The 144,179-nt window shown below is 36.9% G+C and overlaps 9 protein-coding genes and 1 pseudogene across 12 annotated transcripts; 8 read left to right on the forward strand and 2 right to left on the reverse strand.

Moving 5' to 3' along the window:
* Nucleotides 1-27,400: 27,400 nt before the first annotated feature.
* LOC116105081 (LRR receptor-like serine/threonine-protein kinase IOS1) lies at nt 27,401-40,986 on the forward strand. The gene is made up of 22 exons (XM_031391508.1): nt 27,401-27,488; nt 27,578-28,130; nt 28,206-28,681; nt 28,776-28,914; nt 29,008-29,079; nt 29,161-29,232; nt 29,330-29,410; nt 29,564-29,718; nt 29,808-30,013; nt 30,091-30,217; nt 30,336-30,398; nt 30,525-30,714; nt 30,847-31,249; nt 33,470-33,575; nt 33,783-33,898; nt 34,076-34,202; nt 35,005-35,074; nt 35,164-35,225; nt 35,998-36,134; nt 40,021-40,089; nt 40,187-40,246; nt 40,906-40,986. Exons 1-22 carry the CDS (start codon nt 27,401-27,403, stop codon nt 40,984-40,986), a joined length of 3,453 nt encoding a protein of 1,150 aa, XP_031247368.1.
* An 11-nt stretch (nt 40,987-40,997) lies between these two features.
* LOC116105082 (probable LRR receptor-like serine/threonine-protein kinase At1g51820) lies at nt 40,998-54,088 on the forward strand. Its single transcript, XM_031391509.1, is given in 19 exon segments — nt 40,998-41,028; nt 48,748-48,831; nt 48,927-49,450; nt 49,575-50,037; nt 50,120-50,258; nt 50,348-50,419; nt 50,507-50,578; nt 50,670-50,750; nt 50,891-51,045; nt 51,145-51,344; nt 51,432-51,558; nt 51,682-51,744; nt 51,862-52,051; nt 52,161-52,527; nt 52,801-52,860; nt 52,948-53,074; nt 53,198-53,260; nt 53,378-53,567; nt 53,677-54,088. Coding segments are annotated over 19 exon segments (3,420 nt in total).
* A 20,354-nt stretch (nt 54,089-74,442) lies between these two features.
* LOC116105083 (G-type lectin S-receptor-like serine/threonine-protein kinase CES101) lies at nt 74,443-77,423 on the forward strand. The gene is made up of 9 exons (XM_031391510.1): nt 74,443-74,794; nt 74,877-75,015; nt 75,391-75,471; nt 75,907-76,001; nt 76,091-76,302; nt 76,373-76,583; nt 76,669-76,906; nt 76,992-77,148; nt 77,220-77,423. Exons 1-9 carry the CDS (start codon nt 74,443-74,445, stop codon nt 77,421-77,423), a joined length of 1,689 nt encoding a protein of 562 aa, XP_031247370.1.
* Nucleotides 77,424-104,955: 27,532 nt separating this feature from the next.
* Nucleotides 104,956-107,903, forward strand: LOC116105113 (N-acylphosphatidylethanolamine synthase-like). 3 transcript variants are annotated; one of them, XM_031391537.1, is made up of 7 exons: nt 104,956-104,968; nt 105,058-105,600; nt 105,706-105,833; nt 105,934-106,019; nt 106,839-106,976; nt 107,321-107,608; nt 107,719-107,903. In XM_031391537.1, exons 2-6 carry the CDS (start codon nt 105,392-105,394, stop codon nt 107,603-107,605), a joined length of 846 nt encoding a protein of 281 aa, XP_031247397.1. In that variant the 5' UTR covers nt 104,956-104,968; nt 105,058-105,391; the 3' UTR covers nt 107,606-107,608; nt 107,719-107,903. The 3 variants fall into 3 exon arrangements, with proteins under 3 accessions (XP_031247397.1, XP_031247396.1, XP_031247398.1); XM_031391536.1 differs by lacking the exon at nt 104,956-104,968 and having other exon boundaries at nt 105,009-105,600; XM_031391538.1 differs by lacking the exon at nt 104,956-104,968 and having other exon boundaries at nt 105,009-105,600; nt 107,435-107,608.
* Nucleotides 107,904-109,232: 1,329 nt separating this feature from the next.
* On the forward strand, nt 109,233-112,584 carry LOC116105116 (mediator of RNA polymerase II transcription subunit 22b-like). Its single transcript, XM_031391543.1, has 4 exons — nt 109,233-109,307; nt 111,253-111,453; nt 111,919-111,984; nt 112,130-112,584. The coding sequence occupies exons 2-4, from the start codon at nt 111,313-111,315 to the stop codon at nt 112,355-112,357; spliced, it is 435 nt and encodes a 144-aa protein (XP_031247403.1). The 5' UTR covers nt 109,233-109,307; nt 111,253-111,312; the 3' UTR covers nt 112,358-112,584.
* A 409-nt stretch (nt 112,585-112,993) lies between these two features.
* On the forward strand, nt 112,994-119,337 carry LOC116105107 (chloride channel protein CLC-e-like). Its single transcript, XM_031391529.1, has 7 exons — nt 112,994-113,746; nt 113,984-114,193; nt 115,161-115,627; nt 116,424-116,987; nt 117,671-117,876; nt 118,140-118,528; nt 118,695-119,337. Exons 1-6 carry the CDS (start codon nt 113,026-113,028, stop codon nt 118,168-118,170), a joined length of 2,199 nt encoding a protein of 732 aa, XP_031247389.1. The 5' UTR covers nt 112,994-113,025; the 3' UTR covers nt 118,171-118,528; nt 118,695-119,337.
* On the reverse strand, nt 119,334-126,609 carry LOC116105084 (annotated as a pseudogene).
* Nucleotides 126,610-129,032: 2,423 nt separating this feature from the next.
* LOC116105112 (pentatricopeptide repeat-containing protein At4g38150-like) lies at nt 129,033-130,068 on the forward strand. Its single transcript, XM_031391535.1, has one exon. The coding sequence runs from the start codon at nt 129,084-129,086 to the stop codon at nt 129,939-129,941; it is 858 nt and encodes a 285-aa protein (XP_031247395.1). The 5' UTR covers nt 129,033-129,083; the 3' UTR covers nt 129,942-130,068.
* A 2,035-nt stretch (nt 130,069-132,103) lies between these two features.
* LOC116105104 (pentatricopeptide repeat-containing protein At1g12775, mitochondrial-like) lies at nt 132,104-134,501 on the forward strand. Its single transcript, XM_031391525.1, has 2 exons — nt 132,104-133,647; nt 134,085-134,501. The coding sequence occupies exon 1, from the start codon at nt 132,125-132,127 to the stop codon at nt 133,025-133,027; it is 903 nt and encodes a 300-aa protein (XP_031247385.1). The 5' UTR covers nt 132,104-132,124; the 3' UTR covers nt 133,028-133,647; nt 134,085-134,501.
* A 1,692-nt stretch (nt 134,502-136,193) lies between these two features.
* On the reverse strand, nt 136,194-140,195 carry LOC116105102 (DEAD-box ATP-dependent RNA helicase 3, chloroplastic). 2 transcript variants are annotated; one of them, XM_031391522.1, is made up of 7 exons: nt 139,661-140,195; nt 139,086-139,222; nt 138,599-139,010; nt 138,335-138,433; nt 137,824-138,048; nt 137,176-137,544; nt 136,194-136,662 (listed from the first exon to the last, which is right to left on the reverse strand). In XM_031391522.1, exons 1-7 carry the CDS (start codon nt 140,048-140,050, stop codon nt 136,402-136,404), a joined length of 1,893 nt encoding a protein of 630 aa, XP_031247382.1. In that variant the 5' UTR covers nt 140,051-140,195; the 3' UTR covers nt 136,194-136,401. The 2 variants fall into 2 exon arrangements, with proteins under 2 accessions (XP_031247382.1, XP_031247384.1); XM_031391524.1 differs by having other exon boundaries at nt 136,469-136,603.
* Nucleotides 140,196-144,179: the final 3,984 nt, after the last annotated feature.

The following is a 144,179-nucleotide window of genomic DNA, read 5'->3' on the forward strand; positions in this document are numbered from 1 at the left end:
GAGAGAGAGAGAGAGCTATTTCAGCGTAAAATTAACTAATCCCCCCAAATGAAAGGGATGTCCTTTATTTATAATGGGAAAGTTTAAGGTAATGATTATGAAAGCTGCAAGTGGGTAGATGTCGTGCAAAGCCTTTCTTTGCGTCTCATTGATCACTTGCCCTAGGGATTTCCTCGATTTAAAGTATGGCTTTGACACGTGGGCGATCTCCAACCGCTTGCTAGCCTGGCACTCACCTGCTGCACTGACAGGAGCCATGCCACTTGAGCTAGGCGCGACGTGGCCGCACCTGGATGGCACAAAATCCTTCTGAACTCTGACCATCCTTTACTGACGAGGCTCCACGTCGGCCCTACTTTTTTCGGTATAACAGAAGTCCCCAAGTTTTTAAGGTTTAAGGGTCGAACCTTGAGAACTTCATAATTATGCCCTGAGTTGACATATCCAAATTACGTCTGGTCGAGCCGACCTGGCTACAAGGAGGTCGCAAAACATTTTTTTTTTACGAGCAACATGAGATGTTCTTCTTCCGCGAAGTCAACGACTTGGATTAGACCCTACTCAGTGCCGTTTCGATGCACCTCTTATCTTAATCAAGGTCTACGACCTGATTACACTTGGCATATTTCTGCTGGAGGCAAGGAATCACATCGCTTTGCAACCGACATGCGAGGAAGAGTATTCTTTTCCAACGACCTCTTCAGATGGCATCCGTTGCGTTTGACAGCTAATCCATTAATGAAGTACCCTTTATTCTAACAAACGTGTCATGTGCGCAATAAGTGCCAGCCATGTGCATTAAATGCAAGTCATGCTGAAACGTCGTTCCTTATCAAGGCATTAAATGCGGATGAGATTGCATTTAATGTGGAGGAGAGAATCGAGCCGTCGCTTGATTATTTCAATGAAGAGACGCGACGATTGAATTTCTCGAAGCGTGGCAGTTACTCTTTCTTGCTGATTGATGACACGTGGTCGCGATCAACAGCGAGAGACGCATTTCGCCCAAACGTCACTTGGCTTCGGGAAGATCAATGGTCGTTTTCCTCCACTATAAAACCCCAGGCTTGCCTTAAGCAATGTCACAACACTTATACTTTCAGAAAAAGCAAAAAGCTCTCACAAGGCCAGATTTTCAATCTTTCAAGTTGGTGCACGCTTTCTGCTAATAGTAAGAAGTTCGACCCCCAAAGCCAAAAAGGTAAGGAAGATCCTTCCATTGCTTTCCTTTTTCCGTTTAGTGGATAACTTAACCAGACGATAATGGTGGGTGTTTATGGCTTAACTTCTGTAAGGAATAGGTTTTCAGGGTACGAACCATTGGGGTTGGTCCCCAAGGGTTTTTTTAGGATTTTTTGGAAGATACATTAGGGTTTTGTTCTTCCACGTCGTTGTACAAAATTCTATACGGAGACTGAGTAATCTGTACATGTCCCCCTTTTTCAAACCGTAGAAGAGATGGACCCTACAGCGACCAGAATAAATGAGAGGACGAGCTCGCAGGCGCAAGATGCCCCAATGGGTCCTGCGCAAGATATTCTGCCAGTGGTTACCCGAGATGAAGTACAGAAGGCAATAGACCAATACACACTTAGCGTAGATGTCTACCGGTACAGGTCGCGTACAACTTAGAATCTGCTAGAGGGAATGGCTGTGACCTTTGAAGCTATATTCAAATGTCGAGCACTAATTCCTTTCCATCCCTTTATTAGGTTAATCCTTGATCACTTCGGGGTCACACCTTTACAGCTAACACCTAACGCATATATGATAGTTGTGGCAATGTGTATCGCGTGCGTCGAGTATGGCCTCGGCCAGCTGACTGCGTTGGAGCTCGCTTGCTCGTACTATTTAAAAAAGAGCAAGGACAAAGATTCTTACTACCTCTCGAAGCAATCCAAGATCGAGAGAGGCATTTTTAATTACCCCATTAATGTCGAGGCATACGAGACCAAGTTTTTCTTTTTCCATTACAATGACATATGTCATTTCAGAGAGTCGAGTAGGTCTTCCGTTTTTGTACTTAGCAAAATTTTTCTTTTCTTTTTGGGATTTACTTTTTAACGATCTTTCTTGTCTCTTCGTAGGAAATAAGTCGACCGGGTTGATAGATCTCTCTGACTTCAACCGAATAGTTACATTCAGTAACCTGCCAGATCACTATCGCGACGTGAAACTGTTCGTGACAACCGCTAATTTGAGGAAGTACGACTTCTTCAATTCTAAGCGACTTTGGAACCCTTACTTCGTAAGTGTCCGCAATCTTTTCAAATTTTTGGCTTTTGCATGTAGCGAACTCTTTTACTAACAGTACCTGCATGCAGCGACTATGCCGCCCAAAGTACCAAGGTTGTTAAGAGATAAGGGGTTCGTTTTCCCCCGGGTCGGTACCACGGAACTAGCCAAGGTGGCCCCTAGCGACACCCTGTCAAAGGAGCGCAAGTGGGGGCGCAGCCACCCCCTGAACAACCGGCGAAACCTTTTTAGCCCATGGCTGCATGCCCAAAGCATAAAACCATGGGCCAAAAGTCCAAGAAAAGAAAAGTGCTGCAGCCTGAGGAATCAGAGTCCAACACGGAGGGCCTGGGGGTGCAACCTGGGAGGTCGCAAAATGTCATATTTACCCCCCCTTAATGTCTAGTATTTTATACTTATTTGTTGCCTAAAATGTACTGATTATTATTCTATTTTGATTTAGGAAGCAAATGGAGGCGTTAATTGCAAAACGGAACTAATTAAGTGAATTCGGACAATTTCAATATTGTTTTGTAATCTTGGCATAACTCTCTCATCCGAGCTCCAATTGAGATGATTCGAAATGCGGTGGAATGCTAAGAAAGAGATCTACAACGTTCATGTTTTGAGTTTGGAGAGATACTCGCTGCATCAAGGCGGTAATTGGGCTTGAAGTTGACGCATCTGCACTGCCGACGTTCTGGAACATTTTGTCTTGTCATGCAAATCAATTGGGCAGTTTATTATTGGAAGATTTGAAGACATGTGGCACGCAAGTTACAGCTCAGAATCACCACTTTCCTATTTTATTTTAGGACTTTATCTTATTTTCAATTAATTAGAATCAAATTAGGATTAATGTTATTTTAGGATATTAGAATATTTCTTTTAGGAGATTTAGGGGAATTCAAAGACTTAAACTGGATATTTTTTTAAGGGGATCAGATTAGGTTTGAGGGATACACACACACGCCTCTCTCTGGTCTTCTCTGCAACTTTTCCTCTGTAATTTTGTGATGTCCACGAGGGGCTAATTTTTATAACTTGGTCGAAGGAAACGGAAGCCTCGGAATCAATAATTGTGAGATCTAATCCGTTTTAATTCAATGTTCAATTTTACGCTTTGAGTATTGGATGTTCTTCTATGCTTAATTTCATGATTGCTTCATTTAATTGCTCTAGTGTATTATTTGTTGCAATCTACAGCTAAGTTTGATATCAAATCCGTAATTGTTTGATCCCTCTAACTTGTGAAGCAATTAGGGTTAATAATTTGCTGCGTCAGGAATTAGTAATCTTAAGAAGAACATTCAACTAAATTAAATATAACCGCTTGTGTTTGTGTTGTTTAGCTTTATCGATTTCTCTAATTCTTAAGGCTGCCATTAGATTAAATCTTTAGCGCTTATCTAGGGTTGTTTAATGGTAAGATTAATTAAGATCGCTTGTTTCCTAATTAATTACAATTAAGGAGAGATAGGAAAATAGTTCCAACGGTGAATATTCAAAGTAAGAATTGATTTACTTTTGCATCAATGATCAGTTGTAAGATTCCGATGGTGGATGTTGATAGAGACCAAGTTTCGTTATATTAATTGATTTCAAATTGAATTGTTTTTGTTTTTTTTTTTTTTTTTTTTGGCTAAGATTGTTTTTTTGTTTTACTCAAAACCCCCCAGCCTTATTCACATCACCAAAAATTTGGCTAGACACTCTTCGTGGGATCGACCCTTGCTTACTCTATTTACAGTTCAGTAGTTAGGTTAGGAAGGTTTTTAATCTTGGTTGCCTACGACAGCACACCACAACCTTATCAAGCTTTTTGCTCGGGAGGGAGCTCGAGGCGCACAACCGGGGTTACAATGGTTCATCCGCGCAGGGGACAAAAGGAGGTCGCAACTTCCGGGAGAAGAGAAGGCAAAGGGCCGGCTGGCGAGGTGCCCTCTGCTTCAGGAGTTAACACACCAGTGTTAGACTCTATGGGTCAGCTTCCAGAGCACTTGCAGCTGGTGGTATTCACCCTTTTGGAGTGCCAAATTGACAAAGTCTTTAAAGAGCTCGTGGCCTCCAACCCTATGGACCTGATGATTAGGGTGGTTCAAATGCAAAGCCAAGTAAGACAGTTTGTCCTCGTCGAGGACTTTCCAATACTTTACTCTTTTCAAAGAGACAGTCTAACGCTTACTTATTTTACTATGTAGTCTTTGCTCGCTATGCACCTGGCCCAACAAAAGGTCCAACTAGAAGCTTCCGGCGGACTCTTCTAGCTGAAGGAAGAGAACACGTAGCTGAGGCGCGACTTAGCAGCTACGAAAGAAGAGCTAGCCCTGCACGTCATTTAGACGAACTAGTACATGTCAGAAAGGAACTCTACTCTCCACACGGTGGACTTCCAGAAGACCAAGTTGGAGAAGAAGGGAGAGGAGCTTAAAAAACTCCAAATGACAGTGACCAGGCTTCCCAAAGAGGCTGGCGAGAAAGAGTTAGAGCTGCGAGCGAGCTTTGAACGGGCCTTGCGGGTGGAGGAAGAGAGAGCTCGGTTGCAGGAAACTTCCGAGAAGCAGAAGAAGGCACTCTAGGCAGACCTCAAATTATCCCAAGGCCGGGTCGCTTCATTAACCGAAGAGATGAAGCGACAAGAATTGGAGATTGAGAGGAAAGTTGTTGACTGGTCGATTCAGTCCATTTATGCCCTTCGCCAAAGAATCCGACCATGGACCTCATCGACCTTCCGGATGATTATCAGAGGATCCTTGCCTCTATGGCGAGAGCCGATGATGAGGAGGAAGGTCTAGGGCCTTACTTGGAAGAGGATCAACCGGAGGAGTACGTCCCGGAGGACCTGGCAGCTGACCAGGTGGTCGGCGACGAACTTGGAGATACCGAGGTCGCACCTTCAGAGCCTAGGGACGAAGACCAGTGATCACTGTTGCCTTTATTTTTCCCACAACCTTGCTTTTGATGACCCTTGCATGCTCTCTTGTACTTAGAAATTTATGAATAAAATGATCATTTTTTTAAATTATTTGTGAGCACTTATAATCTTTCGTACTTTACAAACATTACATATGCGAACAGGGAGATGTCCTCTAGCTATTTGCGATATTAAATTATTTGTGAGCACTTATAATTTTTCGTACTTCACAATCATTACATATGCGAACAGAATGATAAAAACAATACGAGGAACAAAATCATACAAAAGTGGTCTTATTTACAAAGCTCAAAAGAGGTCTTGAGAAAGAAATTAAAAAGCGAGTTTGGAATTACTGATAATAGGGACAAAGATGTTCAGCATTCCAAGCTCGTGGTACTTCGGATTCGTTGAGCCTTTTAAGGTGATAAGTCCCCGGTCATATTACCTTAGCGATGCGGTATGGGCCTTCCCAGTTGGGCCCCAATACTCCCGCACTAGGTTCCCTTGTACTGAGAAAGATCTTTCAGAACCAGGTCGCCGACCTGGAAATCTCTTCTCTTGACTTTAGAGTCGAAGAATCTTTTCGCACGCTACTAGTAGGCTGCTATCCTTAGCTGAGCCTTGCCGCGATGTTCTTCAACTAAATCTAGACTTGCACACAGAAGTGTTTCATTGTCTGTTTCATTGAACATGTCCCTCCAAAGTGAACCAGTCCCTACTTCCACTGGGATCATTGCCTCGCAGCCATATGCTAGCGAGAAATGTGTTTCTAAAGTAGAGGTTCTTGGAGTTGTCTTGTATGCCTATAGGACTTCTAGGAAGTCGTCGACCCAATTACCCTTGGCAGCGCCAAGCTTAGCTTTTAGAGTATGCTTAATGGTTTTGTTGACAGCTTCAACCTAACCATTGGCTTGCGGTCTTGCGACTGAGGCGAATTTTTTATGGATCCCCAACTCATTGCAAAACTGCTTGAATTTATCATTGTCAAACTGTTTCCCATTATCAGAGATGAGAGTAGGAGGAATTCCATAGCGGCACACTATATTTTTTAAGACGAAGTCCTTGAGCTTCTTGGTAGTGATCGCAGCCAATGGTTCAGCTTCAGCCCACTTGGTGAAATAATCCACTGCGACCACTGCATACTTGACTCCTCCCTTTCCGGCTAGCATGGGTCCAATAAGATCAATTCCCTACATGGAGAATGGCCAGGGGTTGGTCATTGTTATTAGCTGGTGGGAAGGAGCTCGCGGTATGTTCGCGAACCGTTGGCACTTGTCACACTTTTTTACAAAGTTGAAGGTATCCTCTTGAAGCAGGGGCCAGTAGTACCCTTGATGAACAACTTTGTTAGCGAGGGATCGCGCGGCAGTGTGATTACCGCAAATCCCTTCATGTATCTCCCTCGTGATATAGTCTGCTTCCTCGTCGGTTACACATCGGAGAAAATGGGCGCTAAATCCTAGCTTGTACAACTTATCTCCTACAAGTATGTAACGAGCAGCTCTGGTTTGTAGGGTTTTTGCCTCAACCTTGTCATTGGGCAAGGTCCCATCTCGAAGATACTAAATAACTGGGGTCATCCAGGAAACTGATTCGGTTGTGACCACGGTCTGTTCGGGCAAGCTGATACTAGGGATTTCTATGTACCAAACAAGAATACTTTCCGGGGCATCTGAGTCCAGCGATGAGGCTATTTTTGCCAAGGCATCCGCGACAAAATTATTGTCTCTAAGAATATGTGTGATCGTGAAGTGCTTGAAAGACTCAAGCGCACGTGAGAGTCGTTGGTATCAAAACCACGCATCAACAGATTTAATTCCTCATTGGAACACCCGATGAAACAATATCTATCAATACATATCATATATAAAATATATTTTTTTCTTTTAAACCTTGTCACCAAAATAATTTTGACCAGTTTTTCTTCAAAACTTCTTACAACTCACACAAATTTTTTTTTTTTTTAATCTATGCGATATACAGCAGTCGGGCATGGAATTACATATATATATCTTTGTCATAATGATTATGAAATTTTTTTAGTAGACGTGAAGAAGCTTATATTTCTGGACTTGTGTTAGTCAGATATTTTTGTTCCTCCCAAAACATACAATTTTCAAACGCGATTTTAGACCTATCTGATAGAGAAAAGCTTTTAGATGCGTTTTGTGGGGCAGGCTGGATAAAAAAATTAGCACATACCTATGATCACCCGACTCAACAATTATATATTAAGGATTTTAATGTGTTCCAATTAGCACACACTTATGATCACTTAACTATTTCAGTATATATTTTTTGGGGTTTTTGGCTTAAAATCAGCATTTTAATTAACAGTTTCGTGATTTATTGGATTAACTTGGCTCTCACATCAAAATCTTTTTTTAAAGTCGTCCTTAATTTCCTTTGATTGTTATTAGTCATGCAAGTGCAACGAGATACTTCCTTGAACCAACCTCTAGAGGAAGACCGCGGCTTGACTGTCCAGACTAATCAGAATCCATGGTGAGGAATTCAATAGATAAGACATCAACGGATTTACTATTTTTGAAACAAGCGCTTCCGACGATGAATCTAACAGGAAGATGAAATTTTGTTTAAATTCAAGTCCTATGTAATTTAATTAGTTTGTTGTATTTTATTTATTATTTTTGTAATCCAAAACACCCCTAACGTCTAAATACCCAACTATAGACTATTCCGCCCATAGCCGAATGCAATTATGTCTTTTCCTTCTTCCTCCAACTTATTCACCATATAAACATACGAATTTCGACTCTGAGTACCCTCACAGCAATTAACTCATTATGGGAAGAACATGCATTTCTTCACNTGCATTTGATTGATGATATGTTGCCATATTGAATCTGCTGAAAATCTGTCTTAAAAACCATGTTTTTAAGAAATTGATTAATTGATTAATTTTTAATTTGTTGATGATTTGTTGGTTTGGTATAAAGGTTAATGGATTTTGTTGAGATCAATGTGTTTGATTGATTGCAAAATCCGTTTAGAGTCTTTCTAGTTGCTGTATGAACAGATCCGGAGCTACAGATCTGTGTACGCTCGTCGCAGCGATATAACCCATCGCCGTAGCGAGCGTTGTTCACACTGGCACTGGTGACGAAACCAGCGCTCGCTGCGTTGATATAACACATCACCGCGGTGATCGTCCTCTGGACGAGCGCTATACGAGAGCAACGCTCGCCGCGGCGATCATCCTTAGGATTGGCGCTGTACCAAATCGCTGCGGTACGTTGAGCGTGAACGTCAAGTAACCAACGCACGCCACGGCAATCTAACTCATCGCCGCAGCGAGGGCACTTTCGAGAGCAAAGGGGGCCAGAATGTAAAGTTTTAAAACTTTTAGATCAAACAGCAGTTTTGCAAATTATCAGGGGGTAAATTGTCATTAATCGAGAAATTTCAAAAATTGATTGTTTTTTAAATGTATGCTTTGTACTTGTTTGTATATTGCATGGTGTCTGGTACATGAGCCTTAGACCTAAGGGTGAATGTTTTAAAATATTTTATGTTGCACATATTTAAATATATTATCATTATTGTTAAATGATAATATATATTTAAATATATATTAATTTATTTTAATTGAGATAATGATGGAAAATAAAATAAATCAAATTGGGAGTGTTTGGCAACATGGGGCATTTGGGTTGGAGCCCAAGCCTATTCCGTATGGGATTAGGGTAAATTGTTTTTACTATAAAGAGAAAAGTGTGTGATTTTTCATAGAGATTTTTTTTTTTTTTTTAGAAAAACAAAAACACACAGCCCCAAATATTGACACTCCCACGGCAGATTCATTTTGGCCTTGAAATCAATTTCATTGATTCTTCTTTTCTTCTTAATCTTGAAGCCAAAGAGGATCTAGCAAATAGCTCTTTGGTTCTTTTGAGACTGTCTTCGTGTGGACTACGTGGGTTCGATCCTACACTTGGATCGACAGCAAAAACATTCAAAGACAATCGTGGTGGAGCCTCCAAACGTGCGTTTGTTTCTCTAAACACAGATTCTTAATTTCTGCAGATTCTTATTATGATAAAATTGTAAAATTATACCCTTGATCTTGGCTCATGTAAACGATCCCTGAGTTATATTTGTTTTTGTTTCCACTCCGTATGTGGGACCGTTTACTAACAGGAAGTAGGTTGCAACTTTCTGGAGGCATTCAGCAGGGCATAAGCTAATCGCTGCATTTCTGGATACCGCATTTTAGCGTCTAGCAAACGCCTGCTCGCGTAATATACTAGCCATTGGACTTTGTTTTCTTCCTAAATCAGAGCTACACTGACTGCATGCTAAGAGACGGATAGATACAGGAGAAGAATTTCTTGAGGAAGCGGCTTAGAAAGGAGATGTGGCTTTCCGAGGTGCTCTTTTATGCTCTAGAAAGCCTGTTCGCAGTCCGGAGTCCACTCGAACTTCTTGTTGGCCCTGAGTGCATTGAAAAATGGCAAGCAGCGATTTTTTGCTCTTGATATAAAGCGACTAAGAGCTGCTATTCGCCCATTAAGACCTTGAACCTGTTTTCAGTTGGTCGAGCTCCTCATATTAAGGAGAGCTTGAGTCTTTGCGAGGTTAATTTCTATTCCCCTCTAGTTAACCATATACCCCAAGAATTTTCCCAAGGATACTCTGAATGAACACTTCAGGGGATTGAGCTTTATTCGATACCTTCAGAGTATACCGAACATCTCGATGAGATGTGCTATGTGATCTGAAGTGACATGCAATTTGACTAGCATGTCATCAATATAGACTTCCACTGATTTTCTGATCTACTTTGAAAAAATTTAGTCAACTAGCCGCTGGTAAGTCGCTCCAGCATTTTTTAGGCCGAAAGGCATAACCTTATAGCAATACAACCCCCGATTTGTAATAAATTAGGTATGCTCTTCGTTCGGTGTGTATATCAGAATCTGATTGTATCCTGAGTAGGCGTCTATAATGAAAGAATCAGCATGCATGAAAGCATGAAAGCATGGATTCTAAAAACCGGTTTTCAAACAAAGCTTGGAAAAGAGATTATACCTACTCCTTTGCTATGGACTTCATATCGACCTACTTCAGGCGTGATGATGAGAGCATCCTTATGGGGATGATGCCATTATATCGCGCCTTTCTTGGAGAAAGTGATTTTCTTCTCTCTACAAACCTTGGCGGGTCGTGATGTCATGTTTGTTAGAGTATATGCCCTAGAGCCAATCAATTATTGTAGAATTGACTCTTTGTAATAATGTTCATTAATCAATAAAAGGCATTTTATTCTATATCGCGTAAATCATTATTATTGCAATATGTATTGATATATGTCCTTAGAATGGTAGAGCCGTGACGAGGGTATCAAGTGTTTCAAATCTTGATAGTGAGAACCCTATGAGCACATATGGTGGCCATTCTAGAAACGTCCGTAGCCCCAGTATTATTCTGAACTAAGGGCACAGATAATACGGTAAGGCTATCATAGTGTTGAACGACCCTGTCGAAAGGCAGTGACTGATCTCACTTGTCAAGGTTGTTTGGTGACAACCTGGTGCAACACATGGGTGTTTGTTGTAGGCGATTACACCACAGCAAGTTCACTGGACTGACCCACCAGAGGATTCCATATGGATGGTAACCCCAGTGTCTATGGAACAAATCCTCTAACGAATGGTGGTGCATGTGATCCTTAGACTTGAGATCACCGGAGCGCCTTGTGCACCGATTGGTGTAGTTTGACACTAGCCTAACGCAGTTCTTTTCAGAGCTGTCAATACGGTGGTGATTGGCTGCATCAAGGAGTGTATCAAGACTATGGTGGATTGACAGAGGATTTATCACTCCCGGGTACGGGAGAAAGTTATCTCACGGCGCAATTCAGTATATGGCAATGACACTAAAACTGTGGCCACAGTGGGATTGAGTTGTTGCTCTATCCAGTTTATAATACGGGTCATTGGTCCAGAAACTGAATAAATAATATCGAGAGTAACCGAAGGTTGACACTATTTCTATGCCTTCGTCTCGTCGAGATAACGTATGATGAAAGGATCGAATTGCACGGTAACCATATCGTTGACAGGTAGCTACTTTGCTGAATCCGAATCTATCGGGTGGCCATGATGCCTTGCTAGGGGCCAATCTTGGTCTGTGTATTAGTGAGACGATTAATTGGTGTTAATCGCAATACTATACACTGCCGATATGATGAGGAGCCTAAGGGTCACACACATAGAAGACAATTTAAGATGCAAGAAGAAAGAAGGGCGTTTTCGTCTTTTAAGGCGAAAGGGTATTTTGGTAATTTCACAGTGCAATTAAATTTGCTGAGGTCGTAGCCTTTATTTAATTTGTTAGAAAAATTAAATAAGTGAAATTACGTTTAAATGTGTGTTCGCACATATTTAAATATATTATCATTATTGTTAAATGTTAATATATATTTAAATATATATATTAATTGATTTTAATTGAGATAATGATGGAAATTAAAATAAATCAAATTGGGAGTGTTTGGCAACATGGGGCGTTTGGGTTGGAGCCCAAGCCTATTCCGTATGGGATTAGGGCAAATTGTTTTTAAATATAAAAGGAAAAATGTGTGTGATTTTTAATGAGTGAGTTTTTCTTTGTAAAACCAATATACACACAGCAGCCCCAATCTTTGCCTCTCCCACGGCAGTAACACCATTGCCTAAAATCAATTCAATTGATTTTGTTTTCTTCTTAATCTTGAAGCCAAAGAGGATCTAGCAAATCCCTCTTTGGTTCTTTTAAGATTGTCTTCGTGTGGACTACGCAGGTTCGATCCTACACTTGGATCGGTAGCAAAACGTTCGTCGACAAATTTGGAGGAGCCTTCAACGTGCGTTTGTTTCTCTTAACTCATGTTGAATATTTATGCAGATTTTATTTAATATAAATTGTAAAATCATACCCTTGATCTTGGCTCATGTAAACGATCCTGTTATATTATTTTTTTTGTTTCCGCTGCGTATACGGGACCGTTTACTAACAGTGGTATCAGAGCCTAGGGTACTGAATTTTACAATTTTTATGTGTATGGTTGATAACATGTATTTGATGATAATATGTTGCCATATTGAATCTGTGTAAATCTGTCTTGAAATATGTTTTTAAGAAACTGATTAATCGATTAATTTAATTTGTTGATGATCTGCTGGTTTGGTTTAATGCATGATGGATTTTTGTTGAGATCAATGTGTTTGATTGATTGCAAAATCCGGTTAGAGTGTTTTTGGTTGCTGTATGAACAGATCCGGAGCTACAGATCTGTGTACGCTCGCCGCGGCGATATAATCCATCGCCGCAGCGATCGTCGTCGCCGCGGCGATATAAACCCTCGCCGCGGCGATCGTCCTTTGGACGAGCGTTGTATGAAAACAGCGCTCGCCGCGGCGATATAACCCATCGCCGCGGCGATCGTCCTTCGGACGTGCGCTGTACCAAAACCAATGCACGCCGCGGCGATCTAACTCATCGCTGCAGCGAGCGCACTTCCAAGTGTGCAGGGGGTAAAATGCAAAGTTTCAAAACTTTTGGACCAAACTGTAAATCTGCAAATTGTCAGGGGGTAAATGTAATTAACCCACAAATTTCAGAAATTGATTGTTTTTGAAATGTATGCTTTGTACTTGTTTGTATATTGCATGGTGCCCGGTACATGAGCCTTAGACCTAAGGGTGAATGTTTTAATTATTTTTGGGTATGTATGGTTGTATTTTATTAAATAGGGCCTGCGTGTCCTGCCTTTCTCCTCTTCTCGATGTACATTCTCTTCTCATCTAATTCCCCTCGAATGTAAATCGAGGTTTCTAAATTTATTGATGTAAAGAAATTGTATAATTATTTATTGTAAATTTAGAAAGATATTTTTTGTAATGTACTTGAAGACGAAGCAAAGGACGAAACAACCATATTTGAAGACTCAAGATGTTTATTACAGGACCCCTAGGTGACCCACCGATTCCTCTAGGCTCGAGGAAATCGGTTTTAGTTGGGCCATGTACTGGCACATGTTAAATTTTGTTTAGAATGCATGCTAAGGTTGAATGTTTGATAACATGCCAAACAATGTCATTCTAACAAAGATAATAATTTGGTGAGACATTAAATAACAAAACCCTCAGTTAAAGTATATTAAGTCACGAAAGCCTTCCATCACCATGGTTTTAATCAAACCACTGTTCATCGAAACCTTGTTCGCCAAAGCGAATGGTACACTTCTACCTGTGGGAGGTTAAAATGCATTGGAGTTTTCCTTAATGGTGATGGGTCGACTTAAAATGACAGTTTTGCTTGTTTGCCAAAGCGAATGGTACACTTCTACCTGTGGGAGGTTAAAATGCATTGGAGTTTTCCTTAATGGTGATGGGTCGACTTAAAATGATGGTTTTACTTGTTCGCCAAAGCGAAGGTTGATAAACACACGTCATAAGGCATAGTAGAGCAGTACACATATTGTGTATACGTGGTGACATGTAGTGTCCACTCTACTGATACTGAGAATCACACTTGAGGACGATGGCATGTACTGTCCATTGGATTGTGTGATTGGCTTGTTGTCTTTCTCACATTTGAGTTTGTTAGTGTGAGCTATCAACTGGTGTGGATTGAGTTTGTTGGCCTACCTAATCAACTCATTTTGGCTTTTTCGCCAAAGCGAAGGTTTGAAATGGGCAGGATGGGATCTCGGTCCACTAGGAAAGTCAACGGGGCTTTTCCCGAGTTAATGGGAGGGCTATTCTTGAGTAAAATAGTGGGAGCTTCGTTTAATAAAAGACCATATTAACAATATAATGAACATGGTAATAACAGTTACTTTTTCTCCACTTGTAGATTCACTTACTTTGAGCAAAATGATCCCAACATCACTGCAAAAAATCATACGAACTGGGAGGGAGAGAAAGGAATGGTGAAAATTTCGTTGACTGGATAGAAGTATAAATAATATACTTCAGTCAAGCGAGAATTATACACCATTGAGCAAGCTCTATCACCGAGCTTGACTGATAGTTCTATCCATGAGACTGGGATGTATATGTGAAGCATACACATGATGCAAAAGCGAAATAGAAAGGACTAGATAATTGTGCTTTCATCAATGGCACCATTACTACGACAGCAGTGCCAGAAAATGGATTTCGCTTCTATTCTTCCTTTTCTTCGAAGAAAATGAGAAGCATATGGTGTCCTGTCGTTATCAGATGTAGGATGGAAGAGGGTACCAAAATGTGGCGATCATATACTCAAGTGGACCGAGTATATGAAAGCTTGAGATTTTGGGATGGGACTTAATGAAGGTTTAATGATAAACCTAATATTACAGTCTTTGCCAGATTCTTATTTCTCAATTGTCTATGACTTTATTGAGGAAGATAAGAAGAATACCCTTTCCGAGCTTCTGGATTTGTTGAAGACTATGAGTCAGGCATGAAAATGTCAGAAAACATTGACGTTGGTTGAAGCCGACCAAGTGAAAAAGGGAAGGGCTCAGAAGTCGATGGAAAGAACTGTTGCGGAAAGGAAAGGCGTTGTCCCAACTGTGGGAATCCTAGTCATGGAGGAACATTGCAAGGCCTTCCAGCAAAAGGGAAGAAGAATGTGTACTTCTTCGTCAGGTACGTTATTGAGTTAACTTCTCCCGTAAACATCTAGTTGACACAAGATGTGGTACTCACATATTGATTGATGTGTAGGAACTACGGTAGAGTGAGACTGCTGCGAGGGAGAGGTGGACCTACCAGTTGAAAATGAAGCACGTGCTGCTACATTTGCTGTAGGATCTTATCGTCTGATCTAGCCATGGACTTGTTTCTTGGAACTTGTGGATTATTATGGTTTTTCTTAGTTTCTAGAAATTATATATTTCTGTGTCTACATAGGAAAATGAGAATATTGTTTACTAATGGATTATTGTCCTTGAGTATAAATAATATTCTTATGGAATGTTTCATAATAATAGTTCTTAAGAAAGACAACAGGATAATCTCAAAAAGACTACTATGCCAACTTTGGCAAGTTGAGCTAAAAATACCTGAAGGAAGTGGGGATGTATCACACTCACTCCTCTTATACCCCCCACACAAAGGAGTGTGCAGAAGGAGGAACAAGACATTACTTGATATGGTTAGGTTCATGATGAGTTTTAGTGATTTATCTACATCGTTCTAGGGGTATGCCTAGAGACTGCGACTCACGTTTTGAACCGTGTGCCGTCAAAGTCTGTAGATAAGATTCATATTAGCTATGGAGGGGGCGAAAGCCCAACTTGTCTTATCTAGGATTGGGGTGTGCGAAGCTTATGTTAAGAAATTGACTTCGAACAAGCTGGGCCCAAAATCCTGTAATGGATAATTTGTAGGGTATCCAAAGGAGACCCGAGGGATACTATTTCTACCACCAAGAAGAGCGCAAAATTTTATTGCTCGATCTGTGTGTCTTCCTAGAAAATGATATTTTCTAAGAAGTACTAGGGGAGAAAAGTAGACTTGATGAAGTTCTAGGACCACATGATATACTAGATGAAGGACGGGATGATGTGCCACAAGAAGTGGTTGAGCATCATGAGGAGGTTAACCACAACTTGCGGATCAAAAGTGAACTACCTCAAGTAGCACAGGAGCTACGTAGATCTGGGAGAGTACGCCATGAGCCCGAGAGATACGGTTATCTCGTGACTCAACATAGTGAGCGTGGTCTACCAAGACGAGGAACCCAGAACCTACAAAGATGCTATATCGGATCCAGATTCCATTAAATGGCTTGAAGCCATGAAATCGAGATGGACTCCATGTACTAGAACAAGTGTGGTCTCTGGTGGAACCACCTGAAGGGGTTAAAACTATAGGGTGTAAATGGGGTCTTCAGAAGAAGACTGACATGGATGGCACGTGCATACTTAAAAGCACAGCTGGTTGCCAAAGGTTCAAACAAATTCATGGCATTGACTATGAAGAAACCTTTTTGCGGTTGCCATGATTAAATCCATCCGGATTATGCTTGCAATTGCTGCATATAGACTATGAGATTTGGCAATGGATGTCAAAACTGCTTTCCTGAACGGAAACACTTGAGGAGGATGTGTACATGACACAACCTGATGGTTTCGTTCTTGATAGTCAAAACAATAAGGTATGCAAGTTACAGAGATCCATTTATGGACTCAAGCAAGCTCAAGGAGCTGGAATATTCGTTTCGATGAAGCCATAAAAGAATTCGGTTTTATCACAGAACGAAGATGAACCCTGTGTTTACAAGAAAGTGAGTGGAGAGGAGTAGCATTCCTAGTATTGTATGCGAGGACATACAATAGATCGGGAATGATATATTGAACTTGCAGTCGGTAAAGACTTGGTTATCCAAGTGCTTCTCATGAAGGACTTAGGGGAAACAGCCTACATCCTTGGAATAAAGATCTATCGTGATAGATCGTGAGGTTGCTCAAACTAAGGCAAAGTACATAGACAAGGTACTGAACACATTCAGTATAGAAAAATCCAAGAAGGGATTTCTTCGATGGCATATGGGGTATCTCTGTAAGGATATGTGTCTTTAACCACACAATGAGAGAGACAGAATGAAGAGGATCCCACATGCTTTAGCAAGTGGATCCATCTTATATGTTCAGATTGATATCTAATGTGCATTCAGCATTTGTAGTGGATATCAATCAGGCTCAAGTGAGCAATATGTTATGTACTTAGATTGATGTCTTATGTGGCATCAGCACTAGTAGAAGATATCACAACTAAATCCAAGTGAATGACACTGGGTGAGTGTCAATGGACATTCTTAAGTGCTTGAAAAGGGCTTAAGATATATATTCTTGGATTATGGAAGAAAGATGAGCTCACTGTAAGAGAATACAGTGACGATTTCCAAACAGGAAAAGGATGATATAGTTCGCAATTTGGATTACACATTTTGTCTCAATAAACTGCAGTGAGCTGCAAGAGCTCAAATTGGTGTACTGCAGTAGATTCTACAATTGATGCTAAGTGGTACCGCATTTTTAATGCAGCCGTGTAGGCGGTTTGGATCAAGAAGTCATTACTGAACTTGATGTGATTTCAAGCATTGCTAATCCAGTATAGTTGTACTGCGATAACAATGGAGCCATGTTGTGGCTGAGGAATCACGGTCTCACCAGTAATCCAAAAATTACTTAGTTGATTCAATCTGATCTGAAGGATCGATATGAAAGGGAATATACAGATTGCAGGATAACTACCAAACCACTATTAAAGTTTCGTTGCAGCAGAAGCATGATGGGCATTGGGTCATTCAATGTTGAGTGCATGAATGAGGCTATAGTGCAGGCACTTGGGTCATTCAGTGTTGAGGGCATGAATGATTGGCTATAGTGCAAGTGGGAGATTGTTAGAGTAGATGCTCTAGAGCCAATCAATTATGTAGAATTGACTCTTTGTAATAATGTTCATTAATCAATAAAAGGCATTTTATTCTATATCGCGTAAATCATTATTATTGCAATATGTATTGATATATGTCCTAGAATGGTAGAGTCGTGACGAGGGTATCAAGAGTTTCAAATCTTGATAGTGAGAACCCTATGAGCACATATGGTGGCATTCTAGAAACGTCCGTAGCCCCAGTATATTCTGAACTAAGGGCAAAGATAATACGGTAAGGTATCTAGTGTTGAACGACCCTGTCGAAAGGCAGTGACTGATCTCACTGTCAAGTTGTTTGGTGACAACCTGGTGCAACACATGGGTGTTTGTTGTAGGCGTATACACCACAGCAAGTTCACTGGACTGACCCCCAGAGGATTCCATAGGTGAGGTAACCCCAGTGTCTATGGAACAAATCCTCTAAGAATGGTGGTGCATGTGATCCTTAGAATGAGATCACCGGAGCGCCTGTGCACCGATTGGTGTAGTTTGACACTAGCTAACGCAATTCTTTTCAGAGCTTCAATACGGTGGTGATGGCTGCATCAAGGAGTGTATCAAGACATGGTGGATTGACAGAGGATTTACCACTCCGGGTACGGGAGAAAGTTATCTCACGACGCAATTCAGATATAGCAAGACACTAAAACTGTGGCCACAGTGGGATTGGGTTGTTACTCTATCAGTTTATAATACGAGTCATTGGTCCAGAAACTGAATAAATATATCGAGAGTAACCGAAGGTTGACACTATTTCTATGCCTTGTCTCGTCGGATACGTATGATGAAAGGATCGAATTGCACGGTAACCATATCGTTAACAGGTTGACTTTGCTGAATCGAATCTATCGGTGGCCATAATGCCTTGCTAGGGGTCAATTTGTCTGTGTAATAGTGAGACGATAATTGGTGTTAATCGCAATCTAATCACTGCCGATATGATGAGGAGCCTAAGGGTACACAATAGAAGACAATTAAGGTGCAAGAAGAAAGAAGGGCGTTTGTCCTTTTAAGGCGAAAGGGTATTTTGGTAATTTCACAGTGCAATTAAATTTGCTGAGGTCGTAGCCTTATTTAATTGTTAGAAAATTAAATAAGTGAAATACGTTTAAATATGTGTTCACATATTTAAATTTATCATTATTGTTAAATGTAATATATGATATATATATTTAAATAATATATATATATTAATTGATTTTAATTGAGATAATGATGGAAATTAAAATAAATCAAATTGGGAGTGTTTGGCAACATGGGGCGTTTGGGTTGGAGCCCAAGCCTATTCCGTATGGGATTAGGGCAAATTGTTTTAAATATAAAAGGAAAAGGTGTGTGATTTTAATTAAGGGTTTTTTTTCTTTGAAAACCAAAAACACACAGCAGCCCTTTGTTCCCCAGGTAGTAATGCTTTTGAGCCTAAAAATCAATTCAATTGATTTTTGGTTTTCTTCTTAATCTTGAAGCCAAAGAGGATCTAGCAAATCCCTCTTTGGTTCTTTTGAGATTGTCTTCATGTGGACTACGCAGGTTCGATCCTACACTTGGATCGGTAGCAAAACGTTCGACGACAAATTTGGAGGAGCCTTCAACGTGCGTTTGTTTCTCTTAACTCATGTTGAATATTTATGCAGATTTTATTTAATATAAATTGTTAAAATCATACCCTTGATCTTGGCTCATGTAAACGATCCTGTTATATTATATTTTTCATTTCCGCCGCGTATACGGGACCGTTTACTAACAGTGTTCATGACACTTTTGGGGTCATGACGGGCTTCCCGAGCATACCTTTCCTAGGCACTTTGAGAGTTCCTCGCGGGGTGTAGTCCTCCAAAGATGATCCCTACACTATAAAGACTTTTGCGATCACGATGCCTCTTTCCTAGTTCCTCTTAATTTTTCTCCCGAACGGGAGCTGAGTTGTCAACATACCCTTTGAAATGCCCTTGTTTAATGAGGTCCACAATTGCTGGCTTGAGGGCCTGACACTCATCGGTGTGGTGCCCATTATCCGATGATAAAGGCAATACTTTTTATTGTTTCTAGCCGATACGGGATTCTTCATGGGCTCGGGCTCTCTTAGCAAACTAGCCTCCTTTGATTTATCCAAAATAGCCAATATCAAGGCATTCAGGGGAGCGTATTGACTCTTGTCGCGATCACGACGGGGAACTAAGGCATAAGATTTTTTGGGCTCATACCATTACTTCTTTTCTTTTCGCTGATCATCATTAGCCTATCTGCAATCAACCGTCCTGTTCTCCCCCCGGTTGGGAGCACTACCCAACGAATCGGGGCCATGGCGACTAAGAGCTACCACGAAACTTTTGATCCGGAGTTACTTTTCAGTAAGGTTGTAGAAGCAAGTGAGGGAAACATCATCCTCAGATTGCAGTTCCTTCCATAAATCTGTCTGCAGGCAAACTCTCGCAACAATGAGAGTTTGAATAGACTCTTCTGGAGTATAAGCCACTTTGTGGAGCTCCTTGCGGAACCTGTCTATCTAAGATTGGAAGGGTTTATCTCTCTCTCGTCGTATATTGCTCAGGTAGCTTAGTGGCATTGAGAAATTCCTATTCGCTTGGAAGTGGCTTAGAAATGTCGAGCTCATTTGAGGCCATGAGCTAACTAATCCTGTTGGAAACGACCTAAATCATCGCTTGGCATGGATAGTAGGGATTACTGCCAAGCAACAACATTTTGCCAAGTCAGAGACTTGGTGGAGTTCCATGAGGTCGTTGAACTCGTATAAATGATCCTATGGATTGAAATTCCCATCGAATGCTCGCATGTCGGGCATTCTAAATCTTGATGGGAGAGGGGCAACTAATACTTCTAGAGAAAAAGGGGACATATTTACGACCTGTCCTTGCTCATGCTATTGAGCCTTAAACTGATCCAGAGTTCGCTGTAGTTCCTCAATCTAAGGCAGTGGAGCTACCTAGGGATCACTTTCCGAAACGTGGGTTCGACCCTCACGGTTGCAGTTAAGGAAAGACTGCAAATCGGACACTTTCTCCCCTCAATCGGAGGCTTTGGCCAATCTCGGCACATGTTGGCCAGAGCCGTGTGATTGCATCGAGTGATTCAAAAAGTCTTCCCAAACCCCACAATGGTACGAACTGGCCCGCAAGTGATGGGAATCCCCTACACGATGACGATCAAAGTCTTCATTTTGGCGATATTGGGAATCTCCCCGCCTTGCACTTTTGTGGGACTATCCATGCGATGTGGCACGGGATAGCTCATGCTACGACATGTCGTTGAGTCGTAATGCCATGGATATTCTACTTGGGGCGCGATTGGTGTTCGCTAGTCCCTCAGAGTCTTTGGGTCTGTTGTGCGCCACTTGCTTTCCCTTTTTCTAATGCATTGCAATGCGCGCGAGATGGGCTTTTGCCCTTTTTCGTGCTTTCACACGACCTGCAGGCGTTTCTGATGATGGCACCACCCAATTGGATTCGAGTGGGATGACCCGATCCAATCGATCTAGCCTTTGGTGGACCGTTTGAAGAGTATTATTGAACCTCTCTAGGTAACTCATGACTGCTGGGTCGAGCTACGAGCTTGAAGGAATATCCCTTGAGATATTATGTTGGCCATGAGGCATTTCAGGAGAAGTGTCCTCCTAGATCTGGGGGATTTCTTCATTGCCATGGTTGGTTCGCTCAGATTCGAAACCGCAAGCCATTTGCTGTTGTGAGACCGATTAGTCAGAGATTTCTCTAATGAAGAGTGGGTACTAAATCAAGTCTTCCTTCTAGCGTCAAACTGTTGATGCTCGATTTTGACACCAACCAATTACACATGTAAAATGTTAAGATGATTTAAAGGTCACACGTGATCTGGGAATATTCAGTAGAATAAGGGGTGAGAGTGGTAGCGTGCCGAATACTCCAAATTAATAACCTTCCTAACCTAACTACTAAATTGTATATAGGGTAAGTAAGGGTCGATCCCACAGGGAATGGTTCGATTAATTCCTATGTTCTATCCAATAACCACAACAAAAATAACAAAACAAATAAAATCCTAAACAGTAAACATGACAACGGTAATGAAAGGGGGTTGCAGACAACGCAAACTAAAGTAAAACAAAGAAATCTCAAATGGTAGAAAATATCAAATTAAACACAATTAGTTCTCAGTTCAAGATCCACCTAAACATGCATTGGACATAAAGTAACTGTAACACTGTTCTATCTCGTTATTGTGGAACTACTGACCCTAGGAAACAACAAGCTCTATTACCCGAATTCTCCCTTAGTTTGTCACTACTGAAATAAGCTTTTCGAGTAGATACTAACCCTTGAACAACCTAGAACAAGCTCTCTAAATTTAATTCAATGGCAACCTTAAGAATTAGGAGAATAGATCAATCTAAGCAACAATCACACAAGCTCGGATTATTTAACTTAGGTTATGTTATTCAAGACAATAGACCAAAAACTTGTCCATAATTAGCTATCATCATGTGTCACTTGTTGAATAGAAAAAGGACAATTACGGATCACAATTCCTAACTCTAACAGATAAAATTCCGATGAAATAATTCAGCAGGCCATTACTAAATCACCCAAACAGAAAATTATAAACAATTAAAATAGAATAACATAAACAGTTCCAATAAAAACAAGATTAACAACAATGTTACTGAAGTTAGGCTACACCAATGACATGAATTTAGGCTTCAAAATCCCCTTGAACTGAAGAAGAAAGATCAGCCTCACATCTTGACGTAGAAAGTAAAAGAAAACCGAAAAAAAAAAACTAAAAACTATTGTTGTCTCTCTTCTCCTCTGGTTATCCTAACACTCCTGAATAAATAACATGTTTTTCTCCTAATTCTACTCCAGGAATCACGGAAAATCTTTCCTAGACGTTTCCTAAAAGATAGACTTCCAGATTTGACAAAATCTTATCAGATATGGATTCCAGAATTCGTCTCCAGCTTGCACCAGGATTCTTGCAATGTAAAAGTTCTTTTCTGGGCTCAGTCACTTCATAAAAATTGTATTCCCGGATGTGCAGATGAATCTGGGCTTTTGAATCACCCGCTTTCGATATCTGATGCTCCAGTTAGGTCCGTTCGAAGATTCAATGCTCAGCCAGGAAATCCTACCGCGACTAGGATTCCAGGTCCGGTTTTGTATCGATTACTGAGAACCCAAACGAACTCGGATTTTCGCCCATAATACCTTCCTGGAAAGCTTGATTTGTCAACTTTACTTATTCTTAAGGACACTTTTGCAATCGAGAAGTCTGACTCCATGAAAAACCTGAAAAACACAGCACTGGTCAGAATAACGAAAAATCTGGAAAATCTGGAATTTCCTAATCTTTTCTTAATTATTTCCTAAAGTCTATCCAAATATGCCAAACTTACAAAATAAACTCTAATCAACTCAATTAGGCATCAAACATAACAAAAACATAATATGATAGGAATAAAAAATATGTAAATTACACTCTTATCGGAGAGGCAATGTTTAAAGTGGTTCGGATGCTTGCAAATGAATCCTATGTCTACTACTATTGTATTAATAAGAGAGTGATCAGATCGCATTCAGCAAACTGAGTTACAGTTTAGAGAGTGAGAGCTATTTCAACATAAAAATTAGCTAATACCCTAAAATGAGAGGGAAGTCCTCTATTTATAATGGGAAAGTTCAAGGTGATGATTATAAAAGCTGCAAATGGGTAGATGTCATGAAAATCCTTTCTTTGCGTCCCATTGATCACCTGCCCGAGGGATTTCCTCGATTTAAAGTAGGGCTTTGACACGTGGGCGATCTCTAACTGCTTGCTAGCCTGGCACTCACCTGCTACACTGACAGGAGCCATGCCACTTATGCTAGGCACGACGTGGCTGCACCTGGACATCACAAAACCCTTCTGAACTCTGACTATCCTTTACTGACGAGGCTCCACATCAGCCCTACTTTTTCCAGCATAACAAAATTAAATTTTGAAAATTTTCCAATAAAAAAGACAAATGGTGGTTATCATTGATTATAGTAGGAGCAGCTCTACTAGTTCCCCTATTCTGCTACTTATGCTATTTGATATGGCGAATATGCAAGGCAAAAGGTAAGCTTGGATCAAATAAATATGATTGCAAATTATCAATCATGATTATTAGAATCTTATTTCTATGTATCTAATTTAGTGGAGAATATAATGAACAACCGAATAACACAAGAGAAAAATGACAATATCGAGCATGAACTGAATATATTTATGTTTCAAACCATCGCTACTGCTACAAACAATTTCCCAACTACAAATGTTCTTGGGAAGGGCGATTTTGGTGCAATTTACAAGTTACGACTTTGCAACTCAGTAATTGATAGTAGTTTTATAATGATCAATTGTCATAGGATTTAAGGGGATATTACTTGACGGGCAAGAAATAGCAATAAAGAGACTCTCAAAAAGTTCTAACCAAGGAATAGAAGAGTTCCAAAATGAAGCAAAGCTTATTGCAAAACTCCAGCATACTAATCTTGTTAGACTTTTAGGATGTTCTCTGTAGGCAGAAGAAAGGATTTTAATCTATGAGTACATGCCGAACAAAAGCTTGGATTTCTTCATTTTCGGTAGGCCACCATTTCAACATATGATGAATTTGCAACATGAGTTTCTCACTTATCAACTACTTAAATTTGATTTGTTGTTTTGTGGCAGATTCTCATAGAAAGAAACTATTAAACTGGAATATATTCAGTCCTTGAGCAATTCCTTCAACATAATTGAAGGAATTGCTCAAGGACTTATTTATCTACACAAATACTCAAGATTAAGAGTAATTCACAGAGACTTGAAAGCCAGCAACATTTTATTAGATGATCAAATGAATCCAAAAATATCTTATTTTAATATGGCTAGAATCTTTGGTGTGAATGAATCTATAGCAAATACAAGTAGAATTGTTGGGACATAATAAGTATATGCTAAATTTTCTACCAAAAGACATAGATTATATACCTTTTTCAATTATTAATAACGAGAGTTTGATTTTTACAATGACTATATGTCTCCGGAGTATGTCATCAATGGCATTGTGTCAATTAAAACTGATGTATATAGTTTTGGAGTTTAGTACTAGAAATTGTGAGTGGCAAGAAGAACAATGGCTGCTATCACAAAAAACATCCACTCAATCTTGTAGGATACATAAGTTCTCAATCAAATTGTGTACTTTTCATAAAGGTATATAATCTAGCCTCGAATGTCTCATGTTTCAAGCATGGCAGCTGTGGAATGAAGGTAAAGGCTTGGAGTTGTTGGATCCAAAAATAGACGAATCTTGCTCTCCTGATGAAGTTCTGAGATGCCTACATATTGGTCTCCTGTGCGTACAAGACCAGGCAATTGACAGACCCACAATGCCAGAAGTTGTTTCCATGCTCACAAATGAAGCAATTCTTCTATCTGCACCAAAACAAACACCGTTTTATATCAATAATTTACTGAAGAATCAGAAAATCCTGGAAAAAAGGTAAAAGACTGTTCCATAAACATTGTAACAATCACAGTAATGGAAGCTAGATAAAGATACTAGTAACCCACTTGGTTATTGAGACCACTACAGCAGGAAAGAGGTAACAGGAAAATTACTTCAAACAATTTAATGCTCCATTAAATTGTGAAATGCGTAATCTGAATGTATATAATCTATTGAGTGAACTATGTCAAATTCTGCTTTTACTGGCTGTAAATCTGAGATGTTAAAAAGTAAGTTCATGGTGATTATTAAATTTGTTTCGTTATCAGATACATAATGAGTCTATATTTTGGACAAGTTGTAAGGTCTTAGCTTAAGTTTAGGTGACTAACTTAAGTATTTGTCATGTGAAAGAATCTTAGCATTGAAATAGAATCAACTGTTGTGTTACGGGATAACGGAGTGGGACGAGGAGTGCTTTTTGAGGACTGGAATGGGGTCCCCACCCGGCCACCCCGCCCCATTGCCGTGCTTATCATAAGAAAAGAATTTCCTACTCCAAAATTGAAAGAAGAAATAAAGATATAGGGCCTGAAGAGCTACTTGGGCCGCCAGGAACCTGGGCTACTTCAGAAGCGATCCTCAGTTAATTAATAAAATATGCGAAGCTTAGTCAAACCAAAGTGGATAAATTGTCTTAGGAAGTGCTTTAATCGTGCATTAAATAATCAATTTTTTTTTTTCTTTCGACTCATGTAGTTTAAGAAAAAATTGTTTTATAGTCAACTTGTTTCTTTAAATTAAGAAACAAATATTTAAAATAAAAATTCAAACAAAATACTTAATATAGTCACAGTATTTAATTTATAATTATGAATACAACTATATATAGTTTAAGATGACTCATGGAGATAATAAAGTAAATATATCTACAATTATTTCTTTTTGAAAGAACAAAATAAGAATAATATCACATCGATTCATAAACATCAATTTTGTAAGACCCGAATCAGGCCTTGACTCAATCAAGGTGCTGGTTCCCAAGTCGGGAGGTAGGATCGCTGATGTTAGTGTAAAATAATAAAATTTAAAAATTCTAATAAATTTTCAAAATAATTTCATCCAAATCCAAAATCTAAATAACAATATAAGATAAATAAAATAAATCAAAAATTTATTAGAATTTTAAAATTTTATTATGTCATGTTGATTTCATGCTGACATCACCAATCCAACCGATTCAACCGACCGATTCAATCGATTGGATTGGCGATTTATATTATTTTACCGGTTCAATCCTAAGTCAATCCGGTCTAGCTGCTATAACCAGATTTATGATGTATTTGAACCAGATAAGGGTTTGATTCTTGGTCGGACCAGTCGAATTGGCTGATCTTGTCCGGGTTTTAAAACAATTGTACACATATAATTTGTGTGTTTAGTATTACTAAAATGAATTAAAACTAATGTTGATGACATTGAGAAGGAGTTGTTTTACATGAACTCTGTCGAGAAATTATAAAAATTAACATTTCATGGCTTGACTTCTCAACAAAGAATTAGTCTATGAAAAGATATTTTTGTATTCAGGTTAGATCAGTCTGCTGTATGATGATATACTGCGAACATGCAATCCTGTAAACTTAAGTACTTAACATATCAATAAAGAATTAAGGCTAACATCATTTCATTCGAATATATATTTTCCATTTCCGCTTTCTATGATAAGTTCATAGTAATTATAAAATATTGTGTAATTATTTATGAAACTATCACCTCCAATCCAGCTTCATTCCAGCCAACATTATTCCATGCCAAGAATTAATGCTTCTCAACATTTCAACCTGATGAATATTGACTCTTTAGAGAGAGTTGAAAATCGTTTTCAACTTCTGTCTTTAAAATAATACTTGTTCGAGTGCTAATTCAATAATGATTGACCCTGTAGAGATAATCCTAATTTGATGATGGGCCAGTGGTTTCAGAATATTAAAAATGCCTGTCATGAAAAGCTTTTTCTCCTGGAAGTCTTCTTCAATAGTTAATTTCCCGACACATCAGGTTGGTGATGAACTTTCTTCCTGGTACAGTTGTAGCTGAAATTTTAGAGGTTATGGTCCCTATCTAACATGCCCAAATTATTTTAAAATTACTATCAGAAGTTGAAGATTCCAAAATGACGCTTCAAAATAATTCCGAATGATAGCAACATTTAAGTAAAATAATATGCCTATCTCCTAACAGAAACAATAGCCTTAAATAAAATTGATTGACTTGCCATAAAATATATCCTTTGACAAATGTTATAAGTAGTATCATGATAACTAATTCGTTTTAATCCTGAGAAAGAAAGTAATAATGGTTATGGGGTTTCTGAAGCCTTTGATCTTTGCATTTCTTGGCATATTGGCCACGACAGTTCTGGTTCATGCCCAAAATCAAACAGGTTTCAATAACTCCATCTTTTATACCCATTCGTTAACTGTATATCATGACTTCCTTTATCAATTTCTGATTATTTTCTGCGTCGCTCAGGTTTTATTAGCATAGACTGTGGAATTCCGGAAAATTCTCCCTACACGGACAAGAAAACAGGCATTGATTATGTTTCGGATGCAACCACCATAGACACCGGTGTAACATACAGTATTTCTGATGAGTACAAAAATGACACCCTGGATCAACAATTCTACAACCTGAGAAGCTTTCCTGAAGGGACCAGAAATTGTTACACTATAAAAACTGAAGGTTCTGACCATAATAAGTTATTGATCCGAGCGAGATTTATGTATGGAAATTATGATGGCCAAGGTATCCTGCCAAGTTTTAATCTAGTGCTTGAGTCTGATGTATGGGATACAGTGGAATTCAAAGACGCGGCCACTCCCCGTAGCAGGGAGATCATCCACATCCCCCAGAACAATTATGTATATGTCTGTCTTGAAAACACAGGCTTTGGGACACCTTTCATATCAGCTTTAGAGGTGAGGCCATTGATGAATACCAGTTACGCATCATTTGTGTTAGATGGATCACTAGTGCTCTTCTTTAGGTATGATTTAGGTTCAACAACAAACGAAACAATCAGGTAATTAATTTTTGTATCACTTTGAATTTTTTATGTTGGTCTAAATTGCTTACTGAATAAAATTATATCCTGTAGGTATAAGGATGATGTTGTTGATCGAATATGGTTGCCATTTAACTTCAAGAACTGGAAAATAATCACCACCGCAGCAACTGATCGCCTGGAGAACATGTTTGACGAGTACCAAGTACCAGTTTCAATTATGAGTACTGCTGTCACACCAGCAATTGCGAGCGAACCTTTGCAATTTTTTTGGGGGGATAATGTTACCAGATCGTATCATATCTTCACGCACATTGCTGATATTCAAGATTTAAGTGCCAACCAGACTAGAGAATTTAACATCTCTGCTGACGGGGATGTTTGGTATCCGGATTTTGATCCATTTCCCTTCTTCACAACAACACGATACAACCTTTTTCCTTTTAGTGGATCGAGAATTACCATTTCAATGGACAGAACTGTGAATTCAACTCTGCCGCCAATCTTAAACGCCGTTGAGATATACTGGCTAAAACAGTTCACAGATCTGATGACAAATGAACAAGATGGTATTTTTTTTCTTTTCTTCTTTTTCTTTCGGGCTATAAGAAATCAATAAATTTATTCCTTACCAAAATTAATTCGTGTTTGTCAAAATATCAGTTGATGCTATCATGAATATCAAGGAAAAGTATGGAGTGAAAAGACCAAGTTGGCAAGGAGATCCATGTGTCCCTCTAAGTTATGCGTGGGAAGGTCTTAATTGCCGCTATAATTCTGGACTCCCAAAGATCACATCCCTGTAAGTTCACACCTTTAAACAAAAGGGTGTTTTATTTCTGAACCTTGATCTAACACTGTTAACAGAATTATTGATCGGCATATATCCACGTAGGAATTTGTCATCGAGTGGACTTTCGGGCGAGATAAGTCCTTTCATACTCGGTCTGTCATCCATAGAGTCTTTGTAAGCACTTCAGTTTCACTTAAAATTGTAATTTTTCCAACCTTTAAGTGATGAAATTAACATTTTCTATCACCATTTCAGGGACTTATCAAACAATAATCTGACTGGATCAGTGCCGGAGTTTTTATCACAGTTACAAAACATAAAAGTGCTGTAAGTCAATTAATTTTGGATTAGTTAGAAAGGCTAGATTAATTCTCATAGTCAGCTATAAGAGAAAAAGAATCAAATTTATACTGTTCTTTTGCAGAAACTTGAAAGGAAACAATCTCAAAGGCACAGTTCCAGCTGGGCTCCAAGAAAAAGCGGACAAGGGTTTGCTGACATTGAGGTCTACTCTAAACAAATGTTTATAAAACTTGGAAATTTCTGAACTTTCACCGTTTCCTGTATATAAATTTCTCTCGCACTGAAAGAAAGAAAAATGCCAAATATCTACACCAATACTAATCATACATTGTTATCATTTCAGTTTTGATTCTAGAGTGGATGGAAATTCAGATACTACTACTTGTTCCTCGGGTTCATGCAAGGAGAAAAAGAAGTTTAATATTGTTCCTGTGGTAGCATCAATTGTTGCAGTTGTTGTGATTTTGGCTGCAATATTTGCAATTTTATGGATCCGAAGAATTAGAAAGGGTATCAACATTAACACCCCACTTCTTGATTAAAAACGTTTTTTCTGTAATTTGGAGGATTAGTCCATGCTCACTAACAAATTTTTCCAGTTGGGAAGAATGGTTCGTTGGAGTTAAAAAATCGAAGGTTCTCATACTCTGATGTGGTGAAAATGACCAATAACTTTGAGAGAGTTCTTGGGAGAGGAGGATTTGGAACAGTTTATTATGGTTACTTAGACAACACTCAAACTCATGTAGCTGTTAAGATGCTATCTCCATCATCAGCTCAAGGATACAAGGAGTTTCAAGCCGAGGTACACATTCATATTCATGTATATTAAGTTATTGACTTGTGTTACTGGCTGAAAGGATATGAATTTTTTCTTCACAGGTTGAACTTCTTATGAGGGTTCATCATAAGAACTTGACAGCCCTTGTTGGTTACTGTGACGAGAACTCGAAGATGGGACTGATCTATGAATACATGGCTAATGGAAACTTGGAAGCAAATCTCTCAGGTTTGGGTATTAATCCTTTCAATTTTTACCCCATATATATATATATATATACACCAGAACTTGATTGATGAAGTTGCATTATTTAAACAAGAGACTTATACTTTTCATGGATATGTAGACAACCAAGAAGGTATCTTGACATGGGAAGGGAGAATTCGAATAGCAACAGAGGCAGCACAAGGTAAGGAAGAAGATAATTGCAAATTTCTTTCTAGATTGTACATCCTTTTTTTTCTTTTTTTTTTTTTCCTTCCTTCTATGGTTCTGAGTAATCAAGTTATATGCATTAATTGCATCCAAAATGCAGGGTTGGAGTACCTCCACCGTGGTTGTAAGCCACCAATTGTCCACAGAGACATCAAATCCACAAACATCTTACTGAATGAGACTTTCCAAGCAAAATTAGCTGATTTTGGCCTTTCCAAAAGTTTTCCTGTTGAAGGTGAAACTCACGTGTCAACAAAGATTGCTGGAACCCCTGGATACCTCGACCCTGAGTAAGTCAAACCGCATTATTGATGTTACTTTTGAGACTAAAAATCAAAGTTGAGAAAACATATATTAAGAAACTTAGTTGCTTGATCCACTTCAAATTTGATTAGCCTGAATCATGTGTTATGATCCTGCAGGTACTATACATCAAACAAGTTAACTGAAAAAAGTGACGTGTATAGTTTTGGAATGGTTTTGTTAGAGATAATCACTGGTAAACCTGTGATTGAAAAAAGCTTTGAGAGGACTCATATAAGTCGATGGGTAAGTTCGATGCTTGAAAAGGCAGATATTAGAAATATAGTTGATCCAAAATTACGGGGAGACTTCGGCATAAATTCTGTGTGGAAAGCTGTAGAAATAGCAATGGCTTGTATAGCTTCAACTTCCACCAATAGGCCAACCATGAGTAGGGTTGTGACGGAACTGAATGAGAGTTTGGCGACTGAGATAGCTTTCAGGAATGTGAGTAGTGGGACTGAATCAACAGTTTCTATGGGCCTGGTCAACTTGGATCTTCATACTCAAATGTCTCCCATGGCAAGATAACAAAATTTCTAAACACATTTATATATGTCTTACTTCAGTTTTTCTGTACTGTATTTTCATGTGTAAGGTTTTAGAACTTCAACTTCATCAAATAATTTGTATTTCAATTGGTAACTAAAAGAGAAAGGAATAATGCTTTCTACTTTAGTTACTCTACTTCTTTAATTTTCTGTAATAATGATATCGAATTGGTGTCTCAGAACTTGTTTGTTTTCTTTGATGTTTATGTATGACCTAAAACTGTAAATTACAAATTTACAATAATTGATTTGCACTAGAATGCTAAGATTTATCTTTTTCAGAATATATATAGTAATCATATAATATATGTGAAGTAATAAAAAATATACATATAGATATTGAATTCATTGTATAACATCTTAAGGATTAACTAATATTTTGTTTGGTTCACATCTTCGTTTAACACTTTGGACTCGCCAATTCTCAAGATTGTTAATAAAATTGATAACATTTTCTATCCTTCAGAAAGGAAGGGTCCAAATAATTTCATTAATGAAGCATGCATAACTAAAGTTGGAAAAGTAACCTGCCCGGCCCGGCCCGCAGCGGGCTACGAAATTAGGCGGGTCGGTCCTAACCCGCCCGCCAACAAAGGCAGGCCGGGTTAGGCTCGCCATTTTTAGGGAAATGGCTGGCCCAGCCCGGCCCACCAATCCTAACCTGCCGGGTTAGGCGGCAGGCCGGGCCGGGTTAGCCCTATTTTTTATTTTTTATTTTATTTTGTTTTATTTATTTAACTTTTCAAATAAATAATTAACAATTTATAAATGAATAAATTATAAATCCCGTAAACTTAAGACTTAACATATCAATAAAGAATTTAGGCTAACATCATTTCATTGGAATATACATTTTCCATTTCCGTTTTCTATGATGAGTTCATAGTAATTATAAAATATTGTGTAATTATTTATAAACTATCACCTCCAATCCAGCTTCATTCCAGCCAACATTATTCCATGCCAAGAATTAATGCTTCTCAACTTTCACCTGATGAATATGACTCTTTAGAGAGAGTTGAAATAGTTTTTGTTATGCCTCAAAAAGTCAAGCCTATGTCAGCACAATTAATGTCTCTCTGTACCAGCTGCCAAACCCATTCTCTAAGATATTCTCACCAACTTTATCTCATTTCAAAAGATGAATGGACGGAGCCTTCCATGTATCAAGGCAGCTTGCAAACACATCATTGCATTAAGTGTTTTGTGAATAAATGGGCATTCTCTTCCCGAAGAGGGGAGGCTGGTGGCTGGGCTGAGATTAGTTTCATTTTCTTCTCTCTGTAAAAACACTGTATTTTCTTCATCTTTGTATGCCTTACGGCAAATCATAGAAATAGTGAGAGATCAATAAATAAACAGTGGATGTAGGATCGCATGTTGAGCATCCGAACCACTATAAAAACCCCTCTTACCATCTTTTACTTATTTTTCTGCAAAATATATATTCTCAGCTCCATATTCAAATCTCATGTATCCATCACGTGTGTCTCCTAGTCAGCTCAGCGTTTCCCACTTGCGAGTCTTGGCGTCCAAAATCAAGCGTCAACAGTTTTCAACTTCTGTCTTTAAATAATACTTGTTCGAGTGCTAATTCAATAATGATTGACCCTGTAGAGATAATCCTAATTTGATGATGGGCCGTGGTTTCAGAATATTAAAAATGCCTGTCATGAAAAGCTTTTCTCCTGGAAGTCTTCTTCAATAGTTAATTTCCCGACACATCAGTTTGTGTGAACTTTCTTCCTGGTACAGTTGTAGCTGAAATTTTAGAGGTTCTGGTCCCCATCTAACATGCCCAAATTATTTTAAAATTACAATCAGAAGTTGAAGATTCCAAATGACGCTTCAAAATAATTCCGAATGATAGCAACACTTAAGTAAAATAATATGCCTATCTCCTAACAGAAACAATAGCCTTAAATAAAATTGATTGACTTGCCATAAAATATCCTTGACAAATGTTATAAGTAGTATCATGATAACTAATTCGTTTTAATCCTAGAAAGAAAGTAATAATGGTTTAGGGATTCTGAAGCCTTTGATCTTTGCATTTCTTGCATATTGGCCACGACAGTTCTGGTTCATGCCCAAAATCAAACAGGTTTCAATAACTCCATCTTTTATACCCATTCGTTAACTGTATCATGACTTCCTTTATCAATTTCTGATTATTTTCTGTGTCGCTCAGGTTTTATTAGCAGACTGTGAATTCCGGAAAATTCTCCCTACACGGATAAGAAAACAGGCATTGATTATGTTTCGGATGCAACCATCAGACACTGGTGTAACATACAGTATTTCTGATGAGTACAAAAATGGCACCCGGATCAACAATTCTACAACCTGAGGGCTTTCCTGAAGACCAAATTGTTACACTATAAAAACTGAAGGTTCGACCATAATAAGTTATTGATCCAGCGAGATTTATGTTGGAAATTATGATGGCCAAGGTATCCTGCCAAGTTTTAATCTAGTGCTTGAGTCTGATGTATGGGATACAGTGGAAATCAAAGACGCGGCTACTCCCACTAGCAGGGGATCATCCACATCCCCAGAACAATTATGTATTGTCTGTCTTGAAAACACAGGCTTTGGGACACCTTTCATACACTTTAAGGTGAGGCCATTGATGAATACCAGTTACGCATCATTTGTGTTAGATGGATCACTAGTGCTCTCCCATAGTATGATTTAGGTTCAACAACAAACGAAACAATCAGGTAATTAATTTTTGTATCACTTTGAATTTTTTATGTTGGTCTAAATTGCTTACTGAATAAATTATATCCTGTAGGTAAAGGATGATTGTTGCCGAATATGGTTGCCATTTAACTTCAAGAACTGGAAAATAATCACCACCGCAGCAACTGATCGCCTGGAGAACATGTTTGACGAGTACCAAGTACCAGTTTCAATTATGAGTACTGCTGTCACACCAGCAAATGCGAGCGAACCTTTGCAATTTTTTTGGGGATAATGTTACCAGATCGTATCATATCTTCACGCACATTGCTGATATTCAAGATTTATTGCCAACCAGACTAGAGAATTTAACATCCCGCTAACGGGATGTTTGGTATCCGATGTTGATCCATTCCCTTCTTCACACAACACGATACAACCTTTTCCCTTTTAGTGGATCGAGAATTACCATTTCAATGGACAGAACTGTGAATCAACTCTGCCGCCAATCTTAAACGCCGTTGAGATATACTGGCTAAAACAGTTCACAGATCTGATGACAAATGACAAGATGGTATTTTTCTTTTCTTCTTTTTCTTTCGGGCTATAGAAATCAATAATTTTTCCTTACCAAAATTAATTCGTGTTTGTCAAAATATCAGTTGATGCATCATGAATATCAAGGAAAAGTATGGAGTGAAAAGACCAAGTTGGCAAGGAGATCCATGTGTCCCTCTAAGTTATGCGTGGGAAGGTCTTAATTGCCGCTATAATTCTGGACTCCCAAAGATCACATCCCTGTAGTTCACACCTTTAAACAAAGGTGTTTTATTTCTAACCTTGATCTAACACTGTTAACAGAATTATTGATCGGCATATATCCACGCAGGAATTTGTCATCGAGTGGACTTTCGGGCGAGATAAGTCCTTTCATACTCGGTCTGTCATCCATAGAGTCTTTGTAAGCACTTCAGTTTCACTTAAAATGTCAATTTTTCCAACCTTTAGTGATGAAATTAACATTTTCTATCACCATTTCAGGGACTTATCAAACAATATCTGACTGGATCAGTGCCGGAGTTTTTATCACAGTTACAAAACATAAAGTGCTGTAAGTCATTAATTTTTGGTTATGAAGCTAGATTAATTCTCATAGTCAGCTAAAGAAAAAAGAATCAAATTTATACTGTTCTTTTGCAGAAACTTGAAAGGAAACAATCTCAAAGGCACAGTTCCAGCTGCTCCAAGAAAAGCGGACAAGGGTTTGCTGACATTGAGGTCTACTCTAAACAAATGTTTATAAAACTTGGAAATTTCTGAACTTTCACCGTTTCCTGTAATAATTTTCTCTCGCACTGAAAGAAAGAAAAAGCCAAATATCTACACCATACTAATCATACATTGTTATTTTTCAGTTTTGATTCTAGAGGGCCCTATATCTTTATTTCTTCTTTCAATTTTGGAGTAGGAAATTCTTTTCTTATGATAAGCACGGCAATGGGGCGGGGTGGCCGGGTGGGGACCCCATTCCAGTCCTCAAAAAGCACTCCTCGTCCCACCCCGTTATCCCGTAACACAACAGTTGATTCTATTTTAATGTTGAGATTCTTTCACATGATAAATACTTAAGTTAATTGCCTAAACTTAAGTTAAGACTTTACACTTGTCCAAAATACAGACTCATTATGTATTTGATAACGAAACAGAGTTAATAATCACCGTGAACTTACTTTTTAACATCTCAGATTTACAGCCAGTAAAAGCAGAATTTTACATAGTTCACTCAATAGATTATATACATTCAGATTACGCATTTCACAATTTAATGGAGCATTAAATTGTTTGAAGTAATTTTCCTTTTACCTCTTTCCTGCTGTAGTGGTCTCAATAACCAAGTGGGTTACTAGTATCTTTATCTAGCTTCCATTACTGAGATTGTTACAGTGTTTATGGAGCAGTCGTCTACCTTTTTTCCAGGATTTTCTGATTCTTCGATGAATTCATTGATATAAAACGGTGTTTGTTTTGGTGCAGATAGAAGAATTGCTTCATTTGTGAGCATGGAAACAACTTCTGGCATTGTGGGTTTGTCAATTGCCTGGTCTTGTACGCACAGGAGACCAATATGTAGGCATCTCAGAACTTCATCAGGAGAGCAAGATTCATCTATTGTTGGATCCAACAGCTCCAAGCCTTTACCTTCATTCCATAGCTGCCATGCCTGAAACATGAGATATTCAAGGTTAGATTCTATGCCTTTATGAAAAGTACACAATTTGATTGAGAACTTATGTATCCTACAAGATTGAGTGGAGGTTTTTTGTGATAGAAGCCATTGTTCTTCTTGCCACTCACAATTTCTAGTACTAAAACTCTAAAACTATATACATCAGTTTTAATTGACACAATGCCATTCATGGCATACTTGGGAGACATATGGCCTCTGTAAAAATCAATTAACTCCCGTTATTAATAATTGAAAAAGGTATATAATCTATGTCTTTTGATAGAAAATTTAGCATATACTTACTATGTCCCAACAATTCAATTTGTATTTGCTATAGATGCATTCACACCAAAGATTCTAGTAATATTAAAATAAGATATTTTTGGATTCATTTGATCATCTAATAAAATGTTGTTGGCTTTCAAGTCTCTGTGAATTACTCTTAATCTTGAGTATTTGTGGAGATAAATAAAATAAATAAAAAATTTATTAGAATTTTAAATTTTTATTATGTCATATTGATGTCATGCTGACGTCATTGATCCAATCGATTGGACTGACGATTTATATTATTTCGCCGATTCAATCCTGAGTCAATCCAGTCTAGTTGCTATAACCAGATTTATGATGTATTCGAACTGGATAAGGGTTTGATTCTTGGTCAGACCAGTCGAATTGGCTGATCTGGTCCGAGTTTTAAAACAATGGTGCACATATAATTTGTGTGTTTAGTATTACTAAAATGAATTAAAACTAATGTTGATGACATTGAGGAGGAGTTGTTTTACATGAACTCTGTCGAGAAATTATAAAAATTAACATTTCATTGCTTGACTTCTCAACAAATAATTAGTCTGTGAAAAGCTGTTTTTGTATTCAGGTTAGATCAGTCTGCTGTATGATGATATACTGCGTACGTGCAACCTGTAACTTAAGTACTTAAACATATCAATAAAGAATTTAGGCTAACATATTCATTGGATATACATTTTCCATTTCCGTTTTCTATGATGAGTTCATAGTAATTATAAAATATGTGTAATTATTTATGAAACTATCACCTCCAATCCAGCTTCATTCCAGCCATTATTCCATGCCAAGAATTAATGCTTCTCAACATTTCAACCGTGATATATGACTCTTTAGAGAGAGTTGAAATAGTTTTTGTTATGCCCAAAAGTCAAGCCTATGTCAGCACAATTAATGTCTCTCTGTACCAGCTGCCAAACCCATATCTCTAGATATTCTCACCAACTTTATCTCATTTCAAAAGATGAATGGACGAGAGCCTTCCATGTATCAAGGCAGCTTGCAAACACACTCATTGCATTAAGTGTTTTGTGAATAAATGGGCATTTCTCTTCCCGAAAGGGGAGGCTGGTGGCTGGCTGAGATTTAGTTTCATTTTCATTCTCTCTGTAAAAACACTGTATTTCTTCATCTTTGTATGCCTTACGGGCAAAACAGAAATAGTGAGAGATCAATAAAAAACAGTGATGAGGAGTCGCATGTTGGAGCATCCGAACCACTATAAAACCCCTCTTACCAATCTTTTACTTTATTTTCTGCAAATATATATTCTCAGCTCCATATTCAAATCTCATGTATCCATCACGGTGTGCTCCGAGTCAGCTCAGCGTTTCCCACGTGCGAGTCGTTGGCGTCCAAAATCAAGCGTCACAGTTTTCAACTTCTGTTTTTAAAATATACTTTTCGAGTGCTAATTCAATAATGATTGACCCTGTAGAGATAATCCTAATTTGATGATGGGCCAGTGGTTTCAGAATATTAAAAATGCTGTCATGAAAAAGCTTTTTCTCCTGAAGTCTTCTCACATAGTTATTTCCCGACACATCAGGTTGGTGATGAACTTTCTTCCTGGTACGTTTACTGAATTTTAGGTTCTGTCCCCATCTAACTGCCCAAATTATTTTAAAATTACAATCAGAATTGAAGATTCCAAGACGCTTCAAAATAATTCGAATGATACAACACTTAAGTAAAATAATGCTATCTCCTAACAGAAACAATAGCCTTAAATAAATTGATTGACTTGCCATAAAATATCCTTTGCAAATGTTATAAGTATATCATGATAACTAATTCGTTTTAATGAGAAAGAAAGTAATAATGGTTATGGGGATCTGAGCCTTTGATCTTTGCATTTCTTGGCATATTGGCCACGACAGTCTGGTTCATGCCAAAATCAAACAGGTTTCAATAACTCCATCTTTTATACCCATTCGTTAACTGTATATCATGACTTCCTTTATCATTCTGATTATTTTCTGTGTCGCTCAGGTTTTATTAGCATAGACTGTGAATTCCGGAAAATTCTCCCTACACGATAAGAAACAGGCATTGATTATGTTCGGATGCAACCATCATCACCTGGTGTAACTACAGTATTTCTGATGATACAAAAATGGCACCCTGGATCACACATTCTACAACCTGAGGAGCTTTCAGGGACCAGAAATTGTTACACTATAAAAACTGAAGGTTCTGACCATAATAGTTATTGATCCACGAGATTTATGTATGGAATTATGATGGCCAAGGTATCCTGCCAAGTTTTAATCTAGTGCTTGATTCTGATGTGGATACAGTGGAAATCAAAGACGCGGCTACTCCCACTGCAGGGAGATCATCCACATCCCCCAGAACAATTATGTATATGTCTGTCTTGAAAACACAGGCTTTGGGACACCTTTCATATCAGCTTTGAGGTGAGGCCATTGAGAATACCAGTTACGCATCATTTGTGTTAGATGGATCACTATGCTCTCCCTAGGTTGATTTAGGTTCAACAACAACGAAACAATCAGGTAATTAATTTTTGTATCACTTTGAATTTTTTAGGTTGGTCTAAATTGCTTACTGAATAAAATTATATCCGGTAGGTATAAGGATGATGTTTTGATCGAATATGGTCCATTTAACTTCAAGAACTGGAAAATAATCACCACCGCAGCAACTGATCGCCTGGAGAACATTTTGACGAGTACCAAGTACCAGTTTCAATTATGAGTACTGCTGTCACACCAGCAATGCGAGCGAACCTTTGCAATTTTTTTGGGGGGATATGTTACCAGTCGTATCATACTTCACGCACATTGCTGATATTCAAGATTTAAGTGCAACCAGACTAGAGAATTTAACATCTCCGCTAACGGGGATGTTTGGTATCCGGATGTTGATCCAATTCCCTTCTTCACAACAACACGATACAACCTTTTCCCTTTTAGTGTTCGAGAATTACCATTTCAATGACAGAACTGTGAATCAACTCTGCCGCCAATCTAAACGCCGTTGAGATATACTGGCTAAAACAGTTCAGATCTGATGACAAATGAACAAGATGGTATTTTTTCTTTTCTTCTTTTTCTTTCGGGGCATATAATCAATAAATTATTCCTTACCAAAATTAATTCGTGTTTGTCAAAATATCAGTTGATGCTATCATATATCAAGGAAAAGTATGGAGTGAAAGACCAAGTTGGCAAGGAGATCCATGTGTCCCTCTAAGTTAGGCGTGGAAGGTCTTAATTGCCGCTATAATTCTGGACTCCCAAAGATCACATCCCTGTAAGTCACACCTTTAAACAAAAGGGTGTTTTATTTCTGAACCTTGATCTAACACTGTTAACAGAATTATTGATCGGCATATATCCACGCAGGAATTTGTCATCGAGTGGACTTTCGGGCGAGATAAGTCCTTTCATACTCGGTCTGTCATCCATAGGTCTTTGTAAGCACTTCATTTCACTTAAAATTGCAATTTTTCCAACCTTAAGTGATGAAATTAACATTTTCTATCACCATTTCAGGGACTTATCAAACATAATCTGACTGGATCAGTGCCGGAGTTTTTATCACGTTCAAAACATAAAAGTGCTGTAAGTCAATTAATTTTGGATTAGTTAGAAAGGCTAGATTAATTCTCATAGTCAGCTATAAGAGAAAAAGAATCAAATTTATACTGTTCTTTTGCAGAAACTTGAAAGACAATCTCAAAGGCACGTTCCAGCTGGGCCCAAGAAAAAGCGGACAAGGGTTTGCTGACTTGAGGTCTACTCTAAACAAATGTTTATAAAACTTGGAATTTCTGACTTTCACCTCCGTTTCCTGTATATAAATTTCTCTCGCACTGAAAGAAAGAAAAAAGCCAAATATCTACACCAATACTAATCATACATTGTTATTATTTCAGTTTTGATTCTAGAGCTACTTGTTCCTCGGTTCATGCAAGGAGAAAAAAGAGTTTAATATTGTTCCTGTGGTAGCATCAATTGTTGCAGTTGTTGTGATTTGGCTGCAATATTGCAATTTTATGGATCCGAGAATTAAAACGTATCAACAATAACACCCCACTTCCTGATTAACGTTTTTTCTGTAATTTGGAGGATTAGTCCATGCTCACTAACAAATTTTTCCAGTTGGGAAGAATGGTTCGTTGGAGTTAAAAATCGAGGTTCTCATACTCTGATGTGGTGAAAATGACCAATAACTTTGAGAGAGTCTTGGGAGAGGAGATTTGGAACAGTTTATTATGGTTACTTAGACAACACTCAAACTCATGTAGCTGTTAAGATGCTATCTCCATCATCAGCTCAAGGATACAAGGAGTTTCAACCGAGGTACACATTCATATTCATGTATATAGTTATTGACTTGTGTTACTGGCTGAAAGGATATGAATTTTTTCTTCACAGGTTGAACTTCTTATGAGGGTTCATCATAAGAACTTGACAGCCCTTGTTGGTTACTGTGACGAAGAACTCGAAATGGACTGATCTATGAATACATGGCTAATGGAAACTTGGCAAATCTCTCAGGTTTGGGTATAATCCTTTCAATTTTTACCCCATATATATATATATTAACACCAGAACTTGATTGATGAAGTTGCATTATTTAAACAAGAGACTTATACTTTTCATGGATATGTAGACAACCAGAAGGTATCTTGACTGGGAAGGGAGAATTCGAATAGCAAACAGGCAGCACAAGGTAAGGAAGAAGTAATTGCAAATTTCTTTCTAGATTGTACATCCTTTTTTTCTTTTTTTTTTTTTTTTCCTTCCTTCTATGGTTCTGAGTAATCAAGTTATATGCATTAATTGCTCCAAAATGCAGGGTTGGGTACCTCCACCGTGGTTGTAAGCCACCAATTGTCCACAAGACATCAAATCCACAACATCTTACTGAATGAGACTTTCCAAGCAAAATTAGCTGATTTTGGCCTTTCCAAAAGTTTTCCTGTTGAAGGTGAACTCACGTGTCAACAAAGATTGCTGGAACCCCTGGATACCTCGACCCTGAGTAAGTCAAACCGCATTATTGATGTTACTTTTGAGACTAAAAATCAAAGTTGAGAAAAACATATATTAAGAACTTAGTTGCTTGATCCACTTCAAATTTGATTAGCCTGAATCATGTGTTATGATCCTGCAGGTACTATACATCAAACAAGTTAACTGAAAAAAGTGACGTGTATAGTTTTGGAATGGTTTTGTTAAGATATCACCGGTAAACCTGTGATTGAAAAAGCTTTGAGAGGACTCATATAAGTCGATGGGTAAGTTCGATGCTTGAAAAGGCAGATATTAGAAATATAGTTGATCCAAATTACGGGGAGACTTCGGCATAAATTCTGTGTGGAAAGCTGTAAAATGCAATGGCTTGTAGACTTCAACTTCCACCAATAGCCCACCATGAGTAGGTAGTGACGGAACTGTGAGAGTTTGGCGACTGAGATAGTTTTCAGGAATGTGAGTAGTGGGCTGAATCAACAGTTTCTATGGGCCTGGTCAACTTGGATCTTCATACTCAAATGTCTCCCATGGCAAGATAACAATTTCTAAACACATTTATGTCTTACTTCAGTTTTTCTGTACTGTATTTTCATGTGTAAGGTTTTAGAACTTCAACTTCATCAAATATTTTGTATTTCAATTGGTAACTAAAGAAGGAATAATGCTTTCTACTTTGTTACTCTACTTCTTTAATTTCTGTAATAATGATATCGAATTGGTGTCTCAGAACTTGTTTGTTTTCTTTGATGTTTATGTATGACCTAAAACTGTAAATTACAAATTTACAATAATTGATTTGCCCTAGAATGCTAAGTATCTTTTCAGAATATATATAGTAATCATATAATATAGTGAAGTAATAAAAAATATACAATAGATATGAATTCATTGTATAACATCTTAAGGATTAACTAATTTTTGTTTGGTTCACATCTTCTGTTAACACTTTGGACTCGCCAATTCTCAAGATTGTTAATAAATTGATAACATTTTCTATCCTTCAGAAAGGAAGGGTCCAAATAATTTCATTAATGAAGCATGCATAACTAAATTGGAAAAGTAACCTGCCCGGCCCGGCCCGCAGCGGGCTACGAAATTAGGCGGGTCGGTCCTAACCCGCCCGCCAACAAAGGCAGGCCGGGTTAGGCTCGCCATTTTTAGGGAATGGCTGGCCCAGCCCGGCCCACCAATCCTAACCTGCCGGGTTAGGCGGCAGGCCGGGCCGGGTTAGCCCTATTTTTATTTTTATTTTATTTTGTTTTATTATTTAACTTTTCAATAAATAATTACAATTTATAAATGAATAAATTATAATGTATTGGTTTTAGTTAACTTTTCAAATTCAAATTCATTAAATAATTTTTTTTTTTTTTTTTTTTTGTTAACATTTCAAATATTAATTCAATTTTAATACAATAAAATTGTAATATAAGAAAATTGACTTATTCATTTATCAAAAAAAAATAAGAAATTACAAAAATTATGGCCTCGTTAAAAACCTCACTAAGAAAAACCCAATGGGAGAAAAACGTGTAAAGAAAAAAGAGTGTAATAATTGACAATTAATTTACAAATTACATTTTACAAAATAACTAATTTGGGGTGGTTCACTAGGACCTCCCTCATCTGTATCATCTATTTACAAAATTGAAATGATTCATTAAAGTATTGTCGACACCCTTGTATGATCTTAATGGCACGATCGTTCCCAATCTTGAAGACATGTGAGGATTTCAATCATTTTTGGATAAAGTTTAGTCCTCCTTTCATTTAAAATTCTTCCACTTGCACTAAATGTTTGTTCGGATGAGACGGTTGAGACAGAACGCGAAAACATCCAAGGCAAGTCTTGATAATCCCAGAAAAATACATTTTCTGGCTCTCCAATACTCTAAGAGATCAAAGTGATCTGCTGGTAACAATTCGGGGGTTGCCAAATATTTTTGAAGTTTATTACTCTACAACTCCATGAAGACAGTAAATTAGTTGTTGTTGTTGTTGGGGTAGTGCTTCTGAAGAGGAGGCTGGTCTTCGGATTTGGGTCCTCTTCGGCCTATTCAGTGCACTCCAAGAGTAGAAGTCTTCATTTGTTTCTTCTGATGCAGCTTCTCTGATATTCGGCTCTTTGCAGGTTCCCATACCTTTTTATTATGGAAATATACTTCGAAAATACTATTTTTTACCTCTCCTATTTGATTGGCATATGCTTCGGTTTGTAAAACTTCACTTAAACTATCAAACCATTTTCTAAACATGCTAATTTAATTCTAGGATCAAATATAGCACCTAAACAATAAAGAAAAGAAATCGGTTTCCATATTTCAAAAAAAAATTTCATTGCCTTTATTGGTGCATTTAAAATTTTATTGTCTTTCTTTTTTGTAATAACGCGGAAATTTTATAATTGTATGTATTACCAATGGACTATTATGATAATACACACCAGAAGTTGTAAAGTGGATTGGTCAAAATTTTAAGAAAGAATGAAATATTTTAGCTATCTGCCAATCATTTTCTACCAAATAATGAGGACTTCTATATTTGCTACAAATAACTAATTATATTAGCATAAGGTAAATATGATCAGCATTAATAAGTACTATTCCATCTAACAGGCATGTCTAATGCAAAAATTCTAGGAGACATATTTGATTTTATACAAGCGTTTTGAAATTCAGCATTTCTTTATTACTACTAGTATCTAAGCTAAAGATTCCCTAATTCCATCAATATTGTTTAATTGTTTTCATACAACTTTTCACAATTAAATTAATAATATGACATGCACAATGATGGTGAAAACACTTCAAATTATTATAAAAAGGGTAATTAATTTTAAAAAAATCTATAGCTGAGTATTAACACTTGCATTCTAAAGTTAAACTTATCACTTTATCAAAACATCATAATCTTCTAAACTTCAACAATTTATTAAATTTGTTGACCACTATGATCCACATCCATTAATCTAAATCCTAAAAGATTATTTAATTTAAATTCATTATCAAAATAATGACTAGTCACCAAATTAATCTTGTTTGTTTACACCACTCCAATATCGGCAGTTAGAGCCACACAACATGACAACTATGTATTTTATTTTTTAATTCTATTTCATTTTTCTAAACAATTTTATTAAATCATTTCTAATTGCAGTTTTAGAATAACTTTTAAATCCTAGAAAAAAAAATTTTTAATAAATCTTTCAAAATATTTTCTTTTTCGGCCATATTAATAGGTTGATCAGTTGCAGCAATATATAAAGCTAAATGTTCCCTATATACATCAAAATTATAATGTCAAGTAGTACCTATATTAGTTATTTGAGTTTGATTGTTTTCTCTATTTCCATGTTGAGCAATATGTTTATTAGCATGCATTTTTAAAGTACTAGTATCATTACCTGAATCAGCTTTATAAACATTTCCACAATATTTGCATCTTGCTTTCTTGACTTGAACGTCATTTTCTATCTCATAAAACTTGTCGAAATATGCCCAAACGTCTGATGTGTGCATGTCTTCGGTTTCGACGGCAATTGATGAACCCGCCTCAGCTTGAGATGAAGTTGGACGAGGACGACGATTACGAGGACGACTTCTAGAACCACCAGGAGTTGTTGGAATCAAGGGCATATTTTGAGGTGTATCGGATTCTGAGACTGGGAAAGCGGAACTATTTGAATCTCCTGCATTTATGTTAGTAAAATCAGCGGGACTAGGACTAGGATAGTAATTTCCTTCATCATTGAAATTGATGGAAGAGAAATATCTATCCATTGTAGTTGAAAAAAAAATGATGTAGAAAAAAAATGGGGAAAAAATGACAAAAATGACCCCTCCAACGGCTATAAAACAGCTATATTTCAAGGGTAAAAGGTAATTTGAAAAAAGAAATAAATTTTGCAAAATTTTTTTATTTGTTTTTCGGCCAACCCGCGGGTCAACCTGACAGGTTGGCCGTTGGTGTAACAGCCAACCTGCTGGTCAACCCGACGGGTTGGCGGTCCTTCTTTAGAAAGGACAAAACAGCAACCCGTAGGTCGCCGAGTTTCCATTCTGCAACCCGGCCCAATCAGGGGTTGTTGGTGGGTTGAACCCTCTTCATTGCATGCTGGGTTAGGGTTGACCCGCCTAACCCAGCCCATTTGTTCCACCTCTATGCATAACTTTATTTTCTTGTTTACCATTCCTTTTAATCATTATATATACATCAACTAATTAATCAACAAGAAGATGAATTCCAAATATAAGATGTTCTAGGTATCCGATACACTTGTAAACCATAATTTTTTATTTTTTGATAATCGAGGCGCCCAAGTCAACTAGCGCACACCTTAACTAATCCCCAAGATCCTTTGAACACTCTATAAGTTTAAAAAACCAAGTAAGTCACAATCTAATAAGTAACTCCAAAGTTTGAACTCAAAAAGTCAATGAAGAAAGCAAACCTCCTTGACCGTCAAATCAACACCTGAGGATTGTAAACCATAATTTTAGATGACTCAAAATTAGTTCTAATCTTGGACAAATTATATATATATATATATACACAACGCAACTTCAATCAATATCGAAATATGGTGCTAGGTATAATGACTTTCTTTTAGTCTCTCTAGAGACAATTCAAAAAAAAAAAAAAAATCTCAATTTATGTAGGATGATTTTTTTTTTTTTTTTTCCTTCGGATTCCATTTCTAGCTTAGATCATTAAATTGACAAAACATTTATGTAGAATTTGAGTCTAAAAAATTGTTTTCTCATAATTCTGATGAAAATTGACATATTTTCCCAATTTAATTATATCAGAAATCTACAAAAGTTCTTTTATGAATGTGCCCAAGAGGTTTGTCTTTCTTTTAATAAGAAATTCAATCTAATTAATATATCAATACATACAATAGTTTAAATTTCGTGGAGACGACCAATTAATTGTTAATCTAAGAATGATTCCTTCAATAGATCCTTTGAATTTGCTTGGTAAACCGATGGTCCTTCAGGAATAATTTCAGAATATTTTCATATATAGTTATATTACATGTAACGTCTTCTAATTAACAATTATGCATATCAATCATTTCACCAAAGACTCTCATCTTTTTACTCTCAACAGCTCGAGTATTTATGAAAATAATTGTTGGTCATCAGCTTGCCAAAACAAAAATAAAAAAAATACTGTTTATGAAGTTACTAAGCTTGATCAAGCGAAGTGAATAATTTCTCTTCAGAGTGCTTCTGCTTCAACTGTCATCTCGGTGATTCAACCTCTCATTGCATAAAAAACATAAGAATACGAGAGTTAATTCTTGCATAATTAAGTCGACAGGGTTAAATAAAGAATTAATCTATACATTTCTTTATTCAGGCTAGATTGGGGGTATGATGTATGATCATTCGGTAATATGATGTTGGAGGTTGAATATCACCTTCACTAATTATTCCTCCTTTGAAATTTTAGCACAGCTACAGAAGTACTTGAAAGTTCTGTAAGTTAGGCTAGCCGAATTCGCATAAGTAAATATAAAAGCAAAGAATCAACTAATAATACATATAACATCGTGCTTAATTAAACAAGCTAAAAAAAAAAAAATTACGCGTAATTAAAGGTCGCCAAAGATTCTCATCAATATACAAATTTTAATCTTTTTTCAAACAGCTCAAATAATTCATTAAAATAATTGTCTGGTCCACGGTTTGCGAAAAGAACAACAAAAAAATAAAGATCTAGATAAATAAGCTTGGTCAAGCCAAGTGAATAAATTCTTTTCTAATTCTCAGTTGTGCAGTTAATGAAATTGTTAGTCAAGTCACCTGAATAATTTCTCTCCAGTAGTGCTTTAATAATTTATTTTGAACTCTAAAGACAAAGGAAGAGACAATTACATGTGAAAATTGTTGTAGTTGTCGATAACTTCAGCATTAATAGATCACGCAGACGTATTTGGGGGTCATGCAGGCTCGTAGGCAGTTTAGGTCTTTTCTTTGAATAGTGATTGAAGGATTTTTTTCAAGTTATTGATTCATTATTGGATTTAAGCTTAGGAATAAGAATTCATGTACTATTAGGTCTTAGTCTTTTAAACCTAGTATGTAAGCACACTTTTCAATTGTATGAGTGATAGTAAATCATAGGACAAATTACATTCATTTTAAACGAGAGAAGTAAGACAGTATTGTAACAATATTGACTATGTTAGATATAGCCTGTTAATTTATTAAACTAGGATAAAATCGTGTGTATTTGTTCTTTCTCTTTATTGTTTGTGATTTGTGTGTTTACTGTTATTTTGGTTTTGTATCTCTCTATTCTTTCAAAAATTGCATCCAACTTTATATAGTTTATGACAGACTGTTAGAGATAATATAAACTAATTAGTCAACCTGTAGTTTCAAAAACAACATAAGAATATGAGAGTTAATTAAGTCAACAGGGTTAAATAAAGAATTGATATATATATTTCTTATTCAGGCTGGATTTATGTGATGTATATATGATCATTTTGTATTATTATATAATGCTGGAGGTCAAATACCACCTTCACTAATTATTCCTCCTCTTAAATTTACCTGTAATCCTGTAAACCTGGCATATCAATAAATTTAAAGAGCTCATGCCAACAAAATTTTATTGAACATATATTGTCGATTTCATTTTTCTTTTCCAGGTTCATTGTAATTATAAAATCTGATTTACATGCCTGCAGCCATGTTTTTCAATGGAAAGAATATATGAATACACTGGTTTTTTTAATAATAGGGTTGTCTTTAAGTTCAGATTTTAAGTTCTCTCTAATGAATGATCATTAACTCTTCATAGAAAGAGTTGGGAATTTCCAAATTTTTGTCTACTTAAAGAATAGTTTTATAAAGACTTGAGTGCTAATACAGTAATGTGATGGATGATCGATAACGACCCTTTGGAAAACTGAAGGAACTTGAATGCAATTTATAAGATTATTTTAAGTGTTAGTCCAATGATAATGAAATTTTATAGATAAACGCCACTATCTAACATGATCAAATTTATTTTAAGATTACAGGCTGAAGATAGATAATGAATGATAGTAACTTATCAGTAGTTAAATACTATGCCCATCTCCGAACGGAAACAAGCTTAAATATTATAAGAAAATTGTTTGACTTGTTATAAAATAATAAAATATATCAATTATCGTACTTATATAAGTTGTACCATGATAATTGATTCGACTCAATACTGAGAAAAAAAAAAACCAAAAAGGCAGTGGGGATTTGAAGCTTTTTATTCTCTCATTTCTTGGCGTGGTAACTATGACAGTTCTTGTTCATGCACAAAATCAAACAGGTTAAAATAATTACATATTGCATATCTACTCATTGTTATTCACTAACTAAATTTATTATTTCCTCTGCTAATTTCTCTGTCTTCATTTCTCTCAGGTTTTATTAGCATAGACTGTGGAATTCCGGAAAATTCACAATATGCTGACCAGAAAATAGGCATAAATTGCGATTCGGATGCAACTATGATAGGCACTGGTGAAAGCTACAGCATATCGCCTGAATACAAAACTGACACCCTGGAACGACAATTATTGAATGTTAGAAGCTTCCCTGAAGGATCAAGAAATTGTTACACCCTAAAACCTGTAGGTCATGACCATGCTAACTTTTTTATCAAAGCGAGATTCATGTATGGAAATTATGATGGGAATAATACCCTGCCAAGTTTTAATCTGTTTCTGGAGTCGGATGTATGGGATTCAGTGAATTTCAAAGACACCGCCACTCCCGTCACCAAGGAGATCATCCATATGCCCCAGAACAATTATATACATGTCTGTCTTAAAAACACAGACACTGGAACGCCTTTCATATCAGCATCAGAGGTGAGGCCTTTGATAAATTCCAATTATGGATCATCACCTTACATAATAGAATCATTTCAAATATCAGGATCACTAGTACTCTTTGTTCAACAACCAACGAAACAATCAGGTAACTATTAGTAATTTTTATATTTTCTAAATTATATATGTTGATCTTTGGTTGCCAACTAAAACTATGTCCTAAATATATAGGTACCAGGATGATGTTTGCGATTGCATATGGTTCCCATACAACTTCAGTGACAGTGTCTCGATAAGCACCTCGAATACTGATCTCCTCAATGATGATAGTAGTGGTTACCAAATACCAATTTTGGTCATGAGTACTACTATCACACCGGTAAATGCAAGTAAATCATTGCAATTTTCTTGGGAGGCTAATGACACCAGATTGTATTATATCTTCGTGCACATTGCTGAAGTTCAAGAATTAAAAGAAAACCAGACTAGAGCATTTAATATCTCTACTAATGGAGATGTTTGGCTTCCGGGCTATTTTCCCTCTTCCACAGACTCAACTTACAACTTATCTCCCTACAGTTGAACAAGAATTAAGATTTCACTGGAAAAAACTGCGAAGTCAACTCTTCCACCAATCTTAAATGCCATGGAGATATGCTGGCTAAAAAATTTCTCAGAATTGATGACAAATGAACAAGATGGTAGGTTTCCTTTCCTTGTCTTCGGATTATGATCAATTAATTTAATCCTTACCAAAATTAATCGTGCCCGTAAAAATACTATTTGACGCCATCATAAATATCAAGGGAAAGTATGGAGTGAAAAGACCAAGTTGGCAAGGAGATCCATGTGTCCCTCAACTATATTTGTGGCAAGGTCTTAATTGCCGTTATGATTCTGGACTCCCAATGATCACATCCCTGTAAGTTTTCATGTTTGAATCAAATGGCATCTTATTTCTTAAGCTTGATTTAACACTATTAGCAAAATTATTGATTGGAATACTCGCAGGAATTTGTCATCGAGTGGATTGTCTAGCGAGATAAGTCCTTTTATACTCGATCTCACCTCCTTAGAGTCTTTGTAAGCATTTCAGTTTTACCATGAATTTGTAAGTTTGTCCACTTGACGAAAACCATGTCAATTTAACATTTGCTATCACCATTTCAGGGACTTGTCAAACAATAATCTGACAGGATTAGTGCCGGAGTTTTTAGCACAGCTACAAAACTTGAAATTGCTGTAAGTTAGTTTTGATTAGTAAGACAGGCTAGCTTATTTCTCATAATTAAATATAAAAGCAAAGGGTCAAATGTCTACTGTTTTCTTGCAGAAACTTGAAAGGAAACAATCTCGAAGGCCCTGTTCCAGCTGCACTCCAAGAAAAAGCAGAGAAGGGTTTACTGATATTAAGGTTTACTTTTGTTAAGATGAAATAATGTTAAAGACTCGCGTGTGTGTGTATATATATAAAGACTCGTGTGTGTGTATATATATTTCCATCTACCCAAGTACTAAATTAGTCACTGCTATTGTTTCAAGTTCTGATTCTAGAGTGAATGGAAATTCAAATTCTTGTTCCCCTGGTTCATGCAAAGAGAAAAACAAGTCTAATATTGTTCCCATGGTAGCACCAGTTGTTGCTATTGCTGTGATTTTATCTACAACATTGGTAATTTTATTGATCCAAAGAATGAAAAAAGGAACCGGTCGATGCTAACACCAGTACATCATTTATTTAATGTTTCAGTACATACATTCAAATTATTTTGAATTGAGGATAAACAGTCGCTAACAAATTTTTTAAGCAGGGAAGAAGGGGTCATTGGAATTGAAAAATCGAAGGTTCTCATACTCTAATGTGGTGAGAATGACTAATAACTTTGAGACGGTTCTAGGGAAAGGAGGATTCGGAACAGTTTACCACGGTTACTTAGACGACAATCAAGTAGCCGTTAAGATGCTTTCTCTATCATCAGCTCAAGGATACAAGGAATTTCAAGCCGAGGTACATTTGCAAATTAAATAATTAACTTGTGCGGAATTTATGAGTTGTCTATTCAATCATCTGAGGATATGGATGTTTTCTTCATAGGTTGAACTTCTAATGAGAGTTCATCATAAAAACTTGACAGCCCTTGTTGGCTATTGTGACGAGGGCACCAACATGGGACTGATCTATGAGCTCATGGCCAATGGAGAATTAGAAACCAATCTCACAGGTTTCTGTATTAATTCATTCTCTACTATATAAGACTCTGTCCACCCAAATTTTAGCCGATTAAATTTGAGGGAAGTTATTTAATTATCCAAAGATAGTAGACTAATACTCGGTGCATATGCAGAAAACCAAGCATACATGTTGACATGGGAAGGGAGACTTCGAATAGCAACAGAGGCAGCACAAGGTAAAGAAGTATATTTATGATTCGCAATTTACTATTCATATTATACAGAAAAAAGATTCATTTTTTGTCTACGGTTGTTAATGATCAAAATTTATATGGATTGCATCTGAAATGTAGGATTGGAGTATCTCCACAATGGTTGTAAGCCACCAATTGTCCACAGAGACATTAAATCCACGAACATCTTATTGAATGAAAATTTCCAAGCCAAATTAGCTGATTTTGGCCTTTCCAGAAGTTTTCCTGTTGAAGGTGGAACTCATGTGTCAACAAACGTTGCTGGAACCCCTGGATACCTTGATCCTGAGTAAGTAGACTCGCTTTATAATGTCAATATATTCTTCCATTATTTGGGAAAGTTGCATGATTCATAGCGAATTTGCTTAGCCTAAGTTGTGTTATGGTCGATCCTACAGATACTATGTATCACATAGGCTAACTGAAAAAAGTGATGTATATAGCTTTGGAATGCTTTTGTTAGAGATAATAACAGGTAAACCTATGATTGAGAAAAGCATCGAGAGGACTCATATAAGTCGATGGGTAGAATCCATAATTTCAAAGGCGGATATTAGGAACATTGTTGATCCAAGATTACCTAGAGACTTCGATATAAACTCTGCCTGGAAAGCTGTAGAATTAGCAATGGCTTGTGCTTCTTTAATTGCTAGCAAAAGGCCAACCATGACTAAGGTAGTGACAGAACTGAATGAGTGTTTGGCAATTGAGAGAGCTTCCGGACATGTCGGCGATGAAGCTGAATCAACACTTTCTATAAACATGGTCAACTTGGATAGTCACACTGAATTATCTACCCTCGCAAGATAACAAATTAAATTCTCAATCTATGTCCTAGTTCAGTTTCTATGTTTTGTATTTTCGTGTGTGAGGTTTTAAAACTTCTTTTGACTTCGTCAATTATTTTGTCTTTCATTTGGTAAAGGGAAAGCAACTATGCTTCTACTGTACTTCTTTAACTTTCTGGAAATAAAAAGTTGAATGTGTGTATTAAAATTTGTTTATTTTCTGTGATGTTGATGTATGGCTTTGAACTAGGANGCCGTTAAGATGCTTTCTCTATCATCAGCTCAAGGATACAAGGAATTTCAAGCCGAGGTACATTTGCAAATTAAATAATTAACTTGTGCGGAATTTATGAGTTGTCTATTCAATCATCTGAGGATATGGATGTTTTCTTCAAAGGTTGAACTTCTAATGAGAGTTCATCATAAAAACTTGACAGCCCTTGTTGGCTATTGTGACGAGGGCACCAACATGGGACTGATCTATGAGCTCATGGCCAATGGAGAATTAGAAACCAATCTCACAGGTTTCTGTATTAATTCATTCTCTACTATATAAGACTCTGTCCACCCAAATTTTAGCCGATTAAATTTGAGGGAAGTTATTTAATTATCCAAAGATAGTAGACTAATACTCGGTGCATATGCAGAAAACCAAGCATACATGTTGACATGGGAAGGGAGACTTCGAATAGCAACAGAGGCAGCACAAGGTAAAGAAGTATATTTATGATTCGCAATTTACTATTCATATTATACAGAAAAAAGATTCATTTTTTGTCTACGGTTGTTAATGATCAAAATTTATATGGATTGCATCTGAAATGTAGGATTGGAGTATCTCCACAATGGTTGTAAGCCACCAATTGTCCACAGAGACATTAAATCCACGAACATCTTATTGAATGAAAATTTCCAAGCCAAATTAGCTGATTTTGGCCTTTCCAGAAGTTTTCCTGTTGAAGGTGGAACTCATGTGTCAACAAACGTTGCTGGAACCCCTGGATACCTTGATCCTGAGTAAGTAGACTCGCTTTATAATGTCAATATATTCTTCCATTATTTGGGAAAGTTGCATGATTCATAGCGAATTTGCTTAGCCTAAGTTGTGTTATGGTCGATCCTACAGATACTATGTATCACATAGGCTAACTGAAAAAAGTGATGTATATAGCTTTGGAATGCTTTTGTTAGAGATAATAACAGGTAAACCTATGATTGAGAAAAGCATCGAGAGGACTCATATAAGTCGATGGGTAGAATCCATAATTTCAAAGGCGGATATTAGGAACATTGTTGATCCAAGATTACCTAGAGACTTCGATATAAACTCTGCCTGGAAAGCTGTAGAATTAGCAATGGCTTGTGCTTCTTTAATTGCTAGCAAAAGGCCAACCATGACTAAGGTAGTGACAGAACTGAATGAGTGTTTGGCAATTGAGAGAGCGTCTGGAAAAGTGGGCGATGAAGCTGAATCAACACTTTCTATAAACATGGTCAACTTGGATAGTCACACTGAATTATCTACCCTCGCAAGATAACAAATTAAATTCTCAATCTATGTCCTAGTTCAGTTTCTATGTTTTGTATTTTCGTGTGTGAGGTTTTAAAACTTCTTTTGACTTCGTCAATTATTTTGTCTTTCATTTGGTAAAGGGAAAGCAACTATGCTTCTACTGTACTTCTTTAACTTTCTGGAAATAAAAAGTTGAATGTGTGTATTAAAATTTGTTTATTTTCTGTGATGTTGATGTATGGCTTTGAACTAGGAAATTAGTAAAATGAATTCGAGGAAAAAAAATGCCATAAACTCAATCACGAACCACAAAATTTAGCGGAAGCAAACTAGAACTTTTCCCGTCTTTGCGCAATAAAATATACCTGCAAAACCAAGCAGATAAACAAATGAAACAAAGCAATCATAACCAAATTATGATGCCCAAATTTCAAAGTGTAAACGAAAAGAAAATCCACGAGATGATGGCAAACTACCCACATAAGTGCTTCCACTAACCATAAGATTGGTTTCGAACAATTTTCTTTTCTAGAGGAAACTAAAGGCATACAATCAACAAATTCTTCACTCAAAGTGGATGATAATAAATTGAAGCAAAACTAAAAAGTTTGGGCACTCTCAACAAACTCTCCACACAAGATTCTTAATATTTCATTCACTAATGAAAAGTAAAAAAAAAAAAAAAAAAGGAAAAGAAACTGCCCCTGTTACAGCTGAACCAAACTTTAAATAGTTCCCCTAAAAAAACCCCAATCCGAAAATACAAGGAAAAAGGGAAAATTAAACATTGGCAGCAAAAATCTAAAAAGTCTCAAAACTTCAAAAAATTACAAAAACACCCCTAAAGTGATGAAAATGTCTAAAAACCCACCTAAACAATTCCAAAAGGCTAAAAATGACAAAACTCATTTCTTCGCAACAAGTCTAACTTGTTTGGCCGCTTCGGAGTACCTTGCCAAATTTCATAGCATTCTAACACTATCGATACTATTTATCTTGTAGGGCCCCTGCATTAGACGATTTAAACCATTAGATGCGTAACTTAGATCACAATCAACAATATACTGAAATTCTATTTAAATTAACATACTGTTTCCTGCTGACCATTGCAATGAAATCAATTCAGAATTTTGTAAACTTGACTTGTCAACAGGGGCAGACCCATGAATTAGTTTTAGAGAGGGCATATTCAAAATTATATAATATAAAATAGATAAAAAAGTAAATGAGTGTGGTCAAATTTAGAAATTATATAATATAGGGTAAATTTCCTTAAAATTTAGATGGGATTTTTATATGTAGAAGTTTTTGACGTGAGGAAACTTAATCCATTTTAACAAAAAAAGTTGATATCGTATGTGTAGTTGAAGTTTGAACCAATTTATAATTTGTTTTTTCTTTCTCTGTATTGGTTGTTACTTCAATTACTACCCTTGGGAACTGTTAGAATGATACTGAATAAAGAAAATCTTATTGAAGATGGATATCCAATGGTCTATGCGATCTAGAGTCCTTGCCAACAAAAATCTAATTATTTTTCTTGATGAAGTTCAAAAGTACTTTCCCAACATGTCAGGTTGGCGATTAACTTTCTGCCTGATACAGTTCGAAGCTGAAATTTTATCAGCTACGGTCCTTACTTAACAAGGTAGCAATATTTTATAAATCACAATTTGAATTTGAAAATTCTACAAGCGATGCTTCCAAATAATTCTTAATGATGGTAACATTTAAGTTAAATAATGTGCCGCTCTCCTAACAAAACCAAGCTTAAAAGAAATAGCTAGGTTGACTTTATGAAGTTTTATTACCATTTATAATATCTGCTGAATTTTTATATCAAAACGACGAGGGAGATTGGAGATTCTAAAGCTTTTGATCTTGACATTTGTTTTGATAATTTGTTCTCCTAACTGAAACAAGCTCAAGAAAAAAACAATTGACATGTTACAAAATATACTAATCATTCTTGTGCTCAATGTTGTGTCGTGGGATCTTATTTCCACAGGAAACCACAGCGAACTACTCCTACGATACTGTGTGGTGCCGTTGATGAGATGGAAGTATTTAAACTCTGGTGCGACTTAAATTCCGATGCCAATTTCATCAAAAATGCTCAAAAAATTGCAGAGTTGACGTTATGATGTATATAAATGAAACGCCGACCTTGCACCCTACCTGTCATTTCTAAATAATTTAAAATGTTAATGGAGATTTCAAATAATTGAGTAATAGTTTGTGGAAAGGTTTGGACCATACTCTTGCATCCTTTAATGGAGATTTTAAGTGATAAATAATTTAACATGTCGATTCCCCATCTATCTGCAAACTGATTTTCAAAGGATAAAATATTTATTTAGCTTGTTACAACAATACCATCAATAAGGAAACAGAAAGTACATATGGAACAGAACTGAAACTCTGTAGAGAAACAGAGAAGACAACAGAGGATGGTTTTCAAATCTGATTTTTCTTCCATCTTGAACACCAGAATCAGTGTTTATAAATGGTAATGCAGCCAATGAGAGATTTCTCGCTCGATATTTTCAGTTCCAAACAATGTAAAAAGCCTAACACAACATTATCTAACCTAAAACAACTGAAACTTATAAAATACTTTGTACTTGCATCCTAATAAAATACAATCAGGACAAAGTAAAACAGAGTACTCTGTTCAGGAAAACTATAAAAAATAGTTACCTCCCCGCATAACTTGCTCTTCTTGAGTTATTAAAAATTCCATCAAATTTTTTGTTTTTTCTATTGACTAGGTAGTCAGAAGTTTGTAGTGAGTAACATTATAGTGCCGTTCTTTTCACCTTAACGAGTCATTTTCTAGGGTTTTTCATGAGAATAATTCATTTATAACACTTTGCGGGAACTTTCAACTTCTATATATTGTACTATAAGGTTGGATGTAATGTAAATTTAGGGGTGTGCAAATCTGGATATCCAATCTGAATATGGCATTTTCTGATCCGATCCGAATTTTTGGATCAGACTATACCCTGATCCGACTCCGATCCGAATTATGCGGATATCTGAATTTACGGATATCCGATTATTAGGATCAGATAACCGGATATCCGAATGTGATCCGAATTTAACAATTTTCTTTTTAAAATCAAATAATTCTAGAAATAAAATTGAAATTATAATTCCCTTACAATTACATGATAAAAGTATCTAAAAAAATTAACATGAAGCACAAAACATTTAACTTATGTTGTCCAAACACTGTCACAGCCTAAATGACTATGCTATCTTCAATTCTTCATTGCCAAATCCTACTCGCCTCACACATGGTTTCTTGTTACCAGATTGACCATTGTATCTGCACTCTCTGATTGACAATGACTGTGATTTTGAGCCACTAACACCAGCAGATTTAGACCAACATGCCATCAAACCGTGCAGCAGGAAGAACATGAAAATATGAAATTATTGGGCGTAAGGCTCCACCTGATGTGTCAAATTATTAAAACAACTAGCTCAATTGACCAACTGCCTAAATTGCTATGCTTATTTTCATATCAGATGGCTTTGTCTCCCTTAACTACTCGTCATCATCCTCCTGTACAAAACAAAACAAAATAAATAAACCATTTCAATAAACAACTTTTAAGATTAACAACAAAATCAATATACTGAAAATGAAAATATGCTCAATAACATGTGACAGTTTTGATTCGAGGATTGCAAATTAAATGTGAATATGGTGCTTATTAGTTCACTAATACATGCATTATTCTCGTTAGAAAGCTAAAGATTTAGACAGGAATTAACTCTAAAAGAGATGTTATTATCACACCATTACTTAATTTAACTTAAGCATAAAGTTAAACACTAAAAGAGATGTTGTTAACTTGTTCCTATCTCAGCAGTCAGCACTTCACCTTTTGGTGAAGCAAGCAAGCAATGCATCTCAAACAAACCAAATTAGAACATTTTCAGTTTCTCATAATATTCCTTTTCCACTTTTCTATCACCAACCATGCTTCCTTCCACAATAAACAAAGCCAGGAAAATTCTCCAGTGGATTAGATTTAGGGGTCAAACTATAATACCCAGATACTTTTTTCGATGATAAAGATTAAATTATAAAAACAAAGTTTTATTGTAGTCAAATTTGTAGATTCAATATTTATTGTAGCCTCAGGGATATATGACGTGAACAAAATTCAGCAACTCTAAATTCTAAAGAAATTAACTTACGATCGATTTGGGGCTTCAATCGTCAAAGAGACTGAGATCTGACAGAGTTGAGCAAGAGACACTGGCCGCTGTGCGTGTTCGAGTGAAAGAGACCGAGAGAGTTGAGCGAGAGAGAGTGACTGAGTGAGAGACTGAGCTGAGATATGGTCAGAGAGTTTGAGTGACTGTGTGTGAGACTATGAGGTCTATGCGACTGTGTGTGACTGCGTGTTCCAACGAGGCAGCGAGAGCCGAGAGAGACTGAGACTCTGAGAGTGAGAGAGACTGAGACTCTGAGAGTGAGAGAGACAGAGAGTGTGTGAGGTCTGTGCTGTGCGTGACTACGTGTTCCAGCGAGAGAGACTGAGAGTGAGAGAGAGTGAGAGACAGGCTTTCGATTTCCGAGTTCCGGTGAGAGCCGAGAGAGATTGAGACGAGTGAGAGAGACAGAGTTGAGTAATTGAGTTAATTGTGACATTGTGTTAAACTTCGGGTTATTGTTAGTTGTTACACTCAAAAGTCAAAATGACGTAGTTTTGTAAAATCCGGATCGGATTCAGATATCCAAATTTTTAACATTCTCGATCCGGTATCCGATCCGAATATTCAGATTTAAAAAAAAAAAACGATCCGTATCCCATCCGAATTTTCGGTATTTGATTTTTACGGATCAGAGCGGATCGGATCCGGATCGGATATCGGATTTTTTTGCACAGCCCTAAATGTAATTACCTTATAAATTATATATCTTTGCAAGTGGGTATGAGTTGAATTAGTGATGAAAAGGACTAATTAACTGGACATTAAGAAACTATTGACATTTGATTTTCCTCATATTGGTATAAATTTCATACAAGAAGTTGCTCACAATATACCTAGTGGTGTCTCTGGGCCTTCAATCAGTCCCTTGATATAGAATTTAATATTCTTCAAGTAACACTTACTTTGTTGCTTCAATATAAGCAAGTGTTGTCACTTATCAATAAAAGTTACATTAAAAAATTAAAAAAAAAAACCACAACATAAACGTGACTGGAGCTAATTACTTTGATAGTAATTAATGCTGAAAGTTTTAACCCTTGTCTTATTGATTAAAACTCATACGGAATTAAAATTACTTGTTCATGTTGTGCTTAATGAGTTACTAAACTAATGATTAAACATATAAACCATCTATGACATAAAATAAAGCACAACTCAATTTTACATGGTTCGGCAATATATCTACATCCATGACACCAAGTCCAAAAGAAGCTAATCCACTATGAAATAATTATATGTTCAATTACAAAGATAAGAATAAGTATCAGTTGTAAAAACTCCCCGTTTGGACAACACTTCAATCTTCGCTCTTTGGTTGAACCTCAAATCTTCATAGTCTAGCTTCTCCTCCATGGGACCACCAGGTCGCACTTGATCTCCTCTTAAGTTTCAACAATGACGAATTACTTCGACAACAACAGCTTGAACACGTCTAGATCTCAATACAGAACAACGTTCCAGAATCAACTCATGCTAGTAAGAGATAAAACACGGTAATTCAAAGCCTACCAAAGCATATCAAAAACCTGCAAAAACTAAACAACTTCAAAAAAAAAATTTAGAGAATAATGGAGGTAAATAATATGACTTCCCTCCAAACAAGTCACAATAATAAAAAGATTGTTTATAGTTCAGTGACTTTGAAAGGATAAACAAGAAACCAAACATGTTTTGAAAAGGATTCTTGAGATCAATATAAAGTTAGATCACAAACCAACTAATGACTGATTGATTCACTGCACATGAAAGAAACAAAATCAGCAAGTTCAATAAGGATCAACAAACACAATAAATAACCTGCATCAGTAACCGCATTTAATAAAAAAAACAGCATCAAATCGGCTTACATAAAAACATAGAAAACTCTTCTTGAGTGAAACCAACCAAGGAAGCACAACAAACACAAATAATTCTCCCCCTCTTTGTTCATAATGTTTGGCAATCCTAGAAAATTTAGGGACTTGAATAGTACATGGACTCTAAAAATCAATGTGGGGACATAGAAGAAAAAACCCGAGAGAACAAAAACATGAACTAAAAAACTCAACAGTCATGTGATAAGACTTAAATGTTTGTGTGAGCACAGTAGGAATCGTTTGAGCAAATTGAACCAATTTAGACAATATGTGGTGACTGTCAACACTCACACGAACACAATGAATCAAGGTGACAACTTCACTCTCAAGGTGGTGACATACATACAAAGGCAGCAGATCTTAAACACTTATTCTACTTTGAGCAAAAACAACAAAAAAAATAAAAATTTATCATGAGATCAATCAAAAATTAATCGAATTTTAAGGAGGCAAGTGATACACATCTGAACATATGACATTTTAAACAATTCTCAATCTTTAACAAAGATGCATAAGGAAAGTCTCTTCCATGTAGTTCAACAATCAAAGTTTCATGATAAAGTTTCATGACTCAATACATACATGATAGCAATCAACAAGAAAACTTGATCATTTGTGTGTGTTGTGTCCTCAAGGGGGTGAATTGTGACATATTAATCAAATCGAAACAATATATATTATATATCTGCCCCTTCCCTCATGCCCTTTTTTTTTTTTTTTTTTTTTTTCTTTCTTTGTTTGAACATAATCCCAAAAAATTTGAATTCTTTTTCATATCAACTGAGATTAAATGGGCAAATTCTCTCAAGAAGTAACCAAGTGTAGCTTTCACACTTATAAGGATGTAGCCCTCTAAATGGTAGATTTTCCAAAGACATAGATGTCTCTACATCCTAGAAAATTATTCAAATATGACTTTCACACTCCAAGCAAGGTAGCTTTTTCACAAGGTGATAAGAATCAAGCATTATGCACTCAAGGATGTAAAAAAGTCATTATACTTCAAGATATGAGAAAAACAAGGTGGACACCACACTCATTGTATACATTTCACAAGAGAGAAATATTTTCAATGACACTCCACATATCAAATACACTTGCAACTCTAAAACTAGAGAATTTTCTCATGATCTAATATAAAAGAAAACATAGTTCTGCTCAAGTTGAATCAGTCTAATGGACTTCCTCAAATTCAGAAATGCTTGAAAATCTAAAGCCTTTGTAAACAAGTCAGCTAGTTCAGAGTTTATGTTTACATGTGCAAGAGTGATGACCTTCTTTTCAACCAAGTCTCTAATAAAATGGTGCCATATGTCAATGTGCTTAGTCCTAGAGTGTTGTACTGGATTCTTAGAAATATTGATTGCACTAGTATTGTCACAGAATACAGTTATACACTCTTGATCAAAACCATAATCACACAACATTTGTTTAAGCCACAAAACATGTGTACAATAGCTTCCTACAGCAATATATTCAGCCTCTGCCATTGAGAGTGAAATGGAATTTTGCTTCTCCCTGTACAATGTCACCAGATTATTTCCAAGATAAAAACATCCTTTTGATGTACTCTTCCTATCATCCAAACTCCCAGCCCAATTTGCATCACTTTCTTGTAGTTGTGATCAAGAAGAAAGGAGGTAAGCCTCTCATACCATGCTCTTGGGGCCTGTTTCAACCCATACAATGCTTTCTTCAGTTTGAATACATGATTTGGCTTGTGAGGATCCTGAAATCCAAAGGTTGCTCCACATACACTTCTTCCATCAGCATGCCATTCAAGAAGGCACTCTTCACATCCATTTGGTAGAGCTTCAACCTTAGACAACAAGCAATAACAAGTAACAATCTGATTAATTCCAATCTAGCCACTGGAGCGAAGGTCTCATCAAAATCTATTCATTCAACTTGGGTATATCCTTGTGTAACGAGTTTGACTTTGTTTTTGACAATGTTCCCAAACTCATCAGACTTGTCTTTGAAGATCCACTTGGTTCCTATAACATTTATACATTCAGGTCAAGGAACCAAGCTCCACACATCGTTTCTCTCAAACTATTCAAGCTCCTCATGCATGGCAGCAATCCAACGATCATCCTCTAGAGCTTGTTTTGCATTCTTTGGTTATGTAAAAGAAACATAGCACAAGTTATTTATTTCATTCAACCTTTTTCTTCTTGTTACCATTACCTCTTTGGGATTTCTAATTACAATGGATGGTGGATGAGCTTTCTTGATCCAAGAGGGTGGTTCTTTGGTTTTTGGAGGCTTTTTCTAAGTCATCTCATCGAACAAACCAATTAACAAATCAGGTTTTGGCCTTTCAAAAACTAATCCTTGTTGGGCAACCGCGGTGGTCACATCAGGTTATGGGGTGATCACTTTAGTTTGATCTTGTGTTTTAGTCGGATTCAAAGTGAACACACCATCTCGATCAGTAATCATCTTAGTAGATGCAATCATATCTTCAATTTCATCTTACTATGAGTAATCTTCTGAATCAGAGAAAACCACATTAAATGACTCGATAATACGTTCAGTTCTCATGTTAAAAATACGACAGGCTCTACTATTTTAAGAGTCTCCAAGGAGCACACCTTCATCATTCTTTGCATCAAATTTCCCTAAATGATTACTATCATTCAAGACATAACACTTGCAACCAAAGACATAGAAATATGAAAGATTTGGCTTCTTACCTTTCCACAACTCATATAGAGTTTGTGATGTACCTTTCCTTAAGGACACTAGGTTTGAAATGTGGCATACAATATTAATTGCCTCGGCCCATAGTCTTGTTGGCAACTTCTTGGCATTTAACATAATCCTTGCCATCTCTTGAAGAACTTTATTCTTCCTCTCCACTACACCATTCTATTGAGGTGTCTTTGGGGTAGAAAATTCATGCCAAATACCCTACATATCATTGAAGTTAGAAAAATCAGAATTTTCAAGCTCTCTACCATGATCACTCCTTATACTTACCACTTTCTTCACTTGGCAATTTTGTTCCATCTGTAACCTTTTGACAAGACATTTAAAGACCTCAAATGCATTAGATTTCTCTCTTAAAAAATCAACCGATGTAAATCTAGAATAGTCATCTCCACAAACAAAAACATATTTTTTCCCTCCTAAACTTTCAGTTAGCATAGGACCTATTAGATCTATATGGAGAAGTTCTAAAACACTAGAGGTAGTTAACCAAGATAAACGTTTGTGAGGACTCTTAGTCTGCTTACCTTGTTGGCATAGGCCACACACTTTACCTTTGGGAAACTCAAGTTTAGGTAGTCCTTTGAAAACATCCTTTTTGGAGAGTTTCACTAGATCCTTAAAGTTCATATGCCCAAGTTTCTTGTGCCAAAGATCCACACAATCTGTTTTGGAGCTTAAACAAGAAACTTTGTTAGACAATAAATAACAATTATCATTAGATCTCTTTCCCTCAAGTAAAAAGGCACCATCAACATTCAAGACTTGACACATATTCTTTGAAAATTTCTCAATACAACTTTATCACAAATTTGACTAATGCTTATAAGATTTGCTTTAAGTCCTTCAACATAAAACACATCATTTAGCATTGGGAAGCCAGGAATGACAATAGAACATTTTCCAAGAATCTTACCTCTTTTGCCATCTCTATAAGCTACATGACCAACTTCCCCAAATTCAAGATTAGTCAATAAAGATTTGTTACTTGTCATGTGTAATATCTCCTTTATACTACTATACTCATAAAAACATAAATAATAAAATGACGAGTACATTAGTAAAAATAGTTGGGCCCAAATTTTTTCTTTTATTCAATATACATATTCTTTACACAAAGTCAGTATCATTTACAAAAGTTCTCAAAAATGTGGTGGACAGTGTAACTACTCCTCCTCGCCCGCCGATGTCCATTAGACTGCGTCCTCACCTAGAACCTGCAAAAGCATAGAAAAACAACGGGGTGAGCACAATTAATGCTCAGTAAGTAAATCCTCTACTCGCCTGTCCCCGTAACTCTTTCTCTTAGTTCTTTCCTTACACTCTTCTTTTCTCATTTCTGTTCTCTTTTTGTTTCTGTTTCTCATACTCTTTTCTATACACTCTTTGGTGTATGTCACGACCTCATCTTACCAGAGGCATGGCTGGGGACTCATCACACTCTTCGTGACTCTACTAGTTTCTCTTTCTGTTCTTTCTCTCTCTCTCTGTTTTTCTCATTCTTTCTCGCTCGAGTGTCACGACCCCTTCTTATCGGAGGCACGGTCGGGAACTCTCTCGCTCTACGTGACTTCTACTCATTTCTCTACCGATCGGAGTTGGTTATGCATGGATTCGAAACCCTTGGCCATGTGAGTGTACATTCTTTCTCTCTATCTCTCGAATGTCACGACCCCTTCTTACTAGAGGCACGGCTGGAACCTCATGGTCCACTCTTCGTGACTGTCACGGCCCCATCTTACCGGAGGCACTGCTGGGGATCACAAAGCACCCACTCTCGTGACTTTACTCATCACTCACGGGTTCCCCATCGCACAACCTACTCTATTCTCTTCTTTTGCTCTTAGAGTAGTTTATGCACAAAGGTCTCTACTCTTTCTCAAGCTAGCAATCATCTCTTTCTCAAGCTAGTACTCATAGTGTAGCTTAACTCTTAGAGTAGTCTATTCACAAAGTTCTCTACTCTTTCTCAAGTTACTTCTCAATGCACAATTAACGCATATGGATGGTTCATGCTCATTAATGCACTTAGGAAATGCCTATATGCAATGTTGCAAGAATTAAGGTTCACCACTCAACTCATACTTCTCTTAGGCATTTCCTCAAACAACTCATGTGCATACAAAAACTCTTCTCTAACTACAACTCTATTTCTCTTTTTTAACCATCCAATATGGGAGTAAGCTCCCTTCTATAGACATAATTCCTATCATAGAAGAACACTCCCAAAATATTTACTCAATATTCTCCAACTTCATCTCAAACTCATCACACATCAACACTCCTCATAAAGGAAATGTACCCAACAAACTCAACATGAATATTCATCTCAACTCAATTTCTCAACCAATAGACGTATATCTCTTCTCAATTTCTCAATAACATGCATACATAATTTCTATTAAATCTCTACTCAAGAGAGTTCTCAAATCTCAACTTGGGTTGGGATTTACTTACCTTAGACTCAAGTAGAATCCACTTAAGCTCTCCACTCTTGGTGGCTTGATGCTTTCTCTTAAACCTTAAACACAAACTTAGTAAGGATCCTACTCTTACACCAATAAAATTCACATCTAAAGTAAGGATTCTTACCTTTAAGTGCTTAGGGTCAACTTGTATCATCTTCTAGTCAAAAGCCCTCGAAAAATCCTTGGAAAAAATTAAATGAAAGCTTGAGAGAATTGAAGGATGAAAGAGGCGGTGGAAAAGAAAGAATGAAACGGTTCCTAAAGTTAAACCCTTAATATCTCATATTTTCTCCACTCTTTCCCATTTTACCCTTACTCTTTCTTAGGAATTCTACCTTTGCCCTTTAGTTCTTTGCAAATGCACCCCCATTAAACTATTCTCCATGCAATTAATTTCCTTGCATTTCACTCTGCACTTTTCCTGCTAATTAGGGGTAGAATGGTCATTGTGCTCTAAAGGAAGAATTCTCTAGAAACTTCATTACACATTTTGTTGGGTTCTTCGCCGCGGCAAAGCAAAAACTTATAGAACCTACACCGTGGGGTGCAGCACCTCATCGCTGCGGCGAAGCTTCTTCTTCGCCCCGGCGAAGTTTGTAACACCAAAATTTTGCCAAGTCTTTACAATTTCAGGGCAACCACTCAACCAAACCAATACATCCATTCAACCAAGGACCAACCAAACCATATTAACAACAAACCAACTCAAATGAGGACAAATCAATAAACATTCAAGTAATACAACACAATTAAACTATGTACCTCAAGTGGGGCGTTACATCATGTGTCTTGAAAACCATTGTCAAAGTACCATTGGTCATTTTGAAAGCAAGCAATGATGTATGAGTAACAAGACAATGAGCACTTAACTTAGGTCTCTGCACTTTTCTATTTTTGAAAAAAATTATTCTGATGTGGTGACCTAAGAGACTAATGCGGTGACTTTAAAGAAGAAAACTCATGATTTCCAATACATCTTTTTTAATACGAAATTAGTTTAAAGCAATTTGGTTTGATGTGTCCTTTCTTGTGACAAAAATGACATATTGGTATGAAATTTTTTACCTTTGAAATCTTCTTACATGATTCATCAACAGCTTTTGGAACTAATTCAGATGCTTTAACGAAGGTGGTCACATTGGGTTTGGAGGCACTCGCACCAAAAGAAAAACCAAGACCTGTGTTATCACCAAAAGTCTTCCCTTGTGCAAGAACTTCATCTAGCTTGTATGAACTTGCATTTAACCTCTCAACAACGGCCTTAGCCTCAGTTAGTTCATTTAAAGCTTGATTTAATAAAATTTCCTTGTTAGACAAATTAGAAAATAAGATTTTCAATTTCTCATTCAAAATTTTCTTATCTTCTATCAAGATGCATTTTTCAGATTCAAGAGATTTAATCTTCTTGATAGCCTTGAACCATGATTTAGACATTTTGCTATAAGCCTTCTATTGCTCTTTGTAAACATCACATGAACCATCTGAGGACACACTATCACTATCCTCTTGGTTCACCACAAAGGCCAAGTAATTTTCATCTTCATTAGAGTCATCACCTCCACTTTCACTGTCGTCACTCTCACTTAGGGTGGCAGCCATAGCTTTACCCTTTTTCTTCAGAGTGTTGGCACACTTAGACTGAATATGACCATATCCCTCACACTCAAAGCATTTTATACCCTTGCTTTTCTTTTCATAAGCTCCCGAAATTTTTTTCAAGAAGCCTTCCAGACCAGTTTGATCAGAAAACTTTTTCACAAAGGGTTTTTTTCCCTTTTTACCCTCACCTAGTTTTCTAATATTCTTCTTCAAGAAATTTGCAAAGTTTTTAGCAAGTAAAGCACACTTATCATCATCAGTGTCACTTGAATCAACATAAGCAGGGGATTCAGAGATTACTTCATGTTTTAGCGCAAGTCCTTTACCTGATTTCTTATCCCATCTTTTTAGGTTTCGCTTAAAGGTTTGCAAGGATCTAATCAATTCATCCAGCTACATCTCATCGAGGTCACGACATTCTTCAATAGAGGTGACCTTGGACATGAATCTCTTGGGTAAAGAGCACAACACTTTCCTGACAAGTTCAGCGTCAGTATATATTTTACCCAAAGCAAAACATTCATTTGTAACATCACACAATCTACCATGAAAAGTAGCAATAGCTTCATCATCATGCATAACAAGATTTTCATAGTCAGTTATTAATCTTTTAAGCCTAGTCTTGTTCACAATGTCTGTTCCTTCATTTTTTACTTGAAGTCTATCCCATGCATCCTTAGTTGTTTCACAGTTTGCTATATATTTCATTTGATTAATACTAACAGCATTAAAAATAGCATAAAAGCTTTTGGATTAAAATTAGACTCTTCTAACTCAACTTTAGTCCATTCATCTATGGCTTCTCCTTTGCGTCTTCAACTTTAGATTCTTTCCAACCAACAATACAAGCCTTCCAAACCCTCTCATCAATGAATTTCAAAAAGGCATGCATCCTAGGTCTCCAAAAAGCATAATTGGTTCCCTTTAACAAGGGTGGTCTATTGGTAGACCCTCATTCACTAAACAAACTCATAGTAAACAAAACAGCAAAGGTCGTCACACAGGACTAATGTGGTCACACGAGATTTGTAGCTAGAAAATTGTAAAAAAAAAATGCAAAATAAAAGCAAAAAAGCAATAGCCTCCAAATCAAGATTTAAGCACAAAAAAAAAAGCAAGGATATACTAAAATAACTCTTCAGAAATGCTCTAATACCAATTGAAAGTTTTAAACCCTTATCATGTTGATTAAAACTTATGGGGAATTAAGATTGCTTGTTCACGTTGTGCTTAATGAGTTGCTAAACTAATGATTAAACATATAAACTATCCACGACATAAAATAAAGCACACAACTCAATTTTACATGGTTCGCCATCATGCCTACATCCATGAGACCAAGTATAGAAGAAGCTAATCCACTATGAAATAATTATGTGTTTAATTACAAAGACAAGAATAAGTATAAATTGTAAAAACTCCCTGTTTGGACAACACTTCAATCTTTGCTCTTTGGTTGAACCTCAAATTTTCATAGTCTAGCTTCTCCTCCATGGGACCACTAGGTCGCACTTGAGCTCCTCTCAAGTTTCAACAATGACGAATTACTTCGACAGAAGCAGCTCGAACACATCCAAATCTCAACACAGAACAACGTTCCAGAATCAACTCATGCAAGCAAGAGATAAAACATGTTGATTCAAAGCCTATCAAAGCATATTGGAAACCTACAAAAACTCAACAACCTCAAAGAAAATATTCAAAGAATAATGGAGGTAAATAATATGGCTTCTGGTAGCGTGTCGACGGCTCCAAATTAATAACCTTACTAACCTAAATACTAAATTGCATATAGGGTGAGCAAGGGTCGATCCCATAGGGAATGATTCGACTAAATCATATGTTCTAACCACTAACCACAACGAAAACAATAAAATAAAATAAAACCCTAAACAGTAAACGTGACAACAAAATAAAGAAAAGAGTTGTAGATAATGTAATCTAAAGAGAAACGAATAAATCTCCAATGGTAGAAAATATCATATTAAAAATAATCAGTTTCTCCGTTCAAGATCCCCTAAACATGCATTGGATATGAACTAACCGTAACATTATTCTATCTCATTATTATGGAATTATTGACCCTAGTAAACAACAAGCTCTGTTACCAGAATTTTCCCTTAATTATCACTACTGAAACAAGCTCTTCAAGTAGATCGTAACCTTCAAACAACCTAGAATAAGCTCTCTAAGTTTAATTCAATGGCAGCCTTAAGGATTAGGAAAATAGATCAATCCAAGCAACGATCACACAAGTTCGGATTATTTAACTTAGGTTATGTTATTCAAGATAACAGATTGAAAACTTGTCCATAATCATCTATCATCATGCGTTACTCATTGAATAGAAAGAGGACAATTATGTATCACAATTCCTAATTCTAACAGATAAAATTTTGATTAAACAATTCAGCAGGCCATTACTAAATCACCCAAACAAAATACATAAATAATTAAAACAGAATAACATAAACAATTCCAATAAAAATGAGATTAAGAACAATGTTACTGAAGTTAAGTTACACCAATGACATGAATTCAGGCTTCAAAACCCCCTTGAACTGAAGAAGAAAGATCAGCCACATGTATTGACGTAGAAAGTAAAAAAACTAAGAAAAAGACTCCACTGTCGTTGTCCCTCCCTTTTAACCTAAAAACTCTTCAATAAATAACATATTTTTCCTTCATTCTACCCCAGGAATCACGGAAATTACTTTCCTAGATCTTTGCTAAAAGATAGACTTCCAAAATTGTCAAAATCTTATTAGATATGGAAAACAAAATTCGTCTCCAGCTTTCACCAGGATTCTCGCAATGTAAAAAACCTCTTCTGGGCTTGATCACTTCATAAACGTTGTAGTCCCAGATGTGTAGATAAATCTGGGCTTTTGAATCACTTGCTTTTGATATTTGAAACTCTAGTTAGGCCCATTCGAAGACTCAACACTCAGCCAGGAATCCTTCTGCGAGTAGGATTCCAGGTCCAGTTTTGCAACAACTAATGATGTCCCAAACAAACTCGGATTCTCGTCCATAATACCTTCCTGGAAAGCTTGATTCGTCTACTTTCCTTTTCTGAAGAACACTTTTGCAATCGAGAAATCTGACTCCATGAAAAACCTGAAAAACGCAGCACTGGTCAGAATAACAAAAATCTGGAATTTCCTAATCTTTTCTCAATTATTTCCTAAAGTCTATCCAGATATGCCAAACTTACAAAATAAACTCTAATCAACTCAACTAGGCATAAAACATAACAAAAAACATAATATGGAAGGAATAAAAATATATAAATTACACTCTTATCAGCTTCCTTCCAAACAAGTCACAATAATAAAATGATTATTTATACTTGAGTGACTTTGAAAGGATAAACAAGAAACCAAACCTGTTTTGGAAATGATTCTTAAGATCCTAGACTCCTTTATAGGAAAGAATTCTTTGATTTATAATCTCTTTATAAGAAAAGAATTCTTAGAATCATAATCTTCTTTTAGGAAAATGATTCTTGAAATCATAATTAAATAAAATCTTTTCCAGCTTACATAATATATAATGTCCACAAAATATCTTTCTACAATTGGAAATATAATCATATTTAATTAAGGCATGTGCGATATGCATGAATATTAAAATAAAATCTAACAGACGTGTTGTGATCATTGTGATTTAGTTTTGAACACCTTTAAAGTGAAACTAAATAGATTGTGCACTGATCCAAATGAATAAGTTGACAAAACAAAAATACTTGCAAATGCCAATTGTTTTTTTATCAAATTGTTACTGACGAAATTCTTTCTGTACATCAGCTTATTGCATCTCTTGGAACTGAACAAGAGTTGTTGAAGATCAAGTCATGTTCACATGATAGTGTGAGAGGTTTGATTTATATTTATAAGCAAAATAAAATAAACTCTTCGCTAACGTATGGGTTAAGGGAACCGTTTATTATATACTTTCCAACCAATGAAGCCGACCTCTAGTCAAAGTGATCAATGAATAACCGTTCTATACAAACCTAATAAGCTCACTCAACATTATCCAACTTAAAACAACTGAAGTTAAAACTGATCAACAGAACAGGGCAGACAGAGTAGTTTGTACATAAGCTTATTAAAATAAAGACAGGACAAAGAAGAACACAATACTCTATGTTACAGAAGTACCTTCTATATTTGGAATGCTAATATTAACATACCTCCCTTTTAATTTTTTTTTTTAAATAAAGGCTTTTAAAGCTGCTGAAACTTTCTTTTTGAAAGTGCTTTTTTATTTTTTGGTATACGCTTATAAACATCAAAAATACTTTATTACTTTTGTAAATGAATTAAAACTTGTAGCTATATAAATATTTTTTTGTAGGTTATATTATATATATAAGTATTTTCAAGAGTAATCTCACACCTTGGTGAATAGCTTTCAACATACGCAATTGAAATTGAATGCTCTAATTATTTTTTTAACATACATTTGAAGTTGAAAATGAATCATGGTAGTAACATTCCAGTTGAATAATATCCAGAGATCTGCTAATAGACATGAACATGCTCAAGGAAATTGGACAGAGATTCTATAATTAATAGTGCTCATTGTTTTACCATTTCATTACAAATTGATTATACAATGATGTATAATTGCTTCTGGCAAGAAACCAAACTGGGAATCATGGAGATGATAAACCAATATTTGGTCTCTGCATTTCTTGGCATAGTAGCTTTACAGCTCTGGTTTATGCCCAGAATCAATCAGGTTTTTATACCTCCAATTTTAAATATTCTTAATTACCATACATGCAATAACCTTATCTGTTAATTTATCTTTTTGTTTATCTTCTCTCACGTTTTATTAGCATAGATTGTGGAATACCTGAAAATAATCCTAGCTATATTGATGAGATAACAGGTATAAATTACTCTTCAGATGCAAGCTTCACAGAGAGTGGTATAAGCTCTAATATATCATCTAAATACAAAACTTCCACCCTTGAGAAATAATTTTTAAGTGTTAGAAGCTTCTCTGAGGAAACAAGAAATTGTTACACCCTAAAACCTGAAGGTGGCTACGATAAGTTTCTGATCAAAGCAAGATTCATGTATGGAAATTATGATGGGCAAGGCATTCTGCCAAGTTTTAATCTATTTCTTGATTCTGATGTGTGGGATTCAGTGGTATTTGAAAACTCATCTTCGATTATTACCAAGGAGATTATCCACATCTCCCAGAGAAATTATATACATGTCTGTCTTCTAAACATAGGCTCTGGAACACCTTTCATTTCAGCATTAGAATTAAGGCCATTGATAAATTCTATTTATGTAACGAAATCAGAATCATTACTACTCGTGGGGCGTTGGGATATCGGTTCAACATCTAATCAAGTAGTCAGGTAAATAATTTAGAATCACCTAAATTTAATCTCTAAGTTGATCTAATCTTGGTTACTAACTAAAAGTGTGTAACAACTACTTTCTTCTACCAAATTCATAATATAGATTAATAAAAAGACAGCATAATTATCAAAACAGTTGGGTCCAAAAATTTTTCTTTACTTAATAATTACATTCTTTACAAAGTACACCATCATTTGTACAAAAGACTCTCAAAAACGAAAACAGGGGATAGTGTAGCCAAGTCTCCCCGCTTGCCGACATCCCTCCAACCAGGTCCTCACCTATGCCCTGTACAACAAGGAAAACACGAAGTGAGCACAAAGATGCCCAGTAAGTAAAAAATTCTCTTACTCTATTATCCCCGTGGATTACTCATCAATTTAAAAAAAATCTCATTTTTCTTTCTTTCTTTTCTTTCTATTCCTTTCTTTTTCTCAATCTCATTCCGCTTTCTCATGGCAGAGACCGCTCTCTCTCATAGCGGTTTACATGCATTCCGCTCTCTCATGGCGGAGACCGTTCTTTCTCATAACGGTTTACATGAGGGTAACTCTACACTCACGAGTTCCCCATCGCACAACCTATTTTCTTTTCTTTTCTGTAGCACTTAATAATCACTTTATCCTCTAGTGCTAGTTCTTTCTTTCTCTTTACTCTAAGAGAATTGGTTCTTTTCTTTATCTCTATTCATAGAGTGTTTCTTTCTCATTTCTCATATTTCTTTCTCATGTGATTACTCAATTAAACATATGCATATGGATGACTCATGCCTAAAATCTTTCTTATATGCATTCATGACATGCAAATATGCTATGTTGCATAAAGTAAGGTTCTCTACTTCTACTCATGCTTCTTTTAGACATTTCATCAAACAATATGTGTGCATACCAAAACTTTATTCTCACTTTAATTATACTCCTTTCTTAATCATCCAAAATAGGAGTTCAACTCCTTTAAAACATCATACAACCTGCAAGGGAAAACACACTTCAAATATTCCTCTCAAATTCTTCAAATTCTATCCACACTTCTACCCAACTTTAACAACACAATCCACCCTTCTCATGGTGGAAATTCTTTCATATAACAACCTTGAACTCATCAACTCATTTCAAACATAGAAATTCAAGCATCAAGCATATATCTAAAAATCTCTACACATCATTCAATCAAGTAAATCACAACTTAGGTGAATTTACTTACCTTGGACACAAGTAGAAACCACTTAACCTCTCTACTCTTGATGGTTTGATACTTTCTCTTAAACCTTCAATACAAAACTTAATAAGGATCCTACTCTTTCAAAAATAAAAATTACTTCTAGAGTAAGGATTCTCACCTTTTTGTGCTTAGGGTCAACTTGTAACAATTTCTAGTCAAAAGCTCTTCAAGGATCCTTGGAAACTTGAATGAAAAATTGAGAGAAATAAGGGATGAAAGAGGCGGTGGTGAAGAAACAAATGAAAGGGTTTCTAAAGCTAACCCTTAATATCACATATTTTCTCCATTCTTTCCCAAAATACCCTTACTTTTTCTTTGAAATTCCATCTAAGACCTTTCATTCTTTGCAAACACAACCCCAATCAAACTATTCTCCATGCAATTTCCTTACATTCCACTCCCCACTTTTTCTGCTAAGAAGGGGTAGAATGGTCATTGAGTCTCAAAAGGAAGAATTCTCAAAAACTCAAGGGGAACATTCAGCCGAGTCTTCGCCGCGGCGAAGCTATTTTCTTCGCCCCGGCGAATGCTCACAGAAGCTACACAGGTTGTAGCACCTCCTCATCGCCGCGGCAAAGATTCTTCTTCGCCCCGGCGAAGATTATAACTTTAATATTTCGCCAAGTCTTACAAATTTTCAGGGAAATCACTCAACCAAACCAATATTAACAACATACAGACTCAAATGAGGATAAATCAATAAACATTCAAGCCATTCATCAAATCTTAACTACGTACCTCAAGTGGGGTGTTACAAAGTGTTTATTACATTTATATATGCATAAAAAGGATGCTTATGATCGCAAATGGTTACCCTACAACTACATCAAATGGGAACCAGTAAGTAACTTGGTCACTTTCAACCAGACTAATTATCAACTCCTATCTAAAATCATGAGGGCTGCTGTTATTCCCACAAATGATGGCAATTCCCTGCAATTTTACTGGCAAATTATTGATCGGAAAGTTCAATATTATGTGTATTGCCATTTTTTGGATGTTGAAGTCAAAGAAGGTAACCAAAGTAGAGAGATGAACATCTTTGCGAATGGAAAGCTTTGGTATGGGCCTTTTATTCCCAATTCCTCCTACACAACAATAGTGGTTATTGATGATCCCTCGGTTGAAAATACAATCAAGGTCTCAATCAACCAAACCGAGAATTCAACTCAACTGCCCATTCTCAACGCTCTTGAGATATATACTACAAAAGAATTCCCACAATTGTTAGCTGATCAACAAGATGGTACAATTCAAACTTCATTTATTTATTTTAGAGTAGTCACGTTTACTTGATCAGTTCTTACTGCAATGTAACAAATTATTAGTTGATGCAATCCTGAAGATAAAGGCAATATATGGAGTGAAAAGAAATTGGCAAGGAGATCCATGTGCCCCTAAAGCTTATTTGTGGCAAGGTCTTAATTGCAGCTACAATGAATATAAACCACCAAGGATCATATCCCTGTAAGTTTACACCTAGAAGCTAGAAGCCTACTCTTCAATGTTGATGATCTGCTGCTGTTAATGAAGTGGCTTACTTATAGGGACTTATCACTGAGTGGAATAGTCGGGGAGATAGATCCATGGATATCCAATCTCACATCAATGAAAATTTTGTGAGCTTCTCTCTTATAACATTATCCTGAGCTATTAGTGATGGGAGCTAAGTAAGCTAAATTAATTCAATCATCATGGCAAGGACTTATCAGACAACAGTTTGACGGGACCAGTGCCTGATTTTCTATCAGATTTACCATTCTTGACAGTGCTGTAAGTTACTCAGAAAGTAGAGTTTCACAGTTAAGGGCGCCAAAGATTGTCTTTACTGTCTATTCGCAGAAACCTAAGTAGGAACAAACTCAAAGGTTCAGTTCCAACCAGACTCATGGAGAAAATGGAAAAAGGTTTGCTGTCACTAAGGTTAGCTTTTGGTCCAAAGTTAATATCTATTCTACAGCGTTGTTATCATTTCAAGTCTATGTTGTTTAATCTTCTGTTGATTCTAGTGTGAACGGGAATCAAGATCTTTACATTCCAAGTTCACATAAAAAGAAGAACAAGTTTATTTTCCAGTAGCAGCAGCAGTTGTTTCAATTTCTATCCTCTCAGCTGCAATAGCTATTTTGTGGAGCTTTAAAAGAAGAAAACGAGGTACTAACACCATTTTTCTTTTTCAAGAAAAAACTATGACAATATCATTTCGTTGATGAAATATAACAAAAGTCATCCCCTGAAAAGTTTTCTCATCTCTATCTTGATTTTCCTTTCTTTCTTTTTTCTCAATCAAATCAGAATCCTTAACAGTACTCTTTGCTATTAGCAATCAAATTAAATTTTGAAAATTTTCCGATACAGAAGACAAATGGTGGTTATCATTTATTATAGTAGGAGTAGCTCTACTGGTTCCCCTGTTCTGCTACTTATGCTGTTTGATATGGAGAATACGCAAGGCAAAAAGTAAAGAGCTTGGAACAAATAAATATAATTGCAAATTATCAATCATGATTATTAGAATCTTATTTCTATGTATCTAATTTAGTGGAGAACATAAAGAACCAAGAGAAGCTATTACGTGAATTTGGAGACAATTTGTCACCTTCATCAGCAGACGGCAAACGCATAACAGAAGACAAAAATGGCAATATCAAGCATGAACTCAATATATTTAAGTTTCAAACCATCGTTGCTGCTACAAACAATTTCTCAACTACAAATGTGCTTGGGAAGGGTGGTTTTGGTGCAGTTTACAAGGTACGACTTTGCAGCTATTTAATTGATAGTAGTTGTATAATGATCAATTGTCATACAGTTGTGATTTCAGGGGATATTACTTGACGGGCAAGAAATACCAAAAAAGAGACTCTCAAAAAGTTCTAACCAAGGAATAGAAGAGTTCCAAAATGAAGCAAAGCTTATTGCAAAACTCCAGCATACTAATCTTGTTAGACTTTTAGGGTGTTCTCTGCAGGCAGAAGAAAGGATTTTAATCTATGAGTACATTCCAAACAAAAGCTTGGATTTCTTCATTTTCGGTAGGCCATTTCAGCATGTGATGAATTTGCAACGCGAGTTTCTCACTTATCAACTACTTAATTTTGATTTGTTGCTTTGTGGCAGATTCTCATAGAAAGAAACTGTTAAACTGGAAGATACGATTCAACATAATTGAAGAAGTTGCTCAAGGACTTATTTATCTACACAAATACTCTAGATTAAGAGTAATTCACAGAGACTTGAAAGTTGCCAACATTTTATTAGATGATCAAATGAATCCAAAAATATATGATTTTGGTATAGCTAGAATCTTTGGGGTGAATGAATCTATAGCAAATACAAATAGAATTGTTGGGACATAGTAGGTATATGCTAAATTTTCTACCAATAGACATGGATTGTATACCTTTTTAAATAATTTTTTAACCAGAGTTTGATTTTTACAGTGGCTATATGTCTCCGAAGTATGCCATGAATGGCATTGTGTCAATTAAAATTGATGTATATAATTTTGGAGTTTTAGTACTAGAAATTGTGAGTGGCAAGAAGAACAATGGCTGCTATCACACAGAACATCCACTCAATCTCAATCTTGTGGGATATGTAAGTTCTCAATCAAATTGTGTACTTTTCACAAAGGTATGGAATCTAACCTTGAATATCTCGTGCTTCAGACATGGCAGCTATGGAATGAAGGTAAAGGCTTGGAGCTAATGGATCCAACAATGGATGAATCTTGCTCTCCTGATGAAGTATTAGATGCCTACATGTGGGTCTCCTATGTGCACAAGACTAGGCAATTGAAAGACCCACAATGGCAAAAGTTGTTTCCATGCTCACAAATGAAGCAATTCTTGTACCTGCACGAAAACAACTAGCATTTTATATCAATGACACTACTAAAGAGTCAGAAAAACCTAGAAAAAAGGTAGAAGATTGTTCCATAAACACTATAACAATCTCAGTAATGGAAGCTAGATAAACATACTAGTAATCTACTTGGTTATTGAGACCACTACAACGGGAAAGAGGTAAAAAGAAAATTGCTTTAAATGATTTAATACTCCATTAAATTGTGAAATTGGCAATCTGAATGTATATAATCTATTGAGTGAACTATGTAAAACTCTGCTTTTACAGGCTATAAACCTGAGATGTTAAAACAATAAAAAGTCTTTATCTTTTTATAATTTGACAAGTTCATGGAAATTATTAGATCTATTTCGTTATCATAAGAAAAGGTTTCTACTCCAAAATTTAAAGAAGAAAAAAAGATATTGGGCCTACAGACATGCTTGGGCCACCAGGAACTTGGGCTACTTCAGAAGCGATCGAAGAACTTAAGAGGATGTTTGTCTGAGCTTATAAGTTGGTCAAACTAGCTTATAAATTCTAAAATTAAACTAATATGTTTGTTTGTAACTTTTGAAGGCTTATCGCTGGGATTATAAGCCAAAAGAAATAAGTTGGGAGGAAGATACTTTTTTTTTTTTTTTTTTTTAAGCTTATAAGCACTTTGCTTATAAGTTACTTTGACCAAATATTTTATAAGCCCTTTTTAATTTTAAAATTCTATCCTACACCGTTATTTTTAGATTTGTTCATTATATTTGTTCATTAGTTTATTTTGTATAAAGAATTTAAAAACTATTCATATAAATTTTTAATAAAATATTTGTATATAAAGTATTTGTTTATTTAATTCTAAAATTAAATTATATTGTAATATGATCAAAATATATTTTGATAATATTATAGTAAAAAATTAAGTTAATATAATTTATTATTTAATAAAATAATGTGGTACCTTTTTTAGTCATTTTAATAATAAAATGTACTTATAAGCCACATTTCATCAAATGTGTCAATTACTTATCAGTCCCTTATAAGTATTTTAATCAAACACACGTAACTGCTTAAATTTCAAATACTCATAAGCTTAAATTAGCTTCTAAGCACTAACTACTTATAAGCTAATTTTCATAAGCTCAGCCAAACAGGCTCTCAATCTGTTTCACTGAAGTGGCCAGGGCACTTCAAACTCTAAATTCATTAATTTAAATAAAAGTTCAATGATTGGGGTAGTCCTTAGTTAATTAATAAAAAATGCGAAGCTTAGTCAAACCAAAGTGGATAAATTATCCTAAGAAGTGCTCCCTCTAACTCTTTATACTTGTTGATACGAAAATTCACACTAACCAAGGAGATCTAATTGACCTTGACGGAATCATAACAGATGTGTACGTGACTTAATGAAAATCAGCAATGCAATGTAAAAGTGCAGTAAAATAAGAACACAAACAAATTTTTTAAGTGGTTCAACAAGTTGAGACTTAAGCCTACACCCACTATTCTCTTTTTACTTTGAGAGCTTACAAAAAAATATGTAAGAGCTAACCTCTTTCTCATAGTTTGATGGGGTATTTATACAAGTTTTCAGTAAAGGAAAGAGAGACAAATTTGGGATTGCAATCAGACTTGGTATGCAATCCCGTGATTTTAGTGATATAGCGCTAAGATCACGCTGCCAGTGATGTTGAACTTATCTCTTCTGAAGTATCAAAGATTGAAGGTTATCCTTGATTTTTCGAACAATTATTAAGATTGGTCACTGTGATGAGCTTTAGCAGAGTCGAGCTTACTCTGGATCGCGCTAATTTTGGGTCAAGCCTATTCAGGGTCGCGTTGATTCAGGGTCGGCAGAGTTAGGATGGCAACCTTTGGGAATATCAAAATCCAATGTTTTTTTTTTTTTAAAATACGGTTACTAATAAAATCAAATATGTTTTAAGATTGTTATAAAATAATCAATTATTATATCAATAACTGCAAATAATAGGTATATTGAATATGAAAACAATATAACTATATGTCAATAAAATAAAATAACAATACAATAAATATAACAATACCATCAACGAGATCACGTGTATGAGATCCTTCAGAATGATAGGAAGAAATCTGGTAAAGAATATAACCTTAGGATGAATGTCGATACCTGTGTAACACACAGTTTCCTTAAAATAGACTCGCCTCCTTCACTCGAGTGCACAAGGATTTGAGCAGCGTCTGTTTCCCAGGATACAACAATAGATGAATAGCAAGAGAAGCACCACTCTTCTATTCTAGCAAACTGAATTAAACCTTAACTCCAACAAAAGAAAACCTTAAGAAAAACTAGAGAGAAAATGAGAGATTAAAAGAGCTCTCAATTTTTGTGTGTTTAGAATGAGAGGAAAAACACCTTTTTGTACTACTCAAGGTGGGACAAAACATTGAATTCCACCATTATTTTCAACATTTTCATTTTCCAACTTTAAAATCTCCTCCATTAATCCACTAACCTTTCACCTTTCAAATTCTCAACTTACATCATCAGATCTCATTTCATTCAATTTAACTAATAAATTCCAACATTGCGTACTTCTCGTTGGTGCGAAAAACCGTGTCAACAATATATATACCTTAACCTTGTCCATATATAAATGAGGAGCAAGGAGTTTTCTTTGATGAAGCCAGACATGTCCACTTGAAGTTAAAATGCCCTTACCAAGAAGAGGACCACGTTCCTTTTGCTGATATGAAGGCTTCCTCAAATCTAAAGATGTGCATGTGCTTATCTCTTTCATTACATCACCTTCGGCAACACATAATATTAGGGGCGGATTTAATGAATGACGAGTGGGGACCACGGCCTCCACTCAATTTTTTACAAATTTCAGATTTTCTATTTATTTAAATTTTATCCTTATAAATCTTTAAGATTTTGAGAACGGAATAGCTAACCCCCATGGTAAGTTTGGATTTTGTTTTTGTAAAATCATGTTTTTAATTCTAATATATTTATTACATATTCTTTGTGATTTTTATTTCTATGCAAGGGGATCTATTAGTTTTTAAAAATTTTATTGGGAGTGAAAATGAAAGGAATAAGAGTTGTTAGGTTTGCACGTAATGGTTTAAATCCTAAACAAAGGGGTGAAGCATGTAATCTATTTAGGGGTGAAAATCAAGTCGAGCTACTCGCGAGCCACTCAAACTATACTTGATGTTGGCTTGAACTCGACTCTGCATTAGTCGAGTCGAGTTCGAGTAGTTAATCAAGTAAAACTCGACTCAATATATTTGCGAGTATTTCCAAGCTCGTTGGTTAAGTTGACAGTTTTTAAAGTAACAGGGGTCATACGTAATTTAAAAGTTATAAAATTTGCAAATCCACCCCTGTTAGATGAGCTTGAAATCAAGTTCGAACTTGAACTCGATTAAAACTTGAATAAAACTCGACTAAAAACTTGAAAAAAGCTTGATTATACGAACTTGAATTCGAACTTGATTTCCAATTTCAAGTACTAAGTTCGAGTTTGAACTTGATTTCTTAGGTTCGATCAGGCTTGAACTCGAACTCGAACTCGAACTCGGTACTATAGAGATCGAGTTGAGTTCGATTTACCAAATACTCGACTTGATTCGATTTCACCCCTAAATCTATTAGATGTAATCTATTCCTTTGATTTTGCATTTAGCTTGCATATGATGAAAAGTATATTGGCAATTACTAATGAGTTGTCACAAGCATTGCAGAGAAAAGATCAAGACATTATAAATGCTATGGCCCTAATCAAAGTCTCCAAAACAATGGTTACAATTGTTGAGAGATGAAGGATGGAAATCTTTGTTGAGTGAAATTTCTTTATTTTGCCAAAAACATGATATTGCCATTTTGAATATGGATGATATGTTTGCAATTCGAAGGAGGCCATGACGAAGAGTTGAGCACATGAAAAATTTGCATCACTATCAAGTTGAATTGTTTTATACGGTGATAGATATGCAACTTCAAGAACTTAACACTTGTTTCACTAAGGTTAGTACTGAGCTGCTTCTTTGTATGACATGTTTAGATCCAGTATTCATTCTCTACTTTGACAAGCATAAGTTGATCCGTTTTGCCCAATTTTATCCAACAGATTTTTCCACTGAGTTGATATTACTTGAGAACCATAGTAGGATATTTATTGACAGACGTTCTTATAATGAATTTTGCTGAGTTATAAGAAATTGGTGATTGGGCTAAGATTTTAGTTCAGTTTAAAAAAGACATTTTGTATCCGTTGGAGTATAAGCTTGTGAAACGCATTGGTTTTACTAGTTGCAACTGTGATCGTTGAAAGGATTTTTTCTGCAATGAACTTGTATAAAGTTGGTTACGCAATCGATGTGATCAATGGATGAATGATTGCTTGGTCACCTATATTGCGAAAGATGTATTTGATACAGTTGTGATGAGATAATTATCCAACGTTTTCAGAATATGAAAACGCGTCGAGGACAATTATAGAAAAATTATTTTATTTTTACAAAAAATTGGTGTTTTAAAGATATTTATTTGTATTTTATAAATTTTTGTTGAAGCTCTCATAATGAAAAAAAAAAGTATGAATATGATTGGTTTACATTTTTTTTTTTTTTTTTTTTTGTTTATTTTTTGCCCCCATCGAGTGAAATTCCTGGATCGCCACTGCATAATATGTTTATTTTCCCAATGAAAACATAAATACTTTACCTGTTTTTTGTTTATTAATTCATGCATTTTTAGACATTATTAATTAGAGATATTTTTTACTGATATAGGAAAATCATATCAAAGCTTTACATGAATAACAATTTTATGAATGATCATTAACAAAAGGGAAATTATTTTGTAGAAATAAATAAAATGAATCATAAAAACTACCATATTGCTTCCCATTCCTCAAAAAGGGAAAGATAACAGGAGCAACGTTGTGGGATGGATGATTGAGTATGAGAAGAATGGATTGAGATTTCTGTTAGTGTATATTAGTGTATGCCCTAGAAACCATTCGTGTTGTCGGTTTCAAGCATTTTGTCTTGTATCTATATATATCTAAATAATAGAAGAAAGAGTTCCCCAATTCATATATGTAAATTGCTTCCTTTATTCAGTCATGCATTTAAAATAAAGTATGTATATGAATTGTCCAGATGATTCATTTAATAGGTAAATGAATTATCGAAAAGGGTTCCCTACGGAACACATATAAATTTGGGCAGCTATATGCACGTAGGCATACCGGATGCTCCGAAAGATATCATGAGTTGATATAAGTACGGATGATGATGATAGTCATGTCACTGGGCATTGGTATGATTAACGTTTGCTGAACTGTTTTTCGAACGTGACCAAATAACGACAAATCACTTGAAAAGCATGTAGTCAATGATTTATCGTTTGGTTATATCAGTGCACAATGTAGTCCTTTGACCTGAGACATTGTAGTCGGTCCGATATGGATCGTATGGTTCATACGGTGTATAAGTACGAGACTACATGTTTCGTACAATAAAGCATTTGGTCATGCGTTGTTCATATGCGGAAACGAACGATGTCAAGAGGGATCCATTGACTCGGAAATATAGGATCGGGAGTACCGCTGACTCCATCCGGATTCGAGTTCCTAACGAACATCGATAAATGTCAGAAAACTGAATCTCTGGCCAGAGTCTATATTAGTCATACAAAAGTAAGTTTGTGATACAAGTTTCGGACATATTGATCGACAATTCGGTAGAAGATCGAGTTTAGGATTTTGACGTTCCATGAATCCATACTCGATTAGGATATCTCAATGGAGGGACTTTACCTGCATGGTACGTATGATCTGAAATGGATTCGATGAAGTATTTCTTCATCGTGGTTTAGGGACTATGGCACATGGCTAATGTTTACCATAGTCGTTGGGCCTCCGGACAGGTTTCCGATTCATCCAACCGGCTCACGGCTAATCCACGGTGGACCTACATGGTCACACCAATAGCCTTGAGAAGTTAGAGAAGGATGAGAGAAGAAATGATTATCCGAAGAGGGCTAGCACCTTCCGAGGGTAATAACGAGATTTCTATGGATATGTTACATAGAAAACTATTTGTGACATTTTAAGGATTAAAATGGTCAAGCAATAATTAATTATATTATTATTATATCTTAAAGTGTTAAGATTAAATCTTAAAGTGTTAAGATTAATTAGATGAACAAAAATAACCTTTTAATAGTTAAAGGGTAAAAGGGTAACTTTATGGTTGTCATTGTAAACTAGTTTAGTTTACATGGGCCCTTGAATAATATTGATTATTCAAAGGGTAGCATAATAAATTCGTGTCCCTTTATAAATAAGATTTATTGGCCTTTGAAGTAAAAAATAAATAATTGCAAAATTGCCCAAGTATATGTAAATGCAAAAGGTTGCATTTTTGTTCTAACCACATTGTTCATTCAAATAAAACCAAAACTCTCTCTAAAACCAGCCACTCTCTAAACCTCTCAAGGTGGTGTTAAAGTGTGGGAGGTCTCATTACTTTGTGGCTAATCTTCATCAATCAAAGCAAAGGAGTAGGTATAATCTCTTTTCCAAGCTTGTTTTTAAAACCATTTTCTTGAATCCATTTTTATGCTTTCTTCTCCATTTCCACCACTCTTCATGCATGCATGCTGTTCTTTCAAATGGTATCAAGGCTAAAAGCTCCTTGCATGTCAAATTTATAAGCTAAAATGACATTTTCCATGTGTTCATATACATCAAATTTGGTTAGTTTGCATTTAGTGATATGTTCAAAAATGTTTTTTTCATAGTAGATCTTTACATGCATGTCTCGGCCATACATAGATCAGAGGTATAGTCATTCTTCTCATTCTTATATGTTTTGAATGATGATAATGGTTATAATGAGCATGCATTTGTATTGGATAAGTTGTTTGATGTATAAGCATGTTTGATGCATGTGTATGTCTCGGCCATCTCTTTGTTTTGGAAAACATGTTTTTCTTCTTGCTCTAATATGTTTGGCTATGTTAGAATATGATTTAAAGCATGTTTGAATGATGATTATTGCATGAGATGTTTGAAAACTACATGCATGCATATATGTCATTTTCGGCCATGACTAGTTTTGCCATAAGAAATGCATTTCATTCATGTATTGATGAATGAGGTTTTAGAAATGTTCATGATGATTCATTTAGAAAAATGCTCATGCATGTTCATTTCTATTACTTGATTAAATGGTTTATGCTTTGACATGCTAAATGTGTTACTTTAATTTGATTAAAGTATGTTTTTGCATGAAGTATTGCAAATGTTGCAAGTGTTTAGTGTGGGAATTTGATGTTAGCATAAAGTTATGGATTATTATTCATTGATGAATTGTGATATTATTTATGTATGATGGTGGTAAATTTAATGTGGATGTTTAATTTGATTAATTATCTTATAATGCATAATGGCATGGCATAAATTATTATATTTTTGAAATGTATAATTTGGTTGTTTGAATGTTTCAAAAATGATGATGCAAGATGACATGATTGTCTTGAGAAGATAAATGTGTCATAAAGGTATTACTTTAGCTAAAAGTAACTTGTGTCAAGAATGATTACTCTTGGAGTGATAAAACCCATTTATCTATGCTATGCATGACTTTGTGAAAAGTATTGAAATGATGCTAACAATTAAATAATATATCTTTGGGTGGAATATGACAAAGTGTTTGTGTAATGATTCCTATAAAATGTGTAATTGTGCATGCCCCAAGTTTATGATTATATTACCACATAATATAAATAATTCTATTATATTGAGATATATTTATATTTTATATATTTTGAATATGTATATATTTTAAATAATTGTTTATATTCATGCCTTTAAATAATTGTTTATTATATTTGGTATGAATATTTAATATTTATTTATGTGATGAATGAATATTAGATTAGAGGGTTGATCATGGGCACCATTTGGTTTTCAAAATATTCAAAAGTATTTGTATATTCTTTATTAAATGGCTTGTAATAATTAAATTTATTTTATTTAATCGGGCTTGCGTGCCTAAGATCCTATGTATGAATCGCTAGATGGGAACCGAAGAGCATCCGGATGACGATCCAACGAAGATATAGTATTAGGGTAAATAGTTTGCCTTTAGGATGTATTTTCGAAAAGCCCCATGGTCAACCCACACTTTAATTTATGCATATATGTGATATGTTGAATTGTTATTAAACATGGCATGTTAAAATGAATTAACTAAAGGTTAAACCTAAATCTCCCCAATTTAAAATTATTAAATCCACGTCTCCCATTGTGGGATAACTAATTTCTTGATATAAATTTTAATTCCCAAGATTTCTATTATGTGAGGTATCCAAAGCTAGGACAGAATACGAATCAAACCTTATATAGTGATATAAAAGGAAAAGAGTTTCCTACTTATTAGACTTAATTAACCAAGAATTTATTATGTGAGGTTAATGAATTTGATAAGAAATTGATTCCCCACTAAGAAATTTAATCCACGAAAATTTTCGGATCCTATTAAGGGAGTGTAGACTCGAATAAATAGTGGGAGCTAATTTGATTATGCATTAAAAGGTTTAAAAGATTACAAGACACTAATAAAATTACTTTTCTTTGCAGTTTCATCTTTGTGATAATAATCGAAAAATGGCCAACAATGTTCTCCTAAGGATATGGACAATAACATGTTCCCGGCCCAACCTAAAAGATTGGCTAAGAAATCTTAGAATTGTTCTAGATTTTGAAAGAATTGCTTATGTCCTAAAGCACCTCTTCCACTTGATATTGGATCGGATGCTCCACAAGCTGAGCTTGATGCTCTTGAAAAGTGGAGAGAGGATAGTAGGAGGGCTAAAAATTACATGTTAGCCTCCATAAATAGAGAACTTTAAACTAAGTATGAAGAGGTTCTAATGCTTATGATATCCTCATAGCTCTACAAGAGTTGTATAGCGAAAATCCAAGAGTGGTTGAGTATGAATTGTGCATCCCTCTTTAGCAGAAGTTGAGGGAATGGGAACCTCCATTGATCATACTCTTAAAATGATCAATGGATTAGATCGACTGGATGGATATGGGGTGTCATGCCAGACCGCCTCAAAGTGAATTTGATTCTACAATCCCTTCCTCCAATTTATAAACCGTTATAACTAACTACAATCTCAATAGGATTAAGAGAAACCTCTCTGAACTGCTAATAGCTTAAAGAATTTCACAGACAGAATGTAAGGGAAAGGACATGAGGATGTCTTTGCCGCCTCCACTAGCAGGGCCAATAAAAAGCCCAAAGTGCTACCAAAGAGAGGTCCAAAAGTTGGACCCGAGAATAGAGACTTCAAGAGCCAGTGAAAAGGCAGAGAAGGCGATGCAAAGGGAATGTTTCCACTGTGGAAAAGATGGACACTGGAAGAGGAATGCCCTCAATACCTAGAAGTCTGAAGAAAGGCAAGGAAAAGCAGTACGAACCAATGTCTATGATTGAATATGAATTAAGTGTTAGTTCAATAGTCATTCCTGGATTAGATTCAGCAGCAACATCCATGTTTGTATGTCTTGCAGGTACTTCAGAATAGTTCTGAGGTGACAAGGGCGAGATCATTTTGAGGATGGCAAATGGGCACGAGTTCAGCCGAGGCCATGGGGACTTGCCCACTAAGACTACCTTCATGACATGTTTTGAATTGTTTAAAGTATGTACTTTGAAAAGCCACTAGAAACATCATTTCTACTTCTGCTTTGTGAAAGCAGGTTATATGTACTGTTTAATGGAAATGAATGTTCAATACATTTTGGAAATGTTTTAGTTGGTAAAGTTGTGAATACAAATGGTTTGTATGTCTTAGAATTGAATGACTATGCTTCAATCAATACCATTTCTAATAAAGAACTCATCTGAACAAACCAAATTTTATGGCATCATAGATTGGGTCATATAGGAAAGAATTAATACAGCTTGAGAAAGTGGGATCCTAAACTCATTGGGTTCTGAACTCTATCCAACCTGTGAATCATGTCTCCAAGGAAATGACCAAGTCCTCCTTTAAGAGTAAAGGAGAGCGAGCTAAGAACTTAGATGTATGTGGACCATTTAGTACTTTAGCTAGGGGAGGATTTGAATACTTATTACCTTTACAGATGATATGTCACGATATGTATTTGTATTAATGAAATACAAATCTGAATCCTTTGAAAAATCAGAGAATTCAAGAATGAAGTAGAAAATCAAACTGGAAAGGTATTAAATACTACGATCAGATCGTAGGGTGAATCCTTGAGTACAGATTTCAAGAGTTCTTAAAAGAAAATGGATCATCTCACAATTGACTCCTCCTTATACACCATAGCTTAATGAATGTCTGAAGGAGAAATCATACCTTATTGGATTGGTGCGATCGATGGTGAGTTTTACAGACTTACCAATGTCTCTGTGGGGTTAGCTCTCCAGACCGCTGTACACATCCTTAATAGGGTCCCGTCTAAACTGTCCAGAAAACACCGTATGAGATATGGTATGGAAAACGTCCAAGTCAAATTATATGAAGATTAGGGCTGCCCATCTATGTTAAATTGGTTAAATCTGATAGCTGGATGTTAAATCCGAGAAGGGCCGGTTCATTGGATATCCTAAAGATAGTTTAGGATATTGCTTTTACTTCCAAGTGATCAAAGAGTTTGGATCAGTAGAAATACGCACTTCCTTGAGAACGATTCTTGGAGGAAGATGGCACTGGAGAAATATTGAACTCAAGAAGTTTGAAGAGCCAAGAACCGAGATTGCTGAAGATGGAACGCCACTCACGAACCTCAGTATCAGTACTATGGTTCCAGTACGAAAGTCTTCTAGAATGTCGAAACCTCCAGAGAGATTGGGTTCCTACATGAGCAAGATTTTGAATCTTACTTAGTGGGAGTAGATGATCATGGTGATGATCCTAGAATGACGAAGACAATACTGGATAAAGATTCAGGAAAATGGCTGAAGCGATGGATTCTGAGATAGATCAATGCATGCCAATCAGTTGGTCGCTTGTGGATCCACCGGAATAGTTCCTATAGGTTGTAAATAGGTCTACAGAGAAAAGTTGGCAAGGATGGGGAGGTAGAGACCTTCAAACTTGACTGGTGGCGAAAGGTTATACTCAGAAACAAGGAATGGATTATGAGGAAACCTTCTCGCCTGTAGCTATGATTAAATCCATCCGTATAATGCTAGCCATCGCAGCATACCATGATTATGAAATTTGGCGATGATGTCAAACAGCTTTCCTCAATGGGTTTTATTGAGGAAAACACTATATGGAACAACCGATAGTTTTGTATCCTCTGCTGAAAGACATAAGGTATGCAATTGCATCGATCCATTTATGGTTAAAGCAAGCTTCAAGAAGCTGGAACATGTATTTGACGACATAATCAAATCGTTTGGTTTTGTCAAGAATCCGGATGAGCCCTGTGTATACAAATGGGTTAAAGATCATGCCATCACTTTTCTTATATTATTTAGATGACATACTTTTGATGAAATGAATAGGCATGATGACAGAGGTTAAGGTTTGGTTGTCCAAAACCTTCTCGATGAAAGACTTAGGAGAAGCGACATATGTCCTTGGCATTTGTGTCTATAGAGATGAACGAAAAGGGTAATTAAATATCCCAATTTGTACAAGAGAAAATGCTAAAAATTTAGCATGGAGAACTCTAAGAGAGGTCTTTGCCCTTCACTCACGGTCTTCATGTTTCTAAGGAGATGGGTCCAAAGACCGATGAAGAGCGGCAGTGAATGCGTAATATGCCTTATGCGTCTGCCGTGGTAGCTTAATGTACGCAATGCTATGTACAAGACCTGATTATGCTTATGCTGTAAGTGTTTACGAGCAGATTTCAGTCAAACCCAGGGGAAAACATTGGTCGATTGTAAAATCGATCCTTAAGTATTTGAAGAAACTAAGGATCTAGTTATGAGTTTGGATGTTCCGAGTTACATTCAAGGATCTCCAATTCTATTTCCAATCAGTATTGATGATAGAAAGTCTACGTCAGGGTACTTTTTATATGTAATAGAGGTGCTGTAGTTGGAAAAGTTCCAAACAGACACCCACAGCTGACTCCACTATAAAGCTGATACATTGCTCTTCGGAAGCAGCGAAGGAGGCTGTTTGGATGCGAAAGTTCGTAATTGAACTTGGTGTGGTTCCGAACATGGCTTACCCGATAAGCATGTTCTATGACAATACTGGAGCTATTGCATAGCAAAGGAACCAAGGGCACACCAAAAATCCAACACATTCAGTGCAAGTACACATTTTGAGAGAATTCGGTGATTGTTGAGAGATTTTGATTCTGAAGACTCCTTCAGTAGAAAATGTAGCTGATCCACTGACTAAGGCGATGACACTAAAGCATTGGCCCATCATCTTGAAAATGGGTATGAGATACACATCGAATGGCTTTGGTGCAAGTGGGAGTTTGTTAGTGTATATTAGTGTATGCCCTAGAAACCATTCGTGTTTCGTTTCAGAGCATTTTGTCTTGTATCTATATATATCATAAATAATAGAAGAAAGAGTTCTTCAATTCATATATGTAATTGCTCTTTTATTCAGTCATGCATTTAAATAAAGTATGTATATGAATTGTCCAGATGATTCATTTAATAGGTAAATGAATATCGAAAGGTTCCCTACAGAAGCAATATAAATTTGGGCAACTATATGCACATTAGGCATACTGGATGCTTCTGAAAGATATCATGAGTTGATATAAGTACGGATGACGATGATAGTCATCACTGGGCATTGTATGGATTAACGTTGCTGAACTGTTTTTCGAACGTGACCAAATAACGACAAATCACTTGGAAAAGCATGTAGTCAATGATTTATCGTTTGGTTATATCAGTGCACAATGTAGTCCTTTGACCTGAGACATTGTAGTCGGATCCGATATGGATGCGATGGTTCATACGTTGTATAAGTACGAGACTAATCATGTTTCGTACAATAAAGCCATTTGGTCATGCGTTGTTCATATGCGGAAACGAACGATGGTCAAGAGGGGATCCATTGACTCAAAAATATAGGATCGGAGTACCGCTGACTCCATCCGATTCGAGTTCCTAGACAACATCGATAAATGTCAGAAAACTGAATCTCTGGCCAGAGTCTATTATTAGTCATACAAAAGTAGTTTGTGATACAAGTTTCGACATATGATCGACAATTCGGTAGAAGATCGGTTAGGATTTTGACGTTCCATGAATCCATACTCGATTAGGATATCTCAATGGAGGACTTTACCTGCTGGTACGTATGATCTGAAATGGATTCGATGAAGTATTTCTTCATCGTGGTTTGGGACTATGGCACATTGCTAGATGTTTACCATAGTCGTTGGGCCTCCGAACAGGTTTCCGGATTCATCCGAACTGGCTCACGCTAATCCACTGGACCTACATGGTCACACCAATAGCCTTAAGAAGTTAGAGAAGATGAGAGAGAGAAATGTTATCCGAAGAGGCTAGCACCTTCCGAGGGTAATAACGGGATTTCTATGGTAATAGTTACATAGAAAACTATTTGTGACATTTTAAGATTAAAATGGTCCAATAATTAATTATATTTAATTATTATATCTTAAAGTGTTAAGATTAAATCTTAAGTGTTAAGATTAATGAGATGAACAAAATAACCTTTTAATAGTTAAAGGGTAAAAGGTAACTTATGGGTTATCATTGTAAACTAGTTTAGTTTCCATGGGCCCTTGAATAATATTGATTATTCAAAGGGTAGCATAATAATGTGGGTCCCTTTATAAAATAAGATTTTATTGGCCTTTGAATGTAAAAATAAATAATTGCAAATTGCCCAAGTATATAAATGCAAAAGGTTGCATTTTTGTTCATAACCACATTGTTCACTCAAAATAAAACCAAAACTCTCTCTAAAAGCCACGACCACTCTCTAAACCTCTCAAGGTGGTGTTAAAGTGTGGAGGTCTCATTACTTTGAGGCTAATCTTCATCAATCCAAAGCAAAGGAGTAGGTATAATCTCTTTTCAAAGTTTGTTTTTTAAAACCGTTTTCTTGAATCCATTTTTATGCTTTCTTCTCCATTTCCACCACTCTTCATGCATGCATGCTGTTCTTTCAATTTCTTGAGCTCCCTAATATTTTTGTTATGCCTGAAGAATGCAGGGCTGACTTAAGACCCAGTCAGCATGCAAAAGTCAGAACATTGGTACACCCGCAGCCGAGTCATGTGAGGAGAGGAGTAGCATGCTCATGTCAATGTAGTGGGTGCGTGCCAGACCAGCCAGGATCTGGAGAGCTTCCATTACACTATAAATTGAGGGTTCCTCTCTCAATTTAAGGATTAGCTAATCTCTCAAAAAACAGCATATACTCTCTCTCTCTCTCTCTCTCTCTCTCTCTCTCTCTCTCTCTCTCTCTCTCTCTCTCTCTCTCACACACATATTCTCTTGTAATCACTTTGTAACAATCAGCTCGCGGAACGCAACCTGACCGCTATCATTAATACTACATCAGTAGACGTAGGACTTGCTTCCTTAAGCATCCGAACCACTTTAAAAACTGTCTAGTCAACCCATTTACTCATTTCTTTGATTCACCGTGTGTCTTCTGAGCCAGCTCAGCATTTCACACGTTCATTTGGTTGGTGTCAAAATCTCACATCAACAGTTTGGTGCTAGAAAGAGGGCCTGATTTAGATTTGTCCTTCATCAGGAGAATCTCTAACTTATCAGTCCTACAAAAACAAATGGCTCGCCGACTTGAAACTGAGCGGACCAACCAGGGTGCTGAGGAGATCCCCCAAATGTAGGAGGTTCTGCTGAATGTCGTGGGGGATATCCCATCGAGTTCACAACTTGACCCTGCCATCATGAACTACTTGGAGAGGTTCAATAATACTCTCCAAACAGTCAAGCAGAGGTTGGACCGTTTGGACCAGGGCGTGCCACCTAAGTCAAATGAAGTGATGCAACCGCCAAAAACGCCTACGGGTCGTGAAAAGCGTGGCAAAGGGTGATAGCCCGTGCCTCGAGCACTGCAGCATGCCGAAGGAAGGGTAAGCAAGTGGCGAAAAAAGGGCCTAAGAGCTCTAAAGGGTCAGCGAACACCGACCATGCCCCGAGTAGAATACCCATGGCATTAAGACTCGGTTAAAGGGTAGAACCTGAACCGTCCCATGCCACGTCGCATGAAAACCCCTATAAAAGTATTGGGCGGGGCGATTCTCATCACCGCCAGGGAAATAATCCTGATCATAGCCGTGGGGGAGGTTCCCACACTTCACGGGGCGGTTCACACCACCGTAGAGGTCGTGAAAATTCCCCGCACCAGTCATTGCCATCACACGGTTCTAGCCAGCGTGTGTTGAGAGCAGCCGGGACTACTAACCGAGGAGAAGAGGAATCCGACCTTCGGACTTTTCTTAATCGCAACCGCAAGGGTCGAACTTGCATGGACAAAAGAAATCCCCAAATAGCTCCGCTGCCCCAGATTGAGGAGCTCCAGCAAGCTCTAGACCAGTTGAAAGCTTAGCAGAATGAGCAAGGGCAGGTCGCATCAGCGTCTCCCTTCTCTCTGGCAATGTTACCCGCACCACTCCCATCAAGATTTAGAATGCCCGACATGCGGGCTTTCGATGAAAATTCTGATCCGCAGGATCACCTGTATGAATTCAACGACCTGATGGAGCTTCACCAGGTTTCGGATTTGGCCAAGTGTCGTTGTTTGGTAGTGACCCTAACTACTCATGCCAAACGATGGTTCAACTCGCTCCCAGCAGGATTGATCAGTTCGTGGCCTCAGATGAGCATGACGTTCCTGAGGCACTTTCAAGCAAATCAAAAATTCTCAATGCCTTTGAGCTACCTCAGCAATATAAGGCAAGAGAATGAGGAATCCCTCCAATCATACATTGATCGGTTCCACAGAGAGCTTAATAAAGTAGCTCACACTCCCGAAGAGTCTGTTTGGACTCTCATCATAGCAGGAGTTCGTCCAAAGACCGACCTGTGGAAAGAGCTACAGGCTGCGGATGATGTTTCCCTCACCCGCTTTTATAACCTTGCAGAGAAATACCTCCGTATTGAAAATTCTGTGGCGGCGCTCCATCGCCTTGACCCCGGAGCTTCAGGTAGTGCACCTGGTCGGGAGGAAAATAGGAGAGTTGATCTCAGATGGCCTACTGACGATCAACAGAAAGGGAAGAAACCGCGTTATGAGCCCAAAATGTCTTACGCCCCAGTTCCTCGTCGCGATCGCAACAGAAACCAGTATACGCCCTTGAATGCATCTATATCGGCTATTCTTGACAAATCATAAGAAGCCAGCCTGCTCGGAGAGCCCAAGCCCATGAAAAATCCCCCATCAGGCAGAAATAGTAAAAAATACTATCACTTTCATCGAGATAATGGGCATCACACCAATGAGTGTCGAGCTCTCAAGTAGGCGATCGAAGACCTCATCAAGCAAGTGCATTTTGAGGAATATATTGATGACTCCACTCCCGCGTAAGAGAAAAGTCAAGGGGAACCAGGAAGATGAAGTTCAAGGCAGTCACCTCGATATACCATCTGAAGATGAAGTTCCCCACCCCGACGAGGATAGGGGAGGTCAGCGGATCTCAATGCATATCTCGCGACTGTTATGTGAAAGCAATACAGATGGCATGCAAAGGGAAAGGTATTTCGCGTGGCATTCCCCGACAAGCGATGGCGACCAGCAGAATCAAGCCGCAGCCTGATCCAGCCGAGGATAATATGGATCCTCGTATTCAGGAATGCCCTTCCAGTGGGCCAATTAAGGATCTGTCTGAAGTATTGGTCAACCAAAGTGAGCCGAGCAGAGTGTTAAGGATTGGGAGCAATCTCAATCCCCAACTCGCCATCGACCTTACCAGCTTCCTCAGAGAGAACATCGATGTGTTCGCATGGTCACATGCGGATATGGTTGGGATTAGCACGGATATAATTTGCCATGCATTAAACATCGACGGTGAAGCCAAGTTGGTTCGCCAAAAGAGAAGAGCGATGGATCCTGAGTGGTATGCTACCTTAAAGCTTGAGGTGGATAACCTATTTCAAAATGATCCATCCGAGAAGCACTCTATCCGACCTGGGTTGCCAACCCAGTTCTAGTAAAGAAGCCTAATGGCAAATGGCAAACCTATATCGATTTCACCGACCTCAACAAGGCATGTCCAAAAGATAGCTTTCCCCTGCCTAGGATTGACCAGCTCATGGATGCCACCTCGAGGCAAAAGCTGCTAAGTTTCATAGACGCGTACTCGGGATACAATCAAATTCGGATGTACACGTCAGACAAAGAGCATACATCTTTTGTTATAGATCGAGGGCTGTACTGCTACAAAGTCATGCCCTTCAGCCTCAAGAACGCTGGCGCAACTTACCAGTGGTTAGTTAATCGAATGTACTTTGAATAGATTGGCAGATCGATGGAGGTCTACGTAGACGACATGTTGGTCAAGTCACATGTCGCTTCAGATCACGTAACGCATCTCGCTGAGATGTTCGACATCCTCCGACAGTACAGAATGAAGCTGAACCCCCTCAAGTGCTCATTCGGAGTATCCTCAAGAAAATTCCTAGGATACATGGTTAACCAGCAGGGAATCGAGATCAACCCCGAAAAAATCCGAGCTCTCCTCGACATGAAAAGCCCAACCAACAAAAAGCAAGTAATGAGCCTTAATGGGCGAATAGCGGCACTAAGTCACTTCATATCGAGGGCAACAGATCGCTGCCTGCCATTTTTCAATTTCTTAAAGGCCAATAAAAAGTTCGAGTAGACTCCCGAGTGCGAACAAGCATTCCAGAGTATCAAAAAACACCTCGGGAAGCCACCCCTTCTGTCCAAGCCTCTCCCACAAGAGATCCTCCTCCTATATCTGTCCGTCTCCCAGTTCGTGGTCAGTGTAACCTTAATTCAAGAAGAGGATAGGGTTCAATGGCCAGTGTATTACGCAAGCAAGCGTTTGTTGGATGCCGAGATATGGTATCCAAAAATGGAACGATTAACTTATGCCCTGCTGATCGCTTCCAGGAAGTTACAACCTTACTTCCATGCTCACACGATCCATGTAATGACCAATGACCTACTCAGACAGGTCCTCCAGAAACCGGAGGCATCAGGTAAACTACTTAAGTGGGCCATAGAATTAAGCTAGTTCGATCTGAAGTATAGACCGAAAGCAACAATCAAAGGGCAGGTTGTTGCCGACTTCATATTAGAATTTTCGCATCACCCGGTGGATGAGTTGGAGCAACAGCCCAGCAAAGTCATTCAGAAAACTGTCCAAAATCTATCAACTTGGAGCCTCTACGTCGATGGATCATCGAACAGAAAGAGAGCCGGGGCAGGTCTTCTACTTTTGAGTCCCGAGGGGGCTTGCATTCATGGCATTCTCTGGTTCGATTTTAAGGCAACCAACAATGAGGCCGAGTATGAAGCTCTGCTCGCTGGGCTGTAATTGGCCAAAGACATGGGTGCAACCGCGATCAGTATCCATAGGGACTCCATGCTGGTCGTTAACCAGATTTTGGGGGAGTACCAAGCTAAGGAAGAAACTATGATCAGTTATCTGAAGACAACTAAGGCCGCACTCGAGCCGTTCAAGCACTTCACGATCACACAGATTTCTAAAGATAGCAACTCTGTGGCAGACACCTTAGCAAGAATAGCCTCGTCATTTGACTTAGATGCACCGAAAAGCATTCCTGTTCGACTAATCGAGATCCTCAGTACCAGCTCGATCGAACAGGTCGTGAATGTAGCAGAATCAGATTCCTGGATGACCCCTATCATTCGGTATATTAGAGATGGAATCTTGCCCAATGGCAAGGTCGAGGCGAGGACCATCTGAATAAGACCTGCTCGTTATACCCTTATCAGAGACCATCTATATAGGTAAGGGTTTAGCGCCCCTCTCCTCTGATATGTAGACAGCGAAGAAACAGACTACATCATGAGGGAGATACATGAAGGGATCTGCGGTAATCACACCACCGCACAATCCCTCGCTAACTAGGTTGTTCGTCAAGGGTACTACTGGCCCCTAATCCAAGAAGACACCTACAACTTTGTCAAGAGGTGTGACAAGTGCTAGCGATTCGCGAACATACCGCGAGCTCCTTCCTACCAACTGATAACCATGACCAGTCCCTGGGCATTCTCCATGTGGGGAATCGATCTCATCGGTCCCATGCCAGTTGGTAAAGGGGGAGTGAAGTATACCGTGGTTGTAGTGGATTACTTCACCAAGTGGGTCGAAGCAGAACCACTGGCCGCGATCACGACCAAAAAGCTTAAGGACTTCATCTTCAAGAACATCGTATACCGCTATGGGATTCCTCATACCCTTATCTCGGACAATGGCAAACAGTTCGACAACGAGGAGTTCAAGTAGTTTTGCGACAAGCTAGGTATTCACAAAAAATTCGCCTCAGTCGCAAGACCACAAGCAAATGGTCAAATTGAAGCTGTCAACAAAACCATCAAGCATACTTTGAAGGCAAAGCTTGGTGCAGCCAAGGGAAATTGGGCCGACAACCTCCCCGAAGTCCTATGGGCATACATAACAACTCTGAGAACCTCTACCTCAGAAACCCATTTTTCGCTAGCGTATGGCTGCGAAGCAATGATCCCTGTGGAGGTAGGAACTGATTCACTTCAGAGGGACCTATACAGCGAAGCCAACAATGAAGCACTCATGCGCACAAGTTTGGGCCTAGTCGAAGAACATCGCAGCAAGGCTTAGCTAAGAGTAACAGCCTACCAGTAACGCGTGAAGAGGTTCTTCGACTCTAAGGTCAGAAGAAGAGACTTCCAGGTCGGCGACCTTGTTTTGAAGGAAGTTCTTCTCGATACTCAAGAACCAAGTGCGGAAGTTTTGGGACCGAACTAGGAGGGTCTATACCATATCGTCAAAGTGATTAGACTGGGGACGTACCACCTCAAAAGGCTGAATGGTTCCAAAGTACCCCGAGCCTGGAATGCTGAGCACCTCCGACCATATTATCAGTAATTCCGAACTCAATTTCCCTTGTAAAGATTATTTTTTTATCTTTGTAAATGTAAATAACGAGTGTATTATCCTGTTCGTTTGTAATAGTCTTCGCATGAAATTTTGTTCGTATAAAAGTATTATTATGTTCGCATAGACTTGTTCCAATGTTAAGCAATTAGAATGCGAACTCATGTATAATAAAGCGAACAAAAATTGTAAAGGCAAAATATATTTCATTAATATGAAGAGTACAGCAGGCAAGACAATACAATTGATAGCCTTGGTCTAACTCCTAGATAGCCTTGGTCTAACTCCTAGAGGACCGACCTCATCGTCCTAAGGCTGGTCGACTGCGGGCTTCTCCTGGGCGTGTCCCAAAACTTCTCTCTGATTCGAAACTTCGGGCGGCCGCCGCTTCGTCGTCAAGTTGTGCCATGGACAAGAGGTTTCCTGCTAGTCCTCTGGGAGGTCGGACATATCGATGTATGGATTCTTCGGCCGCAAAGCATAGATGGACTCAATCGCCCATTCAGCAGCCTTCTCCTCGACCTTCGCTACCTGATTCTACATCTTTTTGGTCAGGGAAGTAACTTTTCCCTGACTCACTTGGAGTTCGGCCTCGAGAGCCTGCCTTTGCTTCTCGGAGGCCTCCCCCTCTTGTTCTGCTCGCAAGGCTCGCAGAGAGGTCGCTTTGAGCTCCTGGTCCCTCTCGCCGACCTCCTTGGAAAGTCTAGCTATGGTCCTTTGAAGCTCCTTTACTTCCTCCCCATGCTTCTCGAGCTCAGCTTTTTGGAAGTCCTCTGTGCGAAGAGCCGCGTTCCTTTCGCTCAGGTACCGATTCGCTGACTCAGAAGATAGGTCTCTTTCTGCTCAGGCGGCTTCCAAGTCTCGCTTGAGCTTTGCGTTCTCTTCCTTCAGCGCGACCTATCCCTTAGCAACTCCCAGCCGAACCTTCTACAGGGACAATTGCATGGAAAGTAGGGCCTACGAACAAGAAAGAATAACAAGTTAGTTTATCAAAATGAACAAAGGGAAGTCCTCGCCGAGGACAGTTTGTTTACCTTGCTTAAGTGTTGGAGCGATGTAACGCCCCACTTGAGGTACGTAGTTATTGTCTCTTCTTTTGCTCTTATTTGAGTTGGTTTTGGTAATATTGTTTGTTTGAGTGTGGTGTTGAATGTTTGCCCTGAAATTGGTTGAAAATAGAAGAATTTTAGTGTACCAAGCTTCGCCGGGGCGAAAAAGAATCTTCGCCGCGGCGAAGATGGGTTGAACCAAGGGTGAAACTCTCTGGACAGTTTCGCCGCGGCGACAAATGTTTCTTCGCCGCGGCGACGGGCCGAATTTCATGTTGGTTGAGTTTTAGACATTTTCTTCCCTAAGGACAATTTGACCCTTCTACCCCTAATTAGCAGGAAAAGTGGGGAGTGAATTGTAAGGATTTTACATGGAGAATATGTTGATATGGGGGTGAGTTTGTAATGAATCAAAGGATATGGATGGAATTCCCAAAATAGAACAAGGGCAAAATGGGAATGAGTGTGTTAATATTTCATTAAAAGGAATTAGAATCAAAGAACCCCTCATTTCTTCTTCTCAAACGTGACTCTTCATTTCTTCTCCTCTCAATTTCTCTTTTCTTTTGGTTCAAGGAATTTCAAGGGTTTTGAAGTGATTTGGGGGTATAGAAAGCAACCTAAGGCTTCCTAAGGTAAGGATTTCTCCTTAAGTTGTGTGATTTGTAGATTTTAGTTCATTTTGGTTTTTGAGGGTTTTCATTCTTTTGGTTAAGAGTAGAGAGAATAGTCAAGAAAACCAAGTGGAAAGAAGATTTGGTGAAGTCTCTCCATAGCAAGTAAGTAAAACCCAACCCAAGTTGAGATTTATGAAATTTCTTGATTAGGGTTTTGATAGACTTGATGTATGTATGTGATGTGCATGTAATATGTCATGTATGAAGGATTGAATAGAGATTTCTATGCCTTGTGAGTGTTTATTCATTGCAAATATGAGAAATGGGTTGTTGGATTGGCAAGGTAGTTGAGATGGATTTGAAGGGGTGTTATGGAACCCTTTTTGGAAGTGTTTTGTTTGACAGGTTTTTATGGCTTTGTGAAGGGGTTTTTCCCCATTTTGGATGGTTAGGAAAAGTTTTAGAATCATGGCTATGATAGAGTTTTATAGTGCACATGAGTTGTTTGATGAAATGCCTAATAGAGGTTTGAGTGTGAGTAATGAACCTTAATTCTTGCAACATTGCATGTTGGCATCTCATAAGTGCATTGGTGAAGATGAACCATCCATAGGCACTAGTTGTACATGGAAAAGTGACCTAAGAAAGTGTAAGGAAATGGTGTATGCAATTACCCTATGAGTAGAGAGCTTAGTGGGTAAAATTACTCTAAGGGTAGAGAGCATTGAAAAATGCTACAATAGAATGAATTAGAAGAGTAGTATAGTTGGGATGATGCTTTGTGATCATCACCCGACCGTTATGGGAATCGGATTGATGCTTTGTGATCATCATCCGAATAGCCCTTAGAGAGATGGGTCGATGCTTTGTGATCGTCACCTAATGAGTAATAGAAATGGGGTAGATGCTTTGTGATCACTATCCGATTAGTTATTAGATAAGTGGGTTGATGCTTTGTGATCATCATCCAACAGTTAGTAGAAGCGGGTTGATGCTTTGTGATCATCACCCGACAGTGACTAGAGACGGGTTAATGCTTAGTGATCGTTACCCAAAAGTCATGAGGAACGGGTAGGTGCTAAGTGGTCTCCACCCGATAGTTAGGAAAACCGAGTAGGAGCTTTGTGATCCCCACTTGGTAGTCACTAAGAACGGGTTGGTACTATGTGAATTCCACCCGATAGTTATGGAGAGTGAGATGGTGCTGTGTGAACGCCATCCGGCCGTACCTCCGGTAAGATGAGGTCATGGTATTTAGTAGAAACAGAAATAGAAACAGAATTAGAAAAGGAAAAAAATTAAGAGTCACACACGGGGACAGACAGTTAGAGGGTTTTACTTACTGAGCATTATTTGTGCTCACCCCGTTATTTTCCTTTGTGGATACAGGTTCTAGGTGTTGATGCGGTTGGAGGGGCGTCGGTGAGCGAGGAGCAATAGCTACACTGTTCCCCTGTTTCGTCTTTTAAAATACATTTTGTAAACAGTACCCTTTATGTATAAAAGACACATGAATTGTAATGAAAAGAAAACTTTGGGCCCAATTTTCTATTGTTATTATGCATGCATTATACTAGTTTTCAGAAGATGTTACAAGCGATGGGGACATTAGGTCCACGTAGCTGGAGCCCACAAACTCCTTGAATGCCTCTGAGAGTCCGTACCCCAGCAAAGTGTAGACTATCAGCTGTAGGTGCTCCAGCAGGTCCCCCAATGAGTCTAGCACTGGAGTTTCCTTCTCAACGCCTTTAGCAAAGGTTGTGTCGCCCGCCGATTCCTTACCCGACCTTCTTCCGACGTCTGGCTGCGACCCCCCGGGCTGATCTCCCTTAGGTTCGGATTCAGATTCCTCGACCTAAATTTTCTTCCTCTTCTTAGGTCGCTAAGCCGTCGTCTTAGGCCTCGAGTGAACAGCCAAGGCTGAGAAGCCTGAGAAGGTTAGACCGGGGCGCCCCCCGAAGGCTAAGGCTGAGAAGTCTTAGCAGGTCGCACCAGAGCGCCCGATGTCGCCCCTTCAGCCGAGGGAACACTAAAAGCAGCTTGGGTCACCCTGCCAGTCCTCGCCCGCGAAAAGTTGAATTGCTTTCGTCGTGGCAGTTCCGACACCTTCGAAGGCATGGTCACTGCATGCAAACATCGTTAGCAAAAGTAATTGATTGCACGACCAAAAAAGACCCAGTTAACAAGACTTACGCAATGGGGACTCTAGGGATGTGTTTTCATTGAAAAAACAGTATTTCAGCAGATTTACAGTCGTCACGAGCTTCCTTGCGTCGCCACTAGCTTCGGGCAGGAAGCCGAAAGCTACGATTCTGTCCCGGTCAAAGAGCAACCCTAGGTCGGTCGACTTATTGACTGCCAGAAGAAAAAAGGTCGTCAGAAAAAGAAAATGTACAAATTTAATGAATTTGTCAAGGGAAAAGAACCTACTCGGGTCTTGAAAGCGACAATGGTTGTCATAACGAAAGAAGAAAAACTTCGTTTCGTAAGCCCCCGCGTTACTAGGGTAGTTGTGTATCCCCTCGGCTATAGTAGGTCGTTTGGACAAGTAATAAGAATCCTTGTCCTTGCTCTTTTTCAAGTAATACGAGTAGCCAAGCTCCACCGCGGTTAGCTCGCCCAGCCTGTTCTCCTGACATGCGATGTACATGGCAACAGCAATCACATACGCATTCGGCGTGAGTTGCATCGACGCAATCCCAAAGTGATCCAAGATTAACCTGACAAAAGGGTGGAAAGGAATCAACCGCCCACCCTTGAAGATCTCTTCGGAGATCGCAGCCATCCCACTTGACAGATATCACGATGAGCGTGTCCTATCACGGAAAACCTCCATGTCGACACCGTACTGTTTTATTACCCTCTCGAGTTCTTCCCCAGTAAGTACCGAGTAGACCTCACGAGGGACATTCACAGGAGCACCCTACGAAAACGAACCGGTTCCTTCCTCGGATCTGGTCTTGGAGGGGTCCATTCTACTGGTCTATAAAAGTGACAAGCAAGGGGGTCATTTAGCCATCGTACGCTATTCTGTACGATGACGTGGAAGAAAACAAACTCCTTAAAACCCAGAGAAAACCCTAATAGAATGATTCGAGCTGCCATTCATGGCTCGAACCCGACATGAGCGTCTCGTCTCCGATCAACCACCGGAAGACTAACGCCATTTACCAACCACTAGGAATAAAAAAATAAAAGCGAAGAACGATTTTTACCTCTCGGAATACGAAAATAGCTTATTCTGCTTCAAATGTCAGAAACATGCTGGTTTGGAAGACAAAGATTCCAAGCTTGCGAAAGTCTCTTGCTCTCTCTGAAAAAGGCAAGTGTAGTGACATTGCCTGAGATGGAATTGAGCTTTTATAGCAAAGGAAATAGCATTTGGTTTTCCCGAAATCAAAACGACATTTGGGCGAAAAGGTGTCTCACCATTGATCACGGCCACGTGTCACAGATCAGTGGGGAAGAGTGACCGTCAAGACTCGAGAAAACCAAACCGTCATCCCTTTTCGTTGAAAAACTCAAGCGACGGCCCTTTTTCCCTCCGCATTAAATGTGCCTCAATTCGCATTTAATGTTCTGATAAGAGATGTCGTTTCATCATATCACGCATTTAATGTTCTGATAAGGGGTATCATTTCAGTATGTCATGCATTTAATACACCTGGTTGGCACTTATTGCACACAGGACACGTTTGTCAGAGCAGGGGCTTTTTTTTATTAAATGTATCAGTATTAAAAGTGCAACAGGTAACGCCTGACGAGGTCAGGTCGCTCATCCTTAACAAGTGATGACCATGCGAGGTCGCATTCACAAGAGCGTTCCTCTAACCTCTTTTCAGACAGGTCAGAATCACCAGAACTTCCCGAAAGCATCCAATCACGACATGAATTATAGTTTCCAAGGTTCAATCCTCAAACCTTAAAAACTAGAGGACTTCTGTTATGCCTGAAGAATGCAGGGCTGACATAAGACCTAGTCAGCATGCAAAAGTCAGAACATGGGTACACCCGTAACCGAGTCACGTGAGGAGAGGAACAGCACGGTCCTGTCAGTGTAGTGGGTGCGTGCCAGACCGGCCAGGAGCTGGAGAGCTTTCACATGTCCAATTCCTACACCAAATCACGTAAATCACTCTAGAAGGTGGGCAATGGGACATAAAGGAAGATTTGTACGGATAATCCCACCAACTCACAGATTTAGTAATCATAACCTTAATCCGTTCCACTATAAATTGAGGGTTCCTTTCTCAATTTGAGGATTAGCTAATCTCTCGAAAAACAGCATACTCTCTCTCTCTCTCTCTCATATTCTCTTGTAATCACTTTGTAACAATCAGCTCGCGGAACGCGACCTGACCGCTATCATTAATTCTACATCAGTGGACGTAGGACTTGCTTCCTTAAGCATCCGAACCACTTTAAAAACTATCTAGTCAACCCATTTATTCATTTCTTTCATTCAGCGTCTGTCTTCTGAGCCAGCTCAGCATTTCATACGTGCATTTGGTTGGTGTCAAAATCTCGCATCAACAATTTTCAAGAAGCAAAAGTTGGTGGTGGACCGGTGATGCCTTGTTTTCTCATCTTTGCTCCAAGTCTCTCTGGTTTTAATACCAATCCATAATATAAACGTATCACACCAGCCCAAGCTAACAAATCAAAGAGTTAACAACTTTTTCCTACCCAAATAATGGATTAATGACACTTTTCCATACACTTTATGGCGGTGAACAAAGAATAAACTCCATTTAGGCTGTTAGGGCTTTTGAAGAAGGGAGGCCAATGAGTCTTTTGGTGGTGGAAGGTCGGATTTTGGTGGTTGGGATTGATCAGAATTTGACTTGAGAGAGGCGGCTACGTAAACCCTAATCGTTCGATTGTCGACAATTGGCGGGGGTAGGGTTTAAAGGGTTTTGATGAGTGATGATCAAGAAAGAGAATGATGGTAATGTGGGGTCACAACGATGTCAGAATCGGAAACAGAATATAAAACTAGATACTATTTTAAAAGTCCATGGATGAGAGTGTCATTAAGCCATTATTTGGGTGGATAAAAGTTGTTTACTCTTATGCAACTCTTCAAGACCCTATCTCGCATCTCGATAAGCCCCAAAAGTCTAAAACATTGCTCTTTGGACCAACAATATAATAGAATCCTTAGTGAGACTTAAAAAAAAAATAATAATAAATTAAAAAAAATAAAAAATATCATCTTCATCTTCCCTAGCATCTTAAGAATAATAACCAAAATTGGATTCAAGTGCAGACCTCTTAAATTTTCTAGGCAAAAATATAAGTGATTACGTTTAATACTTATCAATTACAACTAGTTTAAATATAAATAATATTACACATATAAAGCTTTCTTATAAAAATATGTATATAAAATGATATGGTTAAAAATAATTAGAAGACTGAATATAATGAGTTTTTGTGATCAAAATCAATTTGGTACTAATTTTGAAGGACAAACAGAAGCAGAGGTGAAACGTCGGTTGTTTTTCAAAGTGAGGGTATCGCTTTGTATCGAGGATAAAGGCCTTTAAAAGTTAATCAAATTAATCAAGATGTAGGAGTAATTATAATAACAGTGCAACGTTATTTCTATTATTAGAAATCATTTTTATGATATATCTTACTATATTGAATCACTAATTGAATTATAATAGAAGTATATTTAATTAAATTGATCTATATTGGGTTTTAAATTTCAACCTGGAAGGCCCAGCCCAGAATAGCAGATCATCTTGTATATGGGCTGAAAAACCCATAAGCGAAGGAAGAAAAGGAAGAAGCGAAAAAAGTAGTGGGTTTCCAACAAATTGATTCTAATTTTTTTTTTTTTTTGTTTTTTTTTTTTTTTCCAGTAAAGCCTAGTGTTTTCTTGTTCATCAGGTTGTTGATTCCATAAGCTTTGGTGCTATCCTTGTAGTAATGTCTTGCTGCTCTTTCTGGTTCAATGAATATTTATGCCGTTTTAGGAGGCAAGGATAGGAAGGATGGGTGATCTTCAGATTCAATCAGAATGAGACCGCAGCCAATTACCTGAACAGAAATCAACGTCTTCAAACCAAAGTTGGTGGACTGTTCTGTGATCTTGTTCCACGTTTCCGCTTCTGGATACCAGTTCATTTTGTGTTCTAGATTTGTGGCTAACTTGGTACAAATTAGCCAGAGATAAGATTAAGTTTTAGAGTTTTTAGGGTAGAGCGCAGAGAAGTGGTGAGGGATGGGAAGAAAAATGGAATGGGCGGGACGAGCGAACCACATGGGAGGATTACCAAGGAAGATAGTAGTCATGGCTGTTGGAGCTTTTGCTAAGACTGTGGCCAATTTTCTCAACACCACTTATGTTCACAATGCTGATGCACTAATTCGTCTTGTTCACTCCAGGCCTCGTGGCGTACCTCTCCTCACTGTTAGTAATCACATGTCCACGTTGGTCTCTTCCTTTGTTTTTTTTTTTTTTTTTTGTTTTTTGTTTTTAACCATTTTTCCATTTGCTTATTTATTATTTTCATGAACGAATCAATCAATCAACAGGTTGGATGATCCGGTCATTTGGGGATTCAAGGGTTTTCCCTCCATGGATGCTAAGTTGGCTCGATGGGTTCTTGCTGCTGAAGATATTTGCTTCAAAAATTCACTTTTTTCCTATATCTTCCGATTAGGCATGCCCCATTTTCTAATATAAGTTTTTGAAGTTTGCTTTGAATTTGAACATGTTGAATGCTTTCTCCTTCTTTGTTACTGAACATTGTATTGTTGCAGGTAAATGCATACCCATTACAAGGGGTGGTGGAATTTATCAAGATCATATGAATGAAGCACTTGAGCGCCTAAGTGATGGAGAATGGGTATGCACTTATAATTGCACAATTTCTACTCTCTATTGTTTATTGGGCTCTATTTCTTAAGGGATTCTTCTAATTTTTATTTAAAATTTATTGGAGAAAAGGGGCTTGTTGTGATTGTTTAAATAGGATTGGGTTTAGTTTCGTCGAGAATCTAAATGAATAGCTTGACGGACTAACTCATATCTTTCCCGTTGTTTTTATTACTTTTCTTCCTTAGTGGATGCTTTGTGCAGAAGGAAGGTTACATGTGCAATGTCATTCTATCCCATGTGAATGAGATCAATAAGAGCCTTAGCTTAGTGGCACAGATATTAGGGATGGGAATTATGTGATATTATAGTATATGATACTTTATTCAATAATCAATGTAAAAGTACTCTTTCTATATCCTCCGTTGTCCCAGTTATTTTTTTCTTTTCAAATGACTTTCATGCTGAGCAATAACCTCTGGTTCTTATTGAACATTGGTTGGACTGATGTAGTGTTAACTTATAGTAAAGTTTCATATTGTGGCTATTTATCTTTAAGTGAGAGATCGGCCAACCAAACTTCAATGCGAACCAGATTTACATGGAGCTGAATTTCTTATAGTGTTTTGGTGTGCATTGATATCTCAGGTTAATGTTCGTTTAATATTGAGGCTACCTCACAATAGTTTAAGGTGTTGTTTTAATGGTCTATGGGTGGATTCGTCGTAGATTTTACACTTGTGATAATCTTTCTTCTTCTTCTTCTTCTTTTTTTTTTCTTTTTTGGTTTGAGAATGACAATTTTTGTAGTTCTGAGGTTTAATTTTAATTCTGTATCCCTTACGGACAGCTACATACATTTCCTGAAGGAAAAGTGTCACAAGAAGATGCACCTATTCGGCGGTTGAAATGGGGAACTGCTAGTCTTATTGATCGCGCACCAGTAACACCGATAGTTTTGCCAATTGTTCATCATGGTTTTCAAGAGGTAATGCTTTTTCTTAAAACTGTCTTTTTATTCTGACACCTGTACTTGTACATGCAGTATACTTTTTGGGCTGGGCTGGTTGTTTGGTGTATATAATTGAGAAATCACCTTTAACGTTCCATCTCAAGCAACACTTGAGGATTGACATGGTTAAAAAATAATCATTAACCTAGGAGTGAATTTTTATAATTGCTTTGAGTAATTTATCTAAATTCAGTGTACTAAAGGCACATAGGCAAAGATTGTTCTTATAGTATCAGAAGCCATAAAAAATATCACTTTTTGGTGCATATGTCATTGTTGCTTGATTTGGCTCATTTTGCACTTGGTTTATGATTTTATAGGTGATGCCTGAAAACTTTATGTTTGGCCGAAGGCCTCCATTTCCATTATGTAATAAGAGCATTAATATAGTTGTTGGGGATCCAATAAAATTTGACCTTCCAAAAATGAGGCAGATGGCAACTTCCATGTCCCGTGATCCATATCCTTGTAGCATGGGATGGCCTGGCAGTGACCCTCATGGACTGGATGAAGCAGCACGGAGATATCTGTACTCTTCCATTTCTGAAAAAATTCGGAATATAATGGAGAGCTTAAGGAGCTCTTGTAAGAGCACTTGGAAGTAAAAGGTTCAAATTCTTATTTTGTTGCTCATTTGCAAAAGCAAATTTTTTATGCATTTTCTGAGTGTTAATTGTTTTTAATCCATCATTCTTGTTAATCCATTAATGGAGAACAGGTTCCGGCATCTGATTCTTTACTAAAGTTGGTCTGAATTAAACAGAAGGCTCTTAGAAACCGTTTGGAACAAGAACATATATTTTGGTAAGAAGTGGAGAGAGGACAGCTGCTGTCTCAAAGAGCTTGAAGCACATTATTATTCCTCCGTGCAAAGAACATAATAAAATTCTTGCCAGTAGGACTTGGAGCCTTAGGAAAATTAATTTTTATTTTATTTTATTTGAAGTATGATTTTTTATTGCTTTAGTTTACAGATAGACAACGTAAATAAAAGCCGAAATTTTTGGTAGGGTTATTTATTGACTGATTTTAGTCTATACATAAGAGCTTTCATCTTGAACTAATTTGAATAGTTTTAAAACCCGACTTCTTGTGAGACTTGGCAAGGTGGTTGAGTAACGGATCGATTGGGCCAACCGGTTGGACCTTGGATCGGTGAGATTAGCAACAAAAATATTTTTGTAAACTTCATTTAGTCCCTTAAATTTGAGTATATTTTCCCTTAAAATTTTTATTAGTCCCTAAAATTTAAATTTATTTCAAACAAAGCCCAAAAAATTACAATGAATCCCTAAAGTTTTAAAATATTTCGAAAGCACCTCTATAAAATCTAACTAGTCCTTGATATTTTAATTTATTTCAAACAAAGCACAACAAAATCAATTAATCCCTAAAGTTTTGAAATATTTTAGAAACACCCCTAGAAAATGACAAAGTAGTCCCTATGAATTTGAAATATAGTAGAAGCCCTCCTAGCACGTAGAACCTGAATTAGATTGGAGAGATTGTCGGGTCACTGTCGGACCAGCCGATCCTGTTCGGGTTTTAAAACATTTTTAATTTGTCATTTAACAAGTGAGGATGTATGAAGTGAGATCAACTATAGACCTTTAACTGAATTGTTTCATAACTAAGAAGAAAGTAATATTTGTTGATCCAAAGTCGTCAACTCAGGAAGGAAGATATATTGATTATATTATCGTAATAAAATTGTTTTTGGTAGAATACAAATTTTTTTTTTTTTAAATGTGAAGTTATTTGTATTATTGTCACAGCTCTTATCACAATGAATTATAACTACCAACATCTTCTCAGTTATTTAGATTCGGTGATAATGATAATTGTATTATTCTCGTTAAAAAAATTTATCATATATACGTATATTATATTTTTTAATAAATTGATATGTATTGGGTTTGGGTCAGACCTGTCAGGCCCATTATAATACTAAAACTGCATCTGGGGTTAAGAGCCCAGAAGCCCATATTAAAAAAAAAAAAAAAAAGAGGATTCAAATGAAGCAGAGATGCAATGACGTATTTGCAGAGAAAAAGAGAGAAGAAAGGAGAAGTTAAAGTGAGTTTTAGCAAATTGATTTTAAATTTCTGCTTCCAGTAAGCTTATTATTTTTCATTCAACAATGTCGTTGATTCATAAGCATTGCTACTATGATTATTTATAATGTCTTGTTGTTTTATGTTTCTTGATTTTTTTTTTTTTTTTTTTTTTTTGGCGATTTCAGGAGGCAAGGATAGGAAGGAGGGGGGGATTTTTGAACCCTACAGAGTTTCTGATCTAGGAATTCAGGTGAGGAACTATGGGCATTTGAGAATTTTTGGATTTTTTTTTTATTATTATTGTTTAAATTTCGTTTTTAGTACTATATGCCAAGTGGAGATCATTTTGATATTAACTTCTTCTTTGATTTTTTTGGTGATACTGTATTAAGGAATTACTCTGTTGGAAAACATTAGGCTAGTTCAATGAATCAGGGTTGTTGTAAGCATGCTAATATATAGTTTTTAACCTGGCCTATTTTTATTATGTGCATGCTTAAAATGCATTTCTGTATTGAGTGGGCAGCGTGTTCGTGTTTTTGGTTCATGGATTTTGAGTTATTATTATGGATTTTCATTTGGTAACTACCTCTACTGCCCATATTCCCAGTAAAGATTCTAAGAATTGATTTCTATTCAGTTTTCAAAAAAAAATAAAAAATAAAATAAAATAATAATAATAATGTTGAGACCAATATTTGTAGGTCCTGACTGCATAAGCCTTTGCAAATCCCACTTTTTCACCTCTCTATAGTTCGGGTGGGACACCACGCCTTTCAACTCTTTACTCTGGAGCTCAATAAGAAATTTCAAAATCAAAAAACAAAATTAGGAGAAAAACAACTAAATATCCTGATGCTTTTTATCTGATTATTTTACCAAGCTTTTGTGTAAACATGTTATGATTTTGTAGACCTGCATCTTGTTCTTAATCTGGGAGTATTTTTATGCCAAGAGAAAGAAATAGACTGTTTTGTTGTGTTCTCAGTAGATAACATTGTCAATATTAGTCATTCATGTGAGCTCTCTATTTAGATTTCATTTTTTTCAAATTATTTTCTAGAGAATGTGTATTTGTGGATAATTGTAGCATCTGCATATTTTCAACGTTGATGTTTTACATTCTATTCTCTTACTTTAGATTGTTTAAACTCTAAAACATAAATCATCCCTCAACAAAGTTTAGTCATGCACATTACATGCATCTATCTATAATAGAGTAGCTTTTGTGTGTGGATATCTGCAGTATAAGAAAGTGCAAGTTTCTTAACATCCTTCCAAACTTTGCTCATGAGAAAAACTTCATGGTAATATTAAATTTTCCCACCCATTCATAATTCGTGTGACATCAAGTTCTTGCTTTGTCGGGTCAGGAAATGGTATATGGCAATTTTTTTTTTTTTTTGTAAGAATAAACATATCAATATCATTGATTGAGATAATCATGAAAGAGTGAACAAGTAGTCCATAAAAGTTACAATCCATTTTAAAGGATCACAAAAAGTTCTTTACGATATAGATTAAACAGCTCAAAAAAGCTGTAACTCAAACATTAATGCCAATAAAATGAAATTAACCTAAAGCCCCTTCCCCATTTAGGTGTATAAAGAAATGGTATATGTAATTGAATAGTGGCGAACATGGATCTTATACTTCCTTTCTCTCTTTCTTGCCCCCTTGTATATTTTTGGTTGGTGATGAAGTTTAAGAAAATTTGAGATGATTAAATATGTGAATCACCTTTTCTTTTGCTTTCAAAAAGAAAATCCTGAAAATTTTGTTTAGTTGTTCTTTTGGTCTTTCTTTGTTTTTGCTTCTTGAGGATTTCAGCTTGGCTTACTTTGTGTTGGTTGTTATTTATTTATTTATTTTTTGTAGTATGTATTGGAATAAATTCGGCATCAAAATCTGCATTTAGTAATATTGATGCAGAGTTTCTTTGCGTGTAGATTGAGTTGAATAAGTGAAGTCTTATCATTATGATTTTTTGTCTTTAGTTCCAATCAATAGACTTAGAAAGCCCTATTGGTGTCTCTTTGGTGATTGATAAGTTTAGTATGTTAAGGAGAATTTAGTTTCCGTGGTAAAGATGTATTGCTGTTTTTCTCCCATGGCAAACTAAATAGTCAATTTTAAATTTGAGCTAGTATCGTTGTTGATTGTTTTTATATAATGGCTTATTATCTTTTTTCTAGGCTTCGGTGAAATCAAATTGACTTCAGTGACTATTGAGGTGGTTTTTTATAGAGAAAATAATGAATAAAGGAGGAGGAAGTGGGCCTACAGCGGCGGCAACAGCTACAGCAGCTCAGAAGCAGAAGACTTTGATGCAAAGAGTTGAAACCGATATTGCTAATATCGTTGACAATTTCAGCCAACTTGTCAATGCTGCCAGGGTATATTATTGCTTATAATTTTTTTTTTCTTCCCTTTCTCATATTGTGGCTCATTTTAATTTTAAGAAATATACTATTGCGGTTGAAAAATGTGATAGTCTAATTCTTGAAATATGCTTGAATGTATTTATAGTGACATGATAGCGAAAGTGTGAAAAAGTTTGTCGAACTTTCATCAATGGGACCATGTTTAAGTTAATTGAATATAGTCTAGAATCCTATGGTGAAGTAGGGAAAGATAAATTTATCTTCTTGCTCGATAAATTTATCTTCTTGCTTGAAATTTTGCTCATATACCTGGGGCTGAAGCTTTATAGGCAAATGAGAAGTTCATTTTGCTTTATGAGAAAAAAAATTTAGCTTCTTTTAGAGGATTTTGGTATATGGTTGGAAATTGGTTCTAGCATGGATAGGAAATGTCCATTAAATTCATTTTTTACATTTGGTTATGCCTTTTATATGTAGGTGAATGACCCACCTGTTAGAAATTCACAAGAGGCTTTCATGATGGAGATGCGTGCATCCAGAATGGTGTGTAAAATTCTTCAAAAAGAATATGTTTTATTCTAGTATCCATTTCCTAGAAGTGATGATTTTGACTTGATAATTATGATCATGATTAATGTGCTTATCAGTTTCTCATTCTTCTTATTCTTAATCCCTTGATGAAGAACAGGTTCAAGCTGCTGACTCTTTACTTAAGTTGGTCTCTGAGCTAAAACAAACTGCAATCTTCTCAGGATTTGCGTCTCTTAATGACCATGTAGAACAAAGAACAAATGAGTTTAACCAACATGCAGAGAAAACGGATCGTATTATGGCTAGAATTGGAGAGGAGGCAGCGGCTAATCTTAAAGAGCTTGAAGCACATTATTATTCTTCTGCCCAGAGAAGCTTAATTTAGGCATTATGAGTTAGGGCCTTGGGAAAAGTAGGATTTTATATTGCTTTAGTTTTACCATAGATTTGTGGAAGCAGAAACTCCAAGTATCTAGTTTTCAAATTAAATTGTGTTTTTAACAATTGAGATTCTATTGCATTAACTAAATTGTATTTATATGTTAATATCCATTATAGTAATGCAAAATGAGTTAAGCAATATGGATTGCTCACAGCGAAGAATCCATTTTATGAGATACACATATACTATCATTGAGGGTTGATTACTTCTCTATGTGATTCATTTGAATTGAAGCATATGATAAGAAAAATCATTGTATTGGTATCTCTCAAACTTTTGTCCATCAGCTTCCTCAGTCTAACATTATTGACTTTTCAGAAATACAAGGTTAGAACAAAGGAACAAAGATAAACATTGGAAATGAAAAATTCTTGTTTCGACAGTGTTGCATTGCATATGGAGGTTTGGCCAAAGTAACTTCGGCCCTCAAGTTCTCGAAACTACAGAGGTACCAAAACATTCGAAAATAGTGACAAAATCACCCCCTAAAGCTGACGGTAATAGAATATATTTATATTTATAAACAAAACAAGTGGTGAGTAGGTGATTGCAACGTGGTACGAGAACAGCAGCTATATTATCCTATTAGAATCAGAGCACAGCAAGAACATATGGAATTTAAATTACAGGTGTTCCGGTGGCAAGAGCATTGGTGTTGCTCATCTCCATTGATCTCTGCTTCTCACTGCAAAAATTCACCCACCTCGAAGCAGCGCTATTTGTCATTCTTTACCAAATCAGCTAAAATAGGTGGTGGTGGTCTGAACTTGAGGCTAAGGCTGAGGCCTGTTACTGCCCTACCTAAGAAGAATGAACAGAGACAGCTGCCAATTATAGACATAGAAGGGCTTGGCCTTGGAAATTCGGGAATAATAATATCTTCATGCTTGGTGGGTCTCTTCACTGGCATAGTCGTGGTCATATTCAATAACGGGGTACATGAAATACGAGACATTTTCTGGGATGGAATTCCGCTTCGGGGTGCTTCCTGGTTGAGAGAGGAGCCTATTGAATCCATTTGGACTCGTGTCATTTTAGTACCCGCTTGTGGTGGTTTCTTTGTAAGCCTCATTAACGCTCTTCGAGCTGCTCTAGATGAAGAAAACATTTCAGATATGAATTTTTATGATTATTTGAAGGCAGCTTTGCAGCCTCTTTTGAAGGCAACGGCTGCTTGTTTCACTCTTGGCACTGGCAATTCCCTGGGGCCTGAAGGTCCAAGTGTGGAAATTGGCAAATCCATTGCCAAGGGAGTTGGGAATTTATTTTATAAAAGTCCTCAAAGAAGTCTGTCTCTCGTGGCTGCAGGTGCAGCTGCTGGAATCTCTTCTGGTTGGTATACTGGTTTATCATTTAGACTCGATATCAATCTCATTTTCTTGTATTATGTTTTTTCTTATGAGTATAATGAATAAGGATACTCTCTTGTTCTAAGATCTCTATGTTTATTATAAATGAATCAAATGCTTGTATTTTTTCAGATAAAGGCTCGTTTAGATTCCATATCAGCACTTCCTTTTGTCATTCTCTTGTATTGAAGTTGAATTTATTTTTATGCTTTGTTCACAGGGTTCAATGCGGCTGTTGCTGGTTGCTTTTTTGCTGTAGAGTCAGCCTTGTGGCCGTCGCCAGCAACAGATACAGATTCCTACACATCGTTGCCAAATACAACTTCCATGGTCATTCTTAGCGCTGTTATTGCTTCTGTGGTGTCTGAAGTTGGTCTTGGTTCTGAACCGGCCTTTAAGGTCCCAGATTACGATTTCCGCTCCCCTGGCGGTAAATATAAATATCTCATCTCTTCCACATATAGATGCATAATCTGCACATTCAAGGGCCACAACACAACTTCGTTTAGTATTAATTGATGATAGTTTCATCTCAAAGCTAAGCATTATTGAATCTTGTGAGTCAAAAACTGGCATAATTTAGTTTCCCCCACCTTTCCCCTATAATTGTTCTTAGTAAATGACCAAGGTCCATCTTTTGCACATCAAATGCTTTAGCACTCAAATGCCTCATCATAACACATTCTAGTAAATAGCTTTAAATTAACGAGTGTATTGTTTTATCCATTACTATTTCTGACCTGGATGATTCTGAGAGCACTTAAGAGCCATAAACTTAAGGTGCTTCCGTTTGCATTTTCACTATGTAGTATGGTACTAGATGTGTTTTCAATAAAATGTTTAATTAAAATTCAACTTTATGGTAATACATGTCAACCCATTCTTTCCTACTTCAATAAATATTTAACGCATTTGCAGCTAGATCAAGAGTCTAATACTGCTGCTTTGATCTCCTCTACCTCTACTCAAACCATTTTTAACACTGCCACCACCCCCTCTACTGCCACAACCTTTCTCGTTTTTCTTTTCGCCATCATTGACAGCTCCAAAACTGTGGACACTTATTTAAAACTATCATCACTGCTGTCATCAAGAACGTTGGTGCTGCCATCACTGTTTGTTGCACTTGTAACTGCAACCATAACCATTATTAAAGTTCTTGTCTCTATTAACATAATATTAACCAGGCTCAGACATTAATTACTTGTAGTTTTGTTCTTTCGTGGCATACATTAAATGCTATCTTCATAGTCAATTTTGTGATGAGAAGCTAGTTAAGTCACTGTACAAATATGAACTTCTCCAAACAAAGGCTTAATACTTCTGGAAGTAGATAATCAAGCCTTTGTTTTAAAGATGATGATTTTAACAATAAAAACTTTTTATCTCATTTTCAGAACTCCCACTGTATCTATTGCTTGGTATCCTATGCGGTTTGATTTCTTTGACCTTATCGAGATGCACAACATACATGCTGGTAATTGTCAATGATCTTCATAAAGTCCTAGGGATACCAAAGGCTGTGTTCCCAATAATGGGTGGGGTGACTGTCGGTCTGATAGCCCTGGTGTATCCTGAAATCCTTTACTGGGGTTTTGAGAATGTTGACATTTTACTAGAATCTCGGCCGTTTGTGAATGGTCTCTCGACCAATCTATTGCTACAGCTTGTAGTAGTCAAGATAGTTGCTACCTCTCTGTGTCGGGCTTCTGGGTTGGTTGGAGGTTACTATGCCCCGTCCCTCTTTATTGGTGCTGCAACAGGAATGGCATATGGGAAATTCATTAATTTTGCAATTGCCCAATCCAATCCAGCAATTGATCTTTCCATCCTGGAAGTGGCATCGCCACAAGCTTATGGCTTGGTACTGTTCTATAACATTTTTTATAGAAACTGGATAGTTTTTTAAGATTTCAAGGTCTGATATACTTCAATCATTTGAAAGATTCTATTTATTTATTTTTAACAATTTGACGAATATGTCTCACCATGCTCTTTTCTGGAAAAATAAAAAGAAGAAAAGAATTCAATGGTTACTTTAGGTCAGAAAAGAATAATATAAATGATACAAGAAAACCAAGAAGTGAGGGAACATTTGGGGTACATTGTCTGTTGCAAAATCTTACCTGTGATTCTATTGCCAACATAAATACATAGACACCAAATTTAATATTCCTGCAACAATTGCACTAATTAGAGTTCCTTGTAAAGATATTAATCTAAAATGGGTGGATTGCATCTAACCAAATTTTCCTACCCAAGTTCTTTATTTTGCTGCCAAACGTTGAAGATTATTGCTGATTTCTTTACTAGTATATTCATAAAGACAGATTGGCCAGCCAAATTAAAAGATTTATAGAAATTATTACTTGTTTCCAGTTTGGGAAAGGTTCCAACTTGATTCTGAAAAGTCACCTCTACTGTGGAAAATAATTTACTTCTCCTTGTTAGAATGTATACCTCCCAAAGTTTGCTGTAAATAAAGCAACGGCTGAAAAGTTCATTTAGTTGACTCTGAGCTGTTACAGTGATATTTTTGAGTTGTTCTGAATATATTGTCATCTGTATGCTCAATACTCTTTTAATTTTCTGTTGATTAATAGGATTTATGTAGTTATCTGTAATTCATGATTGGGTGATTGTCTGAATTTCTTTTGTAGGTTGGAATGGCTGCTACTCTTGCAGGAGTGTGTCAGGTACCTCTTACTTCGGTATTGCTACTTTTCGAGTTGACACAGGACTATCGGATAGTTTTGCCCCTACTGGGAGCTGTTGGATTATCTTCATGGATTACTTCTGGACAGATGAGGAGAAGAGATGTCAAAGAGACTAAAAAAGCTGGACAGGAAAAGGCTCATACAAATCAACAATCTGAGATATATCTCAGTAGGACAAGTGGGTTGTCATCTAATTATTCACTTGCTAAAGAGGAATCTGATGCAAGCAACCTTTGTGCAGTTGAAAGCTCACTTTGCTTAGATGATTCAGATCTCGAAATTGAAGAGTTGGGGAAGAGAATTTTTGTTTCAGAAGCCATGAGAACCAGATATGTGACTGTTCTAATGACCACTTCCCTTACGGAAGTGGTGACTCTCATGCTGGCAGAGAAGCAGTCTTGTGCAATGATTGTTGATAATGATAATATTTTACTTGGTTTACTAACACTTGGAGACATTCAGGACTTCAGCAAATATGCAATAGCAAAAAAAAGTATTAGACATAAGGTACGGTACCCTTTATTTATATGTATTTCGTATATTACATAAAGGAATAATCTGTTCTATTCAAGATTGGTCTTGAAAAACTTCAGGATACACCAATATCTATCCATTTTAGTCCATTTATTTCAAGACAAGGATTCAACCTATCACTTTAACCAAGATCCAGAACTATTTGTGCATTGTTTGATGGAACTTTAGAACTGCTCACCGCTTTGAGCTTAAATAACTTAGCACCTCTGAAATCTGAGTCATACTAGTAGTAAGATTAGGAGAAGTGGGAAATATAAAAAATTTGGTTGCTTTAGAAAATCAGAAAAATGGAAAGGTAGGGAAAAATTGTGAATCACGAATTATTGTCAATGACAGAGGACAAGATCCATTCTTAATTTAAATTGAAAAAAAAAAAGGGGCTCAAATCGGTACTTGGGATCATTTACAATTGATTGGTAAATGGCAAGGTACTTTTCCCTATAATTGAAAATTATTAATTTTGTGACATTTATAAAGAAGATTTGTGAATTACTGGCATTTTGCATATATATTCATGTATTTTGAAGCTAAATAAGTTAAAGTTAGAATTCCGGTCATATTTGTAGTATTCTTAAATACCCTAATAAGGGATTTCGTCTTCCTTTTTCACTCATGTTGTGCATTTGATCTTGCTTACTTGGCTGATGCTATTGCAGGAGCTGTTGGTGTCTGAAATATGCTTTGATGGTGAAAAATGTCGAGTGCCATGGACAGCTACTCCTAGTATGGACCTTCTTTCTGTTTTAATGACTATGAATAGGCATGGTATAAGTCAAGTTCCAGTTGTGTTGGAGCATATTGAGGATCACAGAGGACACTTAGTTGGCCTTTTAGACAGAGAATGTATCAGCCTGACTTGCAGGTATCTTTTTACTGTCTCGTTGATGTGTCTTTTTACTGTTCCAAGATGCATTTCTTGCGTGCACAATTGTAATTGAATCAATCTCAGAAGTTTATTTCCTGCTATGAATTTGGAATTGCTGTTAACTATTTGTTTTATGATAATCTCATCTTTGTTAATACAATCTCAGATTGTAGTGTGTTATTAATTTTCCTGTTTCACTAAATGAAAGTTTCTAACTGATCTACCTTTTTCACCTTTTTCCTGGTTTTTGATGGGTGCAGAGCTCTAGCAACCAGAAAATCCCTGAGCTAGTGTTCTAAGTTGTGGAAGATGAGCTTCTTTTAGCATCATATATTTTATGAGTCAAGAGAAAGCTATGCATCATAAGGAGATTTAGATCATTATCCAATTTCTGGACATCCTACCACTACCAGTCTACTCCAGGTGAATGCTATGCAGGCATCCTCATAGTTGCAACCTTGGAGGCCTCGTCCACACTGACAGAGTTCTGGTGTTTTCTCATTTAACGGAAACACTGAACTAGTAACTATGAGCACAGCTGGCTATGCAGCATAGGAAGGAAAAGAGGTTTCCTATTGGTAAATAGACTAATTGTTTAGCTTCCAGAAACCATATCTACAGTAGAGGAACAACAGGATGCGTGACAAGAGTAAGTGTACATTCTTGAAGTCTATGGTTTCTCTCATCAATTGTTAGACTAATGGATTCTCAGGTTGGCATAATAATATGAATAAAATCTGCCCAAACTGCAGTATGCTCCAATTCTTTGTTAGTTTATAATCTGTTGTTTCAATTTGGCTTGATGTTGTAAACAGGTGCCCTCAGGATTGCATCTTCCTTGTTAACTAGTAATTTTCAGGGCTCGTGCAAATAGCTTACAGGTAGTTGTAGTCATACGAATTTGGAATGCTTATCATGGGAGTAAGGAACTTGCGAAATAAATGCAAAGCATGTATTCTGGAGAGTTCAGTTGATGCCGTCAATGTGGGATAGCATGGACCTGCTTGTCATTATTCCCAACAGCTATGCCATAAAATTATTTGTCCTTTTTCTGGCTGAGACTAGAAATAAACTAGAAAAATCCATTTATGGTTGGTTCTATCTCTAAATTTATCCATTCAGTATAGCCTTTTGTGGAGATGGTTGCTTAGTGGTGGAAATTTGTCAAATTAGTACATTTTTATTGTTGGTGGTAAGTTAATGAATGAAGTCTCAATGTCGTTTTGGTGGGATGGATTGTAGGAAATTTCAGTCCGTGAATGTTATGCTTATAAGGGTGATTTTCCACTCATAAACCATTGGATTTATGGCCCGGGGTTGGCATGTTACTGGCCAGATTTCTGGTTCCAAACGGTTATGTTTTGATTACTTATTATATACCTATATTATGTTAGCATTTGGTATTGTCGTCTAGTTCTGTACATATGTTACGTTATATTTCATGGAAAATATACAAGCAATCTGGCTATATTTAAAACAATAGAATGATGTTGCCATTACTACATTGTTTAATACATACAATAAACTTGAAAGAAAATGAATAGTCATATTGTGTAAAACATAAATATTAAGGATCTGAGGTTTGCTGCTGCCATTGGTGCTTATGCAATGTTTAGGACATGTAAAGTTCTGCTACTTTCGCTTTAAGTACATCTTTCTTCTTCTGACCCAAAAAAAAAAAAAAACCGTACTTCTTTCTTCTAAGTAACGTACTAATAGGCCCCGGCCAAATATTTGAAGGGAATGCTCGAAACAATTATGAACTTGTTAGACTATAGAAACAAAGTATATTTGAGAGAATTCTAAAACTTGTTGTGAACCTTCAAGACTAATCGACAAGTTAATGAAACTCTTGTTGTAGTTCTAGTAATAATCTTGACGTCTTCATCTCTCATCACTTCAACAGCCTTTTCTGAGCTTGCTAATGGCAAACCAACCTCATGAGCTGTCAGTGCTACAATTTCATTTACATTTACAACCTGAGAAAGGACATGAGAAAAAAAGCAAAATGGACAATGCCAAATCATTTAGAAAAACAAGTTAACTTAATAGATATTTGATAGATCAAATGAGGTGCTGGTCTACTATAGGAAAGGAAAAGGGCGTAATAGAGGATTACAAACTGGTGTGACAGAGCAATAAAGGACATATGGCAATATTGGAGAGGGAGAGTACGACATTCTGTAATGGGAGTACTGAAGGAATTACAAAATGGGAAGAATGTCAAGATTTTGTTTGAGCAGCGTAAGAGTTAACTGGTCTGTATTTGCATTTCCAAAAGTATAGTAATCACATTTTGATATCAATATATACATTTTCTCTTGAAACTTGTTCTGTTTTATTGTTGGATTGCTTAAGTGCATGAGTTTGGAAAAGGAGTTCTATCAAGCGGTATCAGAGCAGTCGCTCACTGGGGTATGGTTAATACGAGAATGGAAAATAGAGAGGATAATGTTGAGAGAGAAGTTACGGGGATGCAGAGAGACCTTACCAGGCTGACAGAAACTATTGCGTCCATGAGGGAAATAATGGTGGACATGAAAAGCTAGATGCGGCGTAAGGACGAAGAAGAAGAAGTTCGTTGGAGAGCAAAAGAAGAAACTCATTGGAAAACAGAGGAAGAAGCTCGTCGGAAATTAGTGGTGCAGGAAGAAGGCAACCACTCTGGCACAGGGAACCATCACCACCACTACCACCTCCTAACCAAGGGGGTTATAACTTGACAAAGGGGGAAATCAACGAGATTAGGGAGGACGAAAATTGGAGCTCCCGATTTTTTCCCTCAAAGACCCTTACGGCTAGATCTTTTGGGTTGAGAGGTACTTTGTCATCAACCAAGTCGCCGAAGAGAATAAAGTCTTCTCCACAGCACTGTGCATGGAGGGAGAAGCTCTTCATTGGTATCAATGGACTGAATCTAGAACTCTAGGGATGTCATGGTTGGCATTTAAGGTGTCTTTTCTTCAAAGGTTCAGCGGTGCACAGGAGATCAGCCCTCTGGAACTTCTTATGTCGACGAGGTAAATGAGGTCAGTGCTGGATTACCGCCGGCTATTTGAAGAAATAACAGCAATGACTGTAGGAGGAAGAGAGGACGTGCTCTCTGCCGCATTCTTGAACGAGTTAAAACCCGAGATCTGAGCTAAGGTCAAGCTCCAACAACCCAACATCTTGGGCCAACCCAAATCATTAACCAAAATCTCTATCCTTTCTAGAGAGTTGAAGAAAGAAACTTGGTTTTGGAAGAGGCCCAGAGAAGGTACCCAAGCCCTTTATAACCCACATTCTCACCCCTTTCCCTTCTAATGTGGGATCCTAACATTCCACCACGCTTCCTCTTACAACCCATTCAGATCTGATGAGAATGCCAAAGCCCAAACATATCCTACCCAAACCCATATAACTCAGCCCAATATAACCCAAACCCATTCAGCCTACAACCCAAGAAATTCATCCAATAATCCAAACTTCAAACATTCTTCCACCGAAATGGCTCAAGCTATGCATCTTCTTCAGCAGAAACCTTCAGGTCCACAAACTTTCAACGAGATTTTCCTTTCCAGAAGCTAACGGAATCAGAAATTCAAAGGAAGAGAGAAAAGGGGTTGTGCTATAGATGTGATGCGAAATTTTCACTTCGGCATAGGTGTGGAGAGAAACAATTTCAGATTGTATTGACTTAAGGGAGGAGATGAGGATTTAGAGCTGTCAGAGGAAGAGCAAAATGAGGAGGTCACAATTGAATAAAATAAGGCCAACATTGAGCTATCCATCAATTCAGTGGTGGGGATACAAGGGCAAAAAACAATGAATCTCAAGGGGAGTATTCACGGTAAGGGATTGATTATGTTAATTGACAATAGGGTTTCCCACAATTCATTGGTTTGGAGGCAGTAAGGAGGTTAGGACTTTCAATGGTTACAACCCCATCATTTAGAGTCAGAGTGGTAGATGGTGTTATTGGGTGACTTGTCAAGGAGAGTGTAAAGTGGTTTCTCTAGAACTACAAGGCATGGTAGTGGTCCAGGATTTTTTCCCCTTTGAGATGGGGAGTGCTGATGTAGTGCTCGAGATGGCTTGGTTGGAGACTTTAGGAGAGGCAGTGATTGATTGGAAGAAGCAGACCATGAAATTCAGGTAAGAGGAGAAAATGGTTGTGTAGGGACCTTTTCCTAAGCAAAACGATAGTTGTCACTAAAGGCTATGATTAAAACCGTACATAGTGAAGGTCAAGGTGTGTTGGTTGAGTTTGGGGAGACTCAAAAGCAATCTGGAAGTGAAGAGGGAGTTGATAAAGTGTTAGTGGAGGTGTTGGATAGATTTAGGCAGGTGTTTGAGCCCTTGACCGAACTACCACCCATTAGGACTCAGGACCATTCAATCCAATTATTTCCAAGAACCCAACCTTGAAACCTACGACCGTATAAGTCCTTGTACTACCAAAAGAATGAAATAGAGCACATTGTTAAGGAAATGATAGCCTCAAGGATCATAAAGCCTAGCGTCAGTCCATTTTCAAGCTCGGTATTGCTAGTAAAGAAGAAAGATTGTGGATGGAGATTTTGTGTAGACTACAGAGCAGTGAATAAAGTTATAGTACCTTATAAGTTTCTGATTTTGGCAACTGATGAATTATTTGATGAGCTTGGAGGGTTGTTGATATTTTCCAAATTAGATTTAAAGTCGAGTTATCACTAGATATGAGTCTACCCTAAAGACACCCATAAGACGATATTCAGGACTCATGAAGGGCATTAAGAGTTCTTAGTTATGCCCTTCGGGCTGACAAACGCGCTCTCCACCTTTCAGGCATTAATGAACAAGGTTTTCAGGCCGCACTTGAGAAAAATTATAATTGTCTTCTTTGACGACATTCTCATCTGTGACAAGGGGATGAACGAGCACTCAAGACACCTGGCGACCACCCTTCATATTCTATTGGAACATTAGTTGATTGTGAATAAGAAAGCATGTTTGTTCGAATAGTGATAGATAGAATACTTAGGGATGTGATTTCAGCTGAAGGCGTAGCTATTGATCCATCTAAGACAGAGAGTGGCCAGTACCAAAGAATGTGAGGGCACTCCGTGGGTTTCTCGGATTAACAGGCTATTATCGACGCTTTGTCTAAGGCTATGGTAAGATTGTATCACCCTTAATGGCTTTACTTAAAAAAGATGCTTTTGAGTGGAATAAATCAGCCCAGATAGTGTTTGAAGAATTGAAGAAGATTATGACAAGTGTGTCAGTGTTGGCTATGCCAGATTTCTCTAAAGAATTTGTGATGGAAACGGATGCTTCAGGTAATGGATTAGGGGCAGTCTCAATGCAACGGGGAAGGCCACTCACATATATGAGTAAGAGGTTATCGATGAAGTCTCAATTGAAATCAGTCTATGAACGGGAGCTCATGGCAGTGGTTCTAACTACTCAAAAGTGGAGACATTACCTCTTGGGACGCCATTTGGTCATTAGAACTGACCAATGAAGCCTGTATTTTTTAACCAACCAGAAATTATTGAGTGAGAGTCAACAGAAGTGGGTTATCAAGTTGTTAGGATTGAACTTCGTCATACAATATTGATCAGGATTGGAAAATAAGGCCACAGATGCTCTCTCTCGCAAGGAGGAGGAAGTGGAACATAATGCATTAACCATGGGCTGTTTTGCAGGTATGAAGGATTTAGAAGAGGCTATTCGCTGAGATGATAAACTTCATCACATTATTGAGCAACTCTTAATTGATCCAACCAGCCAACCTCCTTTTTAGCTTGTGCGGCATCATTTACTTTGTCATGAATTTCACTTATCACCCATAGGGGGGCATTCTAGATTTTTTAGAACCTACAAACACATTGATAATATGGTATATTGGAAGGGGTTGCGGAAGGATATTAAGACTTTTATGGAAGCTTGTGTAGCATGCCAACAAAACAAATATGAGGCTTTGAGTTTGGCGGGATTATTGCAACCACTACCCATTCCAAATCATATCTAGGAGGATGTGTCAATGGACTTCATTATGGGGCTTCCCAAAGTCCAAGGGGTGGACACTATCCTGGTGGTCGCAAATTGGCTCTCAAAATATAGCTATTTCATTACCTTAAGGCACCCCTACACAACTAAGGAAGTCGCTAGGGTATAAAAGAGATAGTCCTACTACATGGGTTCCCACAGTCGATCATCTCCAATCGAGACAAGATCTTTATGAGTCATTTTTTGGGTGAGTTGTTTCCATAGTCGGGGACTCAACTCTAAATGAGTTCTGCCTATTACCCACAAATGGATGGGCAAATAGAAATAGTAAATCATTGTTTGGAAACCTATCTCAGGTGTTTTGTTAATGGGCAGCCACAACTGTGGCCAAAACGTGTACCTTGGGTAGAATTCTGGTTCAATACCACCTTTAATGTGTCGATTGGTATGTTCCCTTTTAAAGCTCTATATGGTTGTGATCCTTTGACGGTACTCAAGTATGCAGAACATTCCTCCAGAGTTGATGAAGTCAACTAACAACTCCAAAACCGCAAGTACATCCTCCAAGAATTAAAGAACAACCTGGTTCAAGCCCAAAATTGCATGAAAACATATGTGGATAAAAAAAGAAGAAAAGTTTATTTTAATGTGGGAGACTCAGCATATTTGAAACTTCAACCATTCAAGTTATGCTCCTTGGCAAGGCACCACAATGAAAAGCTTAGCCCATAATTTTATGGTCCGTTTGTAATTAAAAAAATAAAAATCAAGGCAATAGCTTACCAATTGGACCTACATCCCTCAGCTCGCATAAATGATGTTTTCCATGTTTCCAAATTGAAGAAAGTCATTTTTCCCATCCCCAACAGCCAACCACTTCCAGAAAACCTCAACGAAAACTTGGTTTTGAATGTGGAACCATAAATGGTTCTCCAGAAAAGAAGACTACTGAATGGACAATGGGAAGTCCTCATTCAATGGAAGGGACTACCGACATTTGAACGCACTTGGGAAGACTTACACACCATCAATACCCAATTTCCTTCTTTCCACCTTGAGGACAAGGTGACTCTTCTTGGGGAGGGTAATGACAGATCAAATGAGGTGCTGGTCTACAATAGGAAAGGAAAGGAGCGTAATAGAGGATTACAAGCTAGTGTGACAAATCAGTAAAGGACAGATGACAATCAGCATAGGATAGATGGAAATATTGTAGAGGGAATGTATGACATTCTCTTATGGGAGTATTAAAGGAATTACAAAATGGGAAGAATATCAGGATACGGGTGATATTGAGTAAAGTGAGGACAAATGGAAGGGGAAAGAGGCTGGCCCTCGAAGCTCAACAGTGTTCTTAATTTTCTTGAGTCTGTTTTGAGTCTCTAATTTTGTTTGAGCATTGTAAGATTTAATTGGTCTGTATTTGCATTTCCAAAAGTGTAGTAATCACATTTTGATATCAATATATACATTTACTGTTGAAACTTTGTTTTGTTCTATTGTTGGATTACTTGAGCACGTGAGTTTGGGAGAGGAGTTCTATCAATATCATATTTTAAATTCATCCGTCCAATGTATTAATCTTAATTCTTGCCCCACCATGTTCTTGTACATCGTCATCTTTAATACCATACAAGTAATCTACAAACCAAATAGTGTCGTCAAATTTTCTGGGCAGGTATTATCCTAAATCCCCATCCAACCATGAGTTATATACTTGCCTGAGTATGCATCATCCATGAAGATCAATAAACTGCAAGGCATCAATAAGATAGAGAAAGGATGGTGATTATCCTTCCACTGATCTGTCTTTAAAACCTTTCCATTAGAATTGTTGTCGTCAACAGTGTTCTTCAACACGCTTGTGCTTAATCTAAATTTTGAATGAGTGAAATCCATCAAAACAGGTGATCCAAGAGACAATATTGCTACCACCGAAAAATATGCGGGTCCATCTTGATGTGGCTGTACTGACAATAATGTTGATAAGGAACTCATGCCTAGCTCAAAAATCCAACATAACCAAAAAAATGATGATGTCATATTATCATAACTAACATCAAAGGGTGAAATATATAAGATTATAGGCGAGCTCAGTACAAACCCTTATTCCTTGGTTTGGAAGATATTAATTGATGAGAATGTGATTGATTGCAGAGGGAAATAGCCCCCATTTTTCATGTATTCGTTGTGTGATCATTGTTAGCCAAGGAGGCACTACAAGAGAGAGGAAGACATATTATGAAATCTTTCTAATCTTTAACACACAATCAAGATAAAAACACACAAGAACAAAACCACAACAATACACATAGATTTACAATGTTCACCTATCCAAGATTGGACAGGTTACGTCCACGTTGAGCTCTGGAATTGAAGGAGCTCGTTGCACTAATCAGTTAGAATCAAGAGTTTACAACAAAAATCCAAAGATCTAACACTCACAAACAACCAAATCTCTGGCATAACCCAACCTAGAGAACTCTCCCTTGAATCTCTAAGATCTTGAGAGCAAAACCCCTCTCACCTGAATGACTAATTCTCTAATCACTCACTCACACCAGGTTACACAGATTTGATCTCAACAAATCAGTCTAACAGAGAAGCTTTAAAGAAAAATCAGTACAGTTGTAAAAACCCAATTGAATTAAGATCCTTTTAATGTGAATTCCATTTTTCACTTGAATCTTTTCCATTTTTCACCAGGTACACCTGAATGACAAACTCTCTAATCAATCCTTGAATCTTTTCCATTTTTCACATATTATTTTTAATCAAACACCACAAAAAAGGTGCAGTAATTCAAAGAGGTGGCCAATCAAGTTTTTTGGCATGGTACGAAAAATTCCTTGAATCTTTACCATTCAATAAAAAAATGCTCCAATCATCAATATAAAAACCTTCGCGAGGGCGTCCATGGCCATAAGTATCCCACTCATTAAACCTTAGATAATGATCTTCATTGGTGAAATAAATTAAATGCATTTGGCTGTGTCATCTCCCAATTCTTTGCAAGAAAAATATCTTGAACCATTTCTACTCAAATAAAACTTTATCCCCCAAACTATCCAACTCCACCCATCGCATTATGCTAAATTCTAACTTATTAATCTTAAAGTTTGTGGTAGTTGAATCTTCATCTCTCACAAATCAACAAACACGTAGAACCTCACCACATAATTCCAACAAATAACTCAATTTTGTTAATGCCTTAGGAGTCATTTTAAGTTCGTAAAATTGAGTCTTCATCTTAGTAGTTGAACCTTCATTCTTAATTTCAGAGGAAGCATATTATTAATATCCATGAATGATGATGACCCGGATGTTATAATCTCTAGTCAAAATGTGAAAGCAACCTTTAAAAGAGATTGCATCAATTAAATAAGTATCCACTTCCTCTTCTTTCTCTAGTGCAAATTCACACCAGTCTTTAACTCCTCCTAGCCATAAGACATGCAGGTTTTCTTACAAGGATTCTCTGAAACTACCAACTTATGATAGTCATTTTTTGTACTAGGGAGGAAGATCTCAGCTCTTGAGAATGGATTCAACAAGGAGAGGAAACAGGCTTTACTATAATCAACCCATCCTCAAATGAATCCTCCATAAGACATTGGCATCTCTATTTTCCATAGTTTAGTTTCCAATACACCCAAGCAATCTCTTGTTAGGCTAGTAGTACGGCCAGACATCACAAGCCATGGAAATCCACGGAATGGCTTCAAACGAATTAAGTCATACTCAAGTAATTTATCTCAAGAATATCTGGGAGAAGCCCTGACCAGTCTCTATTATTTTCTTATGCCCATAATGATTTTGGTATTTCCTATTCTTCATTTTTTTGATACCCATGAACCTGCATTATGTTATGCATCTTTCATGTTAAGACCCTTAGCTCTGAGTTTAAACTTTTAATTTAAACTGCCAATAAATCGATGGACTGTAAGATTAAGATAAAGATACAGCTGACATACTCATTTTGTATATTAAGTATGAGAATTATACGCATGCAGAGGTTGGTGCAGACGATTAAGAAATATAAGAAGATGACTGAGGATGGAGCAGCAGGGCCACATCTTGTGATTTTAGCTGCTTCAACTGTTCAACTCATTGATATTTGATGTTGCCACACCTTGACTGATCCTTTTTTCAATATTGGAATACGGTTGGCGACTGATGTAAATGAAAGGTTTTATTTCAGTTCATATTTCAAAATGTTATGACTCAATAAAAATTGAAACCGGAATGGACTGTTTCAGCCCATGTTGTTATTGTAATGACACTTGTGTGGTTTGCGCAGTTAAACATCTAGCTAGGAGGGCTTAAGATAGGATAAAGTCTAACTATAATAGTATATCAAATTGACGACGTAGAACAAATAAGATTGCGTTTGTTTTACTTTTTCAATCATATTGTACTATCTTATTTGTTTAAACAATAAAAATGAGTTTTTGTTTTAATATTTAAATAAAACAATTTTTAAAATCTTATTCTGCTAACTTTTTTTTTTTTTTACCGTTGCCTCTTTCATTATTTTTACCCACTCTCTCTGACATAACATAAGTAACATAACTGATTTGATATTTAAGCCTCACTTAAACTCCTTTATTTTTACATCTCAAAATCAATTAAGTTTAAATTTATTTTATTTTGTTTAAAACTAACATTTTTTAATTTATTTTATCTATTCTCTCATTACTTTTATCTGCTCGCTTTGGCAACTCTGAGGAATAATAAAACTAATATTATGTAGGTACAACGTGAATTTATGTCGTAATTGTTAATGGAATATAGGTGTATAAAGGATTTTAAAAATTGATTATTAGTAGTTTCGTATTATTAATTTAGATATGTATTAACGTTTTGTTTTTAAATGATATATTAATAACTTAAATTATTCTAGATAATTTGTTTTTAATTTAGTGATAAAAAATTACCAAACAACTATTTAATATTATTTAATTATAAATTGAAAAGTTTTAAAATCAAATAATAAAATGCAGGAAAATATTCTATCTTAAAATCATTTTTTAAAAAATATATCAAACAATTATCCACCAATTTATTTAATCATAGTATAATATTTAAATAATTTACTAAATACATTTTCAAATTCAAATCTATTTTATTAAATACTTAGTCAACTCAACTCAATTCTTTTTCGCGAAGTAAAAGCTTCTATTACCAACTCAACTCTCAAGTCTCAACTCAAAAAAACAGCGTGAGCCATGGCAGGGAGTGTACTATCTCGCTTCATCATTCTCGCCCCCAAAACTCGATTCCACTTCCCTTTCTCTTTCTCTAACCAAAACCCTATAACTTCATTCCCCTTTCCCCTAATCCAAAGATTTTTGAGCTCCTCTTCTGACCAACCCACCGCCAAGAAGAACATCAACACTAAAGTTAACTTTTCTCTATCCTCCGACTCAGAACAAGACGATGATGATTATGGAACTACCAAAACAATCGAAAAAACCAACCTTCCACCTCCTTATGATCCCTTCAACAAGAAGCCCGCTATCGAAGAGCCCGAAGACCCCAAAAACCTCCAAGAAATATTCCATAAAATGAGAACGGAAGGCCTCGTCAACAACGCCGTCAAGATGTTCGACGCTTTGTCCAAAGACGGACTCATCCACCAGGCCTTAGAGCTTTTCTCTCAAATCAAAGACAAAGGCCATATGCCTGACGTGGTGGCTCACACGGCCGTTGTTGAGGCCTACATGAATGCTGGTCAGAGCAAGGAGGGTGTGAAGGTATTCTTGCGGATGTTGGCCTGTGGGGTGGCGCCAAATGCTTACACTTACAGTGTTCTCATTAAGGGTCTGGCTGGTGATGCCAGATTGGATGATGCCCAGAAATATTTGATGGAACTGATGGCTAAGGGTATGCGCCCGAATGCCGGAACTTACACTGCCGTGTTTGAGGCGTTTGTGAAGGAACAGAAGGTGGAGGAGGCCAAGGAGCTTTTGGAGCAGATGAAGAGCAAGGGGTTTGTGGCTGATGAGAAGGCTGTGAAGGAAGCTCTCAACAATAAAAGGGGCCCTGCTTTCAGAGGAGTTATGGAAATTCTCTTTGGCAAGTAGGTTTTGAGCTTTTGTTTGTAATGTGCATGTTACAAATTTGTAATCTTCTTTTGAGGCATATTGTCTTCCTTTTAGCCCTTCAATTTTATTTTCGTCCTTTAATGGGTTATAACAAGGCGAAAAGGAAAGGCATTAGAATATTCATGATAAAATGATATTTAGGCAGAGTTGCAATCAAAATAAAATGGGTAATAGACTTGACAAATAATTGAAGTACAACAGAAACCACCACATGTGGTGGGGAAACATTCAAAACAATACAAAGATATTGATTCCCGTAACTATATTTAGACCTAATGCGTGGCCTAAGGCTGATATGAAACTAATATAAAGTAAAGCTTGGCAACAGCAGTAGTAACAGTAGCCTCCTCCATCCATTTCTGAAATCGGAAAGAACCTGTGAGCAGCGACATAGACCAGACCAGTCCTACTAATCAGTGCATTCTAGTGCTCTGCTCCCAGACAGCAACCTGTTGAAACAGGAACCTCCGATGTACAAAATTAGTAGTCTTGCGTGTTAGGACATTCTGATGCTCTGTGCCCGGTCCCACAGTTGAAACAAGAACCTCCAAATCTGCTATTCAGTTACAGATGTCATAGCAATAACTATTATATTTATACAATTATCTTGATTCATCAGATTTGTCAGATTTGTAAGGTTGGAGTTGGATACCTTAAATAAAAATAAAACCAGTTATAAACCATCTCCAATAATAGAAAAGAATGTTTTAAGGAGAAGTATAAGGTTATTGGTGGTAATAGAGCCCAAAAGAAATCCTAGAAGAAAAGGAAAAAATTGTTTCTTTATATTTTTCTATGTTGCCTCCTGCACATAAAAACAATATTCGAAAAGTTACCAACATTCATAACAAAAATTCATTAATGAGATGGGTTTATGGATGATGGTCTGATCACCTAAGCTTCGTTTGTTTCGCTTTTGGAAATACTATTATTAGTATTCCTAAAAAAGTTAAACAATAAAATGTAATTATTCCCAAAATATTATTCTATATTTTTCAATTTCTTTTAAACCTCCTAAATTTATTAATTTAACTAAACACTTCCAAATATTTTTTTTAGAAATTACAAAAACACTCTAGCCACCCTCCGGCGGTGGTGGCTGATTGTTCATATTTAATGGGTGGGTTGAGGGTGTTTTTGTTAACTTTTAATATTTTATTATAGCGGTGTTTAGTAAATAAACAAACATATGAGATATTTTTGTTAATTTCTAAATCCTACATCGTAATACCTACCCAATTTAACTTTTTTTAAAATATTATTTTAAAAACTATCAAAATAATGAACCAAACGGACCCCTAATATATGCTGATCATATTCATACATATCAGTGTATAGTGCACATTGTGGATAAGTTCATGTATAACATTACAATAGTATCATAAAAAGTTAAAAGACACCAAGTTAACTCCTTTGAGTTTATTATAATTAGAGAAATTCTCTTAAGATTTTGAAATAATAAAATTCCCCTTATTATTATTAATCCGCTAGAACACATATTTATAAATTAATGATATTTATTAAATTGCTCACATTCTATTATTTTAACCCTTATAATTTAATAGTATGGATTTTTATTATTTCATAAATCAGATTATTTTTATTATATCAAATATAATATAATATAGATATTTTCAATAATATAATTAGTGTGAAATCTTGTTAATATGATAACGAAATATTATTCATTTAAATTCTAAAAATAAAAAACAATATCCCTAAAATTTTTAAACAATATTTTCAAAATAAACAATATTTTTTTAATATAACTAAATAAAATCTAAACTTTAATAGCAAGATTTATTTAAATCTTACAATTTTATTATAAAAAAAATCCAATTGAATACTTATATAAATTGGTTTGTTTGGGTTGCATTTGTTTTGATAAACCGGATAATTTTGGATTTTGTAGAAAGCCACCACAAACCAAAAAGCACCTTAACGTGGATTTACATTTTTTATCTTCAGGGTGCTAAGTGAACAATTTTCGAAATCATGAAGGTGGTTCGGAAAGGCAAGATCGATACTTGATATTAGTTTACAATTTTGAAAACCTTAAAGGTTGTTTGTGAAATTTGTCAAAACATTTCTCTTTTTATTTGCATTTTGCAATGGCCTTACTTCGGTAAAATAAAAACGACCCACAAAAACCCTCTTCATACATGGCTTTGAGATCACCATTTCGTTCGTCTTCAATCTCTCAAAATCCATCTCTGAAAGTTAACGTTTTATTTTTGTTAGCTCACATACACAGCCTCACAAATTCAAGCTCCAAAAATAAAGTTTTGCATTCTTTCAAAAAACCCCTTGAACGATCTCCACTTGCTAAATTCCTTAAAGAAAATTGTCGATCAGGTAACTTTACTCTGAATGAAGCATTGTACTTTTTTTATTACATGATTAATTCGCGACCCATTTGTCCAATTTTATCATTCACTACTTTGTTTAGTGCACTGGCTAAGAAGAAGCATTATTATGAATTGATTTCGCTTTATAAGCGGTTGAATTCAACTGGGTTGTCTCCAGATTTAGTGTCTTTGACCGTTTTGATTAATTGCTTTTGTAATATTAAAAGGGTTTCTAATGGTTTTGCCGTTTTTGGAGGGATTTTGAAGAAGGGTTTCAGCACAGATGCTGTGACTTTTACTTGTTTGATTAAAGGTCTGTGCGTAGAGAGTAAGTTTAGGGGGTCGATGGAATTGTTTAAGAAAATGGTTGCTGTTGGTTTTAGGCCTACTGTGATTACTTATGGGACTTTGATTGATGGGTCGTGTAAAACAGGGAAGATAAATGTTGCCATTAAGTTACATGAAGAAATGACTAAGGGGAAGGAAGAATCTGGTGTTATTTGTATGCCAAATGTTGTTATTTATAATACTATGATTGATGGCCTTTGTAAGGATGGATTAATTGAGAAGGCAAGACAATTGTTTTTGGAAATGAAGGGTTTGGGAATTAGTGCAGACGCTGTCACTTATACCTCTTTAATTCATGGTTTGTGTTGTGTGGGTTATTGGGAGAATGATAAAAGTTTATTTGAGAAGTTTCTCGGCATGAAAACCTAGTGCCAGACGTTGTAACATATAGCATTTTCATCAATGTGTTTTGTAAATATGGACAACTAGAAAAGGCAAACGAGTTGTTGTTACATATGGAGGAAAAAGGTTGTGCTCCAAATGTATTCACATTTAATACTCTTATGTTCAGTTTCCTCAAGAATAATGAGATACCAAAAGTTGTTGAACTCCTTCATAAGATGGCAGAGCTTATGAGAGAAATGTTAGGCCAAATAAATGTACAATGTCCTTAGTCATGCAGTCACTAATGAAGGACAAAAAATATCGTGAATATTTGAGCCTGCTTCCTTCATTTCCTATCCAAAAGCCAATTTGAAGTTTTCATGATAAAAATTTATTGAGTGGTTCACCTTTTCAGAGCAGTATCCTTGTCAGGAGTGACAGCATTGAAATATGAAACTGCAAAAGCTTCAGTCAGCTGCGGAAAGACAATATCTATCTTTATGGTACGAAGAATGCAGTTGACATGACAACATTGCTGTCAAGAGAAATATGTTGTGCCGTCACACGTGCAGTTGCTTTAACGATGATCCATGAAGATTTGGTTGATATGGGATTTCAAACTGTCAGTGGAATCTATGAAGCAGCATGGTCTAAAATGGACTTGGGTAAGATACCCTTTTTCTTATGTAACGGTGTTACCTTTTTAAACCTTGAAGGACAAGGTCTAGTGCTAGCCATTTGCAATTAATAGGCTGTTAACTTTGCTATAAGTCTGTTTTTTAGATCTAAATCAGTTTGAAATGTTTATAGATTTCATTGCATCATTGGTTTTGTCAGTTGATTAAAATTTATTGCAGACATAAATTGGTGGATGTGCCGATTAACCATTTATTTGTAGATTCTTGGTGGTGAGAATTGTTGGACAAAACTCCGGTAGTAATGATGTCTAATAGATAGTATTTTTGCTCTTCAGGTTACTGCCATTAGGATATATTCTTCCAATTCCAATAGGACATTATCCATTCTGCATAATTTACACTGCTAATTATCTGCTTCAGAACTATTTGTTCCTGATTTAATGACATATTGTTGTTTCCTGTAGTTACTGTTACCAAACTCCAGAAGCTTGGACTACGGATGATGGTCTAAGAGCACTATGTCACATGCGTCCGATGGCCGTATGGGCAATGCAATGGGGTGTAAGAAGCCCAAAACCTTCAAAATTGAGATGAAACCAGAAGCGAATGAAGAATCTATGTATAGATATCATGTCGGGGTCTGTGAAGTTGCTTACCTTCTAAAGGTACCAGATGACAAAGCGTATAAAGGTCTTTTACAGCCATTGTTTGATTACACTTGCTAGAAAAAGTTTCTGTAATTGATTGGTTCCTGTAATTTATTACTGTCATCAAATTTTGTGTATAGCAAGAGATTCATTAGAGAGAACCGGAATATTGGTGCATACTGCAGTGGGTGTAAGAAAACTATTATGAAATGTTATGTAAATTATATTATTCTACTGGTGACTTTTTTTAGTTTTCCAGTTCTTGTGAGATATTGAATATGTCACTATTATTAAATTTTTTGAAAAACAAATAGATAAAAATCATTATAAATTGATTCCAAAATTCATTTCTTTAAATCTATAAAATTTATCAAAAACGAAAAAAAGATTATGCATTTAATCACTAGTACAAATGGGTTGGCTTGTGTTGCATTTTGGTTTAACTAGAACTTCTTTCATTCTAGCTTGGGTAAGAAACAACTCAAACATGACGGCCTAGGCCTCATGTTGATGTATTGACACATTGCCATCGGAAGATAGATTAAAATCCACCCAAGCATTTGATATCGATGGTGTCTTTTCTAGTATTGACATTTTATGGATGACGTGGTGATCATGTAATTTATAGATACTTTTTTTTCTTTTTTGTTATGTATAACATAGAATAGAGCGAGAATAGGTTCAAAACTAAAATCCTTCTTTCATAATTGAAAGAATAATTTTCCTGTCAGTGATTGGGACTCCTTGACTTTTATCTTTGGAAGAGTGAAAGACAGGTCTTTGGAAGAGTAAACAAAAACTTGAGTGTGCTTCTGAAAATCTGTTGGAAGAAAATATTAAACCTTTGTTTATGGTGTCTCTCTTTCTTGGCTACTCTGATTTTATTACTCTTTTTTATGACAATAATATTATACTTACAAATGTTTTTCATACAAAGTGAGATGGCAAAAAATGAATGGAAGAGTAAAATAAAAAGTCAAACTCATTAAATTCACTCTTCCATTCATTTTTTGTCACATCACTTTATATGAAGATCTTTGTAAAATTTCTTTATAAGTATAGTATTACTCTTTTTATGGTCTTCAAAGTGTTTTCTCTAATATTTCTGTGGTATCTCGATCTCTCTAAGCCTGTTACGCTTCTTCTCAAACTCGAAGATTGAGTCCTTGTGACACAGAAAAAGGAAAAGAAAATAACATGTCAGCCATCAGCATATTAAGCTAAACTACCTCTCAACTTGAATTTCTCATCTCTTATTAGTCAGCTTTTCCAAGGAATGATAAATAAGAGCAACAATGATTTCTATGCTTTGGTAATTTGGTTCAATCTTTCATGCCTGGTGGAGTTGAAGGCTTCAAAACCATATCTAATTATGCCCCAGTTTAGAAACACTAAGCAGAGCAATCGGACATGATTTTATGATGTTTTGTACCTTTGACTCGGTGGATAAAAATTTTTTAGAGGAACTCACTCTTCCTATTATTTGATTATTTCCATGGTGAAGGGTAATGTTATTTCAACTCCAGCTATGAATGGCATTATTCTTCAAGAGATTACCCGAAAAAGCATTGTCGAAATTAAAAACAAAAAAATCGAAAAGAAAAATGTCACAAGTGTATTCACCATGACTTTTCTCCAATCATTCTTGTTGTGCACAAGTATAGTATACTAATTAATCAAAGTGGTTCTTATTGTAAGAGAGAGCATCAAGTTCTTCGAGAATCTCACGATTCTAATTCCAAAGTAATGGCTGATGTAAATGACATGTAATACTGCATAAGATAATAATGATAAAATTTTTTGGATACAACTTGAAAAGTATGGTGTTAGTCTCAAATTAGCTTTGCGATCTCCGTTCTGAAGTTATCCCAAGAGGCATCAATGCTATTCCATGAATCAAGAGTTGTGATAAGCAATAAGCAACGATTAATCGATTTTCAACCCCATAGGATTTAATAGAATTTAGAATTGCTCAGTTTTGTTTTGATTGCACATCAAGAGAATGAAACAGTTTGGTCTTTTTTTATCTATTTTCATCGCTGAGCAGAATATAAAGACACAGTGTCCTATTATCGTGCGGCTACAAATATCCAAATATCATTCCTGATACCCCCCCTACAAATATCCAAAATCTTCATTCCTGATACCCCGTATATAGTTCGAAATCTATAGGAATATCTTCAAACCAATCATCTCCACTGCTTTTCGAAAACCTATTTTGAGTACTAGAACTTCGACCAACACCCTTATATCCATCCTCATCATCGCTGCTCCAACCACCATGAGATGCTCTAAAACTTCTCTCGTCCCTGGAACCTCCTAGGGAAAACCTATCCCTGTTAGAGAATCTACCATAATTATCACTTGAAGGCCCATCATCCTGCAAGGGAGGCAACTGCAGAAACAATTAACAAAGGATATGATAAATTCACATGTCACTAGGATGAATACAAGGACAGATTAAAGAAAATGAGAAAAAAGCAAACAAAGAAACAAAAACTGAGTGTTTGGTACATAAAACTATCGCCATAGCAATCAGATCATTGTAAGTTCAGGTTACCAGCAGACTACTGCAACTAATAATTAAATGTAACAAGCAGAAGAAAAAGAGAAATGGAAGAGAAAAAAAATCTATTAACAAGCACAGTCAAAATTGTTTTGAGGCATATATGGCGAAAATGTATATATGAAGATTTGAAAGATTTCATCAGATCTGTATGCAACCTGTACTTCTGATTCTGAGAGGACCGAGGACAAAGGAATAGTTCAAGAAAAATATTGCAGACAGCATAGCTCATAAAACGGAAACCACCCATGTAAAATTCATGATAAGTTATGTTCAGAATGACCAGAAGTGAGATTTGGAAAATGCAAAGGTTCACAATGGAGAGGGGCGCTGGTACTATACCTGCTCATGGCTTATAAGAGAGCGGGAAGAATTCTCACTCAACAGAGCTAGTGCAGCAGCAATAGCATCTGTTCCTTGTTCGTCAGTCGACTTTTGGGCAGTAGGAATGTAAAACTCTATAGACTCAGGATGAACTACTCCATTAGGAGTAGCAACTACTTGCTCGGCTGATGATTCTAAAACCCTTCCAAAAGCTGGGGCACTAAGAAACTCAAACTTGCACCCGACATCATGCTCAAGGGATCTAACTGTTTTCCTTTGGCTATTAGTAAACATCAGAATAACATTACCTTCCTTCCCTGCACGCCCAGTACGACCCGAGCGATGAACAAAAGTTTCTGGACCATTTGGAAGTTCATAGTGGATAACCTAAAAAAGGTTGAAGAAAAACACATATTCTCAATCACGGAAAATCATAATGTGGACTTAAATGTTAGCCTCAGGAATAAAGGGAAATAACTAGCAATCCATGCACTGTAAGATCTTAAGACCTACATGGCAGAACACAGAACTAACAGTTGTGAAGCTAAGAAACACAAAAACTACACATGATAGCTGGTAAATTATTTTCAAGACGCTTAAGGATAACTCAATTTGTTTATACTTGTATGTATTAATGCAGTAAGATGTTCAAATTAATGAACGTACTAAATCAACATTGGGGATATCAAGCCCACGAGCTGCAACATCAGTGGCAACAAGAACAGTGAATTTTCCTTGTCGGAAACCATTTAATGTTCTCTCCCTCTGGTGCTGAGATTTATCTCCATGCAATGCCTCAGAAGCTATACTCTTTGTCAAAACCCTTGAGACTTCATCAGCATCTCGTTTCGTCCGTGTAAATACAATGGTCTTCCCACCCTTTGCAGATCCCTATACAAAAAGAAGTCAATCTAGCAATTTTCTTTCATATCAACAAAATCATCTTGAAATTTGCACTGGATCATAGTCTCTCAGATTAGATATCATTTATCCTGGATATGCTCTTCAATGTACACGAAACTAATTCCAGCACCAATTTATTAAATTGACATCTCATATATTGCAAGCTAACAAAAAATGAAAGAATCACTTGTTTATTTTTTTTCTATGTTGCCTTTTGCACATAAGCACAATCTTCAAAAAGTTACTAACACAAAGTGAGGTCTGGAACCTATACCGTTACAAGATCACTAAGAATGGTTCGCTTTGAGGTTGCAGTGGTTGATATAGCATAAAGTTTGATCCCTTCTGCAAGCTTTTCATCTCCGTCACCAACCTGTACAAAAAGGAAAGGAATATAAAAATAACACATAGTTCATTAACTAACTTAGAAAATAATTGGATTTAACAAATTCCAGATTTTGCAAACATGATATACAGACTTTGCAGTTAATGCAAAGAAATACATACTATGAAATGGAAGAAAGGAAAATACCCGTACCAAATCAATATTGAGAGGATTATCCAAATACTTTCTAGACAATTTCTTGACCCAAGCAGGCATGGTTGCAGAGAAAAGCATGCTCTGTCGCTTAGGTGGAATATTTTCCAAAATAACTTCTACATCTTCCTCAAATCCAACAGCAAGCATCTGATCAGCTTCATCAATAACCAAAAACTCAATTTTCCCCAATTTGAGGGCGTTACTTTCAATAAGGTCGATGATTCTACCAGGAGTTCCAACGACCACATCCACCCCACGGGCAAGAGCATTCTGTTGAGGGTAGTATGGAACTCCTCCATAAACACAAACAGTGTTCAAATAAGGTGCAGACTCTCTAAGTTCTTTCTCTACTTGCTTGGCCATCTCGCGAGTAGGTGCAAGAACCAAAACTTTAGGAAGTTGACCCCGCCTGATAAAAGAAAGAAATGCTAAGTTGAGGCAATGAATGAAAGATATGATATTAATAAAGAAAAGAGCACCGTACCTGAAAGAAGGAGCTTTATCAGCTTCTTCAGTAAGACGTTTAAGTATCGGGATACCAAAGGCTAATGTCTTCCCTGTTCCAGTCTTTGCACGAGCAATCAAATCTTTACCTTGTAGCGCCGGTACTAAAACAGCTCTCTAAATTACCCACCACCACAACAACAACAGATAAATTAGAAAGAGAAAGCTGACAAGTATGAAAAACTCATTATCAAAAACTAAGTTGCTATTCAAAAGTGTGAGTTATATCTCACTGTATTCAATATCTGAAAATGTGTTTGACATAGAATTCAAAAATTATTTACAGAGTTAAAAACTGTACTTATTTTACACTAACCTTTTAGGGTTCCATTAGAAAATTGTAAGTTAAAAACTACAAGAACCGTTTAAAAACTCTCTTTTTTTAATCCTTCTGATTTTACACTAAATTGTTTCTGAAGACTTTCAAACAAATTACATTTTCATAAAATTTCTTGTATCCTCATTTATGAAAACAAAAATCTGTATTTAAATTCCACATAGACAGACCTAAACAATTCGAAGATGAATAGAAAGGCAAGTGTACTAGTAGAGTACCTGAATGGGGAAAAGCTGAGTAATGCCACGCTTCTCAAGAGTACCAACGAGACGGTCAGGTAAACCTAGCTTAGAAATGGCGAGTTCATCATCGTCCGTACTAACGTTCTCAGACTCATAATCCTCATCAAGAGAGTCGGAATTGTCAGAGAAGTCACCGAGTCCTTTGAACGCTTCTTCACTGAGGACGTTGTTAGGAGTAGCTATGGCCGAAGGAACAAAGCTGAGGCCACTGCTCTTAAGAACTAGAGGCTTATTGTTCGAAGCTATCAAAGCATTGAAGTGAGACTTGTCGGCCAACGGTAAAGAGCGAAACAAAGACGAGGTCGTAGCTCGTTTAGCGGAGACCTCCAAGAAGAGAGTGGAAGATACTCCGAGTATAGAGGACATTTTGAAGTAAAATAAGTGAGTAGAATTAGAAGATAAAAGAAAGAAATGAAGAAGGCGGCGAAGAAGAAGAAGAAGTTGAGAGATAAGGCCAGTCTTCTGAAAATGAATGGCCTTTCACCCCTCCACTCCACCTCTTCCGAATCAGGTATATATATATATATATACTCACAACAGTAGGATAGGTATTAGACAGGTATTTATTCTCGGGTCTTTCCTCATGTTATCACACCGGATTCGGGTTTACCGGTTTTTACCGATTCTTCTAGTATTAACGTTCTCAATTGACATTATCAATTTAGCACGTCAAGCATTAGAATAATATTAAAATATCACAAACAAACTGAAACAAAAACAAATATAATTTGAATACAAGAAACTACCAAATGTTCAACATTCGGGCTCATCCAACTAGTCGAGAACTGCCGAGAAGATCCATGAGTGTCGATCCTAATCTCATCTACACCGTTACAGGCAATCGGGAGCACATCCGCTCATGGTGGTGTCGATGAAGGCTGAAAAGTCGGAAATGGGGCTAGTCATGGCGAAGAGGATGTAACCGATAATGAGATGATGCGAAGAAGGAGTGGAAACGACCAACGGACAGCTCGAAATGCGAACAGCCGCAACTCGTCGGAATACGTTAGTTTTCTTATGGGTCTTCCGGCAAATGGTGGCGGAAATAGGATCCGAAGGTACCGATGGAAAGCTCACGAGCTGGGGAGTCTATATATGTGGCTGGGAAGTCAAGACAACTCTGGAAAAGGAGCAAAACACGCCGAGAAGTCGAAGAGTCGTTGGATCAAGGTGATGGATATTGCAGAAAAAAGGGCAAATCGATGGCATAAATGTGAAGGGAAGCTGAGGGGGTGACGGCCGGCACAAAAGGATCTCAATTGACGCTGAAAATGGTGCAAACTCCGATGGAAGGCGAAGAGTTGTTGCGTGGAAATGGTGATGACGTGGACGACCGGTCGACGTGAAAGTCTTTGGAAACGAGCTGAACGGTCACCGACCTGGAGATGAAACTTCATCTATCGATGACCGAAATCCGGTGAAGAGTTGTGGTTTGGCGGCTGGCTGCATTCCACAACCTTTGGCTTTCTTTTTATAGCGAGGATGGGAATTATTTTTTAGTCCCTGCACAAATAAAAAGTGACAAAATCAACCCCAAGTGTTTATGACAATTTGACCCCTGAATAGCATAAATGAGACAAAACCAACTCTAATTAACAAATCACACCCTAATATCAATTTACACAATCTCAAAATTCATTCCAAACATGCACAAATTATAAAGAAAAATTAAAATGTGATTTTTCATAAATAATTTTGTAAATTCTTTAAGTGCCTCACTATGATTTCATTATTTAGCACAAAAGGGTCTTTTTATCATCTTAATAATTCAGGAAAGATTTGCATGAAAGAAATTCATACTACTCACAACTCTCATTTTTCTAACTTTCATCCCTTTTATTTTACTTTCTTCACTTTATCTTTCCTGAATTATTATTGAATAGCACCACTAAATTATAACACATTATCAGCACGAAGAGTTTAACAAGTGTAACGGTGCACGCCTACTGAAAGTACGTATTTTCAACCCTACAAATGTTATTTAATCCATGTTTCCGCCTTTATGGCTAAATTTATTTATTATTTTTAAATTCCGTGTATTTTCAATCCCACATGTGTTCTTAATCTCTGTTTCCGCCTTTATGGTCAGATTTATTCATTATTATTAAATTCTGCCTCTATGGTCGGATTTATTTATTACTGTTAAATTCTACCCTATGGTCGGATCTATTTATTATTGTTAAATTCCACCTCTATGGCTGGATATATTTATTATTGTAGAATATCGCCTTCATGGTCAGATCTATTTATTCTTGTTAAGCACAACCTTTGTGGTTAGATTTGTTTTTATTGTATTTTCGATAACCAATGTTAGCAATTGTGCTTCCATATTATATTTGATAAATGAACTTGAAATTTCATAAATAAATATCATTTTAAAACTTGAAGTTCTAAATACTAATTACAAACATGAAGTTTGTAAAACAGAGACAAAAATTGGACCTAAAGTTTCATATCATGAAGATGAAGTTCTATAAACATCCTGACTAATGTAAAAAAAAAAAATTTAAGGATGGACTTCAAAACTGAAACATCGATATCCAGTAATGGTGGAGACATTTGTATAGTAGACAATGCAACAATGTACACCATCCTTTGAGATGGAAAATATTTCTCAGGTTTGACCTTTACTGAGGCTAAAATAAATACCATATTAGGATTTGCAAACATAATTGAAGGCTTTGGAAAAGCAACACTCGTGTTACCATGCGGAATTAAATTAAGTATCCATGATGCTTTATATTCTAGTAAATCCAGAATAAATTTGCTTAGTTTCAAAGATATACAACTCAATAGATACCACATTGAAACTTTCAGTGAAAATGATGAAGAGTTTCTATGCATCACTGCTCATATTTTATGCCAGAAGCATGTACTTGAGAAACTCTTTGCTTTCTCATCATTACACATTCCTGAAGAATTTTGAAGTCTATGTAGTTATGAACCAGAAGTTCATTGATCCTAAACTTTTTAAAATTTGGCATGACCGTCGGGTCACCTAGGATCTACTATGATGTGTAGGATCATAGAAAACTCACATAGGCACCCATTAAAGAACCTGAAGATTTTGTCACCTAATGAGAGTGCTTGTATTGCTTGCTCACAAGGCAAATTGGCACTTAAGTCATCCATCACTAAAGTTGGTGTAGAATCCCCATCATTTTTACAAAGAATTCAAGAGGACATATGTAGACCTATTCATCCACCAAGTGGGCCTTTCCGTTACTTTATGGTACTGATTGACACATTGGCACGATGGTCACATGTTTGTCTACTATCTACTTGTAATGTTGCCTTTGCTAGATTGTTGGCACAAATTATTAAATTACGGGCACATTTTCCAAATTACCCAATTGAAGCAATCTGTCTATACAATGCTAGTGAGTTTACCTCAAAGACATTTGATGACTATTGTACAACAATGGGAATTGATGTTGAACACCCAGTACCACATGTACATACCTAGAATAGTATGGCAAAATCATTTATAAAGTGTATCCAGTTAATTGCAAGAACTTTGCTATTACATACATAATTATTGACTTTTGCCTAGGCTTATGCTATTTTACATGCTACGACGTTAATTCGCCTAAGACCCACTGCAAATCATCAATACTCTCCAACATAGCTTGCATTTGGACATCAGCCTAATATATCCCATTTAAGAAATTTTGGTTGTGCTGTACAAGTTCCAATTACACCCCCTCAACACACCAAATTGGGACCCCAAAATCGTTTGAGAATATATGTTGGCTATGATAGGCAATCTGCTTACCACACGTTTTGCAAATTACCATTTTGATGAGATGACATTCCCATCTTTAGGGAAAAAGATAAAGCCTCCTAAAGTAAGGCTTGAACTTTCCTGAAAAGTGAATTTTATATCTCATATAGATCCTCGCACATCTCAATCTGAAATTGAAGTGCAAAGAATAACACATTTGCAAAATATTGTCAACCAAATGACTGATGCAATTACAGATATAGCAAAAATAACGAGATCATACATTCGTGTTGTCAATACACCAGCAAGGATTGATGTTACCAATAAACAATCCATACGAGCAGCGATCAATTCATCTATTACATGCCAGAAGTGTGGTAGTCTGATTGGAGTCAAGGATACTGTTCCTAGTAAACAAAAGGCACAAAATCAAATGGGTGCCAATATTGACAATAATGGAACAATTGACGATTCCACACCTTCTAAACCAACTCTAGAAGAGTTAACAATCCCTGAACGGACACAAACCCCTAAAGAGGAACAAATCCCCGAAGGAATGCAAGAACATAGAAATGAAGAAATTTCTATAAACTATGCTCATAGTAAAGAAATGCGGAATCGTGAAACAACTATTGTCGATAACATATTTTCATACGCAGTAGCTACTGAAATTATGAATGAAGAGTTTAAGCCACGTTCTGTTGATGAATGTTAAAAGAGACATGATTGGCCAAATGGGAAGAGGCAATTCAAGCAGAATTAACCTTCCTA

This window comes from Pistacia vera, unplaced genomic scaffold (genome assembly GCF_008641045.1).
Source record: "Pistacia vera cultivar Batoury unplaced genomic scaffold, PisVer_v2 Contig492, whole genome shotgun sequence".
Taxonomy (NCBI): Eukaryota; Viridiplantae; Streptophyta; class Magnoliopsida; order Sapindales; family Anacardiaceae; genus Pistacia; species Pistacia vera.

Bases quoted from the DNA above. Each gene is read 5' to 3' on its own strand.
- LOC116105107 (XM_031391529.1), top strand. From the start codon at position 113,026: ATGGAATTTAAATTACAGGTGTTCCGGTGGCAAGAGCATTGGTGTTGC. The intron at 114,194-115,160 runs GTAAATATAAAT...TCTCATTTTCAG, and splicing joins CGATTTCCGCTCCCCTGGCG to AACTCCCACTGTATCTATTG. The intron at 116,988-117,670 runs GTACGGTACCCT...ATGCTATTGCAG, and splicing joins AAAAAAGTATTAGACATAAG to GAGCTGTTGGTGTCTGAAAT.
- LOC116105102 (XM_031391522.1), bottom strand. From the start codon at position 140,050: ATGTCCTCTATACTCGGAGTATCTTCCACTCTCTTCTTGGAGGTCTCC. The intron at 138,434-138,598 runs GTACGGGTATTT...CTTTTTGTACAG, and splicing joins ATCCTCTCAATATTGATTTG to GTTGGTGACGGAGATGAAAA. The intron at 136,663-137,175 runs GTATAGTACCAG...TTGTTTCTGCAG, and splicing joins CTCTTATAAGCCATGAGCAG to TTGCCTCCCTTGCAGGATGA.
- LOC116105081 (XM_031391508.1), top strand. From the start codon at position 27,401: ATGGTTATGGGGTTTCTGAAGCCTTTGATCTTTGCATTTCTTGGCATA. The intron at 29,080-29,160 runs GTAAGCACTTCA...TCACCATTTCAG, and splicing joins CTGTCATCCATAGAGTCTTT to GGACTTATCAAACAATAATC. The intron at 30,014-30,090 runs GTACACATTCAT...TTTTCTTCACAG, and splicing joins ACAAGGAGTTTCAAGCCGAG to GTTGAACTTCTTATGAGGGT.
- LOC116105104 (XM_031391525.1), top strand. From the start codon at position 132,125: ATGGCTTTGAGATCACCATTTCGTTCGTCTTCAATCTCTCAAAATCCA.
- LOC116105083 (XM_031391510.1), top strand. From the start codon at position 74,443: ATGAGGGCTGCTGTTATTCCCACAAATGATGGCAATTCCCTGCAATTT. The intron at 75,472-75,906 runs GTTAGCTTTTGG...TTTCCGATACAG, and splicing joins AAAGGTTTGCTGTCACTAAG to AAGACAAATGGTGGTTATCA. The intron at 76,907-76,991 runs GTAGGTATATGC...TGATTTTTACAG, and splicing joins AATAGAATTGTTGGGACATA to TGGCTATATGTCTCCGAAGT.
- LOC116105112 (XM_031391535.1), top strand. From the start codon at position 129,084: ATGGCAGGGAGTGTACTATCTCGCTTCATCATTCTCGCCCCCAAAACT.
- LOC116105116 (XM_031391543.1), top strand. From the start codon at position 111,313: ATGAATAAAGGAGGAGGAAGTGGGCCTACAGCGGCGGCAACAGCTACA. The intron at 111,454-111,918 runs GTATATTATTGC...TTTTATATGTAG, and splicing joins AACTTGTCAATGCTGCCAGG to GTGAATGACCCACCTGTTAG. The intron at 111,985-112,129 runs GTGTGTAAAATT...GATGAAGAACAG, and splicing joins AGATGCGTGCATCCAGAATG to GTTCAAGCTGCTGACTCTTT.
- LOC116105113 (XM_031391537.1), top strand. From the start codon at position 105,392: ATGGGAAGAAAAATGGAATGGGCGGGACGAGCGAACCACATGGGAGGA. The intron at 105,834-105,933 runs GCATGCCCCATT...GTATTGTTGCAG, and splicing joins TTCCTATATCTTCCGATTAG to GTAAATGCATACCCATTACA. The intron at 106,977-107,320 runs GTAATGCTTTTT...ATGATTTTATAG, and splicing joins TTCATCATGGTTTTCAAGAG to GTGATGCCTGAAAACTTTAT.